The sequence below is a fragment of the Lentinula edodes genome (genome assembly GCF_021015755.1).
Source record: "Lentinula edodes strain Le(Bin) 0899 ss11 chromosome Unknown C8R40scaffold_4, whole genome shotgun sequence".
NCBI classification, from domain to species: Eukaryota; Fungi; Basidiomycota; class Agaricomycetes; order Agaricales; family Omphalotaceae; genus Lentinula; species Lentinula edodes.
In genome coordinates, this window is record NW_025764310.1 from 979,425 (window position 1) to 1,112,118 (window position 132,694).

At 46.0% G+C, this 132,694-nt stretch overlaps 35 protein-coding genes across 35 annotated transcripts; 17 read left to right on the forward strand and 18 right to left on the reverse strand.

Moving 5' to 3' along the window:
• Positions 1-18,390: 18,390 nt before the first annotated feature.
• Positions 18,391-18,863, forward strand: C8R40DRAFT_1245731 (uncharacterized protein; the record flags this gene model as incomplete). Its single annotated transcript, XM_046233626.1, has 1 exon — positions 18,391-18,863. Exon 1 carries the CDS (start codon positions 18,588-18,590, stop codon positions 18,861-18,863), a length of 276 nt encoding a protein of 91 aa, XP_046090540.1. The 5' UTR covers positions 18,391-18,587.
• A 195-nt stretch (positions 18,864-19,058) lies between these two features.
• Positions 19,059-25,567, reverse strand: C8R40DRAFT_1086673 (phosphatidylserine decarboxylase-domain-containing protein). The gene is made up of 11 exons (XM_046227349.1): positions 24,980-25,567; positions 24,355-24,928; positions 22,159-23,806; positions 21,924-22,072; positions 21,609-21,856; positions 20,452-21,538; positions 20,298-20,396; positions 20,042-20,235; positions 19,817-19,985; positions 19,614-19,751; positions 19,059-19,558 (listed from the first exon to the last, which is right to left on the reverse strand). The coding sequence occupies exons 1-11, from the start codon at positions 25,294-25,296 to the stop codon at positions 19,226-19,228; spliced, it is 4,956 nt and encodes a 1,651-aa protein (XP_046090541.1). The 5' UTR covers positions 25,297-25,567; the 3' UTR covers positions 19,059-19,225.
• A 1,677-nt stretch (positions 25,568-27,244) lies between these two features.
• C8R40DRAFT_1036624 (uncharacterized protein) lies at positions 27,245-28,733 on the forward strand (the record flags this gene model as incomplete). The annotated part of the gene is made up of 2 exons (XM_046223597.1): positions 27,245-27,334; positions 27,465-28,733. The coding sequence occupies 2 exons, from the start codon at positions 27,245-27,247 to the stop codon at positions 28,731-28,733; spliced, it is 1,359 nt and encodes a 452-aa protein (XP_046090542.1).
• Positions 28,734-29,475: 742 nt separating this feature from the next.
• C8R40DRAFT_1086688 (uncharacterized protein) lies at positions 29,476-32,643 on the reverse strand. The gene is made up of 21 exons (XM_046227350.1): positions 32,579-32,643; positions 32,299-32,510; positions 32,026-32,236; positions 31,785-31,856; positions 31,699-31,717; positions 31,566-31,641; positions 31,485-31,498; positions 31,368-31,422; positions 31,267-31,310; positions 31,152-31,196; positions 31,051-31,085; positions 30,952-30,995; positions 30,867-30,891; positions 30,794-30,805; positions 30,676-30,740; positions 30,514-30,617; positions 30,340-30,456; positions 30,243-30,289; positions 30,172-30,178; positions 29,966-30,104; positions 29,476-29,909 (listed from the first exon to the last, which is right to left on the reverse strand). Exons 2-21 carry the CDS (start codon positions 32,350-32,352, stop codon positions 29,847-29,849), a joined length of 1,248 nt encoding a protein of 415 aa, XP_046090543.1. The 5' UTR covers positions 32,353-32,510; positions 32,579-32,643; the 3' UTR covers positions 29,476-29,846.
• A 2,907-nt stretch (positions 32,644-35,550) lies between these two features.
• C8R40DRAFT_602286 (1-Cys peroxiredoxin) lies at positions 35,551-36,906 on the forward strand. The gene is made up of 4 exons (XM_046235588.1): positions 35,551-36,161; positions 36,221-36,441; positions 36,500-36,611; positions 36,672-36,906. The coding sequence occupies exons 1-4, from the start codon at positions 35,808-35,810 to the stop codon at positions 36,702-36,704; spliced, it is 720 nt and encodes a 239-aa protein (XP_046090544.1). The 5' UTR covers positions 35,551-35,807; the 3' UTR covers positions 36,705-36,906.
• Positions 36,907-37,193: 287 nt separating this feature from the next.
• On the reverse strand, positions 37,194-37,838 carry C8R40DRAFT_601837 (uncharacterized protein). The gene has a single exon (XM_046235586.1). It carries the CDS (start codon positions 37,642-37,644, stop codon positions 37,282-37,284), a length of 363 nt encoding a protein of 120 aa, XP_046090545.1. The 5' UTR covers positions 37,645-37,838; the 3' UTR covers positions 37,194-37,281.
• Positions 37,839-38,808: 970 nt separating this feature from the next.
• C8R40DRAFT_601983 (uncharacterized protein) lies at positions 38,809-39,993 on the forward strand. The gene is made up of 3 exons (XM_046235587.1): positions 38,809-39,012; positions 39,066-39,377; positions 39,436-39,993. Exons 1-3 carry the CDS (start codon positions 38,970-38,972, stop codon positions 39,768-39,770), a joined length of 690 nt encoding a protein of 229 aa, XP_046090546.1. The 5' UTR covers positions 38,809-38,969; the 3' UTR covers positions 39,771-39,993.
• Positions 39,994-40,216: 223 nt separating this feature from the next.
• On the forward strand, positions 40,217-46,351 carry C8R40DRAFT_1166712 (uncharacterized protein; the record flags this gene model as incomplete). The annotated part of the gene is made up of 6 exons (XM_046230897.1): positions 40,217-41,601; positions 41,651-42,699; positions 42,753-43,234; positions 43,287-43,501; positions 43,566-44,830; positions 44,883-46,351. The coding sequence occupies 6 exons, from the start codon at positions 40,217-40,219 to the stop codon at positions 46,349-46,351; spliced, it is 5,865 nt and encodes a 1,954-aa protein (XP_046090547.1).
• Positions 46,352-46,950: 599 nt separating this feature from the next.
• On the forward strand, positions 46,951-48,298 carry C8R40DRAFT_602332 (uncharacterized protein). Its single transcript, XM_046235589.1, has 2 exons — positions 46,951-47,015; positions 47,070-48,298. The coding sequence occupies exon 2, from the start codon at positions 47,075-47,077 to the stop codon at positions 48,071-48,073; it is 999 nt and encodes a 332-aa protein (XP_046090548.1). The 5' UTR covers positions 46,951-47,015; positions 47,070-47,074; the 3' UTR covers positions 48,074-48,298.
• A 224-nt stretch (positions 48,299-48,522) lies between these two features.
• Positions 48,523-50,243, reverse strand: C8R40DRAFT_1166714 (uncharacterized protein; the record flags this gene model as incomplete). The annotated part of the gene is made up of 2 exons (XM_046230898.1): positions 48,523-50,127; positions 50,187-50,243. The coding sequence occupies 2 exons, from the start codon at positions 50,241-50,243 to the stop codon at positions 48,523-48,525; spliced, it is 1,662 nt and encodes a 553-aa protein (XP_046090549.1).
• Positions 50,244-51,405: 1,162 nt separating this feature from the next.
• C8R40DRAFT_1166715 (uncharacterized protein) lies at positions 51,406-52,707 on the forward strand (the record flags this gene model as incomplete). The annotated part of the gene is made up of 3 exons (XM_046230899.1): positions 51,406-51,424; positions 51,475-52,602; positions 52,670-52,707. The coding sequence occupies 3 exons, from the start codon at positions 51,406-51,408 to the stop codon at positions 52,705-52,707; spliced, it is 1,185 nt and encodes a 394-aa protein (XP_046090550.1).
• Positions 52,708-52,891: 184 nt separating this feature from the next.
• C8R40DRAFT_1234673 (uncharacterized protein) lies at positions 52,892-55,088 on the reverse strand (the record flags this gene model as incomplete). The annotated part of the gene is made up of 2 exons (XM_046233368.1): positions 54,583-55,088; positions 52,892-54,523 (listed from the first exon to the last, which is right to left on the reverse strand). Exons 1-2 carry the CDS (start codon positions 54,637-54,639, stop codon positions 52,892-52,894), a joined length of 1,689 nt encoding a protein of 562 aa, XP_046090551.1. The 5' UTR covers positions 54,640-55,088.
• Positions 55,089-57,322, forward strand: C8R40DRAFT_1086732 (NYN domain-containing protein). The gene is made up of 3 exons (XM_046227351.1): positions 55,089-55,381; positions 55,438-55,671; positions 55,719-57,322. The coding sequence occupies exons 1-3, from the start codon at positions 55,345-55,347 to the stop codon at positions 57,251-57,253; spliced, it is 1,806 nt and encodes a 601-aa protein (XP_046090552.1). The 5' UTR covers positions 55,089-55,344; the 3' UTR covers positions 57,254-57,322.
• Positions 57,323-58,568: 1,246 nt separating this feature from the next.
• Positions 58,569-59,686, reverse strand: C8R40DRAFT_602507 (uncharacterized protein). The gene is made up of 5 exons (XM_046235590.1): positions 59,586-59,686; positions 59,404-59,526; positions 59,201-59,350; positions 59,033-59,124; positions 58,569-58,983 (listed from the first exon to the last, which is right to left on the reverse strand). The coding sequence occupies exons 1-5, from the start codon at positions 59,650-59,652 to the stop codon at positions 58,708-58,710; spliced, it is 708 nt and encodes a 235-aa protein (XP_046090553.1). The 5' UTR covers positions 59,653-59,686; the 3' UTR covers positions 58,569-58,707.
• Positions 59,687-63,073: 3,387 nt separating this feature from the next.
• Positions 63,074-65,760, forward strand: C8R40DRAFT_602628 (uncharacterized protein). Its single transcript, XM_046235592.1, has 2 exons — positions 63,074-63,446; positions 63,513-65,760. The coding sequence occupies exons 1-2, from the start codon at positions 63,142-63,144 to the stop codon at positions 65,719-65,721; spliced, it is 2,514 nt and encodes an 837-aa protein (XP_046090554.1). The 5' UTR covers positions 63,074-63,141; the 3' UTR covers positions 65,722-65,760.
• Positions 65,761-65,799: 39 nt separating this feature from the next.
• On the reverse strand, positions 65,800-68,193 carry C8R40DRAFT_1166720 (uncharacterized protein; the record flags this gene model as incomplete). Its single annotated transcript, XM_046230900.1, has 9 exons — positions 65,800-66,573; positions 66,620-66,755; positions 66,819-66,913; positions 67,109-67,159; positions 67,209-67,278; positions 67,329-67,645; positions 67,721-67,921; positions 67,972-68,103; positions 68,164-68,193. 9 exons carry the CDS (start codon positions 68,191-68,193, stop codon positions 65,800-65,802), a joined length of 1,806 nt encoding a protein of 601 aa, XP_046090555.1.
• A 1,051-nt stretch (positions 68,194-69,244) lies between these two features.
• C8R40DRAFT_1166721 (Cys/Met metabolism PLP-dependent enzyme-domain-containing protein) lies at positions 69,245-71,274 on the reverse strand (the record flags this gene model as incomplete). The annotated part of the gene is made up of 13 exons (XM_046230901.1): positions 69,245-69,426; positions 69,496-69,811; positions 69,874-70,058; positions 70,118-70,214; positions 70,275-70,429; positions 70,491-70,509; positions 70,580-70,598; positions 70,651-70,778; positions 70,834-70,876; positions 70,938-70,963; positions 71,021-71,074; positions 71,135-71,195; positions 71,249-71,274. The coding sequence occupies 13 exons, from the start codon at positions 71,272-71,274 to the stop codon at positions 69,245-69,247; spliced, it is 1,311 nt and encodes a 436-aa protein (XP_046090556.1).
• Positions 71,275-71,838: 564 nt separating this feature from the next.
• Positions 71,839-72,583, forward strand: C8R40DRAFT_1035934 (Redoxin-domain-containing protein; the record flags this gene model as incomplete). Its single annotated transcript, XM_046223542.1, has 4 exons — positions 71,839-72,003; positions 72,064-72,197; positions 72,285-72,319; positions 72,378-72,583. 4 exons carry the CDS (start codon positions 71,839-71,841, stop codon positions 72,581-72,583), a joined length of 540 nt encoding a protein of 179 aa, XP_046090557.1.
• A 188-nt stretch (positions 72,584-72,771) lies between these two features.
• C8R40DRAFT_1086748 (uncharacterized protein) lies at positions 72,772-73,201 on the forward strand. The gene is made up of 2 exons (XM_046227352.1): positions 72,772-73,041; positions 73,102-73,201. The coding sequence occupies exons 1-2, from the start codon at positions 72,873-72,875 to the stop codon at positions 73,149-73,151; spliced, it is 219 nt and encodes a 72-aa protein (XP_046090558.1). The 5' UTR covers positions 72,772-72,872; the 3' UTR covers positions 73,152-73,201.
• An 86-nt stretch (positions 73,202-73,287) lies between these two features.
• C8R40DRAFT_1086750 (uncharacterized protein) lies at positions 73,288-74,919 on the reverse strand. The gene is made up of 6 exons (XM_046227353.1): positions 74,354-74,919; positions 74,175-74,292; positions 74,064-74,125; positions 73,983-74,007; positions 73,689-73,902; positions 73,288-73,624 (listed from the first exon to the last, which is right to left on the reverse strand). The coding sequence occupies exons 1-6, from the start codon at positions 74,729-74,731 to the stop codon at positions 73,600-73,602; spliced, it is 822 nt and encodes a 273-aa protein (XP_046090559.1). The 5' UTR covers positions 74,732-74,919; the 3' UTR covers positions 73,288-73,599.
• A 257-nt stretch (positions 74,920-75,176) lies between these two features.
• C8R40DRAFT_1166724 (uncharacterized protein) lies at positions 75,177-82,376 on the reverse strand (the record flags this gene model as incomplete). The annotated part of the gene is made up of 10 exons (XM_046230902.1): positions 75,177-75,212; positions 75,267-75,337; positions 75,391-75,793; positions 75,847-77,721; positions 77,772-79,302; positions 79,353-79,531; positions 79,593-79,925; positions 79,978-80,166; positions 80,225-82,095; positions 82,154-82,376. 10 exons carry the CDS (start codon positions 82,374-82,376, stop codon positions 75,177-75,179), a joined length of 6,711 nt encoding a protein of 2,236 aa, XP_046090560.1.
• Positions 82,377-84,288: 1,912 nt separating this feature from the next.
• C8R40DRAFT_992789 (uncharacterized protein) lies at positions 84,289-86,010 on the forward strand (the record flags this gene model as incomplete). The annotated part of the gene is made up of 4 exons (XM_046236741.1): positions 84,289-84,640; positions 84,737-85,021; positions 85,527-85,765; positions 85,825-86,010. Coding segments are annotated over 4 exons (1,062 nt in total), but the record flags the coding sequence as incomplete, so codon positions are not given.
• A 3,765-nt stretch (positions 86,011-89,775) lies between these two features.
• On the forward strand, positions 89,776-89,931 carry C8R40DRAFT_991141 (uncharacterized protein; the record flags this gene model as incomplete). Its single annotated transcript, XM_046236724.1, has 1 exon — positions 89,776-89,931. A coding segment is annotated over one exon (156 nt), but the record flags the coding sequence as incomplete, so codon positions are not given.
• Positions 89,932-90,365: 434 nt separating this feature from the next.
• Positions 90,366-90,771, reverse strand: C8R40DRAFT_1086771 (uncharacterized protein). Its single transcript, XM_046227355.1, has 3 exons — positions 90,675-90,771; positions 90,527-90,615; positions 90,366-90,459 (listed from the first exon to the last, which is right to left on the reverse strand). The coding sequence occupies exons 1-3, from the start codon at positions 90,677-90,679 to the stop codon at positions 90,377-90,379; spliced, it is 177 nt and encodes a 58-aa protein (XP_046090563.1). The 5' UTR covers positions 90,680-90,771; the 3' UTR covers positions 90,366-90,376.
• A 1,066-nt stretch (positions 90,772-91,837) lies between these two features.
• C8R40DRAFT_1086773 (hydrophobin 1) lies at positions 91,838-92,917 on the reverse strand. The gene is made up of 5 exons (XM_046227356.1): positions 92,775-92,917; positions 92,462-92,717; positions 92,313-92,406; positions 92,113-92,256; positions 91,838-92,053 (listed from the first exon to the last, which is right to left on the reverse strand). Exons 2-5 carry the CDS (start codon positions 92,563-92,565, stop codon positions 92,012-92,014), a joined length of 384 nt encoding a protein of 127 aa, XP_046090564.1. The 5' UTR covers positions 92,566-92,717; positions 92,775-92,917; the 3' UTR covers positions 91,838-92,011.
• A 475-nt stretch (positions 92,918-93,392) lies between these two features.
• On the reverse strand, positions 93,393-95,222 carry C8R40DRAFT_1036256 (beta-tubulin 1 tubb1; the record flags this gene model as incomplete). Its single annotated transcript, XM_046223566.1, has 10 exons — positions 93,393-93,447; positions 93,508-93,572; positions 93,630-93,914; positions 93,962-94,125; positions 94,179-94,407; positions 94,459-94,607; positions 94,659-94,739; positions 94,806-95,069; positions 95,118-95,133; positions 95,190-95,222. The coding sequence occupies 10 exons, from the start codon at positions 95,220-95,222 to the stop codon at positions 93,393-93,395; spliced, it is 1,341 nt and encodes a 446-aa protein (XP_046090565.1).
• A 344-nt stretch (positions 95,223-95,566) lies between these two features.
• C8R40DRAFT_1245771 (uncharacterized protein) lies at positions 95,567-99,343 on the reverse strand. Its single transcript, XM_046233627.1, has 5 exons — positions 99,117-99,343; positions 98,849-99,065; positions 97,239-98,798; positions 96,517-97,190; positions 95,567-96,470 (listed from the first exon to the last, which is right to left on the reverse strand). Exons 1-5 carry the CDS (start codon positions 99,308-99,310, stop codon positions 95,651-95,653), a joined length of 3,465 nt encoding a protein of 1,154 aa, XP_046090566.1. The 5' UTR covers positions 99,311-99,343; the 3' UTR covers positions 95,567-95,650.
• Positions 99,344-99,396: 53 nt separating this feature from the next.
• Positions 99,397-101,330, reverse strand: C8R40DRAFT_1234683 (uncharacterized protein; the record flags this gene model as incomplete). Its single annotated transcript, XM_046233369.1, has 2 exons — positions 100,645-101,330; positions 99,397-100,167 (listed from the first exon to the last, which is right to left on the reverse strand). Coding segments are annotated over exons 1-2 (1,245 nt in total), but the record flags the coding sequence as incomplete, so codon positions are not given.
• A 562-nt stretch (positions 101,331-101,892) lies between these two features.
• C8R40DRAFT_1035802 (uncharacterized protein) lies at positions 101,893-103,020 on the forward strand (the record flags this gene model as incomplete). The annotated part of the gene is made up of 1 exon (XM_046223532.1): positions 101,893-103,020. A coding segment is annotated over one exon (1,128 nt), but the record flags the coding sequence as incomplete, so codon positions are not given.
• Positions 103,021-103,811: 791 nt separating this feature from the next.
• Positions 103,812-105,029, reverse strand: C8R40DRAFT_1036566 (uncharacterized protein; the record flags this gene model as incomplete). Its single annotated transcript, XM_046223589.1, has 3 exons — positions 103,812-103,982; positions 104,046-104,096; positions 104,151-105,029. 3 exons carry the CDS (start codon positions 105,027-105,029, stop codon positions 103,812-103,814), a joined length of 1,101 nt encoding a protein of 366 aa, XP_046090569.1.
• Positions 105,030-106,465: 1,436 nt separating this feature from the next.
• C8R40DRAFT_1166731 (uncharacterized protein) lies at positions 106,466-109,030 on the forward strand (the record flags this gene model as incomplete). The annotated part of the gene is made up of 9 exons (XM_046230903.1): positions 106,466-106,525; positions 106,579-106,709; positions 106,771-106,781; positions 106,843-106,965; positions 107,023-107,073; positions 107,132-107,220; positions 107,280-107,498; positions 107,827-108,238; positions 108,297-109,030. The coding sequence occupies 9 exons, from the start codon at positions 106,466-106,468 to the stop codon at positions 109,028-109,030; spliced, it is 1,830 nt and encodes a 609-aa protein (XP_046090570.1).
• Positions 109,031-109,139: 109 nt separating this feature from the next.
• On the reverse strand, positions 109,140-111,352 carry C8R40DRAFT_1036254 (alpha/beta-hydrolase; the record flags this gene model as incomplete). Its single annotated transcript, XM_046223565.1, has 5 exons — positions 109,140-109,755; positions 109,815-109,875; positions 109,940-110,896; positions 110,954-111,230; positions 111,287-111,352. 5 exons carry the CDS (start codon positions 111,350-111,352, stop codon positions 109,140-109,142), a joined length of 1,977 nt encoding a protein of 658 aa, XP_046090571.1.
• On the reverse strand, positions 111,327-113,643 carry C8R40DRAFT_603680 (uncharacterized protein). The gene is made up of 6 exons (XM_046235593.1): positions 113,322-113,643; positions 113,076-113,261; positions 112,858-113,010; positions 112,565-112,797; positions 112,080-112,497; positions 111,327-112,025 (listed from the first exon to the last, which is right to left on the reverse strand). Exons 2-6 carry the CDS (start codon positions 113,258-113,260, stop codon positions 111,467-111,469), a joined length of 1,548 nt encoding a protein of 515 aa, XP_046090572.1. The 5' UTR covers position 113,261; positions 113,322-113,643; the 3' UTR covers positions 111,327-111,466.
• Positions 113,644-114,723: 1,080 nt separating this feature from the next.
• On the forward strand, positions 114,724-115,484 carry C8R40DRAFT_1036147 (uncharacterized protein; the record flags this gene model as incomplete). The annotated part of the gene is made up of 3 exons (XM_046223561.1): positions 114,724-114,759; positions 114,809-115,035; positions 115,094-115,484. The coding sequence occupies 3 exons, from the start codon at positions 114,724-114,726 to the stop codon at positions 115,482-115,484; spliced, it is 654 nt and encodes a 217-aa protein (XP_046090573.1).
• A 776-nt stretch (positions 115,485-116,260) lies between these two features.
• On the forward strand, positions 116,261-117,383 carry C8R40DRAFT_1086805 (uncharacterized protein). The gene is made up of 5 exons (XM_046227357.1): positions 116,261-116,326; positions 116,438-116,738; positions 116,791-116,947; positions 117,001-117,077; positions 117,135-117,383. The coding sequence occupies exons 1-4, from the start codon at positions 116,305-116,307 to the stop codon at positions 117,055-117,057; spliced, it is 537 nt and encodes a 178-aa protein (XP_046090574.1). The 5' UTR covers positions 116,261-116,304; the 3' UTR covers positions 117,058-117,077; positions 117,135-117,383.
• The last annotated feature ends 15,311 nt before the right edge of the window (positions 117,384-132,694 follow it).

Below are 132,694 nucleotides of genomic sequence, written 5' to 3' on the forward strand. Positions count from 1 at the left end.
TTCAGTTTCCGGTAGTCTTGTACGAAACGGAGTTTCCCATCCTTCTTCTTTACGAAGAAGACCGGTGATGAGATTGGTGATTTTGAGGGGACGATATAGCCTTTCCGTAGGTTTTCTTCTAGGAAACGATCCAACTCCTCCTGCTCGTTTAGGGACATGGGATAAATCTTGGTACGCATGGTTGCCGGTGCTCCAGGTACGAGATCAATCGCATGGTCCCAAGGTTGGTGGGCAGGTAATCGTTCGGAGGCGGATTCTGAGAAAACCTTCTTGAAATCACGATACTGCTCAGGGACCATTTCTTCGAAGGTTTTAACGGGTTTGTCTCGGTTGGCTTCCTCTGCTAGCTGCTGGGAGTAAGTGAATCCTGCGGCGCACCAGACTTCCTCCGTCTGTTCCTCTAGAATTCCTGCTTTTACCCATGCCCGGCGAGTTTTATGATTGGCTCGAATTCGGTGTATTGGTGGTTCTTCCACCGCTGCTGATTCACTCGGTTCAAGGGTCGCTTCTAGTGGCACCTCAATGTGGGGGTTTTCTGCGGGAGGTTCCAGTTCCGGGAGTTCGAGGATCGGGGTTTCTGTGTGAGTGGCGGCTAGATGAGAGTACAAGATTTCCTCGTCTGGGACTTCTTCTATTGTTACTCGAGGAGGCTTTACTGAAAGTCGTCCTTTCTCCCAATCAATCTCCGGATTTACCTTCCGTAGCCAGGGGAGTCCAAGGATGATGTCTTCACCTCCTAGGTTGGTGATCAGAAAGTCCATCCATCGCTCTTGATTATCCACTGTGAGTGCTAGACGTGCAAAATGGGTTATCCGTCCAGCTCGGTTAGGTGTTCCATCGATATTAAAAACGTCGATCGGTTTATGGAGGGGTGCACATCTTACATGGTTCCGGGTGACAAAGTCTTGGTTTAAAAACAGGGCGGTAGCTCCACAGTCTACCATGGCTGCAGTTGTTATACTGTGATTCCTTCCTCTTAGTCTCGCATGAATTCGGAAATGTGGGGAAGTAGAGTTTAATTCCCAGATCGACGATATTGTACATGATGGGTGCGAGTCATACGAGGAAGTAGCGAACATAACAAACTGATTACGGGGTACTCTCGGTGCAGCCGAAGCGGGTACCCTCTTTAAAAACCCTGTTGGAAGCCAGAGGACGAGGAGGACATAGCGTTAGCACGATCAAGTAATTCCCTTATTTGACCAATCTGATTGGAAAAGTCCTGGTTAGGGGGGCTCGGAGTAGCAGCTACGGGTGCAGAAGCAGATGTTGGGGTCGAGGACGCGATTTGGACGGATTCGTTTGGGAATAGGGAGAATGGCGCGGGTCCCGTAGCGGATATCTGTTGGCGTCGAGGTTGCTGGCGTCGGCCTCGGTCTCGTCCGAGTCCCATAAATTTGTCTTGGCAGACTGCTTCCAGATGTCCTCGACGTCCACAGTAGCGGCAGGTGGTTTCTCGGTGTGGGCAGTTTTGCTTGACATGACCTTGGGCACCGCAGCCGAAGCATCGTCCTCGCATGCGAGCTAGGAATGCTTCCCTAGTATTCCCATTACTGGTGTGGGTTGCATCAATGTCCATAGCGTGGGGGTCAGCAGGGGTAGTATGAGCGGTATGCGTGGGAGGGTATCCAGAGTTCCGGCCAGTCATGGTGGGATCGTGCAGGTAGACATCCACCGATATGGCCCGTTTGATTGCCTCCTTCAGAGTCGGAGCAATTCCTTGGGCAATGTTTACGGTGATGAGGTGTTGTCGGATCTCTGGGAGTAATGCAGTGAAGAAACGTTCCCGCAAGTCAATATCAGACATTTCAGTCCGATCTCCGATATCCTTGAACTTCTGAGCGAATTCCGCAACTGTCTGTCCTTTACTTTGCCTGAGATTCTTGATCTCGCTACGGGCTTCCATACCTGGGTCCATTGGTTCAAACCGTTGGCTAAATTCCTTCAGAAACGCCTCCCAATTTCCTCCAAAAGGGGGATTTTCCGCATTGAAATGTAGCAGATGGGGAGTTGCCCAATCTCCGGCACTTTCTGTGAAGAAGCCCAAGGCGGACTTGATGAGTTTTACTTGGCTTTTGGCGAGATCCGGTTGTTCTGACGCCCAATTCTGGAACTGAGCCATGAAGCGACGGGCTTCAGCGCCATCTTTACCCTTGAAAACCTCGGGTTTGTTCATGCTTGACTTAGAGGATGAGTGTTCCTCCATAGCTGTAGCAAGGTTAGCTACTTGTCTGATGAGCTGAGCCATGAGATCCTCCGCAGAGGTGTTTGGGGCAGGCGGAATAGGAGTCGACATGATGGGGGTAGGCAATCGGGGCTGAGGAATTGGCAGGAAGGTTATATTGCTCACAGTGAGTGGCTCTCGGATTGAGTTCGAAAGGGCGTTGGGGCAAGGTTGAGACTGGCAATCGCGCCAAGTATTGTCGTTGTTATGGGCGTGAGCTTGGTCTCTGGGGTCAAGTGCGTGCGGGAGTGCGGAGCAGTCTATACTGGCAACAGGTGTTTCCGAATCGGGCGGGACTGGGGAAGACGTGGTGTCTATAGATCCTGCAAGGGCAACCTTTTCGGTAGGCTGTCAGTGCAGTAATGGATCTTGACCTAATGTCACGAAGCGGTGGAGGCGGAGTGACTAGCGGAGCGGGAAAGCGGAGCGACTAAGCAGAACGGTGAGGCGGAGCAACTGGACAAGGCAACAAGGCGGAGCGACTAAGCAGAACGGCGGCAGACTGGTCCCAGATAATGACAGAGATATATTGAGTATCGTAGTCATAGGTAATAATAAGTAAGCACATACCTGGTCCCAGATAATGACAGAGAGGTCAAGATAAGGGACCAGGCTGTGGAGGGTTGGCTATATATACATAATCCGGTCTGCGAGAAACAACGATGTAATACTGTACAGTTTAGGAACAAGGAAGGTGGCGGAAGCCAATAGAAGGAGAAGATGGGTCAGGTGGATCAGTAATCGATGGATCAGTAATCGATGGGGGTTTGACAGTGATGGGATGATGTATCGTACAAGTAAAGGCGTCGAGACGGTGAGAAAAGGAAAATGATAGGGGCTGCGTACTTTATGACACCTCCAAGGCATCTGGCTACAGAGGGAGAAGAGACGAACAGAGGAGGAGCGCGAGGAGAAGAAAGTCAAAGCCCTACTCGCGATGCACGTAGCCAGTGTACAGGCCAACATGTACAAACCCCAACTGCAGGAAGGTCGGCCACACTATCCAAAAGTGCTGGGCAAAGGGAGGAGGTGCAGAAGGTAAAGGACCTAATGGATGGAGGTTCAACAAGAACAATGAGCCGAGTAGGAACCAGAACTCCGGAAGCGCCATGGCGGCCACAACCAACACGTCAACCATGACCGCGACACCCCTGGAGACATACGTCTTGTCTGCCGAAATGACTGAAGACAGTGCTAGTACATCGTCCCCCCGCACTCCCCCACAAGGTACACACCCAGCTGATAGACCTCTCAATAGCAATGATCATACCTTTTTGAGAGGGTGAGAGCATCAGGGGACAAAGGGAGGGAATGGGAGTGAGGATGTACATAAGCACTACGTAGTACCTAGCCCACTCGCATGCACAGCACGCCGAAGCAATACACTACTCTACGCACCCACAAAGACCCCACATGTATGAACATTCATCGATTCCAGTGCGACCGAACACTGTTGGGTGAATAAGTCAGAATTCGTAGAATACTGCCAGGTGCAGGAGCAGAGTGGGACCAGCGCCCTAGCAGGCGACCCAGGCAAGTTCAAAATACATGGAATGGGGACCATCGAGTTCATAACCAGAGTTGGCGAAATAACACGGCGAATTCGACTTACAAATGTGAAGCATACACCCGAGTTCGGCCACAACCTAATTTCCCTGTCAAGTCTCGACCAATGCGCTTTCAAGGGAGAGTGGGGCGATGGAGTGCTGAGCGTCAAGACCCCGGAAGGGTTGGTAGTGATGATAGGGAAAGGCAGAACCAAGATGTACGAGGTTGAGACACTGGACCAGACGCGAGCCAATTCAGCAAGGTCCCATGAGAAACCAGCTGATATACATACCTGGCACTGTCACCTGGGACACATAGCTGTGCCAAGGATCCTGTGAATGGAGAGCCGGGGTCTGGTAGACGGCCTACACATCAAGTCAAAGAAGCTGGCCGAAATGTGTATAGACTGCCTGTATGGGAAGGCAACGCGTAGACCGTTCGACAAACTCACTCACGAAACAGAAGTCCTTGAGAGGGTCCATATTGACCTGTGGGGACCAGCAACCACCCAGAGTATCGGGGGGGCAAGGTATATGATGCTGTTCTCTGATGGGGCATCATCGGTGCGAGTTCCTGCATTCCTTAAGCACAAACGGAAGGAGACATCAGTAAAGGAGTTCCATAAGTATCGGATAATGGCTGAGAATCAAACAGGGAAGAGGATGAGGATCATCTGGGTCGACGGCGGAGGCGAATTTGACAACAGCCTCATGGAAGCTTATTGCGCTGACCGGGGTATCACCATCGAGAAGATAACCCCATACTCTTCATCTGCAAACGGGATGGCTGAGAGAGGCAATAGGACGGTCATTGAGGGAGTACGCACCTTTCTCAAAGAATCTGGCCTCCCCTGCTCCTTCTGGGCAGAGGCTGCCACAACCTTCACCTATGTGGACAACTTCGTGCCCACTGCATGGTTCCCAGACCGCGTTCCCATCAAATACTGATCGAATAAACACCAGGACGTCTTGCATCTATGGCCGTTCAGGTGCCGAGCATGGGCCACACCCAGAAAGCAGAAACAACGGGAAACTGGCATGCCAGGCTGTCGAGTGCCAGCTAATAGGCTACATGGGCCGCAGAGGTTACAGGTTGTGGCATCAACCCAGCTGCACCTTCATGGAGTCAAGGGATGTCAGATTCGAGGAAGGGGAAGCCCACCGCTCCAGGACATGCATGCCTGCACCTGATGACGGTGAACTAGATAATGGGGTTTAATACCAGGTAAATTGGTTGAAACGACCAATGGAAATCAGAAAACAGTGAGATTTGAGGCTCCAAAGTCCATAGATCGGCCTTTGAAGAAGCCCTCAGTCACGATTAAAGACGTTGATGAATCTGATGACGAGGATGCTATTAAATTAATTCCTTCGTCAAGACCAACGAATCAAATTAATAGCGAACATAGACCATATGATCATGTTCAACCTAGGACGTATCGTCCTATTCAAATTAATACACCTACGAAGGTACCAAGAGACCAGACGAATCAAATTGATAGTCATGGGTATACTCCAGCCTATAAAATTAGGAATGAAGTCTCAAGACCAGGTGTAGAAGAAGATATAGCAAAGAAGATATTCGATGCTAAAGTTGATTTGAGTACGGAAGAGTTAGCAGCTTTATCACCTGCTATCAGAAAGATTATTATGCGCAAGATACGCAATCAAAGAGTCTGTCCAAGGGCTAAAACGAATAACTACGTATCAACTTTATCCGAAGATGGAGAAACTGAAATTTTGGACGATCCATCTAGGGTACAGATGATTGATACATGTATTAGAATTGAAGATCTTTGGCAGGATCAGGCGGATATGTTTGAAGTCCTGACTGAAAGTCGTAATGACATTCCTGTGGGATCTATAGTGCAGAAAGACATTGTGGAAAGTTTTCTACGAGACCTTTCCATTGATGATGAACGAAGGAACATTGCCATAGTTGCTAATCAAAGCGTGGCATATGAAGATCATAATGATCATCCAGTGGTAGTAGCAAATCAATCCAATGGATTACGTGCTGTTACTCCTGAGATCAATAATAAAGATGAAGAGATTGAAAGTGTATTGGACCAAGGTTCACAGATTGTTGTGATAGACCGATTGATAGCTATAGGTCTAGGAATTATTTGGGATCCAGAATTCACGATTAGAATGCAAGATGCTAGTGGAAAATTAAATCAAACTCTTGGTTTAGCAAGAAATATTCCATTTAAATTTGGTGAAGTTACGGTGTACTTACAACTACATGTACAGAATAAAGCTCCATTTCAAGTGTTATTAGGGAGACCTTTTGATGTCTTGGTGGAAAGTGAAATTAAGACCTTTGGAAACGGAGATTCCGAGATAACAATCAGCGATCCGAACTCACACAAGAGGGTTACTGTAGGAACCTATCCTTGTGGCCAAAAAGGTCAAAACAATCAAATTAATACCTCACGGTATAATGAACCAAAGAATGTTACACCTGATAATGAAAAATCGACAGGTGAAAATGATTCAAAGGGAAATTTTCATTCCTCGATGAGTTGAGTAGTGACTAAGGAGAGGATGAATACGCTATAAGCTTCCACTTTGATGAAAAGCAAAACATCATATTAGATGGATACAAACGATGTGAACAAGAAACGTTCTCTAAGAAAGAGCTTTCTGAAGCATATGTTCTTGCATCTAGAGAACATTTGAAGTCTCAAGATGATCAAGCTGAAGAAATAATTGATTGTTACCTTAACCAAAAGACGATTGGGGATAAACAAGTATTCTGTGTATGGAGAGATGGTGTTTTAGGCGAATTTGACGATCAATTGAATAATGACCAATTCAATTTAAATCCTATAAAGTCATTCTTCCTTCAGAATGGAAGGATCAAGCCTAAACCCATACAAAGGAAAGTTCAGAAGAGGCGATTTGTTGAACCTGTACTACAAAATTTTAGTTTGGGGGAGAATTGCGATAAACCTAAATCTACAGAGACCACACCAAATCAATGTAATAACGAAAACACCTCTGAAACGATCAGAGATGATAATTGGAATAAACCTAAAAACTCTCAGAGAACTAGGAAGAGAATGGTTCGATATGAAGTACTCAAAAGAGGAACTGAATCATTCCAAAGATCTCAACCGAGTTTTGAGAAAGTAAGATATGAGTTGAGGCAACGAAAGAAAGGAAAAGCCCAGGACTCGAAAGACAAGAAGGAGAATGTTCAGCCAGACTTATTGAATGAACCTCCAACAAATAAACTTGAAAAACGTATTAAATTGAATCAGCAGGATAAATCTCCTATCAATTTAATAGATAAAACGATTAAACAAGTGGTTAATGAAGCCATAGGAGTCGAAAAACCCATTAACTTGAATGCAGAAGAAGTGTTTACGAAGTACAAACCTGTTGACAAGAAGGTTAATCCTATTAAGGCAACCTGACCAGATGAATTTAGAATTGAAAGACACATTCATGGTGATCCGTTGTTGGAACTACCTGAATTGTCAAAACATCCTAAACCGTTTGTTCCTACGGGAAGATATACGGAAGAAAGGAAAGAGATAATAGATAAGAATCATCCTGAAGGATTTTTGTGGGAACAAGAGAGAAATCTTATGCACGAAATGATGTGTAAACAGGAAGCAGGCTTTGCTTGGCAACCAAGTGAAGCTGGGACCTTTAAAAATGAATTCTTTCCACCTGTGAAAGTACCTGTAATTCCACATGAACCGTGGGTTGAGAGGAATATACCAATTCTGCCAGGTATTTTCGAGGATGTGTGCAAAATAATTAAAAGTAAAATTGACTCAGGAATATACGAACCATCGAATGCTAGTTATTGTTCGAAATGGTTCTGTGTCATTAAGAAAGATGGCAAGAGTCTACGATTAGTACATAGTTTGGAACCTTTGAATAAGGTTACCATCCAACACTCAGGTGTACCTCCTGCAACTGCGGATCTAGCAAGATCCTTCAGTGGAAGATCTTGTGGAGGAACCTTAGATTTATATGTTGGATATGATGAGCGAGAATTAGATCAATTGTCTAGAGACATGATGACATTTCAAAAGCCGTATGGACCACATAGGTTAGTAAAACTACCTATGGGGTGGACGAATTCTGTACCTATATTTCACGACGACGTGACATATATTCTACGAGATGAAATACCACACGTAACAATTCCTTACATTGATGATGTACCTGTAAAAGGACCATTAACTCGATATGAATTACCAGAAGGAGGTTACGAAACTATTCCAGAGAATCCTGGAATTAGACGATTTGTTTGGGAACATTTCCAAAACATGAATAGAGTAATACAACGAATGAAATATGCAGGAGGAACCTTCAGTGGAACCAAAGCATTTCTTTGTCGTAGAACATAGATGTACCTACGAAGGCAGTATGCCAGAAGAACATATTGCTCAAGTAGTCCTGGAATGGCCTTCATGTCGTGATAAGACCGGGGTTCGAGCATTCTTAGGAACTGCAAGTCAATTGAGAATGTTCATTGCGAACTTTGCTAAGAAAGCAGCTCCTTTGACTAAGTTAACGAGTAACGTTCCATTTGAATGGAATGAAAAATGTGACAAAGCAATGGACGAATTAAAGGATGGAATCCGAGACTGTCCAGCTTTGAGACCAATTAATTTTGATTGGGATGTTTACTTAGCGGTGGATACCTCTTACAAAGCTGTGGGATGGTATATCTATCAAATTGATCCGTCTGAGAAGAAGAAGTTCTTCAATTACTTTGGATCAATGACTTTGAATAAATGCGAAGCACGATTCTCGCAATCTAAGAGAGAATTGTATGGCTTGAAATTAGCATTGGAAGCTAGTTATTATCATGTCTATGGATGTAGACGTTTAACAGTTGAAACAGATGCAAGTTATATTAAAGGCATGCTAGACAATCCTAGTTGTGGTCCTAATGCAACCATAAACCGTTGGATTGAGCATGTACGCAACTATCACTTTACATTAATCCATGTAAAAGGTGCAACCCATGGTCCTGATGGATTGTCACGAATCACACCTGGTGGATGGCAAACAAAGCATCCAGAAGTAAATCCAGAAGATTACGTCGACGAGGATGGTGGGGAACCAATTAATTTTATTATGGGAGATGGGGAAACGGAAGAGCCATATCAATTTGATGACTTCAAAGATCAAATTGACCCTAGAAGTGGTTACTTATACAAAATAGCTCAAGAAGCTGATGATATTGAATTAGATGTGCAAGAAGCTCTGGATGAAGAGCGCAGCTACGAGATTCGTAGGAACCACATGTTAGAATCCGAAAACGCGACATGTGAAGTTTTCAGTAGGAATTTATTCCCTACTTTCGATGAAGAATTTGTACAAAACAATCCGTATCCAGAAGCACATAGATCTTCTGAGGGTAATAGATTGGACGAATTAATTCCTTTGATTGGGAAGTACTTGTCAAACCCGACAGATGAAGTCCTGGGTGAAGTGTCGAAAGAAGAACGGATTAAATTTTTTAGATTGATTAAGAAATTTCAAGTGGACGACCAAGGAAGGTTGTACCATAGGAATACTGATCAACCTGATCAACCACAATTGGTGGTGGAAAAAGAAAAGTGTATGCATATGTTGAATAGTGCACATGATTGTTTAGGACACAAAGGAGTCTTTGCAACAAATGATTTCTTGCAGAAATGATTCTGGTGGCCTGACATATATAAAGACGTGGAATGGTATGTGAGATCATGTCAGGAGTGTCAAAATAGACAAATAAAGCTGTTGAAAGCACCTCCTACGTTGATGCATACACCTTCATTGTTTCAGAAGGTACATGTCGATACAATGATAATATCGATTCCATCTAATGGATGTAAATACATCATCCATGGAAGGGATTCACTGTCTTTGTGGTCTGAGGCCTGGGCAGTAAAACATGAAAATGCTAGAACTTTAGGTGAATGGTTCTTTGACAATATAATTTGTCGTTGGGGATGTTCTGAAGAAGTGGTGACCGATAATGCAGGTCAAATGAAAAACATGCTAGCTTGGTTAGAAGAGAAGTATGGAATTAAAGGAATAAGAATTTCCACCTACAACTCTCAAGCTAATGGAAAGATTGAAAGAGCGCATTTGGACATACGCCAGGCTTTAATTAAAGCAACTGGTGGAGATGTATCTAAATGGTTCTACTTTTTGAAAATGATACTATGGGCGGATAGAGTAACACCGAGACGTGGTCTAGGTTGTTCTCCATATTTCCTGGTAACAGGAGCTGAACCGTTGCTTCCCTTTGATATTGTGGAATCAACTTGGTTGGTGAATCCACCTAATAGAATCTTAACTAGAGATGAATTAATTGGATATCGTGCTCAAACTCTGTCGAAACATAACTCATTTATTGAGAAAGTACGACGTAGAGTAGATGCAAACAAAGTTGCAGAGTTACAAAGATTTGAACGAAAATATAGACATACAATTAAAGATTGGAATTTCAAACCAGGTCAATTGGTCCAGATTAGGAATTCTGGAATTGAAAAGAGTTTGGATAGAAAGATGTATCCAAGATATAGAGGACCTATGGTTGTAATTAGACGGACTAAGGGTGGCTCTTATATTATTGCTGAAATGGATGGAACAGTACTCAAGGAGAAGGTCGGAGCCTTCAGAGTATTGCCGCATTTTACACGAAATGAACCAATTGAATTGCCAAACAATATTGACGAACTTATCGACTTAACTGCCGAACAATTAGATTTAATGGTAGAAGACGAAGATGATTATTGGATGACACCAGAAAATGATTACATATTCGATGCCATACCGCATTTGAGACTCTCAGATACCAACTCTGACGAAGAACTCAGTGAGGAAGAGGATCAATAATTAGATTGAAACTCTAGATGATATACTGTTACAAATGGACATCATAAAATGAATGGCAATGGTAAGATGATGCATCTACTATACAGCTGTGATGGCGTAAAGACAGTGGGCATGGAATGAATGAATAAGAATAGATGAAACCATGTAAAGACAGGGAATCAACACGAAGAACTGTTTTTATAATATTTTATGGCTTTTAAACGAATGCATCTAAATGATGGTGTATCAGTTTAAATGAAAATCAATTAGATGGATTGCAGACCTAGGCGGAGACATGTCCTTTGTCTTCCATCATAGGAGTAACACCACGAGTGAATGGAGTGGTAGCTCGTTCAACGGTCTTAAGGACTGGAACAGCAATCTCTGTAGGAGTGACGACGGTGTCCTCAGAACCAGTGGTGGGAATACTCTGAGCAGTAGCAAAACTTGCATCAGAACCAGAAGAGTCTGAGCCAGAATCTTGGCGACTTTTCAGGATGCTGCAAGCTTCGTCCGCAATTACCTTGGCAATGTGGGCACGAGTTGCATAAGTCTTGACCAGGTTTGCGTTAAATTCGAATTCAGCTGCCTGAAAGTTGAGTGTAGCAGCAATGAATTTGGTACTTTGCGACTCAAGAGGAGCTGGCGGAGTATCGAGATTAGAAGATATGACTTGAGCAAGAGCATGATTGATATGCTTGCTATGGGTCACTAAAACACGAAATAAGAATCCATTTGAAACGGATTTGAACTAAATTGAATCACCTTTATCTTCAACGAGACACGACATACAGTTAGATGAAACATGACTGTTTGCGTGGCAATGAACCTTGCTGAGATGAGGAGAACCATCGTTCACAGCAGACTTTTCATCCTTATTGGATCCTTTGTTGGAACCACTAATTGGATAGGGAGTGCTGCGACGATTCTACGACATAGAATGAGTCGTGGATTCAGAACATGATACCATTTTAACTCACCTTGATAAAAGAGAGAGTAGGCTTCTGTTTGAAACTGCGTTCAGTTCCAGACACCAACTCGTCCTCGGAGGCTGAGTTCATCTGAATAAAGTTGATAAATCAAATTAATTGAGATTAGATCTGAAAATTTACCTCGACATCAGAATCGAAATGAACAGATCTAGGTTCACGTTTGACGTCACGAGAGGAAGCAAATCTAGTAGCTTTCTTTTTGGACTTCCTGATAAAACGAGAATTATTGGAACGAGTAGACGCCTTGTGATCCGAATGAACAGAATGAGCACGATCGAGGAGACGATTCCTGACGAAAGTGTTCTGAAAAGACTATTAATGTAAATGGTCACAAATAAAATTGATACATACATGAGCATCATTGGCAAAAGCCATGAACTTAAGATGTTGCTCGAAGTGAGAATCACTGACGATGTCAGGAAATAGTTTGTGCCCGAGACACAAAGTATCGATAATGCTCTGACGAGCAGTCAAGTTAGAAATCTGTCTAACATGACTACGAAGGGTAACAGGCTTTTCCTGATAATAAACCAATTAAATTGATACAAATCAATTAAATGGAATAAAGAAAACATACCAAGAGATCATGAAGATATCGGTAGACTGACGTAGGACAGAAATTGTTGCCTTGTCGGGATTGGTCATCTTCTTGCCTTTGTACGAAGCAAGTAGCTGCTGCAAAGCACCCAAATGGGGCTCTGCAACTCGAGCAACGTCGAGATCCTTCTTGTGAGGGACAGGCATGCTAGGATGAACAATGATAGATGTTGATGGAACTTTGTATGGAATGAGAGCTCAACTGAGTTCGACTAATGCAAGTCGACTTGGAACGAATGGCATATTGAAAGCCAATTAGCCTAAGCTTTTATACCGAAACAGTGAAATCAAGCTCCTGACCAAATTAGGACAACTGAGGACAGTTGGATTCTTTAGTTTGGAGGAGGAGTATATCAATTTGATTGAAAATTTACAAAAATTCAATTAGACTAATAGTTTTGCAATTAGATTGAATGGTATTGCGAACGCAGCGACCCAGAATTGATCAAAGTGATCATACAGAAGGTCAAAATATGCGGAGTGAGTAAAGAAACTGCGCTCAGAATCTGAAAGTGGAGTTGAGAATACCTCCCGATGTCATTATGATCAATGGCAAACGGAGATCAACTTGAGCACTCAGGACAACGAAAACAGCAAAGTCTTGCGGACCTGATCTCGCGTGAAAGTTCATGCCAGGATCCAGAATTGAGTCTTACTTTGAACCCCTATTCATAGGTGGAGCTCAGAGCTGGCCCGATAATTTGCAAGCACTCATTCAGATTAAAATATGAATCGAGTTGAACAGTGTATTGAGAAAACAGAAAATATATCTACTCATTCAAATTAATAAGAATGAGCAAGTGTAGCTCTTCAATCAATTTAAATGGGATCAACAAAGTATTTGTCCCAGGACTTAGTTTCACTCATTCAAATTAATATGAAGATGAGCATGAGAGCTCATAAATTGATATGTACAAGATAGCAAAAGGCTATCCACAAAAGAGCAATAGGTAAAGCTACCTACAAGAAATACAAGAAAGATACAAAAAGATATTAGATTAATAAATCTAATTAAAACGAAATGGTCTCAATTGACCGGTGGTCCTGAAAAGGTCCATAAATGAGATTTTGGGTTAAGAAACCCAGACAATAAGACCGCGAGTGGTCAGCTATAGTGAGATATATGGGCATGGAAGCCCGTCCGTGTATGACAAAATATAAATTAAATTTAAATTTAAAAAAACGACGCCCCGACGCCCAAGGAACCAGCTACGATTCAAGAGTCTGCGCTTGCTCTGCTCCCTTTTCAGGAGACAGAGTTGGCTTGGCCAAACTCTTGATCGAAGGAAGATCCAATTCCATTGGAATGGATCCCCCTACTTGGCTACTGGTGCCCTCGTCCACCGACCCCTTCTCAACTTCGTTGAGGCCTTCCAAGACCTCGGTAGCAGAATCCGGAGGAGGGGAGGACTCGACCAGGTGCCCTTTGTCATCGATATGCGCCGTTGATTCCCCGGAATGGATGCTGCGAAGCAGTTCGATCCATTCACCAGGAGTCCGATTGTCGAAGTCCAGCCCACTCAAATTGAATGGACTGGGCCAACGGAACAGAGTGGCCATAAGGGTCCACTCGTTCAAAGTAATTGGCCGACGATTGGGCTCGGCAGCCTTGAGTGCCTCTAACACAACGACGGGGTCCTCCCCTGCATTCTGCAGATCCAAGATGGATCGCAAGAAGAGGTCCTGCGTGGTGTCGAAAAGTGACCCGGTTTGTTTCAACTGATCGTTGAGGTCAGTGGCTCATCATAATGAGGTGGCTAGATCTAAATAAATCGAATGAATCAAATTAAATAAATCAAATCAAATAGAATAGAATGAACTTACTATGCGTACTGCTAGTTGAGGCCTTATGGAGCGCATTGAGCGTGTCCATAGCCAGTTCCACGTCCAAGGAACCCAAGCACTTTAAACTCCGTGAGGAGCAGGCCTGGCACTTATATCCTGGAAGAGGAGCCGAATTTGCCTCCAAATCCCCTCGAGCAAGTGCCGAAACGCAAGCTTGACTGGGAATGGAAGGCTACATGAAATAAAAGCATGATTAACAATTAAATTAAAATAAGACATTTAAAAGTAAACTCACGTCGCAAATCACCCGATTAACCTGCATCAAGTCCTGCATCGTGAAACGAGCGTTTTGAGTCTCCAAAATGGAGCCCAGCTCGACGAAGTCAGGGTTAATGGCAAGCAGGGGGTTTTCTCGGCTTAAGGCAGCGCTATTCTATTAAATTAAAAGAATTAGCATTTTGAATGAATTAAATTGAATAACAACGACTTACCCTGGCATGAGCAAATTTGGGGAAGGGAGTGAAGTTCCCAGTTGACTGCTCTGGAAGCCGGAGGCGTCCTTGAGCATCTGCCAATAGCACCGGTTGAAAGGTACTATTCGGGGAGCGCTCAGGAGCGGGCTTCACCGCAGCCTTGGGAACTCGTTTAGGAATGGACACTTGTTTAACTGAACGACGTGGCACTGAAGCTGTAATCAAATTGAATTAATAAGAGGAAATAAAATGAAGAATAAAGTCTTACCAGAAATAGAAGATGTCGTTTTTAGGCGTTTTGGAGGAGGCACAGAGTCCTCCTCCTCATCCTCATCTTCTTCCTCATCTTCAGACTCTACTTCATTGGAAGCAGAGTCGTCATCAGAAACAACTACTTGTCAGGATTTGCCTTTTGCGGTAATTGGTGTGATTTTCCTCGAACGAGGAGGAAGTCGAACCCTTTTATAAGCCATACCAGCAGAAGGGGAATTGGAGGCTTTAGAATCTTCAACTACCTTAATGGTAGTTTTGGATTTAGGCTCCTTCCTGCCCACGGGAACCTTGGTAGACAAAGAGGCTCGAGGAGCTGAACCTACAGACGGGAGCCCGCTTAAAAGCTCATTATCTGAGTCTTTTGAACGAGTAGGACGAGGTGAAGAAACTGAAAAATAAAACAAATAAAGATAAAATGAATAAATAGAATGAAATTGAGAAATCAAACTAATACTCACGAAGCGTGGAGGCATCAGCCTTGAGACCCTCGATCTCACAATTCCTTCTAAGTGCCCTAGGGGGCACCACTGGTGCTTTAGTGACCAGAGGAGGAGAGAGAGTTTCAGAAGTATTGGAAGGGGGGACGGTTGATGGATTCCCGGAAAAAACGCCTTGACCGCGTAGTGAGGCAAAGGGATCTAGATCCCTGGAAGGCACCAAACACATGATGGCGCTTCCCTCGCAAAAATGCAAACAAAACGGAATGGGAATGGCGGGGAATTGTTCAAGATTGAGGACGCCCTGTGAATCCAATTAATAAGATAAAAAGGATGGGAGAAAAAGATGTACTTACCAAACCAGGAGAACGGTGTTCAGGGGGAATTCCCCATTGCTGCTCCAAATCATCCCTCAAGAAGGCAGGGAGACTGTGAGACAAGTGCTCAGCAGTGAGAATGATATGTTCCGCAAACAAGGGACAATTTGCTCGGCCCATCCAGAAGTCGCAAAGATAAAGCTAAAAAGAAGGAGGTATTAAATGAAAATCAGAAACGAAAGAGGAAGTGAAAGATGCACCAAGAAAGGTGCCGCCTCCTCAAAAACGTTATATATTCCCTCGGATTCTGTTGGAGCCAGATCTTCAAGTAAAACTTGTAACGTTCGAATGGCCATTTGGGCCGAACAGAACAAGTCCAGGCCTGATGCTACAGACAAGGGACGTGAAGTCCCGATAGGAAAACAAAAAGGGACCAATGCGCGAGGATAAGAGAATGCTGGAAAAGTGCTGGACCCATCGTAATCCGGAGTATGCTGAGGAAGATAATCGCCAGCTTGAAGACGCCAAAAGACTGAGCTATCGAAAAACAATGGTAGCGTAGACTTGATTTGAGTGCTCGCTAAAAGGACTTGCGCCTCTAATAAAGAGGTTGGTAAACGCGTGGAAGAAGCTACAGCCCGAGTTTGACTCGAGGTTGAAGCCATTTTGAATTAATGAGATGAGAGAAAAAAGTAAAAGGGAAGAAAATGGACTTCAACGAGAAAAATTGTTGAACCCCATGCCCCGAACCAAATAAACGTATACACTGAATCAATGTGTACGTCAGAGCAGCTCTCCGTGAAATGGAAGCTCGTTCTGTGACTAGATGATGAAAAGATTGTGAAATAAAATTTCAAAATGTGATACGAATACCGAAAAAGTATTCAATTCAAATTGAGCGCTAAACTGTTACGATTTGTAGCAGGTGTGTGAATAAATGGATAAGATGAGCACTAGAAACCCATTTGAGGGCATCCAAATTGATTGGAAAGCACGGAGAAGTAGAGATCCAAACCCAGTGAATTACATTAAAAGGAGATATAGTCTTGTCGAATCAATCTAATAACAGATTGGGTATCCTTTCCCTGTACAAAACTACGAATGACCAAGGACGGTCAAATTCTTTAGTTTGGGGGGGATGACACGCCTAAATTTTGGCTAGACGTCTATGCTGTGAATTGTGACATTTTCACGTATAGATTTGTATCGAGAGGACTGTAATTGAGACCCAGATTGACAGTCAAAGTCAATACTGAATCAGTCTAATAAGTTGAAGGGACCATATACCCATACTACCACAAGTTGGTTAGTTTACCCATCCCCGATACTACCTTCGGATAACAGTCTACCTGTTTGTCAAGCAGGATTATACCAGACTCGGACTACATCCGAAGGATGACCATTCACGTATGACATACCAAGGGTATTCTTATTGGACCTTACACTGGCAGGAGTTTGGAAGAACTTACTCAAGTGACCATGAGCCGAGGATTGACTCGAAATGACTTTCTAGAACTCAGGAATTATCAAATACTCCTTCTAGAACGAGATCATGCATTAATCTAAAAGACTGCGATTTAGTCTAATAGACCAATCAAGTTGCATGGTTGAGGAAAATGACTAGTAGAACGATCAAAGTACTGCGAGGCTCCGAAGACATATCAAATGAATGTCAAAGAGTCCTGACGTAGAAAATATTGAAGAATGCAATTAAATGAATACTATGCGTAACTCCCTTGATAGAGTATAGGCACATTGGGTGTCTATTGAAAGAGAGAAGCAATTAGTTTAATCCAGATGAATCAGATTGATAGGATTAGAATCGAGGAGAGCTGATTTGCCTCCGGACGAGGTGACAAATGATCGAAGTAAGTGTTGAACAGCAATGACAGTTGAACACCATTCGAGTCATTCTCCAAAACAATTCAATTAAATGAATAACGAAGTACCTACCTATGTTTGGAGGTATACTTGAATCTTGGAACCATTATGGACCAAATAAGGACATGTAGATTCAAATTAAATGGTATCTGACCGAGTGTAGAAGTTTCCTTGTGGTTCCGAACGTTTATTGTATTAAATTAATTGTACTGGGCGACTCTATATTCTGTATGTATAAATAGCGATCCGATGTATCTGGAATACAAGTGATTTTGGGACGACGTTGCAGTGCTAATCCGTAAAAAGGAAAGACACACTCCTGCCAGACTGAAACCTCTTCGCTAGCAGCCATTCGGGCCCAGCACTTGTGAGTATAGGAACATTGTGTTCTGCTCCTTGTGACTGCGAGAAGTATATCCAGTTGTTGGGTATTCTTCGAACTTAGGATCAGTCGTTGGTCTTAAGGGCAAATCATGCTGTGTGGTTGTGCCAGCACATAGTTCTAGCCCTCCGTAGGGGTCTGTGTGTTTCGGTTCTAATTTACTTTGATTCAAACCCCCAATTCTTGATATACCCATATGAATACAATCAAAGCACAAATCGTGCTGAACCTACCTTGATCAAAGGAATATATTGAATCCTTAGAACAATTCAAATTGATTGATTAAAGCTTCTTACTTAGCTCTCAAAGCTTTGCGGAACCTTTGCCAACGCTACCCCTTGCTATTAAATAAATTTGATAGCAGTGAACTCGCATATTGTGTATTAGATTGGTTGGTTGGAGTGCCCATTAGATTCCTTCCTTTCTCTTTCACACAAAAACGAGGCAAGCTCGTTATCGTGCAGAGCAGGGGGGGTGTTAGAGTCTACCTCCGCACCACATACGCACAGTCCACAGCTTTGACCATTCATTTTGCTTCTGTCCAATTACATATACACTGTACAGTTTATAAGCCACCAGCGGACGGAGGATGGGGGGCTCACTCAGTTGTTTTACATCCAACTGAGGTGAGCCCCATACCATGCTCATGACATATAGTGTATTTACTATCTGACAAATACCAAATATAGTTGTTTTACATCCAACTGAGAGTATTTACTATCTGACATATTGCAGTTCTTGAGGCCAACTTGCTCCCTTTCCTTGCCAAACTTCCACCTCATCACCCAGATAATTTCTTCTTCCAGCAAGACAATGACAGTAAACACAAGTCAAAAAAGACCATGAAATGGTTCAGCAAACACTTTACTACCATTCTTCCTTGGCCCGCCAACTCTTCTGACCTCTCCCCCATCGAGAATGCTTGGCATGAAGTCCAGCACCGTGTCCGCCTACAAAACCCAAATCTTCTCAATTCCAATCAGTATTTCGATGCTATCAAGGCTGAATGGGGTCTGAGGACTTTCAGGTGTATGCTCGGCACTTGTATTAGTCATTCCCTCGCCGCCTGGTTGCTCTGCGCGAGAATGATTTCACGTGGATTGGTTATTGACAGATAGTGGAAATTCTTGTTTTGTGTGGCTTTTCTTGGTGATAATCATGTATTATATGTAGATAGGATTGTTTTACAAAGGAATCATACAGAAAGACAGTGAATTGCGCCCACTGCGCCTGCCAGCGAAGCGGACAAGAAGGAACAAAGTGGTCCAAATACTGTACAAAAACCCACAATACTTAATTTCAGCCTTTTTGGGGTGAGAAAATGGGCTCATCCCCGCAGTGTAAAGCAGGGAAAGTTTGACTCGGGTTCCCGAACAGGGCCTTTAATTAAGTCTACATCCGCGTGTACATAGGAATGTGTACATAGGAATGTTGTCGGTGAATACACAGGTATCGCAAGGCATATAGATCGAAATTCTCGCTATGAAATGCCTTTCCTTAGACCTGTTCCCAATCCCATGCCAACTCTTACTAAAGTCTCTAAAGCTGCCCGACCATTTATCACTAGGTCTTCATCCCACTCTAGCACACCCGGTTCAAACAATAACACGATGGTTGAGCCGCCAAACGCGAAGTAACCAAATTCTTCCCCACGTTTGACCCACTGGCCCTCCTCGACTGTAGTTTGTATGGTCCCGACCATCATCGCGCCTACACAGACGGCCATTACACGTCCGAACTGGGGCGAATCAATCGGTACGATTTTCCTAGCGTTCTCGCCATACACATCCAGAGCAGTGCGGATGGCTTGGGGCTTGGATGAGATGATTTAGTAAAATCTTCGTGCATAGATGAAGGACTTGCCGTACATTTACAGTATAATACTCGCCAGCGATGTACGTCATATTTCCTATCCTCCCATCCACAGGAGAATGGAATCGATGATAGTCTTGAGGAGCAAGTCTAAAAATTGCCAATGCACCGCCATTGTAGCGTTCTGCTTCAGCCTGGATCGAAGAAGAATGTTGGCGGCAGACTGAGGATACGTCCTACTACGCGAATCAAATCTCACCTTGTAAACATTCCCTAGAAGTCTTGCAACGCTAAACTCTCTCCCTTTGATCCAGAGCCTAGTCGCCTCACTCACAGACTCGAATGCCATGAATCGGCAGTCGGCGGCAGAGACCATGCGGTAAGGGTCCGAAGGAGAGTCGACAGGGCGAGCATCAGGTTTAAGTTTCCTGGGTACGAAGCGTAAGTCGCAGATCAAATTTTCAAGAATAGAAATAAAACCCACCGATAGAAGAACTGATTGAAGGTCTTGAAGCTCTTCACCGGGTCCCTCACTTCATTCATATCAAGTTTATGAAACTGGATGAATGGTAAAATGTCCCGAACGCTTTCCGGAGAGTCGTACTTGACACCTTGTTTGATTGAAAGTGATTTGAGGAGACGTCGAGCGCGAGAACCTTCCATGCGAGATTTCATTCCCTATGATGAAGAACAACAGAGTCAGCTCAACAACGTTAAACGCTCTTTCACGAGCCAATTACCTTGTAAAGTAAACGGATCCCCAACCGTACGTATACCTGCATTTTTTCTTCTTCCAGTTGTCCCGTTGACCGGTTCTGCACAATGATATTGGCGGAATTCTACATGATCCTACATGGTAAGTAGAAATATTCTGGGGAAAATTTAAACACTTACTGCGCCCAGCTTGTAATTCCCACTGCTCATTTTTCCGATGATCCTCGTATACCATTTCCTCTGTGCCTGACTTGCAGTGACAAAATTACCCACCACAATTCGATCGACCTTGTTCCAATCCTGCGATGCGCAGATAGCAAGATGTGTGACGATGTCAACTTCGGCTTTTGCGTTCAACCGCGGACGATGACAGAGTGGACAAGTTTGGACATTGATCACACGTTCAACTGCGGAGTCGAGATTTGGGTTTGTGGCAGCGGAGGTGGTAGGAGGTGCGGTACCGCTGGTGGAACTAGAGTAAGAATGAGAGAAGGCGATTGATGATGGTGGTGGTGCTAGGGCAAATGTAACAGAACTACTGGGAAGTTGAGCAGCTGTTCCCGAAGGGACAGTCGAGGATGACGAGACAGCCGGACGAGAAACGACTTCTTTTACATTACTACCATTCTTAGGATACTCCATCAACCCATCCATATCGGCATCAGAGGACAAGTATGAGCTACTGCCATAATATGCGTCATACTCGCCAGAAGGAGTCGTTGCTGAACTGGAGCTCGCGTTTGTTTCTGCACCCTCTCTTCCTGCAGCGGCTTGTGTTAACGGCTGCTGTGCACCGTTTTCCATCGCATAGGCCTTGGGAGCAGGCACTCTGTCAGACTCTAGAAACTCTGCATCCGGTAGTCCAGGGCTTATCATTGCGCTCAACGGAGGGCCAGAGAAGTCCAGCTGTTCAAGAGAAAGCTCTTTTCCCCTCCTGTCTGCAAGCATCATCACTGGGGTGGCGCTAACAGAGCTCTCGTATCCTCCATCATCAGCGCCGAGTCTCTTTTTCTGGCTCTCGGGTCGGCCTAACTCTGTTTCGAGACATTGTATTGTCTCTGCCATCGTAAGTTCCTCTTGCCATGGATCCTTGTTGAACCGAGTAAAGAAAGATTTGATGGTAGCGTTAGTCAGGGTCGATCCTAGAGAGTCGAGCATCGATGTGAGTTCCAGATGGGAAAGCATGCCTGTATCGTCAGTGTCGTATTGCTTGAGATATTGCAGCCAAAAGCGTTGCCGCAGGGCAGCATAAGGTTGATACTTTCCCCTGAAGAGTACAGGGGCCGATGAGTTGAGCGTGCTTCTACTGAGTATAAAGGAAGGATTTTTATTCATACCTCAATGAAATAAATGGGTGATATTTGGCTTCCCAAGGCATCTCCTTAGCTGTCCTCACCGGAAGTTTAAACTCTTTCATCCCACTTGAACCACTCCCTTGACCGTCGTCCAAGGGATACAACCCCGTCTCTGGATCTACACCCCGGCCATCCTCAAAGGCTACGATTAACTCGCTTACGTCAAAGTCACATTCGCCGATATAATCATTGGAGGATAGCTTGTCCCAGTCTAAGACGGTGAGATGAACCTGGTGGTATAAGAAAAAGATAGCCAGTCAATCAGACGATGCTTCCACGTGGATATGAGTGACGTACCTTGAAATTCGTTTCGTAACGCCGAACGTGGAAGAGTAGTTTTTCGTCGAAGGATGGATTGAGCGAGTGCCGGATTACGCGGGTGCGGAACACTTTTTTCCCGAAAGAAACTACGATGAAGGGATCCATGTCCCAGCCGGTTCGTGTCACTACACAGAAACACAAAACACGTACATGAGTACGAGCGCGTCGATATATAGGCCGCGACCAAGGCCTGAAAAGTTGAGTGACTTACTGTTTTTCAGCTTGGGTAGATCTTCTGCTTTCTGAATTTCTAACATCACAATTCCGACGATATCATTACTTTCCCCACCACCAAAGCTATATGCAGGACGTTTCCTCCGTTTTCCTTCGCCTTTTCTCCTAACCTTGGACTTCTCGCCAGAAGCGGATGCTTTCGTTTTCTTAGTTTTAGTGGAATCTTTCTCTTTCTCTTTCTTCTCCTTCACTTTCCCTTTTTCCTTCGCCTTGCCTTTGTCCTTCTTGGTAGCTTTGCCAGGTTTCTTGACCTTCTTGCCCATCGCAGTCTGTGTAGCCGCGTCCTGGTTTACTGTCGGCTCTATTGCTTCCCCTTGAGGAGGTGAACCCAACGTTGAACCGGGTGATGTCGTGGTACCTGAGAAAGGCGATGCCGAGCTGGAAGAAACAGGGGAGTCCATCGACAACGAGCGCCGTGGCCGTGTTGGTACCCGGACTCCGCTCCAACTCTTCCGGAAACGCGATTTCTTTGCTGAGTTCTGTTCTAACTCGCCAGGGTCTGTGATGTTCCCGTTAGCAGATTCGTTCGGAGAAGATGAAAGTACATTTGGCCTCGTTGGATGGGCCCCGGAAGTAGAAGCGGCGGATAAGGGTAACCGAGGAACATCCTCCGTTAAGTCATAAACAGGACCTTGAGAAGACGGAGGTGAGGTAATATTCGCACTCGTACTCCTGCGACTGGGGAACTTGGGTTTCGGGATCCGAGGGAGTATACTTGATAGTCCAGCACTTTTGGGGGCAGTAGGAACTGGATCTTGGGATAAGAACGAGGAGGGTGTTTCGGTTCCTAAACGAACGCCTGTGCTCCCGGAAAAGGTCGCTGCTCTGGTGGGAGATAGGCGGAATTTGCTAACAGGGGAGCGGGAAGATGCAACAGTGGAAGCCGAAGGGTAGGCACTCCCAGTGGTAGGGGTGACTGAGTCTGATTTAGCTAGTATGCCATCCGGCGACACAGGCGTAAGATCAAGCGCAGGAGGCGGTGGGTTACGCATAGATGGAGCTTGAATGGGCGATGTTGCATCTAGCGAGGACTCCTTTCCAGCAGGTGATGTAGTCACCTCGAAGGAATTTGATTGCGAAAATGCAGGAGCAGAGGCAGGAGGGGTGTACAACGCAGAGAACGAGATGGGAGGTTCTGGAGTGTGAGATGCGTTAAGAGCGTATGCGCCTGTATTAGATGCAGTAGGCGTCGTCATCGGACTCAGTTCAGTTGGGAGGGTAGGGGTTCGAACATCCACTTCTTCAGGGTCCTCGCCATCCTCTGATCCCGATGTTTCTGATTGAGAACCCTCTTCATCTTCCTCAGAAATCTCCGCGTCAGAATTAGAGTAACAAGAAGAAGAATCCGATTCGAAGCGGTCTTCTTCCGGTTCACTCTGGTATTGCGCGTTTCTGACTATGAAATCATCTCCTGATCGTACCCCATCCGCGTCGTCGACCTCGTCTTCCTCACTACTGCTCAACCCGCCATCGTCTTCGTAAGGGTACCCTGCCTGATATCCGTTCTGGTATCCATTAGGAAACTCGTTAGTAGTGTCGAGATTGGACAGATCGATGAAGTTGGAATTATCCTCAGGTCGCGCGGAGACAGTAGCATGTGAGCGAACCGTGCCGACACCTTCAGTCTGTTCAGATATAGAGGGGATTAGTATAGTGCGACGGAAACAGGAGATTGAAAAGCCGAAGAAGGAATGAAAGGAAAAGCTGAACATCTATGGAAGAGGACTGGGTACTTGGGATGGACGAGGATAAAGGTGCATTGATATAAGTAAAATCACGAAACAAAGAGATTCGTAAACCCATTTCTCAAAGAAACAAAGAAGGACGATCAAGAGGTAAATGAAACTAACAAAGAGGAATGAGGCAGAGATAACTACAATGAGGGTGTTCACTGTAACAGCTACGGATGTGTAGTGTAATATAGATATGTTCATAGATTTATGATTTCATTAGCGCAAATGAAAGAGAAGGAAGACGAAATAGATAACAAATGGCTAAGGGTTAGGAATAAGCCGATAAGAGGAACGCATGCACGTAATGTCATGCAAATTCTCATCCTTACCAACTACACAAACGTTTACAAGCTTCGTTCGAGAAGGAATCTTCCTTTCCAAACGGAACGAAACGAAGAAGGGGGGCGGAGGAAATAAAAAGATAGGCTATATCCACTCACCGGAGGAATATTGACCAGGCTCGGCCTGGATCTCTTGAGCAGCTCGCCATATACTTCTTCGAAATCAACCTCGACATCCGGATATTTTTCTTCCTTGCCGAGGAGACCTTCGATTCCCTCCCGCGCAGCACCAACTGTCTCTTTCGCGAGGGAAAACCTTTGATGGTGTGCCTGATGTTTTGGCGCCTCGACGAAACCAATCTTGAGTTGTACTGACCCTTGCGCATTAGTATTCGACCTCGTCGACGCGAGCGAGAGAGAAAAAGTAGTATTCCCTTCTTCAAACCAGCCAAGAGCGCGCAACTGTTCTCCAGGTTCGCGTATCGAAAACCAATCTTCCAAGCTAATGCCAACTTCACCTAAATACTCCTTCCGTCCCATGCCAATCTTCTCAACACCGAAGTAATCTTTGTCCCAAACTACTACCTCAAGAACACCGAGGCGATCAGCAAGGGAGAGGTATATGGGAAAATCGAAGGTGCTTTGGGCGGCTGGAAAGGTTGGATTAAGTGTCCGTTTTGAGACGGGAGTGGAATGTCGCGTTGGATGAGGGGGGAGAGAGATAGTTGCAAAGCTAATGAGCAGTATTAGACTATATCATTGTTTGGGAGCATCAAAGACTCACGGATCACTGAATCCATTTCTATCCTTTGCCAGCAAATCAGTACAAGCCACAACTTGTACCCTCAATAGCGCCAATGGACTTTCGCCCTCCAGTGGACTTTGCATATTCATTCCACTACCCTTTCCATTCCCAAGACTAATTCTCCCAACGCGCAAACCCTTCTTGAAGGATCTTGTACGCCCTGTAGCGGGGGTTGTTGCAACTGGTAATGTTGCTGTTGGAGAATCCGACGACGATGACACCGTTCGTCGTCGGCGTACCGGTAGTCGAGCAGCAGATTTCAGCGCATTTTTTATCTTGGCTGTTTTGGGCGGCATTAAACCAAGCTAAGAGTCGCAAGCGTAGTTGGCAGTTATATACTCCCAACGCTGAAAGTACAGCCTTCGGTTTCTACTGCGCGCTGTAAAGTGGCTCCTGTTCAAGTGGACCGAGTTTTTGATCAAAATGTTCGGGGAAGGAATGTTTCAGCAAGCTGAATGGTTTTAGTTTGTAGAATCAGATAGTCTGTAGCACCAGGTACTCTTCTGTATGTAGGATGGGCGATGTGTCGTTGTTGAATAGCTAAGCGGCGCGCAACGGAGTCCGGACGATAATGGCTCCGATGCTCTGTCACGTGGTTTATGTTAATTAAAAATGATGTCATCGTCAATCGCCCCTATTGGAAAGAAAGAAAGTCTTCCCGTCTTTTCTCCAATGCTCATATCCATTCTTACAGAGTACCTCATATCGTAAATATAGATAATCTTGATGCCAACGTTCTTTTTAGAATTTAGCTCGTAAACAAAGCAACGATATCTTACTACGAATGCAGTCTAAGTTTACCAGTCGGACATTGATTTCTTTCAACATTTGTGAACATCGCAATTCGCTATGAGTTTGGGCAACGCCATGCATTAATTGCTGTCCTTATGTAAGCTATTAGTTGTAACATGAATAAAATGAGAACTATGAGTGGTTTGCCTAATTTTGTAATTCCCCTCCTCATCTTGGTGATATGCCACATCTGCAAAACCTGTATTTTTGGCTAAGGGTTTGAAAGCAGTCGAGAGCACTTCCCAGCAGTCAAAGCACCCAGAGCATGTTGCTTTCAGTGCTTTCAGCACTGGGATCTGCTCTCAGCCCTTAACCGAATATCCAGGTTTTGCAGATGCAGTTTTGAAGCACACTCTGGCATTGCAGGGCATTGCATCATGATCTTGACTCGCAACTGGGAGGAATTTTTAGTACGGTACCCTAGAGTTACAAGCCAGTGCCGATCTAATTCCATCCTCTGTCGAACATGTAATGCTCTTTAAGGTTCCTGTCCCATAAAAGTGGTCCCCACAGACGTCGGAATTGATGGCTATATTCTGTATTGACACTGTAAGCCTTCCGAGTCGGCCCACTGACCAAACTCAAGAGATAACGATCCTACCGGGATTGGCTGTACCTACGAAATGTCCAGACTCGGCCAAATATATGCACAGGGTTGTGCTTTGTTGTGCTGCATTACTTTCCAGGCTGTTTTTGTTGCTCGCTCGAGAAGTAGCATACAACTGCTTCGCTTACAGTTTTTCTCTTGCCGATTGCGCGGGACGTTATGCATTGTTGGCCAAGGACACTGTCAGGACCTGGTGGGACTGGTGTGAATATTGCATAATAGCCGCGCGCTCTGAAGGAGCGGAGCGCCTACACAGCCTTTGACAAAAACATGCGATGTAAAATGGCCGCAAACCCGGCACCCGCCCGGCACTATCCCGATGAGGTCACCCTGGAGGTCATTGCTGTCAGAATCCAACATTCATTTATTGCCTTCTTTCCACTAATTGATTACCACCATCCTTCGTGCTACTGTGGCCTTCAGCTACAGATTTTGCTGCTATCGACGCAGTGGCTCAGCTGATCCCGCATTCTCGACTCGTACTTCTCTTCCGACTCCCGAGCACACAAGCATCACTTCAACTAGAAGGACAGCCTTGCACAGTTCCTTGATTTCTTGATTTATCGGGGCTCGTATTAATAACGGACTCCAACCTCTCCAGTCCAAGCCGATACCCGAGATTTTCCCTTCCTGACACATCTGTTCCTTGAGATTCGGCTCAGAAAGCCTCACGGAATCCACGTTTCCCTCCAATCTTCATCTTTCCCTCATCTTCATTTTTTCAAATCATATCTCCTCCTACTTCCGTTTCCCATTCCATAGTTGCTTTGCTTAGTTCAACGCTTGCAGTCATCTATACATAACGCGGCATTTAATTACCAATGGGCATCGAAACTTCGCCAATGATGGTTCTACAACCAGAACTAGTTCGAGATTCAGAGTACTATCTTCCTGACGGAAACACAGTGATACAAGTGGAGAATGTTTTGTTCAACGTGAGTCTACTCATTCCTCGTTCCATACTATATCTCGCGTTATATACTTCACTTAGGTGTGATTTCACTCACACATTTGTTCCATTCTCATACCGACTAATCTCATCGCTAACCGCGTTTTCTCGTTCAGATCCACCGCTACATCCTTTCTCGAGACGGTTCAGCATTCGAAGGGATGTTCTCATTAGACAATATCCCTCAATCAGACTCCGCCGAAACCCTCATAATGACCAATGCTGAAAACACTCGGTCATCTTATTCTCGATCCCATCTACATCACCAACACCTCTCTCCCGAAGGCTCCTCCGATAAAACTCCCATTCTCCTCTCCGGCGACACCGCGGCAGATTTTCGATCCCTCTTATGGGCTCTATACGCTCTACCCGCGGAAGTGTTCGCCATGCCATCCACTCAGGCTCAAATCACTCGGCTGATAGGCATCGCACGTATAGCACACAAATACGCGTTTCGAACAACGGAGAGCTGGGCGCTGAGCGTGTTAACTATGTGCGTGTGTCAGGCGCCGGATACACCCTCAGACCACGATATTCACGGCGACGTCGAAGTAGACTCTGAGGCAGGCAAAAGCATCGTTTCGTCGACTGAACTCCTCATTCAGCTCACGGAGGTGGCGGTTCTTTGCGCACACGACGAGCTTCACGAAGCAGTGGAGCCCATTTGGGCTGACCTCCTTTTCGCGGGTCAAACACAGGACATTGTCAGTGCAATGGGTCTAGCTGATCGATACAAATCGCAGTTGAGGCCTCTACTGGGTTTGGCATACTATTTGATGATGCTGAAAGGCAAGGAAGAATGGACCAAAGCGGCTTCAGGCGACGTTGAAATCGACTCAGACAAGACGAAGAAACCTCGTCTCACTCGAGACCAACGTATACGTCTTCTATCAGGATACTACAATCTTTCCCGAGCATGCGAAGCACTATCTAACAATCCACCTAAATTGACCCACCACCCATCATGCTTCCTCCCTGCTCAACAGGCACAACAGGCTATTGGACTCGGTGGCGCAGGAACCGCAGCTGCACATGCACATGCGCGATGCGGTGAATCCTGGGATACATTATGGGCTGGGCTGGTGATGAGCACCGTCAGCAGTAATGCCATGTCAAATAATGTGGCCATAAAGATACAAAGTGTGGATCTATTAAGGAAAATGCATATGGTCAATCATGTGCTGGAAAGCCTGGTTAATGGTGTGGATGGGTTGGCGGGTACGGATGCTGCTGCCGCCGCGTCGACATTTGGTGTGATGGGGTATGGTGGAGGGTTTGCTATGGCTGGAAATATGAATAAGAACTGTTTGAGGATGGCGTTGAAGGCGAGTGAGGAGAAGGTGAATGATGTTTTGTATGGGCTTGCAGATTGTTTCGTTGAATGAGTTACAAATGTGTAACTCGTCATCGTGCTGTGCTCCTTCAAATTTGCAATCACTTCTGCTCTTTCCCCTTTCCTCATCAATCATTCGACCATAAACCGATTGCTCATATCGCGAGTCACGGACCACACTCATCCCTAGAGTTGTACTTTTATACACTATCATCGTTAAAACGCTTTCTCTGTACACTGGTTGCTTCGATTGTCCAAACACACTTCTGTTACATCGACCCTCAAAGCTCTTTCAAAATTCCCGTCTTACATTACATCGCGATTATCGTCAACCTCTGCTCTGCATTCATCTACCTATATATCTGACTAGTTCACAGCACTAGTAGTAGCGGTGCTCGACGTGCCATTTGATCCAAGACAAGTGTATCATTACATAGTTCTACAATGTACATACAATTCAATCATATCTTCCTTCTGTTCAAATGTAGTGTGGCCGTTAAATTCAGACAACTTTTCAGAGTCTTCTCAAGGGGATACATATATAGATGCATATATTCTTCGCTCTTCCGTTATTCGATCTATGTATTGAGATTGCGAGTGTGTGCTTTGCATATTCGCCAAAATCGCAAAGTACAACGCAAGGAAGAAATACAGTCCGAAAAGCTTCATATTCTACTAGTGCCTCAATACTCATAAATTGGACATCTATTGATCACGTTAAATTCGGAAATGCGAGTAATGGGAGTAGAATCTTGAAGTGTTGAGATAAACCGAGATTACTCTCATTGACCTCAGAAGTATCCCATTCCGTACTATTCCATTCCGTACTATTCCGTAGTCGCGATTCACATTCTTTAGCCTCTTGCTACCCCTCGATAGTAGTAGAAGTCTGAAAGAGGCTTATTGAGCGACCTAAACCTGCAGTAATCCAGACCCTCGTAAAATAAACAGAACAAACAACATAACTATAATGGCCATCATACTACTACCAATATAAATACATGTGTACGAATCCCCAAATGCCCTCCGATTCCGGATCACTAAACCAAAAGGATAGAAAAGGTATGAAAGTTTTTCTCTCAGACAAAAGACTTAAGAAGTGAGGCGCTGCAGATGATATTACGCAGTACAATTCTTCATGCCCGGGCCAGTGTGCGAAAACAGCCTATACATCTGCAATCACAACCGACTTGGTAATTGTGGGCATTTCAGCAGGGCCCCTCTGATCCTATTCAACTTCGCATTCAGAGGCATACAGCAGTGAAAATATGGGGGAGAACGAACCCGCGATTGCAGAGAAGACAACGCAAAAGATTTCCCAGAACCTTCGATCCTAGTGCTTCGGATATCAATGTCACTGGAAGAAAACGCTGAATCATTCTTTGGCGCATGCTTCTTCCACAAGTTTTTTCGAGCATTGAGCCTACGAGAAACCACAACAGGTCGATCAGATTACTCCCTGCATATGGACTGATACTAGGTCAACGAACATGCAGACTACGGATGGAGATGTCCCATATTAGTTCTCATGCATCAAAGATATATCACTGATGCTACGCACAGAATGTGTTAGCATACAACTTGGTCACGTTGATATGGAAGGCCAGCCTATGTTTTTCCAAGTTCAAGGGTATCTCAAATGCTATTGTCATGCGTACCAGTACAAATTATTGGGGAAAGCAAAGAAAGTGATCAACAGAAGAGTTTGGATGAGTGTCACCACAGCTCCTCGCTCAATGATATACTGGATCAAGCCCTTGATAAGGCTGTCGGTACTGCAAAAAATTCTAGTCAGGCACAACGCTTTATGAGCTAGATCCCTTTGAACTCACTGGGTACTGAAACCCGTTTTGGCGTTAGAAAGATACGTACACATTGCGATTGTTGCCATAATATCCGTCACTGCTCCGAAACCCTTGGCAAGACCGAAGAAGATCTATAAACCTTGTCAGTGTTCAGCTTCTTCCAGTGTCTTGGCGTGGAAGAAAACTCGCCGAAAAGTCTTTGCTTCGATCCGCAAGGACTCCATATGCAAATACATACATGGTGGCGACGCAGCCTGTATGAAAGGTTGGTCTTGTGCATTCTTGACGACTCCAATACAGAACTTACCTATCCCTCCAACTAGTATAATAGATGTGTTCAACGCTGGTGCACATCTTATTCATCTAAGTTGAGCACGCACCGAAAGTAATAACGGCAAAGAGGGTCTGTCGGCGAGTGCATTTCAGTATGTCAATCAAGGCCCAATATCTTTCTCTAGGACTTACTAAAACTCCAAGGATGGTCCAGGCTAGAATACCAGTGCGCTTCACTGAATGTTTTTAGATTAGCACATGAGAAGTGATGATCTATCGCACCAAGCTCACCCGAATGAATCTGATAGACGAAATACATCTGAGAGCTGCCGATGAAGTCAATCAGCCAAGGTTCATCGTGATGGCGATACATCGAGAGGTGATAAGCGTACGTGAAAGTCAAAATGCCCGATATCAAACATTCCGCAGACAGTTCACTGGAAAGGAAAGACGAGCAATATTTTCAATGTCCCTTGCAAAAAAGCATGAAAAACATTGGAAACATACGGTGTGATTGTCTTCAACGGCGCAGTAGATCCGAAATGGGGAATCTGTCGTGCGGTCATGGTCAGCTCCTGATCTAGAAGCTCTAGAGAAAAACTACTAACTAGGTAGTAGTAAAGTGACTGCGCCACAAGGGCGGAAGAAATCAGGTCAAGGATGCTATGTGAAGGCCTCGTTTCAACAACTGATCTTCGAGCCGATGGAACAAATGGTAAACTTACAGCATGCTGGCCGCCTATCCCAGCCCATAAAAGTTTGGTTAGCATCGTTGCAAATTTTCGAGGTCAGATTAGGGAACTCACAAGTACTTGTACGCTCTTCCTATCCGTCGGATGAGGGAAGTACATGTATGCTTGAACAATCGTGATTCCTCCCAAGCTGCGACATTGATTAAATCTCACAACGAATTTCCACAATGTCGCTGTGATGACTTACAATATAGAGACGAAAAATCCTTTCCATTCCAGATTTTTTTAGTGTCTGCAGAATTGAGATTTAGATGAGGATAGAGTGGGACTTACCCCAGAAAAAAGGAGCGAAAATTGCGGACATGTCAATTCCAGGAGAATCTTCAGGAGACGTGGACAACATTGCTAAGAATTCAAGCATGATTAGCAACGTAGGAATAGAGAATGGAGGAAAGTTGACGAGAAGCGGCGATAGTTCTCATCCGATACATTGCCCTATATATATGGAGTAAAAGCACGAATCGAGTACAGACCTGTACAGACCTACATAAGTTGACTTGCATCAGTCACGCACCTCGCTCCAAATCGACCATAGCAGGACTATTGAAAATATTTGTGGTTTTAAGGTTCCTGCAAGAAAATGCCTGTTGCTGTCTATCACAGTCCATCACCCACCTCTTTGATGGAATTTGAAGGAACTGCGAGAAGAACCATTTTCGGAGATAGCATATGTCAAGGATACACTCCATATCTGTGGGCCTCTTTCCCTTCCCGAGAGTGTTCAACTGCGACGAAAGTAGGCTTAATTCAGAGACTGGAGTCGGCGGAAATCAGAGAACATCATCACCTGGGGATTATGAGAATGTCTGTTGATAGTAACGGCCAAAACTGTCAGGAACATTATATAAACAGCTTTGACGTAGGCCCTGCCAAAGAATACTAAGTCCGTCAAAAGTGGTAAAGTTCGGGGACTGGGTACTGCCAGGGATAGCCATAAACCTAGTAACGATGCAAAGGCAACGTATGTATCCAACTTACTGTTAGCATTTCATTGCGGTTGTGAGTAGCCTTGAAGCCATTCATTACTTGCCAAGATCTGAACCGCCAATCCTGATTGAACCTTAAAGCTAGTCAATCCTCTTTCAACGGACTAGCGCAGAAGTCGGAACTTGGAGAGAGGGTGATGAGGCGGCTACCCGCGTCAAAAATAATGGAAAGCAAAGAATGTTAAACTTGAGAAAACTATCTAAGGTGCGTATCTGAGTGCGGACTGACGTTCTTCCGATCTGCCAATAATGGGAAAACTATGCAATTGGCTACCATAAGCTTCGAGTGGCATAGAGGAGTATGGTGCCTTCAATTTGCGCTGTCGCAGAGTGCAAGCCGCACCGTTACTATAATCTCCCAATTAGCGCTCTTACCTCAAATAATACTAGGGCAATCAGAAAACTCCTACATGGATGGTGTAATCTGGAGTAATCCACTGAACCCGTTCGGGGCCTGTAACCCTGCCACCCGATCTTTTATAACGACGGAAATGGTCCATCCTCATCTGCCATGTCTCTTCAAAAACTCGAAAGTCCACAGAAACTTCATGGGAGGCGTATAGCCCTGGCGATCCATACGTGGAGTTCCCCGTTGAAGTTATATGAATTGCTCGTCTTTTCAAGTTAGGATCGTGTTGTTTTCTGTTGTTCCGCACGAGGCGATGTGAATACTTAAATACATCTGAGAAGGGGGAAAAGGGTGCTTGTCGAATATGGATATAGGTCTTCTATCATGTGCCCCTTGCAAGTGCACGTAGTTTCGTCAGCCAAGTTTTGCGGAATCATGGCATTGGCAGTGTTACCTCTAGCCAGTCATGGAGACGACAAGTGCAGGCCCTGGTAAGTTTGGGTCACCGACTCTGAAAGAGGAGGTCCTTGTCGGATTCAAATGGTCGTGTTTTGTGAGATCATCTTGCACTATTCATTCGTATGTAATCAATTCATTGCTGTCCATTTTGGTATAAGGTGTGGTGAATAATATCTTTCGGAGAAGCTGTATGATGTATAGGTGTCTTATTGTAGTAACAGTGTGAACCGATTTGGAGTTAGTGCATGTAGTTTGTTTTCTTACGTTGTATAGTTTAACTCTGAATGGTGCGCATACTTTAATGATATTGTTGCTTTTCTGGGCAGAGTACACTTCAGTACTATGTATGTCTATATAACAATGTCCAGGTATTATGACAATACAGGAAAATCAATCTGATCCGGCTTGACCTCCCCTTGTACTTATTATTATTGTCAACTTGAATGCCAAACTTATCCTGCCACTGGCAGTGTGGAACCGACCTCTGAACTTACAAATGGAGGTCACTCATTCTTTCATGAATGGATCACTAATCCTACAATGAAGATCTCCAACTCCTTTTCATCCAGTAACTTTGTATATTACAGTGCAATTGCTCATGTTGACAGATAGCCATTGCAGAAAATTCTAGTAGTTTATACAATGCACTAGGTCGACCAACAGTGACCATGACTTAATTCTCAACACCAATTTTGGCCGCACATCAAACACTAGACTGATTCCGAAGTTTCAGTATACCAAAAATGAAGGAGTTCATTTTTTGCAATCTTGTCATTGATATTCCATGTCAACAGTATAACAAATGTATCTTTAGGCGAAAACAAACTGAAAATTCAACATAAATACATTCTTCAAAATACAAATTACAGACACTGTAAACCGTACCAAAAATCACTACACCACAATGCAAAAGTTTAACAATAACCTCAATCTGTATCTAATCACATATATTCAACAGTTACATACGACCATACTGCATCATATTATTTTCCTCTTGAACATAATTTTGATTTACTTCTATAATCGCGAATAATCAGCATACCTGCTTGTCATGAAACCATTCAGAGTCGGGGATTGCCGTGCCAGCACGGCGCTAAGGATTTGTTAAGACTGGGTTGAATAAGCGCCACTCAAGAGAGCCAAGTGGCGCCTATTTCACTTAGCATTTTATTCATTCATCCCGAAGTCTTGGCTCAGATACAGGTCTTTCCCTACATCAACAATAGACTATATGAGCATTTTGCCTGGAACTTGGAAGTGATTGGCTTACATCTATTGGTATCAGGCGAGTTTTCCTCCATCTTCACATGCTCAGGCTACGAACATTCTTTGAATCTGGTCGCTCAATCTCCATTGCAATTACATGCCATCCATGATTCAAACCCGCGGCACGATCAGCACTTTACCTTTCTTCGAAACTCCCGCTTCACTTTCGGTCAATGACCGAAGTGCTCTCATATACATAAAAGAATACCAGCTTTATAAACCGTTTAACAGACTATTCACCGCAGTCTCTAACCAACGGGTCTTTGCTTTTCCCTAACCGAACATCATGAAGATAATGATTGCCTCCCTTTCATGCAGCTTCATGCTGTAGAGCGGCACGAGATAAAACTTCCAGGGCTCTGTTATGAATCATCTACCTCCAATCTATCAATGTTGGTGTTGATATCACGACACCACCAGCATTGGAATGTGTGAAGTTTACAGCAGAACTGTATCCCTGACAAGAGACTAACAGATGCCTCCATACATGGTTTACGCAACGGTTCAAATTGACTGGTCTCACTGGACTACCCATGAATGATGTTGGTAAATTCAACCGAGTCGTGGATCGATGGACAAGCCCTGTTGCAGACCTTTTCAAAGAGTTGCGTGCTCCAGCCTGAGTTACAAGTTATACGCGGTTGCTGGAGAACCAAATAATCGCCAAGGACCCATCGGTGATACTTTTTTTCAATAAAGGTGGTCGAAGAAACTAACAGAAACATGCCTGTACCTATCTGTTAATCTCCTAATCTCCCGCTCTTGCGATTTTGCTACTATTCTTACCCTTTTTGTTCTCTAGATCCACCCTTTTTGCTTCATCATTCCATCTGTTGCACTGTGAATAGCGATTAATATCGCCTGGCCATGTATGTATTTCGTGCCGTGTAAACTCGTGTGATGGCTTCGATTTTCATTGATTCACTGCTTCGCCGAGAGTTCCCATTGTCTAACTAACAAGAGTTGTTCAGCTGTTCAGCTGACTCAAGATTGTATACATATAGCTCTAGATAGCTCTTCGATGCGTCGCGCTCTATCACCTGTTAATTGTTAATCATTTTACCTTCTGAAAATTCCCAAGTGGGCGAAGGGGCGGACGGAATGCGAAACTATTGCGCGATAATCATGCCCAAACTAAAGTAGAAGCCGTTCTATAATCACGCAATCTAACACAATTCGCACAAAGCTGGTTTATATAAACCAGAATCCAAACCACCATCGATTCTTTACACGAACATGTCCGCTCCAGCCACTGCACCTCCACCAGACCCCAACCGCCCTTCTCTTCGTCTTGGCTCCGTCGCTCCCGATTTCTCGGCCGAAACAACGCTTGGTCCGATTAAATCCTTCCATGAATGGCTCGGAAACTCCTGGGGTATCCTCTTTTCCCACCCAGGTGATTTTACTCCCGTTTGCACTACCGAGCTCGGTGAGGTCGCTCGACGGGCCAAAGCAGGTGACTGGGAAAAGAGGAACATCAAGGTCATCGGTATCAGTGCCAACGGCTTAGAGGAACACTACAAGTGGGTGAAGGACATCAATGAATACGGTACAAAAAGTGTCTCAGAGACTGACGTCCAATACCCTATCGTAAGTCTTCTAAACGGCCATCTTAATTTACACTGCACTAATATACTTTATCTACTTAGATCGCCGACGGTGACCGCCGCATTTCCTACCTCTACGACATGCTTGATTACCAGGATGCCACCAACATCGATACTAAAGCTGGACTTCCCTTCACTATCCGCAGTGTCTATGTCATCGATCCAGCCAAAAAGATCAGGCTCAAATTGGACTATCCCGCTGTAGCTGGAAGGAACTTTGACGAGATCATCAGAGCAATCGATGCGATTCAGTTGGGTGATAAGTGAGTATTTGTCCACTCTCACTTTCTGGTTGAGGTAATGCTGATGATCATTGTACAGATACAAAGTTGCTACTCCCGTCAACTGGAGGCCTGGAGAAGACGTTATCGTGCATGCTAGTGTCCAAGGCGAGGAAGCCAAGAGGCTATTCCCTGAGCACACAGTTCACTATGTACGCGTTTAATTCCTGCTCTGCTCCAAGTTGGATGTCTGAAACCCTCTTCTCCTCTAGCCCTACCTCCGTACTACCCCGCTCAAAGTATAATTGCTGTAGAAAGAAAGGAAGGATTCATATGTAACATATCAACGCTGTTGTGTAAAGTCGCTTGCGAGCAAAAAAATTAGGAACTTGTCGTTGCCGAAGTTTTTTTGATCGATATCACGATGCCAAGCCTTCAGAAGCTTCAGACTCGGTCAAAGCTGTGGTTCTCCGACAACAATGTAATCATGCACATGTCCTGCTCACGAATGTTCCAAATTAATCAATGTACCAGGCAGAACCGGCAGTTGAGAATTGTTTCAGTGATGCAAGGTATCAGGATCATGTGTATACACTCTGAAGTCGAAATCGCGCTACATAGGCCCTGCATAGGCCACACCGGTGCAAGCCAAGCCATTCAAGTTATAAATCTATTAGATTCGAATTTGCCGGAGACTCGGAGCTGATTGATGTCAGTGAGTAAATATTGCTTCACAATTTCTTAAATACGGTAACTTTTGAACCATCCCCTCCTGTCCCCCACCTCAACCGCGCGGGCAGACGTCTGCAGACGTTTACCATGGTAGCTTTTTACTCGATATACCACGCTATAGAGATCGTAGGTAGGTCTGTAAATTGAATATCACCGTCCAATTCTGACAGCCGAAAACATGTAGGTACATATATTGCTCGCAGCAGTGTCAGTGATTCCTGCTGATGCGATGCCGGCAACAAGGACTGTAACTATTTTTGAAGCCCAAACGCCTCTAGACACTTTGGATATACCCACACCGCTATCCACACCCACTTTAGTGTATTCATACAGTGTAGTGGGGACGACGACCACGAATGGAAATACCATGACTGTATATGGCGAAGATATTATTAACAGTGAATATATCCAAGTCGAAGGGTATCCCGTCACGAGTGTCGATGGAAGTGCTTCGTACACATGGTCAACGGAGACGCTGTCGACTACTCTTACAGAGCATCGTGCGTGACACATTGTGATCAATTCTGCATGAAGCTGAAGAACTATATCCTGTTGCAGAAATATTTGAAGTCGGAACTACTGCAATTGACTTAATCTTGAACAGTGGCTCTGCCGCTACGCTCGAACCAGCTACATATTAACATCGAATGCAACCTTGATTCTGGTGCAAGTCTGGAGACCGGAGTGTGTACTGAGGTGGTTCAGTTTCCTGGGCAATCAACCGCTCAAACTACCGCTTGGACTGGGTCAATCGTTCCCATTGATACTTTCGAAGTATCCGTTTCGGCCACGACAACTGGTAGTGCTACGAACGCGGCAGGATCTATGAAGGGAGGCCAGTGGTCCGGTTTACTTGCGAGTACTTGTGTTGTTGCAGTCTTTTCGTCGCTTGCAGGTCTCATCTATGGGAATGTGTAAATTGTATTTCGATAAGATAGTAGGTAGGAAAAGGGAGTGGCCAAAAGCGTAGTAAGGTCTGCCTGAGGAGACTGTGAAACGGAGATCTCTGTGGCCTGCAGAACTTCTGATGGCCAAAGTAGTGATTTGAACTTATCTGTCCGAGTAAAAAGTCAGGCATCGAGGATATAGCTCAATATGGCTTACTGTAGTTGTTGAGGATGGAAGAGTTTGCGTTCTGGAGCAGCACGGTTGCTAATCCAACGTGATCGGGAAACAGCGGAGCTTTATGAGGCTGAACTAGTAGCCGGCGAAAACATATTTCCTACCATTTTCTGTCGTTCGAATTCGCTGAACTCTCAGCGGTTGCATTCACCAGTGGAATCATCGGAAGTGCCAAATCTGCCACAGTGAGCAGCCACACTGATGGACGGAGATGAGATTTTTACGAAAAGCCACGAAACCGCTGTAACTCGGAAAATCAGTTTCTTATGAAGTCATCCTCTGGACGATTTTGTCATCACTCTCGACAGCAGAAAAGCGAAGACTTGCAGAATTGACTCACCTTGTCATTGCCGAGGTTTTTGCGATGCCAAGCCTTCGGAGGTCAAAGCTGTGATTATCTGGCCACAAATGTAAGTAAGTCCGATGACTTCGTGTGTCCCTCGTGTCCATATATTATTTCTGTACCTAGCAGATGAGGCCCAGAGGCTCCTAGATGGTCAATATTCCAATGTTTATGCAATGTACATCATCTGAAGGTGAAACCACGGTAAGTAGCGTGTAGGTCACGGAAAATAGCCATTGAATTTACAGCTTTGAACGGAGTTTTTTGATGGAGTCAGGCGGTCAAACATTGAATGCCTTAAATACGGCATTAGCTTTTGGCATGTCCTTTCCCCTTCCCCTTCCTCTACCTAATCGCGCGTCAGAGGTCCACTATGTTCACTTTTCACTCTGCATATCGCGGCATATATATTGCAGGTGGGTCCGTAGGCAAATATCAACGTCTGATACCTACGATTGGAAACGTATAGGCACATTGCTCGCTGCAGTGTCAGTGTTTCCTGCCGATGCGATACCAGCGACAAGGACGGTTACGCTGTTTGAAGCCCAATTTCCCTCAAACAGTTTGTCAAATGATATACCCACACCACCATCCACACCTACTTTGGTACATTCGTTCAGTGTATTAGGGACGACGACGAGGAATGGAAATACCATGACTGTATACGGCGAAGATATCATTAACAGTGAATATGTCGAAGGGCATGCCGTCACGACTGTCGACGGAAGTACTTTGTATACATGGACAACGGGGACACTCTCGACTACCGACACAGCGCATGGTGCGTGAAACGTTGTGATCAATCATGGATCGAGTTGAAGAACTATCTGCCTTTCCAGAAATATATGGAGTGGGAACAACCGCTGTCGGATTCACCTTCAACAACGACTCTGCTGTTGGAGTTGAACCATTGATTCAGATTGAGTGTAACTTTGATTCTGGTGCCAGTTCCGGGACCGGAGTATGTACCGAGGTGGTTCAGTTTTCTGGACAATCAACGGCTCAGACTACAGCCTGGACTGGATCAATCATTCCTGTTTCGACTTTTGAAGTATCTGTTTCGGCCACGGCAACTGGTAGTGCCACGAACGCTGCAGGATCTGTGAAGGGAGGCCATTTGTCCACTTTATTTGCGGGTACTTGTGTTGTTGTCGTCCTTGCAGGTGTTATCTAGGAGAAGTGGTAGATAATACCGTGGTCACAAGCGTAGAAAAGCTAGCCTAAGGAGATGATTACCCGAATCACTTTTGCATCGACTTGAACCAGTGATCTTTGCGGCTTGCCATGATCTTATATTTCCTTCTGTGTACGAGAGAGTGTGTGTGTGATTTAACCGCCGCAGGCCACTATTTCATCGCCGCCTCCCAGCACATGGTGATTCTCCTTCGACGAGTATGTACACATCGTATGCTCTTGCGAGCATTTGGTCTATTTCATTTGTTGTGGTATTTTCGGTTTCTGTCTAGTAAGCAGTAAAAGTCTATATACAGAGTTTGTCGTCAAAATTAGCCTGGTGATCATGAAAGCCTTCTGAAAGCTTCTGAAAAGTCAAGATGTATTTCTGGACCACGTGACAGTAATCTAATCTGTTATCCTCCCTTCCTCTGATGAAGTCGCGACATGGCACAGTTTGACCCTCTTCCTGTGCACCTTTATCGGAAACGTCAACCCACAATTGCTCCAAAGCTTGACAAAGTCGACGATTCCGAATCTCTCTTACTACAATCAATCAAAAGTGCTCTTCGTGGAACTGGAGTTTCTTCGCTTTCCACCGTACACTCTTCGCGTGTCCTGATAGGAGGAAACGACGGACCAGAGCAGGAGCTTACCTGGAATGATAATCATGTTGTATTGAGCGCTGGAGGGGTTGTCAAGAAGAAATGGAGCTTTGAACTCGAAGGCCAACCGGTTCAGTGGGCTTGCATAGGGTGGTTGGAAGAGAGTGGCTCGTTTCCGCGAAAACATTTCTCTGAACGGCAGGACTCTGCCTCAAGATCACCCTTTGAAAGACCAACATTCGGACCCTTCTTCTATGCCAACCAAAAATCAGGTCCACCACCAGGCAAACGCGACTCGAACGTTTCTGCAGTTTTTGTCTTCCTACGGAGTATTGGGAAGGTTTATTTCGACTCGGGATTCGAACACACTTTTGCTCTTCCCTTTATCGTTCGAAAAGCTTGGCCAGTCACCCCTCACGGATTGCTCATTCAACGCGTCTTGGAACCAGCGGAGCTTTACGAGGCGGAACTGGCCGGTGAAGACGTCCTTCCTACCATCTTCTGTCTCTCAAACCCATTCGCTGAGCCCTCGGCGGTTGGTTTGACCAGCGGAATTATTGGAAACGCCGGATCCGCTACGCTGATGGATGAAGCTGAGAATTCGACGAAACCACTGAAACCAGTTCCGCCTCATGAGGTCATACTCTGGACCTCTTATAGTGGGCCCAATTCACCTCACGAAATTGTCATTACCCTTGATAGTAGCAAGCGACGTTTGACGGTGTGGCGTTATGTGTATATCAAGCCTAAGGATTCGCCTATACCATTGGGACGGACGCGTACCCAGAATCTAGCGCATAAGAAGCGCCAGAGTATGTCTTCAAATAGTCGTCGTACATCTTCTGTATTCCCCGACATGTTTGACAAATTACATCCTACGTCTCCTCGACCACCTTCACCGAAACCACCATTTCCCGAGCTGGCTGACCTACTGCCACTCTCCAAACTCCCCGGTATGGCTCCTTCTCTTTCCACAACTACGACCATGGCTTCCTTGGCCTCGGGATCCTCCAATCTCAACCACCTGAATTCCCAGCCACAGCCGGAACCGGCTACGAAAGTAAGACGGAACTCGTTGACTCGTAATGATTTGAGTGTGACGATGAACCGTATGGTTTTGGGCTCTAGAGGAGCCGATGTGGATGTCTTAACGCCAGAAGAGCACGGGAGGATGAAAACCTGCTTATGGATGGACAAACTTCACGAGATCGAGTTAGACCAAACAGAGTCAGTCTTCCGTCGCATTAAATATTTCGGGCTCTGACTAGTCCTTTAGTGTTGATACGTCCTCTGCTATAACAGCATCGCTGTTCGACCATCGAAAAATTGACAGACTAAGGCGATCTTTGTTGTCTATCTGTCTCCCTTCCCGACAAAGCCTTACAATCTTTCAATTAGCACCGAATGCAGAACACCGAATAGAAATTACTGCTCTGAGAGAGATTCCCGCCATCTCGACTGCAATCATCTGTGGTACACGATGGTCCATTTGGGATCTTTTGGTTGTGAAACCCGGCGGCGGGCTATCCCTTTTAACACATGGGACGTACGAGGTGGCTCTAACGCCAACTTTACACGATTCAGAACTTCCCAGTGATGATAGTATGGATGTCGAGGGTTCTTTGCACCCCGGGCGCTCAGATAATCCTCGCATTATATCCGTGATTGGGGAATTATCTTCGCCGTTGCTCGTCACATTTCAAATGTCAAATGAATCCATCACCTGCACTGCTTTTCACTTCTATCCTAGTGATGATCTTACCTTGCAGGCTCTACAAACTCTTGCCCTGTGTCTTCCTTCCGACGTCTGTTTCCTTTTACATCGCCGCTTTCTCCAGAACTGGGCATCACGATCTTTTACCGCTACTTCCGAAGTACAGTTTGATTGTTTCACAGATGCATTGTATTCGACGTTTGGCCTTCAAAGTGGCGCCATTGTATCTTCCACTATTCCATTATCGACTAGTAGTGCATGGAATGCTTTATACCACTCTGGTTCACATAAGCGTTTCCGTGAAGATCCTGCGATCAAGAATCTGAAACCACCTATAAGCCCTGCACTGCATGCAGCCCCGTTTTCTGTTCATCTACACACTATGGAAAAGGGCACGGATTCGTATAATCAACTTGTTGTTGTGTTATATACGTTGCACACCCTTGCGGAAGGAATGCGTCTCCTGGTTGATCGTTACCCATTGTTGATGCGGCTAGCGCCAGTGATATGTAGGATAGCTATGTATATCCGACCCGAGTGGGCAGATTATTGGAGGAGAATGTGTCCTGATGCAATGTTTTCTCTTCCTTGGCCATCTTCAGCCACAGCCGGTATGCTTTATGTTATCCACCAGAGTAGTTATTTATGAGTTTTCTTTTTGTAGCTGTTCAAAGCCTCGACGACACTATCCCCGTTTGGCCTCCCGATATTTCCGCCATTCTCTACGGTCGCATCAGCAACCCAGAGTGGAAAGTCCCTTGGTTCGATGCCCTTGAACTCGCCACGCGGTTCCGCATTCAGCCGTCTTATGCATATGGCACGATAGATCCACTCGAGTCAATGAAAATCCTCACCTGGACATACATGACGCTCGCGGACCCAGACGTCAAGCGCAATCTGAAACGCGCAGAGAATGCTGTCTTACAAATGGTCAGAAGTGGAATGAACGAGGAATTCATTGCACGACTTCCATTAGGGATTGCAGCTCCGTTGAGAGAGGCGATACGGACATGTCAGTTGGCCCCACCATTGGATTGGCCACAGGAAGCGTACAAGGCGATATCAAGAGATGATGTGGCAGCGTCTGCAAACCCTAGTCCGGATATGATGCTAACGAATGGATATAGATCGGCAAAGGAGTACCTCGTAAGTTCATCTATATTTGAATGATTTCTTCTGTTCACCAAGCGCAAAACAGACATCATCACGTCCCCGCAAGACCATTGGACAAATCACATCCCAGGCGAAGGCTGCAAGTTTGGGCGAATCCGAGGCTACCAGTGGTGTTGAATTGGAGCTGGATGAATTCACTAACATTCGGTTTGGACAGGATCGACGTTTGGAAGAAATAGCTCGACTATTATCTTCATCTACTGTTTCCTCTGCGCGATCTTTGGAACGCCCTGATGCAAGGTGGGATGTTGTGTTCAAAGTTTTTTATATACGCGGCTGGATAAACTGATCCTTTGCTATGCAGTGAGCATGACCAAGCTAAGGACCATCAAATGCAAGTGTGTCGCATTGCAGAACGTACACTAGCGCTACCCTATGGCCGAGCCATATTCACTTTTGGATCCATTTCCTCTATCTCCCGCGAGGCATTTACTATTCCTAAATTCGAATTTGCCGTCAAGCTTCACCCTACGAATGGCATCGTGTCTCCTGATCCCGGGAAACTCATGCCTGACTCGGTACATTGGGGCGAATTCCATAATGGTGTCGCTGCGGCGCTCAGGATATCTTCTTCAGCGACGAGCGTGGACAGTTCGTGGATTGCGTTCAATAAGCCTTCGGAGTTGACACCGGAGCATGCAGGATTCCTGTATGGACTCGGGCTTACAGGTCATTTGAAAGAAATGCTAACATGGCACACGTTTGGCTATCTTACTCCCAAGCATGACCTTACATCGATTGGTGTTCTACTAGGGTTGTCAGCGGCCAATGTGGGAAATGGGAATCAGCATGTTACCAAACTGCTCGCGGTTCATACTCCGGCACTACTGCCTACGCCTACCGTGGATTTGAATGTCCCGCTACATACGCAAGCAGCTGGAATGTCCGGCGTCGGGTTGCTGTATATGGGTACGAAGAACAGGCGAATGGCAGAGGTCTGCCTAAACCAGATGAACCGCAAAGATCTAGTGCAACCGGATCTGAGTAACGAATATCGGGAGGCATATACTTATTCCGCTGCGCTTGCTTTCGGTATGGTTATGCTTGGGAAAGGAACCGCTATTCCCGCAGACGTTGCTCTCCTTGAACGGTTGAACCTCCTTATACATGGCGATGGAAAATTTGGGAGCCCTCACGCATCTTTTGACATCAATCTCACCTCGCCAGCTGCAAGTATTGCTTTAGGATTGATGTACCTCCGAACAGAACGTCAGGACGTTGCAGATATGCTCAGCATCCCCGATACTATTCTAGGACTGAACCGTGTTCAACCAAGCTTCCTTCTTATTCGAACATTAGCTCGATCGTTGATCATGTGGAGCGATATCACACCGACGAATGATTGGGTTGCAGGTCAGATTCCAGAGGCGATTCGGAAGGGTATTGAGAACAAGCACAAGTTACCACCAGGGTCAACGGTCGCCGACGCTTGGGAGTTGGCATATTATAATATCATTGCTGGATGCTGCTTTGCTATCGGCTTGAAGTTTGCTGGGACTGCTCGCCAGGAAGCGTACAAGATGATCATCCGATATCACGATCTTTACACTAGAACAGTTTATTCGAACAGTGCGTTGACTGTCGTTTGCGTTTATGGAAGTCAAACTAATAACCTTACCAGCACCTTCTTTCGACTGGCGGATCAAACGTTCCGCTGCTCGTGATGGATTAAACTTGATTACCGTCTCGTTGAGCATGGTTATGGCAGGAACCGGAGAAATAACCTGCTTGAGAAGGCTCCGATACGCGTATGGGATGTATGCAACTACAATGTATCATCCCGCGTTCAAGTACGGAATCCACGTTTCGACACATCAGGCACTCGGATTGTTATTCCTCGGAGGTGGGCGATTCACTCTCGGAACATCAGATGCTGCTATTGCATGCATGGTCACGGCGTTCTTCCCTCGTACACATCTCATATCTGCAGACAACAAGTGTTATCTTCAGGCTCTTCGGCATCTCTGGGTGCTTGCTGTGGAACCGAGATGTCTTGTAGCGCGGGACGTAGAAACTAAGGAGGTGGTGTATCTCCCTGTAAAGATCACGATGAAGGAGGGTAAAGCCATTGGGACTACGCAATTGATAGCCCCGACGCTCATTCCTGACCTGAACAAACTCATCTCTATTCGAGTGGATACCCCTCGATATTGGCCTTTCTACCTCGACACCGAAAAAATTCCCCGACATAGTGATTCTCTCATGCGGAGTCAAACATTGTATGTCAAACGAAGAACGGCTTTCCTCAGCTATACCGAAGATCCTCGAGGTAGTCGTAGCTTGTTTGTCCGTTCCAGGTCGTCAGCAGGAGAGGCAGCTACACTGGACTACCCGCAACTGACCGATGCCAAAACTCACCCAGCAGGTGATCTGTGGGAATTCATTACCTCCTTCTCTAATGACCCTCTCTTCCTGTCCTTTGCAGAATACTTCTGTCGCAGTGATGGAAGAACTGATCAGGAGCAACTCCTGCATACCTACTGTCATGCAGTCTTGTTTGATTCCATCCTTCAAGGCAAACCGCAAACAATACAATCGCATCTGACGCTATTCCGCTACCGTACTATGTCTCCAAAATCTCGGTACTTCCATTTGCATTTACAGGATCTGCGATTCTTAGCCGACTTCTACGGTAGGGTGTACGAGAGGCGATTCAGTGGTCGGGCTGAGAATAATTATCGCACTCCCCTTATTCGTGATAGTACGGTTTGGGGAACTATGCATGACTTGGACAAGCAACTCGAGACTGTCCGTACATCACCCGAATTCATGCAGGTCCTTGGACGGTACTCAACAGGTCGGCCTGGACTTTTGGACGAGAATTCTGCTAGCAATCTAGCATGGTACCTGCTCCGGAATGCCGTTCCTGTATCAACGCTGCTCATCATATTAAAAGAGCTCGCGGCGGAAGCACATGCTCAATGTCTCAATGTCACGCCGCCTGCGGGTACCAGTGATGAAAAGGTTTTGGAGCTGAGCATTAAGGAGGTCTTGCATTCCACAGGATCGAGGATGACCACAGCATTGGGTGCCGGATGGTCAATCAGATCATTGGATGAAATCATTGAAGCTTGGAAGATTGTAGCATAGTTGTAGACCCTGTTTTTGCTCACTATACTGTATCATAATCCGGATTCCAACTTGTGCTCAACGAATTTCCCAGAAAAACTGTACAATAACTACTCAACGCAGGTCGCAACCAACAAAGCATAATTAATATACATCGTGATTGTCACTCCTAGTAACCAGATAAACACAGACATCCCTGCCCTCTTCAGTGACTCCAAGGCTCTCCAAATAAGTAATTGGATCGGCCCAGGTGGTTGAAGTTAATGGTCAAGATTGGTCTGAAGTATTGGACACATCACAAGGTTCTTTTGCCAGAATAATTGGGTAAGATTGGGTATGAGCTGGTCAAATAAAGCCGTAAAATTGACCATTGACAGCCATTGACGATGGTTATCGCTGATTTACAATTAAGAGTGACGGTCTTGTGTATGGGAAAATGAGAGCGCGACTAGATGACAATTGAAGACCTTCATGAACCCATATATCCGGTCCTTGTGGGTTGGAAAACAAAAAACCTCAGTCTTTTCTTCGCAACGATCATTTTTCAGTGAATGATTGCGAAAATGTCGTTTTCCGTATGTGCTACATCATTGTCTTACTGACCTAGAGGGTAAATTCGAAAGTTTAAAAGGCTTACTGCTCCGATTTACGAGTATCAGAACCCATCACAAATTCCCCTCCACAAGTAGGCTTTCTCAAATCTCTTATATTCCGAGTTTGGCGCTAATATTTCGGGAAGGACTCATGTTACTCTTCGACACCCCGTTCGTTCGTCGAATTCTGGACGAACATCCTATCTCTCAGATTGTATCTGTGGTCGGTATAGTCACTATTGTCTGGTACCTCTATGCCGGCGAGGGTCCTCTGCTTCATCGAGCCCGAGATACACAAGGCGCTGGAATATTTGCCATGCTGCCCTTGGGATTCAAGGCTATATTGCTCTACATCCTCTTTTGTTATGTTTGTTACTACGCCATCCCACCTTCTCTAGTACCTTCCAACAGTCGTAGAACTTCTTCGGCAAAAGTCCCCCACACTGCTGGAAATTCTCCATCCAAAAACAGAGTCAAGAACCCAATGCTCCCTCAGAAGGCCGAGATAGAACTTCCAGTCGAGGGCTGGTCGATCGCCGTCGAGTTCTCATCGAACCGTCCGCATGTCAAATTCCTTGACTATGATTTCAGCTTTGCGAAAGAGTTGAATACAAATTTAGAAAGGTACACCAGATCGGGCACCGTTCAAGTTGAAATCACTGTGAAACCTGCGAACGGAAGCAGTGAAAATTCGAACTTCGTCTTGCAATGCGGACATGGCCAATGGGACGCACAATTCAAGATCACTCATCGAGAACACCGGGTGATATTTGTCTACGAGTTCGCGTTAACGCAAGTGTGGATTTGTCTCCCTGTTGCTAAGATTCCTCCACAGCTTCGCGAATGCAGGGCAGCTGGAGAGGCCTGGCTGATTGACATTCCCAAACTCGCCGATTTTCAGAGCCTCGTCAAACGAAATTTAGCCCCAGAACGAAGCGTAGAGGATATACCTATAGGTTTTCCAGACGCAGGGGGAAAACAAACTTTTGACGGCTACATTCCATGCGTTGACTTAACCCAAGTTAACATTCCCATTATTGTGCCTCGCTTAGTGAGAGTTTCATTTGGGACTGATCCTTTGAACAAGGTCCAATCCTTGCCCTTGCACCCTTTCGCGATCGAACTAAGGACTTCCTATGGGATCATTTGACTCACATTTCATTGGACACAGTTATAATATTTGCCAAAGAATACAGAAGGATTCTGCAGGTCTATCCGGAACTTAGAACTTTGATCATCCGCAGGCCGGGGGAAGGTTTCGGAGCACCGGATTCTATGATGCGCCCAGCAGGATTGGCAACGGCTTCCCAACTCAGAACCTTGCACTTGATTGACTGCAGAGTGGACATGTCGAGTTTCCTTTCTGCCACCATTGTTGACCTTCAAACAGTCACCGAGCTAGTGCTTTTGTGTTCCAGCGAGCAGTCCCTCCGCGTTGAGGAGCTGGCTATCAAGTGGACAGGGATTCACACTTTGAGACTATCAAACAGAATTGGCAGAGAGTTCTTGTTGGGTGTGCAGAAATAGACTTTCGAGTAAAAGTACGTTAGAGTTGTTAGAGACGATGACTACATAAATGGTATTTTGGATTGAAAATTTCTAAGCATCCGGTTCCCAATACACCGATGCAGTGAACATACTCCAATGGGCCCGGTCATTGGATTCGAACCACGTCGAAACGTCCTCAAAACAGGATTTAAATCGAGTAACTTGAATGCAGAGCGATATTCCCGATACAGGGATGAATAGATATTGACTCGGGTGAGGATGATTCATGCCGAACAATGGTTCTGACATCAGAGTGCTGGTAGGAGGATAGAAGCTGTGTGCGCGACATTCTAGCATGTCTATCAAAAGATCACCCGAGCACCACCTTGTCGAAATCCATAGTCGATTTAGAGAGGGAAGAACAGGTTCACTGCTATCCCCTCCTACCAAGATCCTTAACACCGCATCTGCATTGCGGCTGAGGATGTTGAGTTCGGTGAGGAATTCCATATAAGGAGAGATAAGAAATTCTTTCAAGAATCGGTTCTCCAGGTCGTCTCCTGAGGCATTGAGAAACGAAAATGCGCTGAGATGACAACAACTTCGCTGAATGAAAGAACACAAGGACTTTTGAGTTTTCTCGTCGATTTGCCTCGCTATCACTAGAATTCTGAGACTTGGTGTAACAATTGAATCCAGCAAGAATGGCGTGTGGATATCCGACCGGAACTCGAAAGTTTGTAGACGATGCAGAACCAAAGGGGTAGGAAGAGGAGGGGTAACAATACCATTGCGTGCGCTTCCATGCAACCGGAGTGTCTCCAAGTTCTTCAATTCCGAAAGTGATTCAAAAAAGGAGTGATGCATTGGGAAATCCCCCGAAAGGTAGGTGATATTGGATGGAACCATTGGGGGACTATTCAGCGACAAGCCATGTGTTTCCCACGTAATCTCCCGCAACCTAGGGGAAGAAGAAGGAAAAAAGTTTTCTTCAACTCGCGCTATAGCATCCGGACTCCAACAGTAAACATCAGTTATATCGAAACATAATGTTTCCAGTAAAGGGTACTCATCGCGAGGAAGCGCTAACAATGATGAGTGGATACCGGATGCGAGAATGAACGTGACGGCTTTCCAGCGATGGACATGAGGTCGGAGAAGGTCAATCACAGCGTCCGTCGCAGCAAAGGTTTCCTCGAATTCCAATCCCTGATGGTCAATGTACACTGTCAGTGGGTGTTGTCCTGATCGTTCCAACCACAGTTTGGTCATCGGTATGTGCTGCTTTACGGGCCGCACGATCATGAACGTTGACCAGAGCCTTGAATCAGAAATTGCGATATTTCGCCAATAACTGCAAACTTGAGCGAGAATAAGCTGCGGGGGATATGTTTCCTCAAGCTTCCAATCTCGACCGGGTAAGAGGTACGAAAATATCTCTCGAAGAAGCTCCGCGGGCAAGTAATTCACATAGCATATGTCCTTTGCCATTATATAGAGAGATTCGAAGCCCGGAACGACCAGGATAGCGCTCGTATCTCCATTTGCCATCTGTACAGACTGAACTTGCTCTTCCCATGGCAAGAAACCAGGATTCGAGAAGGATATTTGAGGATTGTCGGCATCGAATCCTAGAAGAATCCGTTGAAGGTAACGAATGCCATTATCGAAGTTATTGATGGGCAGTATGGACAGCGAGGTCCTATCCTCCTCTACCTAAGAAGGTGCAAAATTTAGTTGGGGATTTGGACCGGTGCATTAAGAGTAGGGCACACCTTTGAAATTTTATTCGAGGGAAACGTGTGAGGTCTAATGGAGTGTTGTAAATACATTCCGGGTGGACAATTGGGTAGGAACTTCGTAAGGAATCCAGTCAGTCCTGAAGAATAACCGGGGCAAGTTCTTACTTACCAGGCCCCAGCTGAGGAACCACCCTAAAACCCCTTCCGATTATATCTGCGATGCTTAATAGAACCTTGAGCCGGATATGGCCACAAGGTCGCAAATCCATAGCTCTGTTGGATATTGGCTCAATTGGTCATAAGGCGAAATGAACGACGTTGCCAGATAGACAATGTTGATAATACAAAGGCTGCCACAACCGGATTAAAAACTTGAAGAAGTAACAATTTCGCGTAAATATCGTATCATATGGCAGTCATGGATCGTTGAAGGTGGAATACATATCTGGATTTGAGATTGAGAGATAGAGAGGGTCGCAAACGACCTATTCTAATTTACGGAGTTTTAAAGTTCCAGGTTCAACCACGTTATGTAACGATTTTTTCACTTGATCTGATTCTCTTTCATCCATGACCGCTCTACATACACATCAATATCAAGTTGAAGATGGTCGTTTTCAGTATAATAGTTGGCATAGCTCGTGCTAGCTTGAACTGAACAGGTACTAATGATTGTAAATTACATGTAATCGATCTGGCCAAGCAACTCGAGACTGTCCGTTCATCACCCGAATTCATGCAGGTCCTTGGACGGTACTCAACAGGTCGGCCTGGACTTTGCAAGATGCTCTCAAAATTGATCCTTAACTGTGTTATAATATTCCACTGTCATTACTAGACGAACATGGGCATCCCGCAGCCATCTTCAACGACTCCAAGGGCTTTTTCTATGCTCCTGGGAGAACAACTGGCATGCATATACACTTAGTATTTCAGTTGAAAGTTAGTCAAGTCGTAAAATTGACCATTGACGATAGTTATCTCTGATTTAAAATTAAGACACTTCTGTGAATGGGATAACGATATCGCGACCAAATGACAATTGAGGACTTTCATGGACCCACATATCCAATCCTTGTTAGTTGGAAAACAAAAAACCTCAGTCTTTTCTTCGCAACAATCATTTCCTGGTGAATGATTGCGGAAATGTCATTTTCCGTATGTGATACATTATTGTCTTACCGACCTGGAGGGTAAATTCGAAAGTTTAAAAAGGCTTAACCGCTCCGATTTACGAGTATCAGAACTCATCATGAATTTCCCCCCCACAAGTAGGCTTTCTCTTATATTCCGAGTCCACTGAGTGTGCTAATATTCTCAGAAGAAACCATCTTGTTACTCTTCGACACCCCGTTCGTTCGTCAAATTCTGGACGAACATCCTATCTCCCAGATTGTATCTGTGGTCGGTATAGTCACCATTGTCTGGTACCTCTATGCCGGCGAGGGTCCTCTGCTTCATCGAGCCCGAGATATCCAAGGCGCTGGAATATTTGTCATGCTGCCCTTGGGATTCAAGGCTATATTGCTCTACATCCTCTTTTGTTATATTTGCACCATTTTCTACGCCTACCCAGCTTCTCCACCTTCCAATAACAAAACTTCTTTGGCGAAAGCCCCTCACAGTGCTGGTATTACTCCACATGAAAAAAGAGTTAAGAGCCCCCAGCAGGTCACAATCCCGCTCCCCGTTGAGGGCTGGTCAATCACCGTCGAATTCTCATTGAGCCGTCCACACGTCAGATTCCTCGACTATCATTTCGAATTCGAAGAACAGTTGGACCAAACTCTCGGAAAAACCAACAGATCGGGTCAAGTTTTTGTGGAGTTTGCTGTCAATGCTGTGAATAACAGCTGGAATACAGACGCGTTTTTGCGATTCCCTTATGATGACCGTCCGTGGGACGCCCGACTCAAAGTCATTCACAAGGAGCATCGTGCGACATCAATCTATGAGTTTGCATTAACACATGCCTTGATCCGCCTTCCTCCTCCTATAATCCCTCACCAGTTTCGCAAAGGCGGGGCAGACGGGGAGGCTTGGCTAGTTGATACTCCCAATTTTATTGACTTCCAGAATTTTATCAAACGTGCTTTGGCTCCAGAACGAAGTACGGAGGATACGCCCCTAGGTTTCTCAAATACAGGTGGTGGACGCCAATTCAACAGCTACATTCCATGTGTCGACTTGACCCAAGTCTATATTCCTATCATTGTGCCTCATCTGAAAGCAATATCCTTTGGGAGTGACTCTCAGTATGGGGGTACGAGTGCCCAGCCATTCCACGGGGGCTTCCGCCAGAATATGCCTTGGACCAAATTGACCCACATTTGCTTCGATGCAGTTACGATATTTGCAGGAGACTACCGAGCAATTTTAAACTGTTGTCCAGAACTCAAAACATTCATCCTACAGAGGCCAGGCGAGAGCTATGGAACTTTGGGACTCGGTTTAGTTTGTCCAGTAGGAGTGGTTAGGCCCACTCAAATTAAAACCTTGCATTTAATTGACTGCAGAGTGGATATCCGTGGGTTCCTTTCCAACGCTGTTGTAGACCTACAGTCTGTCACAGAGCTGGTTCTCCTGTGCTCTACTACTCAATCTATTCGAACTCATGAGTTGGATATAAATTGGAAAGGCATACGCTCTATGAAACTATCAAATATATGGGGGGAAGGTTTTATTTATAGCTGCAGAACGAAACTATCTATCGATGGTAAATTAGACATAATAACTATCTAACTAGTACTTGAAATTTGTTTCTTCCTCGATTTTGATTCAATGTACTCATCCTCTGTAAGCAAGTTCCAATGAGTATGAGCGTTGGTTTTGAACCATTCAAATACTTCGTCAGGGTTGTTCTTAATCCAGGTGACTTGCAAGCAAAGCGAATACCTGGATACAGGAATAAAGAGATATTGAGATGGGTAAGGAGAGTCTGCACTGAACAACGGTTCAGACATCATAGCCCCAGTAGGAGGATGAAAGTCAGTTGCCCGGAATTCCAACATATCCAGTAGAAGGTCACCCGAAAAAGTGTGTGTTGAAAGCCAAAGTCGATTCAAGGAAGGAAGGACAGGTCCGGAATTGGTATTTAATTGCACCAAGACCCTCAACACCGCATCTGCATTATTAACAAGTAGGTTTAGCTCGGAGAGAGAGTCCATGTGAGGAGAAAGTAGAAATTCTTCAAAAAATTCGCTCTCTAACGCGTCCCCTAGGCCATTGAGGTAAGAAAATCCACTAAGGTGACAGCGAGATCGGGAAATTAGGGAGCACAGTGACTTTCGGCTTTTCTCGTCGAGTCGATTGGCCATCACTAGTACCTTCAAACTCGGTGTAGCTATTGAATCCAACAGGAAGGGCGCGTAGAATATCGTCCGGACTTCTAGAGCTCTCAGATGAGGCAAGACCAGAGGAATTGAGCGAGGAGGAGGAACACGGCCACTCACTACGCCTCCGTGCAACCGAAGGGTCCGCAAGTTCTTCAATTCAGAAATTGAGTCAAAAAAGGGGAGATCCATGAAGAAATCTCCGGAAAGATAGGTTATGTTCGTTGGAGCCAGGGGAGGCTTGTGCAGCGATAAGCCGTGCGTTTCCCATGTAACTTCCCGCAACATCGGGGAAGAGGAAGGGAAAAATTTCTCCTCAACACGTTCTACGCTCTCTGGGTTCCAAGCAAAGGAACCGGTCACATCAAAACAGAATGTCTCGAGTAACGGGTACTCGTCACGAGGAAGCGCCAGCAATGACGACTGGATAGCTGTTAAGATGAACGTGACAGCTTTCCAGCGATGGATATGAGGTCGAAGAAGGTTGATCACAACATCCGTCGTGGAACATGACTTCTCGAATTCTGATTTCTGATGGTCAATGAATATTGTTAATGGGTGATTTCCTGAGCGTTCTAACCACAATTTGGTCATCGGTATGTGACGTTCTATGGGATGTATGATCATGAATGTCGACCAGAGTGTTGGATAAGAGATTGCGATGTTTCGCCAATGCTTGCAAACTTGAACGAAAACTAGCTGTGGCGGAGGTGTTTCCTCGAGCGTCCAGTCTCGGCCAGGTAAGAGGTACAAAAAAATTTCTCGAAGAAGCTCCACAGGCAGGTAATTCACGTAGCATATACCCTCTGCTTTTATATAGAGAGATTCGAAGCCCGGAACGACCAGAATACTGCTCGTATTGTCGTTTGCAATCTGTACAGACTGAACTTGCTCTTGCCATGGCAAGAAACCGGGATTCGAGAAGGATATTTGAGGATTGTCGGCATCGAATCCTAGAAGAGTCCGTTGGAGGTAACGAATGCTATTATCGAAGTTATTGATGGGCAATATGGACAGCGAGGTCCTACCCTCCTCTGCCTAAGAAGGTGCAAACTTTAGCTGGGAATTGGGACCGGTGCATTAAGAGTAGGGCACACCTTTGAAATTTTATTCGAGGGAAACGTGCGAGGTCTAATGGAGTGTTGTAAATACATTCCGGGTGGACAATTGGGTAGGAACTTCGTAAGGAATCCAGTCAGTCCTGAAGAATGACCGGGGCAAGTTCTTCCTCACCACTGGGTCTCAACGGAGGAATCATCCCAAAATCCCTTCCGATTATATCTGCAATGCTTAATAGAACCTTGAACCGGATATAGCCACAAGGTCGCAAATCCATAGCTCTGTTGGATATTGGCTCAATTGGTCATAAGGCGAAATCAACGACGTTGCCAGATAGACAATGTTGAACAAAGCCATTAATACAAGGGCTGCCACAACTGGATTAAAAACTTGAAGAGGTAACAATTTCGCGCATATATCGTATCATGGAGCAGTAATGGATCGTTGAGTGGAGTATCTGGATTTGAAGCGCTGAGTTAAGATTGAGAGTGCAAATGACCTACATCTGCCTACTTAGCTACATATAATTTACAGAGTTTTTTTAGCCGAGTTCCACCACGTTATGTAACGACTTTTTCACTTGATCTCTTTCATCCAGGACAGGACCGCTCTACGTATCTGCTATCAATATCAAGTTGAATATGGTCGTTTTCAGTATACATAATTGGCGTAGCTCGTATAGCAAGTCAGCTTGAACCGAACAGGCCCTGATAATTGCAAATTACACGTAATCGACATCGTAGCTCTATTAGTAGGCCTTCTTCTTTTCAAGTTGCTCTCTGTCGAGTCTTTTCAGTATCATGAAAGAGGCAGAGATAGCTATCTTCTGGGATTATGGTGCGTCTGTACATGTACTCCTTACTGGGAGAGATTTGAACCAAGTCTTGTGTTAGAAAATTGTCCTGTGCCGAGCGGTGTATCAGGCCATGAAATCGTCAACCGGATCCGTACCCTTGCTCATGAGTTTGGGAGTATCAAAGTACTCAAAGCCTACACCCAACTCTCCGACCAAGCCATTCATTCTTCTCGTTCTGCTATTTTACGATCTGAACTGCAATCTTCGGGTGTCAGTATCACTGATTGTCCACATAACAACTACAAGAATGTCGCGGACCAAATGATCATAGGTGCTCAGCTTGGTTTCTGATCAAAACTTGGCTTCATTTTATTGCAGTGGACATGCTCGCATTTGCGATGGACAATTCTTCCGGTTCTCTATCGACACCCACGATTATGCTTATCTCTGGGGATAGAGATTTCGCATATGCATTGTCTGTGTTACGATTGAGGAGATACAATGTTGTCGTTGTAGGACCTTCGACTGTTCATTCAAGCCTTCGAGCCCAGGCTTCGAGTTTTTTCGAATGGAATGGGAATGTTTTGGATGGGCCTGGAAGAGACGTTGATTCGTCGTATTTACGATCTAGCCATTCCCGAATTCGATCTCGTTCCAGTAACGACGTTGTGATGACAATGACCAACTCCCCCCTATCTCGTACGACGACACTCGTTACGCCCGCTTCGGGCGGTGGTTCTTGTTTTCTTTCAAACCTTCGAGCATCCCACACTTTGAAAGAAGACTCGGGATTTGAACAGGTTCCTCCTCCGGCTCTTGCTTCTACCTATAGACCCTCCAGGATGGGTCTTGCGGAGCCGTTCTCTGAGACTTCCTCTTGTTCCGTCCGACCCTATAGTACTACTCGCCTTCAAGCGACAAGCAAAAGTCCACCAGGATGTTCCGCTTTCACCGAGCAATTGTTCGAACTCGAAGAACCATTGTATCATAATGATGAGAGAACCACAAGGGCTGTCACAAACATTTCGAATGTTGCGGCTGCTTCTTGCTCGAAAAACACACAACCGTCGTATTCATCGTCTATAGATCCTTCGATTCGCTCTGACATCGATACCAATTCGTTCGCAACTCGATTGACTCCAACGAATGAACGACATTCAAAAACCGAAGTCATCGCCCCAACGCCAAGTCGAAATCGATCCCTGCCCCGTGCACCACTTCCACCGACGCCTAGACCTCGTAGTGCGGATTCATATTTACCCAAGAAACTTAAACCAACTGACGTTACTCTCCGGACCACCAAATTCTCTACTACTACTATCGCGAAATCTCCAAAAGCTCGAACCAAACCATTGCAAACAGGTACTATCAACATTTCGGATGAAAATACCTCTGCCATTGCTGTCGAAAGTTCTTCAACGTTGCCAAAACACGTTCTCAGTGGTGGAGTTATGTTGTCTTCGTTTTCAACCCTTCCTCGTAGCGTCGTTGGGGTTCCCTCCGACAAGACGGCCCCCCCAGGGCCAGGAATTTTATCTTCTTGGACCCGTTCGCCAGCTGCTAGTGATGCATTCTCAGCATCTCCACCTTCGTCTATGCGTGCACCGCTGCCACCATCGTCACCATCGCCTTTTTCAACCCAAGACCCCTTCATTCCACGTAACTTTCTTTTCCTTGTCCAGCATCTCGAAAAACTCCGACTCAAAGGCACTCCAGCACCTTCTAGATCTGACGTATCATTCGCCTTGATGAAGAAAGATAAGCAAACCTATCAACGTGCGGGGTGTACCAAGTTCAAAGACTACACAAACAAAGCCGAGCAGCTTGGTTTGGTAAAACTCGGAGGTAGGGAAGGGGAAGCGTGGATACAGTTGCATCCTGATTTACAGGGAAGGATAGAGGTGAATGAATGAAGTCGATTGTCTTTTTCTTGTCGTAGGAAATTGGAATCTCGGAGGATACTTGTGTTCTCAGTTTCTTCAAGACCATTTTGATTCACATATAGCATTTATATAATACAAGTTAGACTGTTTGAAGCTGGCTCGTAGCATCCTGTGTAGAATGATCCACAAATACTTTTCATTCTCTTCCGATCAATCCGAAACGTCGTAATCCGATGGAGCAAAACCAAGGCTAGGGTCGTAATAATCTGCAAATTCTCCTCCCACTTCCCAATCATAAATTGTCCTTCCTGACAATGTAACACCGAATACACCAGGTCGGTCTGCACAAATTTTGGATTATGTGATTTTCACGATACTCAGCGTTGTCACTCACAATCATGTGTATCATACCCAATTACACCTTGTCCTTGTCCTTGCCCTCGTCGTCTAGATCTTCTATTACCACCTCTACCTCTACCTCCTCCTCTTGCACCATTAGCTCCACCTCCACCACCTCCGCCTCCTCCATTACCTCCGCCATTATCTCCACCTCCTCCATTACCTCCACCTCCGCCTCCACCTCCACCTCCACCTCCTCTGCCGCCACCTCTCCCTTCACCTCTTCCGATTCCACCACCTGCACCCCCTTCTTCTCTGCCCCTACTACCTTCTCCCCTCCCTCTACCACTTCCACTATGAGCTTCGACCCTCCCTCTATCGCTACCTCTGCCTCCTCTACCTCCACTTGTTCCTCTGATCCTTCCATCTCCCCTTCCTGCTATTCTTCCGGTCCCCCTTGTCCCCCTTCCTTGACCGGTTCCAATATTCCCGTCATCGCTCTCACTACTATCGCCGGCGCCTCCGATAACATTCCCACGACCAGTACCACCTGTGCCTCTAGCTCTGCCTTGTGCCTCAGCACCTTGCTGCGCACCTCCTCTTCTTGACCTTCTCCTCCTCCTCCCATTTGCGCCTCTACTACCAGCGGTTGAAGCTCTTTCGCCGTTTAATACAGTGCTTCCTGCAACTTGACCAGCCTCGCCTATCCTAATGAGACACGTTTGACAAAATGGTGCATCCGATAACTACCTGATACAGTCTTTTTTCACACAGCGAATATGTAATGAAAGCAAGTAGAATTTGAACCCAAGTCATTTGAATGAACTAGAGTTACGAACACACCTGTGATTGCTGCGGAGCCTCCATCTTGACGGTTTTGGATGCAACCCTTGAAGTTGAAGTTCAACCTCCAAAAAGAGTCATCTCATACAATTCCCAACTCACAGGGTCAAGCGCTCACATGCCACCTACATACAGTATATACTTTTTAATCATACACTCAGGATGGCTTCAGTCATTGACTACCTGCGCTACCTTCTTCATCTGTACCGTTGAAAGCGAAGCTCTGTCAAATATAACGGCGCATGTTCCACGACGCTTATTGGCTGCCTCTACAGCGCTCCAATCTTCAAATGGTGCTGAATTCAGTTTTTCTCTTTTCTGGGCTTCCTTCTTGATCTCGTTTTTCTCTCGCCTTCGTTGCTGATTCCACGACTTTTGGCTATCCTCTGCAGCGCTCTTTTTGTCTCTCCCTCTGGAAACGAAGCCAAATCAAAGTATACAGGTGCATATTCCAAGATCCATTCAGGTTTAACTTCCGTGACTGTCCTGATATATGGCCTTTTTGTCAAGACGAACTCGTTGTACAAAACCCATTCAGGTTGCGGATCGAGGCCGCAAGAAGGATGAAGAGCGACGACCTAGAAGAAAGTCAACATCAGACAACGAATGAGTGAGAGTACCATTTACCTGATTGTCCTTGACCGTCAAATAACTGTCTATTTCTCCCTCCTTATGTGCCACATGCATGAAAAATCCACAAGTCAGTGCTTGTCGTATCCCTACCGTAGCAGAAGAAAGATATATTCAGGCAAACAGTTGATGTTATATCAACAAGTTGAATGGACTGAGACTGACCTAGATTCCGCTTTTTTTCATCTTCCAAGCTTATCACATCTATGTCGTACTTTTCCATCGTCCTCAACAGGTGCGCGCGCACATTTTCCGCCTGCGCAAGGGCACGAGCCGACAGAAAGTTGTTCCATGCCCAGTTACGATCGTGTTTATCTGTTGACAGTCATGAATTGAATTGCCATCTATACCGAAATCGAGATACCCACTCTGCGAATAATTGTTGAACACGTTCAACATCGTCAAATGGTCGCCCTCGGGGACGGTGAGCATGGCTTTCGCTTGGTCCGCAGCGGCTCGTTGATTTGGTGGCCGAAGCCAGACATTCGGAACTGAGGAACGTAGCGAAGTTAGAAAAATAACGATATTAACGTACGAGATTATAACTGACTGCTCAGCATCGCCGTGATCGTTAGTATCTCGTTGGAGACTTTGAACTCCGGCGAAACGATCAGCATCTTGGCGAGCTAGAAGAGGGGTAATTAGAATTCGACAGATGACTAGGGCGAGGCGATGGATTCACCTGAGGATCTAGTGGGAACTCTGCCATCACTCCTCCTAATGCCGTTAGTTCACCTTCGTCGTCCAGCGCAGCAAGATAATTGAGAAGTTCTATTGCACGCATGAGTGTTTCTGGTGCTGGGGCATCGAGGTAGTCGAATCGGACAAGATCCTGTTGTAAGGTCAGTGAGAAAAAGCTCTAAGGAGTGTCCGGAACCACCTTGATCCCCAATTTGGCCAATTCCAGCACTGCATTAGCGAGATTTGACCGCAAGATTTCCGGGTGGGTCTGCTCTTCGAGTTCGGATATGAAATCCTTTTCAGTATACAGCCTGCGATGAAGACGGACGGAAGTTAGACAAGCAAGTGAATATCTCAAAGAATCACTGACCTAAAGCATTTCCCTGGCCTAGTACGCCCTGCACGACCGGCCCTCTGCTGAGCGGATGCTTTTGATATCGGTGATACGAGTAATGACTCAACTCGAATTCTTGGGTTGTAGACCTTTTGTTTTGAGAAGCCTGGATCGACGACGTATACAATACCGTCGATCGTGAGTGAAGTCTCGGCGATATTTGTTGACACGACGACCTTCCGGCCTGGTGGATATCCTTCCTGCGAGGGTTTCGGTGCAGCGTCGAATATACGTTGTTGCTGTTGCGGGGGTAAGGAGGAATATAATGGTACACACATGAGCGGGCCTACACTCGAAGAATCTGTGTTGAGCAGGTCATCTGCTTCGAGTTTAATTTTTCTACATGCGTCCTCGATTTCTTCTTCACCAGTGAGAAAGAGCAGGATGTCTCCCGGGTCTTCGGCGCGGTGAATCATTAAAACAGTCCGGATGGCAGCTTCAACGAAGTCCGGCTCGGGCTCCTGGGTATAGAATATCTCGACAGGGTGTGTTCGGCCAGGAACTTTGAATAAAGGTGCAGGTGAAGGCTCTTCGCCAGCTGCAGAGTCGTGGAGGGAGAAATATGATTGGAATTTAACTGCGTCAAGCGTAGCAGACATGACAATAATCTTCAAGTCCTTCCGCCGTTTAGCGATATTTTTCAGTAAACCCATGAGAATACCCGTTGCAAGACTTCTTTCGTGAGCTTCGTCCAAAATGATGGTGCTATACCTCGACAACTCTTTATCGTTCATCGCTTCTCTCAACAGCGTACCATCCGTCATATACTTGAGAAAAGTTGTGCCCGCCTCAGTCATATCTTCAAAACGGATTGAATATCCCACTTGCTTCCCGAGCTCAACATCCATCTCATCAGCCACACGCTGGGCAACACTCATTGCAGCTACTCGCCGAGGTTGTGTACATGCGATTGACTTCCCTTTAATATGCGGCAAATCCGAGTAGGTAACAAATTGTGGTATCTGTGTAGATTTTCCGGATCCGGTCTCTCCGACCAGGATAATGATTTGATTTCTCAAGAACAATTCGAGAAATTCGTCCATCTGGGAGTAAACCGGTAGAGCGCGTCGGGCTTCTAATATTTTTCGGTACTGAGCAGAATGAGGTAATTTGGTGAATGGATTCAAGTGGTGTTCCATTGCTTTGCGGACTTGCTCCCCTTTCACTTTACGAGGGAGATATTCGAACAATGGTTCCTTTTCTGATGAGGAAGATGAAGATGAAGACGCAGCACCCCGCCGAGAAGGAGGGAGACGGGCCAAGTATGGGTTGTCGACCATCAGACTAAAGAATTTGTACTGAGTTGAGACTTGAGACCCTGGGATAGCTCACCAATGGTGGATGGGCCTGGTGTGGGCTATAATTAAGCTTTGGGGCGTCTGGGAAGCTAACTGTGAATAAGGTCCTCATGATCACTGGGAAAGGAATGGGCGCTTATATCTATACAATTGACACCAGCCGGCGGTCCCTCTCGCTCCTTCTATTCTTTCCTTATCCAAAACCTTTTGTCCTTCTTGCCTGCGCTACCAGCTCCAACTTCGTTCAAAGAGGTTCAATAACCCCCACATACGATGTTCAATTTTGCGGCTTGCCGTATTTATAGGTATCATCCTGTTTAGCGTGTTTGTCCAGTTCAGCAGGGAATGTTTTCGTCCTGCAAATTTCCATTGCCAGCTGACATCGACACTCCCCGATCAGTCTGGTTGCTGGTTTCGCGAAATAGCTTTTTTGTCGCGCGGAAGAGTTAAAAATGATGGATCAACTGGAGGTCGAGGACTCGAATTCTCTACTTCCCAGTCTGCGCAAAGCAATTCGAAGTCCAAAGGCTCCAAAGGCCAGAAGAAAAAGGTTGCCGTCTCTACAAAAATTCCTACTTTCGCTGTAAAGTCTTCATCCAAGTCCAAACTAGTATTCAGATAGCAAAATCAAAAGTCCCTGAAGCTATATTCGTCACTCTGGACCAAATCATCGAGCTACGCTCCGGGGTTGCTTCGTTTTACAGCCCACCAGAATTCATCTGGCAACGTTATGGAGCATAATCCTCGACACCAGCACTTCGTAGAGTGCTTGCGACAAATTCGTGGACTACTTGAGCTCTGTCCAACCACCAAGTCTGACAAATCATTGAATAAATTAACCGAATTCATGAGTCTTCTCGGGCTCGAGGAGATCTCCATTTCAACGTCGACCACTGTTTCCGTTCGTCCCGCGCAGGGTCTGGATGAAGATTGGCTTCTAAGTGACCTCAAAGGGAAACTGTCAAAAAATACAGAAGAGCCTGTCATAAGAATGCACGATCGACCTCTGAGCAACTTATCTATCACTGCCGACGAAGATTATGGAAAGGACGAGATCGAAATACTGCCGTGGATGTTTCTCACACGATCTTGCTCGTCTTCGAGAATACATCGGTGATATATGGGAACAGTATTGTTGAAAGGAGACGAATCTCGTTACCGCCTCATCCTTGACGAAGCAGGCTGGTGAGATTGTCAAGGAAATGGAGGAAGATTTCCGACCCTCTCACTCCAAACTATTTCCTGATGGAAAAACTGCATACCTAGACTTGGTCAAAGTGTTGTTCCGCATGAATCCATTCGATTAGACCTTTTCGTGGTAGAAAGAATGTCGGCTTCGATACTACGACGGTGGTCAAAGCGGGCACAGAAAGAACTCATCGCATGTTTTGGGTCTGGGTACATGGAGTGCCCTGGCGAGATATTTTTCTTACCCTGCTGCATGTTGATGGGTATGGAAGGTTACAAATATTACAAGGATACATATCCTGACATGAGTAATAAGGAGCTCGTTGAGTGCATAGTCAATGAGCCGTCCGATCTTTAGAGGAGGGAAGGGAAATTTGGTCGAAAGTGGTGCTGCAATCTTTTCGATTGGCTATGTAGAAACGTCTGTAACGGTAACGCTAGTTGATATGATAATTTGCTTGTTCGTTGTGAAGACTTATGCCAGCGCTTATCTGCGCTTATGCTTCGAGACGAAGGGCGCTTGTTCTCAACCGTGACGTTCACCCATGCCTAACCCTCAACTTCCGAATGACATTGAGACTTCCCGGTCCAAATATAAAAACCTTACTGCCAGGTTTTTGAAGTGGCTTTCTTGTCGTGCAGAAGATATGAAAATTACGTCGCTGGATGAACTAGAAGACGAATCGACTTCTGGATCCGTTTTGCAGTCCAAGACAAAAATCAATCCGTCAAGACGCACCAATGCTCATGGAAAAAAGAAAAAGACAACCGCTCAAAGTCCAGTGACGCCGAAAACGACATTACCCACTGTTTTCACTGTCGGTCTTCTCGTGAGATTGGCAGAAAAAATGTATGTCAAAATTACTTACTGAGAACAGCTGAGAACATCGATACTAAACCCTGGGCTGGATTTTAGCACTCAAGTCACAAATTTGAAGGTTCCCGACGCTGTCTTCACCGTTTTGGATGATATTATAGAGCTACGTTCGGAGGTAGCTTCCTTTTACCATCGCCAGGGGTCCCATCCTAGATTAATCGAATCTAATCATCGGCATCGACACTTCATAGAATGTCTACGCAAAATCCGCCGTTATCTCGAACTCTGTCCCACCAGTAGGCCTGACAATGCGTTAGTCAAACTGGGAGAGTTTATGAGTCTCCTGGGAATCGACGACAATTCCGCTCCTGTGTCATCTGTTCAACCTCCTTTGGATGAAGATTGGCTTCCTGATAACCTCAGAAGAAAAGCATCCACGAAGAAAGAAAATCCTACAACTCCGATGCATGATCGACCACTCAGCGAGTTCTCTATCATCGCCGACGGAGACAATGGAAAGGACGAGTCTGAAGTACTTGCTTGGATGTTCTTCCACGATCTTGCCCGCCTTCGGGAGCACGTCCGTGGTATCTGGGGACAGTATTGTCAAAAGGAGATCACACTCGTCACTGCCTCCTTCCTCACAACACAGTCCATTGAGATCGTAAAGGAAATGGAAGAAGACTTCTTCAGTTCCCATTCTCAACTCTTTTCTGGATATCTAGATCTCGTCAAAGTGATGTTCCGCATGCACCCAAAACTTGACATTCGGTCCGTAGTCCAGGAGTTGATCATGATGGATTCATCGACCGTTGACTTTACCATGTCGCGAATTTTCCATAGCCTGTGGCAATTCGGTATGACCTTGATTGCGGGTAATGTCCCTTGTCCTAAACCGGGTTTTTTTCCTACTTTCCATCCCGAGGATGATCGTTCTTCTATGGACGATGAACAACTGGCCGCTGAGGACCTCGCCATTCTTATGCCTCATCTTTCAGAAGTAGCGATGCAGTGTAAATTATCTTCGACTGAGGTGGGTAAACGGGCCAAGAAGTCGGATCGCACAACAGTAGATGAACAAGCGCTCGTTCGGGATATGCGCGCTTTTATCATCGATAGTTCCCGGCCGAAACCTTTCCATCTAATCTTCCAGTGGGCAGTCTACAAAGATACAGTACTGGTGACCCGCAAACAGTTGAAACGACCGCTTGAAGAACTGCTTCAGTTTTCTCGTCACATTATGTCGAGTTTCAATTTCTGGAAGCAAGACTACGATTTCCGATTCTACAGTGATAACGATGTTGACTCTCTGCGTCCCGCTATCCACGAATTCATCCAGCTAGTACAAAGTCATGTGCTCACCGATCGTTTGGGCTCGTGGAAAGACCAAAATCACATCGCCAATCTGACTCCATACCAACTTTGGCATTACAATCCTTGGGCATGCGGCGCCGCTTTGTACTCGCTCCTTCTTCAAATCCACCATACTATGGTTCAAGTCTTGAATGGTACTGGTTATCTAGGTTCGGTCGCCCATTTATACCATGCCCTTCGTGTCCACGGCCAAGTTGAACGCGAATGGCCTCACATGGACAAGATCCTGGAGATAGTTAAGGAATGTGCATTTAATGATCATTTTCCTGAGAAGGGAAAATGTTTAATGTCATTCTCCGGTTTCCTGGGTAGTGATCCAGCCTTGAGCCAAGGACGCATAACTCCCGGGTACAAATCCAATGGGTATGGGACTGGTGTGCTTCCAAAGGACTTCGGTGGCAGCCTTCCAGGAAGGCTCTCAGAATTGTACCATTATAGGTTGACTGATAGTCTCGTCGCAGAGTTATTCCCTCGTCAAGGAGAGCTTACTGTAGCAAGACGCTCCCGGATAGGCATTCCTCCCCAGCCTCGGCTCCGTTTCGGAGGCAAACGATGTGACGCGTTCAGCTTGTTGGACGTTTTGAAGCAGCGAATTGAAAGTGATCTTATCAACACGGCCTTGGGACTGGACCTTTTTGCTGTTCAGAGGATGTCAATCTCTATACTGAGACGGTGGTCAAATAGGACGAAAGAAGAATTTATAGGATGTTTCGGACCCGGATATATGGAACGTCCAACTCAAATAGTCTTTTTGCCTGGCTATATGTTAAAGGGCATAGAATATTTCGGAAAGTACAGGGATGGTAATCGTGGCATGAGTCGGGAGTTGGTGGATCGCATAGTCAAGGAGGCAGTCCGATCTTTGGAAGAGGGAAGAGAGGACTTGGAAAAGTCACTTGACGGCGGCGCAAAAATGTTCTTCTTGTCTAAGTGATACAACCATCGTTGTACGCTATGGAGGGGAGACTAGGAAATATATTTATTTTACAAGTGTGCAATTTTGTTTAACCATCTATATCAGGAAACAGCATCCACAACCATCTTCTGAAGAATCAATTAATTTGTGAGTTAGGAACTCGGCACTAGTACATGCAGGTGTGTGGTTCCAGTTTTCCTCTGAAATTGAAGTGGAAGGCAATGTATACGGTGAATGAGGGGCAATGGAGGAGTTAGAATGAAGCGGGTCAGAAGTTGTTAACTTTTGGAAGAAGTTGCATACAGTCTTGTCGTTGCCGCCAATCGCAACTGCCGGAGATACTTCTGTCTGGATTTGATATCTACCCCAAGTAGCCCACCACTCTTCTGCCTCCTCTTCTGCTTGATACCCAAACACCTCAGAGGCCTCTACCCGCTCCGGGGAGATTTCCAATCTATCACCAGTGTTAGCCGTGAGATTTGCATTTTTCACTTGGTAACACAGTCCCTCTTCTTCTTCTTCTTCCACATCGTCGTCAAAGTCAGTTTTGAAAAAATCTGCAATTTCAGGTGGTACTGGAACGACTGCGAGTTCCACCAAATCCCTTCTCGCTCGCATCCCTTGATCTCTGACGTTTCTTTCCGCCTCACTGGATCCAGGCATAGTCATATAGTGTATGATTCCGACCTCTCTAGTTTGCACGGAGGCACAACGTTGGTACCGAATGGATTGAAATGCAGCGAGAATAGTTGGAATATAGGAAACCAGTCCGCAAGATTTTGAACGCCAGGAAAGGGATTGAGGGGCGAATAATCTGGCTAGAACGGCGCCATCTTCGACAGATAGAGCACACGATTGCACCGAACCAGGCTGGAATTTGGGGTTAAATAGTGAAGAAGAAAGGGAAAAGGCTTACGGGTAACGGATGCGCTGCTTCCCCAATCACTACTAAACTCCCATCTACCCATGTCTCAAGAACGCTCTCGTGAATAAGGGGGGCATATGTCAAGCTCGAAAATGTTTCTGAGGCAATGCGGGATAATTTGAGAAGGCTAACAAGGAGATACTTAGCTCAAATGAAGGTTAGTGATTCATAAGGGGTCCTCGTATTGTACCTTGACTCCGCTCCATACAATACATGTTGTAAATCCCGAGCTTGGACTCCAGACTCCAGTCCATAGACATTCAGGAAGAAATTGCTGCTGTTGCCCTGATGTACCGTGTCAGCTTTTGGTTGAACCTTGGAAGGGTGAAAGTAAGGAAGGAAGAATTACACAACACAAGATTGAATGATAGCTATCCGAGATTTATCCGGGATGCAGCACAGTTATCAATTTGCGCTCGTAAGAGACTCCCAGAGGAATGGTATCGAAAAAAGCGAAGTTCTCAGAAGGAAGTAGCTTACGCTAGGAAACCCAATAGCTGAATGTTCATGGCCAATCCAGACGAACATATCCTGCAATGACGCTTAGGCCCGCACAATCCAAGATAAACGATGAACCTACGTTCTCCCTACGATTTATCAGATATGCAAGTTGTGGGTCGTTGATGATTGATTTTTTGGGTATGGATGCGCTATGAGACGACGGAATGGGAAAGGAAATGCAAGTAAGAAAACAAGATACCTGAACATTTTGAACTTTGCGCTCTCGATCCTGGCGCCGGGTTTGGCTTCACCATACGCTGGTTGATCTTTTCCACAAGATTTATCATTATGAGCATAATCATCTGGAGGAACGGCGGAAGCAGAGATGTATTTCCGAGTCAGACCGTTGACACCATCTGCCCCGATCAGTAGATCGGCATAAACCGTCTCCCCGCTTTCCAATGAGACGGAAGGCGAGATGGAACGGGTTTTCAAAGACACGATTTTTGTCCCAAACCGTACGCATACCCCTTGCGAGATCGTCTCGCGGTAAAGAAGGGACCACAGCGCAGAATACTAGACAGTAGGTGACGGTGAATACGACTCGAGAGACAGAGATGAGGAAATAAGAATTAAAACGAGAGTACATACAGTGGTTAGCCTGAACTCCCCGCCTGTTTCTTTGAGCACCTCTTTGTCCCATGTCAGGCTTCCAAGGTAAGTCCCATTGTTATAGGAAAGCATATTCATCGTTTTAGGTTTTGATGATATTTCCTTCAGTTCGGCTTCGAGACCCCATTCACACAGTATCTTATGCAAATTAGGTGCAATGCGGAAGCCCCTGCTGAGCTTCTACCACGGTATGGGCCCATTCTTTCCATAAACAAAAGATTAAAACTTACTTCAGTTATCGTTGAGTCCTTCTCTAACACAGTCACTCGATGTCCTGCGCGCCGTAGAGCAATAGCAGCTGAGAGTCCGGATATGCTTCCTCCGATGATAATCCCGTGTAGTTCAATGGTTGGAGGAGTTGTCTGTATTCAAACAAACAACTTAAATGAGATAGGTAGTGCAAAAATATGCTACACTCTTACCTCCTCTGGTGTCGTCAAGTTGGAAGCCATAAGTTGATGTGGTAGAAAGACCCGTAAAGTAAGCTGTTAAGTACTCTGGAAACTATAAACCATTATCAGCTCCTCCTGAATTGGAGTTTGAAATATTTACCCTATTTTCCAAAATGCTTGGAAGCGATAAATTAGAAAAAACCTACTGTATACCTAAGCCTATAGGGCTCTACTGGTTCTGGATCCTATCAACCAGACTGTTTCGATGCGCCGCACCAGTCAGCTCAACCGATCGATTGGTAAGTCGGAGGGTGAATACTAGTGAGTACTAGTCTCGAATTTAGCTACTTACAGTATGTTTATATAGAGATATGTGCATGAAATCAAAGGAAATGACCAGATTCGACTTGAAATGAATAGGCTTGAATAGATTACTGGATTTTGCCATTTGCAATCTTCAAAATCTTCGCGGGAGAAGCAGAGCTCTACCGTAGGTACTTAGATGGAGGAGGGCGAGACGACAGGACTCGTTCTTCCATGAGTAAGTCATAGTTCCCATTTTTTGAAATAGAAATCTCTTTTCTTTGTTTTCTTTAGATGTTGAAAGCTGAGAGAAGGATTGGCTCAGAATACCACGGCCAAACTAGCAGCGCCTATGATCAACAGGGTGAGTATGATTCAAAAATGAACGTGAACAAATGTATTGCCTTAAGTTGCTTCTCTTTTGGACACGAGATCAACATCGACATCAACGTCAGAGCATCGGTTGCAATCCATATCGAGAAGAATGGTCTTCCTCCATCTGCGTACCCTAGATGCTAAGTCTCGAGCATGAGCTCAATCATTTTCAATCACATACATACCATAAAACCTATTCAAACCGCGTTCAGTGACGGAGAATAAATAGGGAGTGATCGAATCTCATCGTGAGACGGTGGAATATCATTTTATCTGGATGGGGGGTTCTCTGGGGTTCAGTGGAAAAAACACTTGATTCTACTCTTAATTTAGCCTATTGGTATACTCTACACATCCACATTCCATTCATTTGCTCCTCCTTGATCAGTTTGACATTTATGGGATCGTTAAAAAAGCTTCAGGCCCCGATGAGTTATGGTTGCTCAAACGCAATCTTAAATCCGGCATCGAGATCAGCGATAATGTCCCGATAGTCTTCAATTCCAATGGAAACACGAATAAGGTCGGGAGGAACACCTGATTGCAGCTGTTCTACTTCCGTGAGTTGAGAGTGTGTCGTACTAGCAGGGTGGATGACGAGAGTCTTAGCGTCACCTGCAATAACAATCATCAAAGTTAGCAATTGCGCAAACATCCCAACATGTGTTCCTAGATTTCACTTACCAACGTTTGCTAGATTACTCGCCAATTTCAAGCTATCCACAAATTTACTCCCAGTAGCTGCATCACCATCGAGCCCAAAGCTTAGTATTCCGCCGAATACACCTGGCCTCAACAGTTTTTTCGCCGTCTCGTGCGATTTGTGCGATGTTAAGCCGAGATATGACACCCATTTGACGTTGGGGTGTTTTTCTAGGTACTGCGCGACGGCGAGAGCATTCGAAGAATGGCGTTCGCCGCGAAGAGAAAGAGTCTCAAGTCCTTGAAGAAGTAGGAAGGCAGCAAATGGCGAGAGGCAGGGGCCTACGTCTCGAAGGAACTATATTTCGAGAGAAAGTTCATTATGGAAGACTAGTAGAGTCAGTCCGAACTTTCACTCACCTCAGTTCGAACTTTGATACTGAATGCAGCTGGACCTAGATCCGCAAAAACTAAACCATGGTATCCTTCCGCGGGGTTTGTGAATCCTGGAAATTTGGGAGATTTCCAGTTGAACTTCCCGCCGTCAATAATAACGCCTCCAATAGTCGTGCCGTGGCCACCAATCCATTTGGTAGCACTGTGAACTAAGAAATCAAGGTGTGATCAGGTACGGCGAGGCAAAGAGATAGCGCCACTGATTTACCGACGATATCGGCACCATGGTCAAGAGGGCGGATGAGGTATCCTCCCATACCAAAAGTATTATCAACGACCAAAGGGATACCGTGTTTGTGAGCGATCTAGGTGGGTAGGAGATGGTAAGCGATGGTATTGAAACGCGATAAAGGAAAGAAAACTACCTCTGCAAGCACCGGAATATCGATAACATGATACTTTGGGTTTGTGATACTCTCGATATAGATTGCTTTCGTTTTTTCGTCAATGGCAGCGGCAAAGGCAGCAGGATCTGTTTCGGTAACGAATTTGGCATGAATCCCGTACTTCTTGAGGGTGACTGAATGCATAGAACTACAATCAGACATCATGAAGAACGTGAAAGAGATACAGGTAAGAACCTTTGAACTGGTTGTAAGTCTAATATTGATAGGAACAGTGGAAGAATGACTTTCAACATCCATTCAACGTGTAATTTTCGAAAACTTACTCCACCGTACAAAAATGAGCTAGGGACAGCCATCAATATTTCACTCGAAAATCAACTGGCATAGTGCGCACCTTGTAACAACATTGTCCCCAACATCTGCTAGAGCAGAAATGGCCAAAAATTGGGCAGCCTGGCCAGACGCTGTGGCTACAGCGCCAACACCGCCTTCAAGAGCAGCCATCCTGTTTTCAAACACATCCTAAAATACATCAGTTAGACCGACTATGCATGTTGTTTCGCAGTGTCTTACTAACCACTGTAGGATTTCCGATTCGGGAGTAGATGAATCCCGGAGTTCTAAAAATGATAGTGCACGTAAGAACTTGTCGTTAGACATGAGTTGATGACAGGTGCTTACTTCAAGCCGAAGAGGTCTGCACCGTGCTGGATAGATGAATAAGATTGAGATGCTTGCGTGTAGTTGAAGAGGAAGTCACGTACCGCGGAATCATTGAAAACGAAAGATGTCGTTGCATAGATAGGAACAGCGCGAGACTGGGAGTCTTGCAAGTCAGCTACCAGTCATAATCAATGAATTATGAAACATGAAGTTACATGGACGGCGGTATCTGGTGTCTGGCCGGCATGGACCATCAATGTGTCGAATTCAGGTGCTCTGACAATGCTTGTTAGTACAATACACGAACGTCTTTTTCTCGAAGGACCTACTTGTGGAACTGTTGCGAGTCAGCCATTTATGAAAAGGGAAAAGATGTGGTTCGGGATAAGAGGATGAATTCAGTCGCCTGACTCTTTAAGTTGGTGCGATGGCGTGCTTCTGCCTCTGTTCCGAATAGCAATCATCGCGCAATCACCAAGTCAATCGTGTAATTATCGATGAAATTCAAACGACGATATGAGGAGGAAGTGGCAGTCTTTCATGATTATGTTGAGAAGAAAGATAGAGGACTTTGAATTTCAGAAAAACAGAAGAACCAATGATGGCGCCGTTGATGTGACACAGAAGCCACCACGTGGTCATCAGATTTCGCTTCAGTGTCAAGTGACACTGACCGGCAACGGCTTCACGTACGTCGTAGATGGACACTCATCCTGCCGTCGACAAAGTTCTCGACTTGGAACTCAGTGTAACAGCTTTGACTGTGCCCTGGATACGTTCTTTTGTCCACGGTCATCTGTGTCGGTTAATGAATACCGAATGAAGTAGTGGGAGAGTAGCGATGAGTTTCCAACATTTTCTCATCGAGCAAACTGAGACTCTTTAAACCTCTACCACCACCGCTCACCCCCACTACAAGATGACTTCCATTATCACGACATCCGCCGAAGCTGCTCATTCTCTCGCCGTCTCGCTTCTGAGCAAGGCTCAAATTCAGCCTGGCGCGACCATTCCTGAACATCCCGTCAAGGAAACTACTCCAACCTCCTCAGCTCCACTAACATTCTCTGGGAAATCTGTGATTGTGCGTCTTATCTTTGCTTTTTTTCATCAAAACTGTCAGTTCATGTGTTCAACTCTTCAGGTGGGCGTTCCCGGTGCTTTCTCTGGAACCTGCACCGTTCAGATTCCGGGATATATCAATAATTACGACAAGTTCAAGGCTAAAGGTGTTAACGAAGTCTATGTTGTCGCTGTAAATGATGTCTTTGCGATGAAGTATGTTCAATTCCAAAATCTCTGCGAGTAGAATAGCAACTTCGCGCCCTACTCATCCGACGTTCCTGACTAATCCTACTTTTACAGGGCATGGAAGGAACATTTGGCTCCCACAGGGACAGGTCGGGTATACTGCACGATCTGTCTCCGTCCCAAGTTCTCACACGCATAGATTCACAGGTGTCCGTTTCATGGCAGACGACAAGGGTACCTTCACCAGTGCGCTTGGGTTGATGTTCGATGCCACGCCCAAGTTTGGTGCACCTCGCTCGAAGCGCTATGTCATCATTGCGGAGAACGACAAAGTCGAATCCATCTTCATTGAGGAGGATCCGTCGCAGGCTACAATTACCCGCGCGGAGACTGTGTTGTCCCACTTGACTTGATTGAATGCGTCGCAGTATCCCAAGGAAGAATTCCAGAACCGTTTGTATGTACGTTTCACTAGAGCCTCAAATGTATGACTGGATGTATTATCTTGCCACCTGTGTATCTGTGTTGTGCGGTTTGAACGACCAACAGGAAATTGTGTTCCACCTCACTCATATCTGAACAAGTCAATCGACAGCTGGATAGACCTCAAGGCGAACACAAATTATCGAGGTAAAGGAGCCGGTTAAGTAATCGAACAGGTTGAACCACTAAAGCACCGAATGCAAACGAACCAGCAATTTTATGAAATTTTTGTATATTCAACATCCGACTGTCAATCAAGAACTAGCTTCGCGTGCGATTGTGTCGGTGGACCATGCATGTCGTAACTTGGCGAAGTATGACTGGGAGCAAGTTTCCTATAAACTTTACCTTGTGACCTCTAGCAATGACCGACGTATAAAAAGGCGAAGTGCGTAGGTTACCGCCTGGTTATCGTCCCTACTATTAGCTCACTCCCGCAGAGTTACAGAGGAAGGAAACTATGTAATTGATTTCACAAATCGTATTCAGCCACTTTAGAGATTCTTTTAGCAGCCAGAGAACAAACGATGAAGAACATCTTGATCCGCTTCAGACCTCGCAGAATGTATGTAGTTATACACACCACGGAGAACGCCATAGTCAATGAACAATCCACACAGCGCGCTGCGTGTTGAAATTTTTTGTCAAATAACATATTCTTACTTGGTTCGTGATATAACAAATAACGATAACTTTAGAAAAGTATCAAAATGCCCACGAGCGGAGAAGGCACGGTATAATTTCATTGTAGATACCTGCCTGATTTGAGCCCATCGGGAGAGGTCATTTGGTGGATTGGTGGAAAAGATCTCTATACAGGCGCCTAACGAATACTCGACTTATAGTCTGCAGGTCGATTAAAAGATTCGAAGAGTTCTTCCAATCCGGCCTAGTCCAGTCAGTATTGATTAAGGATGGCCACCGGAAAATGCCCCCTAGTGTTAATTTACACATTTGCCAGGCGTCTTTCCCTGAAATGAACGTGAGGAAGGACATGGTGGCGTTCCGAAACCAATAGGAGAAAGTGAGGCTCACCCATTAGCATTCCCGAGGAGCTCCTCAAATCGAGTCCGAAACTTCTGCAACCGTTCGTCGTATGCATCCCCGGTTAGGTGTCCAAAATCCATATCGAAAGCCTTGCATTCTCGAATGAACTGATCAAGATCCTTGACACGTATGATTGAGAGCTCCGGCTCGTTTGACCCTCGAGCACGCGCAAGATAAGACGCGACCAGAGTAGATAATCCACCTTATGATCAGAAGGATAAAAATGGTATCGATGAGAAAAGCATAGTGACACGCAGAATGCACCAATATCACATAACCTACCAAGAACTGACACTGCGATAGATGTCTGACAGGAGGAATGTCTGATTAAATGGTAAAGGCCATGATTGCGTAGCGCCGCACCTGTTTTCCGGAGGTCGCGGCAGATATGGCTGTTGTTAACGCGCCGAGCAGTACTTGAAGACCTGCTGCAGGTTATTTTCGTTAATAACCGTCAATGCCGTTAATGCTCACCTATAGCTACATTGAGAGCAAATCCGGTCATCTTCGCTCTCAGAGCGTAGTTAGTGCGCTCTGCCTCCGCATTCTCTAAGGTCGGCAGTAATCGTTCCCCCACCGTTTTCGCCCGAGGCTACAGAAAGTTCCAACGTGTCAGCACAATTTCAGATCTTCAGGTGTTCATTTTTTACTACATTGGTCGTTGTCTCCTTGTGTTCTGGTTCAAGTGGAACTATCCAGTCGATGTTGGATCTCCGAGTGGGAGATTGTGCTGGCAGTGTTTCGAGTGTACGAGGTATTTCGGAGCGCCGAGCAGCATCGCCATTCCCTCGAGCAGCAGGTAGCGGAGGAAGTACAGAATTATGTCTGCTTTCGATTCCTCGAGAGGAGCTAGGAGCTGGATTTCCGTCTCCTTCTGTGAGGGTGTTAAAGTTGGTTGGTGATGTTCTCCGAGGCCCTTCGATTCCGAAGTCTGGAGATGAGGTGGAATGTCGTGATGGTTGAGACTCCTCGGGTTTTGTCAATTGAGAGCCAACTAGAGCAATTTGAGAGTTGACTTTGTGGAGATCCATGTAGAGCAACAGGCTGTTCACAATTATAAGGTGTAGTCTACAAAACGCTGCCGGGAGGTCTCCACGCGTGAACCGGGCGATTTCAGAATCGCGACATCTGAATCGTAATTCATGTTGTGTTATTGAGAGAGGCTTCGGAAAGAAACAGAATAGATATTTAGGACTTGTTGGAAGACATTCCCGTTGAGATTGAAAGAAGTCCGTGGGATTATTATAGACATCTGTCTTCCAGCCACCACAAGGCCTATTCGCCCTGGTTTGCCCCTCAATTTTGTCCTCAATTTGCCTCAATTGGTCTGCTTCTGAAGCTAGGTACTCATCCAATGAGAATCCTTCTACGAAGCACATACAATTAGCAATGTCCCAAAGCGTATCTACTGTATCTACTTTTGATTTATGTCTCCGTCTTAAATATAACGTACTACCTATGTTATTGGTAACTTCTCTAGCCCATAACGCTAGCAAGCAAAGCCATTCGAATCTGTACAGGTAAATTGAGCAAGACTCCATAGACATAGAGTCGAGATAGACTTACGAAAAGACCGTACCGCATTTGTCGGAAATACACCGCACGACGAGAATCGAAGTCGACTTCGGCATCAATTTCTACACAAACTATTTCAGTAGCCGTTTTACCTTCTTATTCGAAAGAAAATCACCATTGACTCGTGGAAGAGGATGCATGACAATCATTTCCTCCTTCGCTCTGGACAATACTGCGTGATCGACACGATATGCATCCTTCACCTGCTGCCATTCGACCTCCGTCTCAAACCTTTCTTTCTGAACCCGTGTCACGTATAATACATCAGTATCGGCGAGGACTTCATCCAGAGATTCGCACTGATGTACCGGAACGCCAGCTTTTCGAGCGGCAGATACTACACCGGAAGGCATGGCCAAAGACGGTGGCGACACAAAGTTGAGACGAACTTGATACAAACACAATAGCTTCACCAAACTGTGGACTGTTCGTCCATTCTTGAGATCCCCAAGCAGTGTGATAGTCCGCCCGTTCACGGTACCAAGTTCCGAACGGATCGTGTAAACATCAAGTAAAGCCTAACAAAACTCCATGAGACTTCTTGATAACGATTTGAATAAACAGAACTCACTTGTGTAGGGTGCTCACCAACCCCATCACCAGCATTGATTATCGGTACGGGAGAGAACTTCGCAGCCGTCTGAGCACTCCCTACATCAGGATGCCGGATGACGATGGCATCTCCATAACATCCCAACGTCCTAATTGTGTCTGGTAGAGACTCCCCTTTAACAACTGACGAGCTATCCGCAGTTATCTGTACCACCTGGCCGCCACAGCGTTTCATGGCTGCGTCAAAAGAGGAGCTAGTACGAGTCGATGGCTCGTAGAATGCTGTGCATAAAACTTTGCCCTTCAGTATGTCAAGAGTTCCGTTTCGTTCGACTTGTAGACGCATCTCATGCGCGAGGGAGAAGAGATCATACATATCCCGGTGGGTGAATTGTTTGACCGAGAGAATATGACGCCGGTAGAATGAGGGGTGAGGTTGAATCGACGTAAAGTGCTTCTGGCTGTGAGTCAGTGGCCCGTACATCAAAGATCCGCCAGCCTGAGACTGAGTCACAGAAGTTGTAGACACCAGATGGTCGGATGGTTTAAGGGCGGGAGAGGGAGGTACAACAGCGCTTAAGCCATGACTAATAGTGGCGCTGGAAATGTCCTTGCCCAAGGGAGTTTGGGAGAGGGAGCCATCAAGGAAGGAGGTTTGACCATGAACAATCACCCGATGGATAGCACCAGACACGAGTGTTTGTCCTAAAGGCGACCAACATGAAGGACGTGTCACGAAGGGGGCCTGCCGACCGAGCACTACCTCGACATGAGTCTGGGCCTGCTCGGGAAGACCAAATATCTGGACCGGGTTATCATGCAGGCGAGTAGTGATATCCTGCAAGGATAGCCGGCCTTCAGTGACAGCAGTAAGTAGTAGGGGAAGTGCCTCCTCCATCCCAGAAGCCGCAGAGCCAACCTCGTTAATCTCAACGGCCATCTTGTAGGGTGAGCTACCTACGGAGAAAGCATCAATCAAGTCAAGCTTCTTCCACAAGGCCTTTTGATCTTCAAGGGATGACAAGAATGGAGCCAAAGGAAATTGTTCGCGTGTAAAGAAAAGAGAGTACACCGAAACGTCGCACGTCACTTTGAGATTCTTGGCTTTGCTCAAAGAGATTAAAAGCACGTCGTCGATAGTTTGCACATCGGTGACATGGATGGATCTACTATGTAGGCTAGCAAGGAGGAGCAAAGATGCAAGGTCCGAACCCTTGGCATCTGTAATAATAGGTTTTTCCGTAGGCCAAGAGCTAAAGTGGGCAGCGACAGCAGACAAAGGAATGGGTTTGTTGGCGATACGGAAAGGAATGAATAGAGCTTTGGCGTCTGCTTTAAGTTCTTCATCGAAGACATGAACGTTATCGGCGGATGCAGACAAACTCAGTGCAAAATTGCAGTAGGCGGACCCGAGGACGTTTGCCTTCGCCACCTCGAGGGTCGCACGATCGACTATTCCATTGTCCTGAGCTTGTGGGATAATAATGGAGGTTGTGAACCCGGCGCTAATTGAGGCGCGGGTCGCATCGATGAAGTCTTGACTATTTGGTACAGCAAGTCCTGGAACAAAGGCCGCGACGTTTACCAAGCCAGGGAACGTATGTGTGCGATGCGAGCTCTTGGAATCAACACTAGACACGTCGAGTGGTAGTTTCCGCACCAAGGCCTCGGCTAACATCTTCGCGTTTTTGACGTTGGTGATCAAGGGTATGGCAAAATCGACGGCCATACGACGAGTATGATAACCCTTGCTCGTATAGCTGGCGGGGCGGCGGTAATGATTTTTGGATGGTAAATTGATGTACATGTCGATGAGGTTATTTGCAAGGTGCTGAGTGAGTGAATATTCAGACTTTTGCGCGTCCCGACTGTCATCTCCCAACGTCTCGAGGTACTGAGCAGCAAATCAGGCCATGAAATATAATTGATGATATTGTTGCATACCTTGCAAGAAACATTGTGCTCTGTCAGGAAGTCGGCAGTTCCAGATGTAGCGAAGATATTGTACCCTGCAGCACTCAGTCTTTGCACAGAAGGTAAAAGCTCAAGCTTCTCTCGATAGCTACCAATCGAGAACAGTATATTTTTCTTTGGAGGAACGATCCCGGTCGAGATGAGAGCTTTTAGATAAGCTTCGTATTTATCTTTGCCGAAGCAGGCGACCTCGCCCGTAGAAGCCATCTCAACACCGAGAACAGGATCGGCTCCTGAAAGCCTACTGAAGCTGAACTGCGGAACCTTGACACCGACGTAATCAGAAGGCATGCCAGCGTCTGGGTATGGCTCAACCGGAATTCCGAGCATAACTTTGGTGGCCATTTCGATCGCGTCTATGCCAGTGACTTTGGAGACGAAAGGGAAGGAACGAGCTGCTCGAAGATTACATTCAATGACTTTGATCTCGTTGTTTTTGGCGATGAACTGAATGTTATATGGTCCGGTAACATTGAGCGCATTACCGATTTTGGCAGTGGCCTCTTCGATTTGACGAACTGTTTGTGGGTCTAAATCTTGAGGAGGGTGGATCAAAGTGGCATCTCCAGAATGTACACCGGCGTTCTCGACGTGCTCGGAAATGTAATGCATGATCAGTTTCCCATCCTTGGCGACAGCATCCATTTCGATCTCCTTAGCTTGTTCAATGTACTTTGTGATGACAACAGGGTGATCGCGCGAGACAGCCGTGGCTTGTGTGAGGTAATTGGCTAGGTCATCTCCGGTGGACACAACGTTCATAGCAGCACCCGAAAGCACATACGAAGGCCTGACTAGAACCGGGTAGCCGACTTTTTCACAAAAAGCCTCTGCCTCCTCGAAGCTGGTCAGCTCTTTCCATAACGGTTGGTCGACACCTATCTCGTCCAGAAGACGGGAGAACTTGAACCTATTTTCAGCAGTATCGATCATTTCCGGAGATGTTCCGTATATTTTGACATTCTGTCGGTACAGGGGAAGAGCAATATTGTTCGGCGTCTGGCCTCCCATGGACAGGATGACACCTCGCGCCTGCTCCGTGTCGTATATGTCGAGGATGGTCTCCAAGCTGATATTCTCAAAGTACAAGCGGTCGGCTTCGTCGTAATCCGTACTGACGGTTTCTGGGTTGTAGTTGACCATGACTGTCGGCAGACCTTGATCTCGGAGTGTTCGAATAGCTCGGACAGCACACCAGTCGAATTCGACGGAAGAACCAATCCGGTAGACGCCAGACCCAAGAACCATCACTCCGCGCTCTTCAAACGTAATATCGTTCTCGATGGCATTGTAAGTCGTGTAGAGATAATTAGTGAAGGCGGGGAATTCGGCGGCAACGGTATCGATCTGCTTGACAAAGGGTGCAATTCCGAGCTCTTGGCGGAGGCGCCGAACGGCAAGCTCTGTCGAACCTAGACAGCTTGCTAATTGACGGTCACAAAATCCAAGCTGCTTTGAACGACGTAAGTCATCCGTGGTGATAGTGTTTATATTGAGGCCCCTGCGAAACAAAAATTGGTATACAGATAAAGTTCGGTTGGCGAAACATACATGAGATAAGTTTCCGTTTGAAAAATATGATGTAACTTCGTCAAGAACCACTTGTCGATATTGGTCATTTTCCAGATTTTGTCAACGCTGTATCCACGATGGAAGGCCGTAGAGATGGCGAAGATGCGCTTGTCCGTAGGATTGACCAATTCCTCGTCAATATCCTCGACGTAATCGTTCTGAAATACATCGCAAAAGAGTAAGTAAATCCTACCCCAGGGCTATATCAGGCAAACGTACCTGGGCAAACCCGGAGAACTGGTCGTCGATAGCTCGAATAGCTTTTTGGAATGTCTCCTCGAATGTTCGCCCGATACTCATTACCTCGCCCACGCTCTTCATGCTACTGCTCAACAGGCGACTGACGCGATTGAACTTTTTCAGATCCCACCGAGGTATTTTGACCACCACATAGTCTAAACTAGGTTCGAAGCAAGCGCTCGTTACTTTTGTCACTGAGTTTCTGATTTCGTTAAGTGGTATACCAAGACCGAGCTTGGCAGCGATGAAAGCTAGTGGATATCCCGTGGCTTTCGAGGCGAGAGCGGAAGATCGAGAGAGACGAGCGTTGACCTATAGAATGCATGAATAGGCAACGACGGACAGAAATTAACACAGGCTTTACCTCGATGATACAATACTCTTGAGATTCTGGATTCAACGCATACTGGATGTTGCACTCTCCGACGACTCCGAGATGCCGAATGACGTTGACCGCCGTCGTTCGTAGCATGTTGTAGTCAGAGTCCGACAAAGTTTGCGAAGGTGCGATGACTATGGAGTCGCCGGTATGGATACCAAGTGGATCGAAATTCTAAAATGCAGAGAGAAAAATGAGAAACTAGGAAGCACTCAGATGTTAAGGGACTTACCTCCATGTTACAAACGGTGATACAATTGTCCCTGCAATCTCGAACGACCTCGTACTCGATTTCCTTCCACCCCTTCATACTTTTTTCCACCAGAACTTGAGGACTAGTAGCAAAAGCTTTCCTACAAAGAGCCTTCAACTGTTCAGCATTCTGCGCAAACCCAGAACCAAGTCCTCCGAGAGCATACGCCGCTCGAACAATAACGGGGAATCCAATCGCGTTGGCGGCGGTTATCGCTTCGTCCTGATTAGTGGCGGTGAAGCTCTTCGCGCACTTCTCGCCGATCTCTTCCATAGCGCTGGCGAACAATTGCCTGTCCTCCGTGGTGATAATAGTGTCGATCGGTGTTCCAAGAACCTGAACTCCGAGCTCAGCAAATTCATCCTTGAGCTTGATTCCAACATTCAGCGCGGTTTGTCCTCCGAAGGTCACGTAAATACCGTCTGGTTTCTCGTACTTGATGATCTTTCGCACGAATTCGGGTGTAACAGGGAGGAAGTAGACTTTATCCGCTAATCCCTTGGAGGTGGCGATCGTAGCAATGTTGGGATTCACCATGATGGTGTAGATGCCTTCTTCCTTTAGAGCCTTAATGGCTTGCGATCCAGAGTAGTCGAATTCGCCAGCTTGACCGATTGACAAACCCCCAGAACCAAGAATGATCACTTTACTGACTTTGGCCCTCGGAATGCGCTTGTCGTTTTCCTCTTTTTTGCCACCGGGCATGGAAATGGGAACGAGAGAGTTTGTGGCGGCACAATCAACAATGTTCTTGATGAAAACATCAAATAGGAATTCAGTGTCGCGTGGACCAGGAGTGGACTCGGGGTGAAATTGGACGGAGAAGAATGGTTTATCTACACAGTAGATACCCTCATTACTGTTATCGTTGGCATTTCGGAAGAGCTCTTTCCACCCTGAAGGAAGGGTGTCGGTATCAACCTGGAAACCGTGATTTTGACTGGTGATGTAGCATCTACCAGAAAGTGCGTCGGTGCAAGGAATGTTGTGCCCACGATTTCCGTACTTCATCTTCGACGTGGTAGCCCCGGCAGCAAGCGCCATCAGCTGATGACCGAGACAGATGCCGAAGATGGGTCGGTCGGCGCGTTCCATGGCGCGAGAAAGGCGCGCAATCGTCTCTGTTACCATGGTTGGATCTCCGGGACCATTAGACACGAAAAGACCGTCATAGGGTTCCGATTCAGAGAGAAAATCGTAGTTCCATGGTAGAATCTTGAGTTCAACACCACGATTAATGAAGCACCTGATCTGGTTGTATTTCATCCCAACATCGAGTACGAGGACGCGGACAGGACGCCCGGAGGGATGAAGTAAAGGTGTGCCAAGCGCTTTGTAGAAACGCGGCTCGGTGATGGAAACAGCAGCAACAAGATTAGTTCGGTTAGGATCCGAGAACGGAATGTCAAGATAGTCCTCTCTCCAGGAGGAGCGAGAATTTGGCGATGAGGCTCTCGATGGAGCCGCGGATGGCGGCGGATTAATAGCAAGTCTCCGACCTGCATGAGCTCCGGGGTTTCTTGCCAGCAATTTACCGAGCATAGATCCTTTTTCTCGGATCTTTTTAGTCAGGACACGGGTGTCGACGCCGTATATAGCAGGGACCCCGTTCTCCTTTAGCCATGCAGCCAAGGACGATTTCGCGAGGAAGTGACTGAATTCTTTTGAGTAATAGCCAACCACAAGGGCGGCAATATGTATACGAGACGACTCAAACTCAAGAGGAAGGTCATCAAGGGGATTGGCAGGTCGTTGTGGAACTCCATAATTCCCAATCAAGGGATATGTAAGAACGAGGATCTGGCCTTCATACGAGGGATCGGTCAACGATTCCGTGTAGCCAACCATTCCTGAAAAAAATTATCCTCAACAACGACTAAAATTTTCAAGAGATCGCACTGAACGCACCGGTCTGAAAAACACATTCTCCAGTGATACTTTTTCCTTCGGCACCAAAACTGATACCTCGGTATGCTGATCCGTCAGAAAGCTCTAGAACGGCGTCAACATCAGCGTCTGACGATGTTATTCCAGCACTAGCGACCGGAGTTGGAATTTTTTGCGAGAAATTACTGGTACCGCGCGTTAAAGAAGGTCTGGCAGAAGCGTCAGAGGGAGTGAAAAGGGCCATGATATAAATTTTGGATGTATTGGAGGATAGTTGTCAGTCTTGCTTCCTCTCGGCCTACGATGTGCTGGCGATTGAAAAGCGTAGGCTGAGAGGAAGAAGAAGAAAAAAGATCCGTGCCTTGCACTGTTATGATAAGCCTTCCGGCGCTTGTTTGGAAATAAAATTCAACACCGCCACTGGCGCAACCTTTGCACATCCACCCGTACTTGCCTTTTATGTATCCTGGCGTTGCTGTGAGATTGGAGACGAAATTTAACGAACGATCACGCCGCAGCAAGTACCGATTGAATTTGCTCAGTTTCGCGTATACATACTACTTTACCAAACAATAAAACATTGGACAAGGGGAAATTTTTTGAAACGCGACGGTTGAAAGGCAGACATGTGGGCCACCAGAAAATGGCGCGAACCGGCACACCGGGACGCGTCTTCCCACAACATGTGGCGCGGGTATTGTCACCTCGTACAAACCTCGTACTTATCGGACGTTGGATCCCTTTCAACCACGTACACCTCAGAGATGTTCTTCCCTTCCTGTAGTCTGCATCCCACGCGATTGAGCCCCTGTAATGATCATTCGAAATAAAATCCGTTCGTTCTACAGGATAGTCTGGTCTTCCAAACTTTCAGTACTTCGGGTTCAATCCTCGATATCGGTTGGTTTCAACGCCGTCGTTCCTTCAATTGTCTTTATCGATAGAACAGTGGAAGGAGCTTTGCTGATGAGTTGCAAATGTGGTATTCCCATCATCAGAATGACATTCATCACTAACTTCTAAGTATCAACATCTTTCACTCTTTTGCTACCTCTGTGAAATCCTCAGTTTTTATCCTATATTTGGCAATACTCAATGAGAATCTGAGTTTGACTTCCGTTTGGTAAGTTCTTCTCTGTGTCCTTTCATATTTCTGCTCTTCCAGTTCCTCGCTATCTCGGCCATTCACTAGGGTTCTTCTGTTGGAAGTAACTTTTGTGAGTGTGTTCCGCTACCTTCTTGTTTCTGGGCTGATATAATGTGTACAGACTACTGTCCCAGATAATATCGTGCGCGCCATAAATCCATGGCGCAGATTGGCGCGGAATAGGAGCCAACTGGCGCGAAGTAATCTCACGCGCCATCTCAGCCTGGCGCGGAATGGCGCGGAATGTGGCGCGGTGAATTGGCAATGCTCGGACATTGAACCGGAGGTGAATTGGCGATGCTCGGACCTGAAAATGGAAGAGGGTTCCGATGGTCATCGACTTTTTTCTTTACTTTTTATCAAGACATTGGTGATTTTGCATGGTAATGTCTCTCTATTGTTGATTCACTTCGTGGCTCAATCATATGCTCACAGCCTTTACCACAAACTGAAACCTGTGACAATCCCCTGCAGTCCTCTGCGACTCATCGATTGCTTCCTCTAAGATCAGCTGCTGTCAATCCGTCGGTTTCAGCTCCTACATCAAGTCCTTTAGCCCAGGCCACTCTTGAAGGTTTGTTCCCATTCTCATTCCGTTGTTCTATTCATTGATTTGTATTCTCAGAACATATCAAGTCAGGCTTGTTACTTCCCATCTTTTCCGATGCAGGTGAATACATCTGGTGAATTATGTCTACCTGCCTTTCACGACTTGATAAAATTGCAGGCCAAATTCGAGGGTACATGATACCTTCGGCTCCTCAACCTCTGGGTAGACCTTCAATGGTTGCTTGTGCGTCACCTTCTATCACATCTTTCTTCCATGTATTTACATTTATCTCCGTCAGCACTTCATCCCTATCCTGTACAAGTACCACCGATGTCCTCTTCCCTATCAATGATGCCTGTTCCTGCCGTTCCAATCAACGCCGCCACCACTGCTACCACTTGTCAGCCTATTCATTCAAGCATGAATCAGAGAGAGCACTCGTCGGAATTCCATAAACGCTGGTCTGGCTGGCCAGACGGAGATGTAGAATTCGATGTTGACTGGGCCACATTCTTTGCATCGAAGGAGTTAGGGGTTCATTGGAGTTACCGTTCACGTGGAATTAAAGGAGGGTCAATCGCTGCTTTGAACTGGCAAGAAGGATTGACAACAGAGCGTAAATGTCAAGGTGTCTTTGCTTGTGATACTTGTAAGATTAGGAAACTCCGAGCACCCACTCGTGACGACAAAATCTCTGCAATGAAAGTGAATCCTCCTGTCTGCTCAGTATGTGGAGGATATATGGTCCATTACAGTTGTGCAGTCAGATCGAGGTTGTACAAGTGGCGAGATGGAGTTCACTATGTGAACGGTGGAAGCCATGACCATGGACGCCCCGACCAGGTCTTGCATCTGACTGCTCAACAAGAATTCGATTTCATTGATCTCGTCCGCCGTCATCCACAAGCAACCCCTTCTGCCCTTGCCTATGGTGTATCTGGTCCAGATGGACGTCCAGATGTTGCAGCACATGAAATCGCTCAACCTTTAATCAACCCGGACCGTGTTGCAAAAGAGGCACGTATTGTCCAAAATGTTCTTCGGGGACAACATGGTGCTTCCGGTGAAGCATCTGATTTTTTCCAAAAGTTAAAAGATTTCAGAGCTGAACATCCCGACTTCATTCTCTGTGCGCAAGTTGACCCAGTCGGCATCGTATCAGTGGCATCTCCATGGATGCGAGCCCGCTTTGGTGAACTGTCTCAGTTTACAGATGATGCAGTCAACGGAATTGTTGTCATATGCATGCAATTCACCCCATACGCTTCCCGGCCCGGCCCGGAGCGGCCGGACTTCGGAGTAATTACCTTGTGACTTATTTATTATTCCGAGCTTTCATCGAGGTCTTATGACTACTGTATTTGGGATGTATATAAGCTAGAATACTTTGTACGTTGTAGTCAAGCTTGAAATCAAGTGTACCATCCTATCCCAGTCTTTAATATCTTCTTTACCCTTTGCTTCCGGACTCCCGGATCATCAGGAACCCCATTTAGGCTGCTCATACCAATCTTGCACTCTTGCCATTATATTCCCGGGGACACCAACAGTGTGTGAAGGGTGTTGCTAATAGCTTCACCGACGTCCCACTCCCAGTGTGTACTACAGGCCAATACTCCGTTCCGGACCTCGGAATTATCCCGGGCCATTCCCGGGCCAGATCCGGCCTCAGAACCTCTATAGCTATTGACCTGTAGGCACGGTCTTGTCAATTGTCTCCGATGCTGCTCATGGATTTTGGAAGAAACGTACCGATCTTCTGATCATTAGCTCAGTATACAATGAACGCTTACGGTGCTGGACACCTGGGATATTCTCCTATGCAGATGGGGCCACTAGCGAGCATTACCGTCGACACTTTCTCGCAGCTAATCAAATTGTAGTGGAGCAGTTGGAGCAGGCTAAAATACTTTTATCTGATGATAAACTTTTGACAGTAAGACTCTGCATTCTAATCAGTATAGTGTCCCTAATGCTAACTTCCAAATATCATAGATCATCGACTTTTCGCAAGCAGAACGAGAGGGATGGATCGAAGCCTTTGTTGACATCTGGACTTCAATCCCAAGTGACACTCGGACTCCAGAACAGCTTCGGGAAAGAGCTCAGGAATTGTTGAAGGGATGTCGGGAACACTATCGTGCATCTGTCTCCCGCATTAAGAAGATGATCGGTGTTGTTGGAAACTCTGGCAACCATTTTGAAAACTTAGCACTGGGTCTCCTTGACTTGTCAAGCTCGAAGGAATTTCAACAGCATGTAGGCGAGCTTCGTGCATCTTTTCCTCTTGCAAATGGCTGGATTGCATGGTGGATACGCGAGGAGCATGCATCAATGCTGTTCAAGAGTCAACGGCGCATGGAACCGGCACTCTGGTCCTCAATGCCGGATACTACAAATGCAGAGGAGGCAATGCACTGGCGCCTGTATACAGCACAGGGGAAAAATCACACGCTCTTCACAGGTCTACAGGCCCTTCACACAGTAGCAAAACACTTTCATGCCCTATATGATGCAGTTCTGAGTATATCAATTACATTTTGATCTAGAGATTTTGCTCACTTTCATACTAGGCAATCAGAGAGTACGATATGGACAACCTGAACCCCATAAACGAATCAAAGAGCGGACTGGCACAACACATCCTGGACGTGTGCCACAGGGTTTCAGGTCTACTGACTCGAGATCTGGAAATGATGGTCGCCCGCCAGATACAGCTAGTGAGCTCATAGGGAAACTGAAGGGCTCATCATATCAAGGAAAGCTAACACAGTACTTTCGGATTCGGGGAGCACCAAGCTATGCTTGGGATCGGAATTCTTGCTGGCTTGATACAACTCTTCATTTGCTAAATCAGGCAGTGAACAGGGACTGGCAAAGTTTCTCATCACATTTTCAGTCTACAACTCAAAGAAATCACAGCTATGCCCTATTCAGTGTCCTCGAGTCATACCGTCTTACCCTTGCTGAGCTTCCAGCTCCATCATCAATATCTAGCGGCAAGTTGGACAAGCGAAAACATGCCCAAATATACGATAAAAAATCACTGGAGGTAGTCCGGACTGTTTCAACTCAGAGGGATAACTTCCGTATATTTCTTGCTGCTGAAAAAATTATTGGAACTGGGAAAGACAACAAAATCTATGATATGTATCCATGTTGGGTATGGATTTATTGTCCCCAATATTATTTTGACTAACTATCCTAAATTAGGAATGGATACTTACCCTCTTCAGGCGAGATGAAACCAAGTTTAAACTCAATTCACACAGCCAACCAGATGCAGTCTTAAACTATCTCCCACACCGTTACTTCTCTGGACTCATATCCCACTTCTGGTGCTGCACAGGTACCCAGGTCTCTCCTGCACATTATCAGCTTCGTGTGGTACCTAAGGAGGAAATCCTACTTCAGTTAACTGCAACCAGTTGCAAGCAGTACAAGGGAAGTGTGAAAAAGTTTATTCTGGATCTTGTAGATGTTGACCGAGCATTATCCCCTGTCCAACGCTGCTATCGGATTCTTGAAGGAGAGCAAATGTGTGATGGTCAACATACATCTATGCGGTTTTACCTTTCACTTCCCATTGTCTTGATTCTAGAGCTTGGTGAGCCAGAGGCGAAGGATAATATGTGGAACTTTCCTGCTGTTCTTCCTCTTACCCGTCGAAAACGTCAAAAGCAAACATCAGTTACTGATGACTCCGATGGAATAAGTAGTGGTTCCGAAGTGGCTGGAACTACAGATAGCTCAGGTTCTGCACATCGGGAATCTGACACATCAGAAATGGTGTATGATTTTGTTGGACGTGTTCTTGTAGGAGATCAACACTTTGTTGCAAGGTATAGCACAGTGTCTACTCCGACAGTTCCTGATGTGGGGAATTCTCATACTCCTCGGCGCAATGGGATATGGACATACAACGATATGGAAGATAACTGTAGCGGGTTCCCTTTCCGTGAGCCTCATGCACGTGTAGACACCCATCTGTATGGTTCAGGCATTGAGGCACCCCATGGGAAAGCCACACACAGTGTTGTTTATCATCTCCGAGGGGGAACAGGAACCCAAAAGAAATTTTTCGAGCGACAATGCACAGAACTCAAACATATACACAAAATCCTTGTTCATACTCCACCTGACTCAGATCCTCTCCAAAATCACATCCCCACACTTTCCCTCAATATGTCGACTGTCTCTATGCTCCGCACCAGTGACATTTTCTGGAGATCCCAAAACTCGAAATACAGTTCTGCTATTGCTGAATACAATTCCACATCATTCAATACAACTCCATCTCCATCTAAAAGCCCTCGAAAATCTCCTAAAGCTGCGAAACATGTGTCCTTCCAATTGCCACTCGAATCTGAGCCAGCGCGGGTGCCATCACTCACTATCAAAATTCCACCACAAAACCGAAAAACAAAGTCTTCGACTCACTCAGACTTGTTCTCAGAAAAAACCACAAATGCTGCTCAAAAAGATGTCCAGCCATTTCCTGACATCGACACAATCACCATGAAATCGAGTTCAGATGATCCTGACTTCAGCAGTGAAACAAAGCACAAATCAGGTATGTTTCAAAGAATGACAACAAGCTGTACTAACTATGGCTTTTCCCCCTAGCCCGTAGTAATCCTCTGCAAATCAACAGTCTGTATGATGCAGAAACTGAAGATCTACTCAAATCACCAACGCCTGGCAATATTAACTGCCGTTGTGGTGTGGGTGAAGATACTCATAAGGAAGAACTACATGGGACAGTCATTCAATGTGCTATGTGTCGAAACATTGAACATCTTGCATGTCAGAGGTATGGGTTTGCAAGTTATTTGCCTGCCTCGCATTCCTTTTTGTGTCAAGGATGCAACCACAATGGTATAAAAGAAGTGCTTCTAAGCTTTCATCCAGGCTCGAAGCCTATATATCCTGGGTATTCTGGTCATTTATCTTTGTTCCATACAATAGTACTGATACAACCCTACAGTGAAAATGAGCGTACATTGGTGGACCGTCTCAGGTAAGAATATGCTTAATTAAACCCTCTATACATATTGTTTCAGCTGGACCATGTTTTCAGGCCAGGAAAAGGTGCTTTAGGAAGAGTAAGCGGCTATTGGTACCCAGGAAGAATTATTCAACAGGAAAAAATTGTGATAAAAGGAAGGAAAAAGGGAGCTCGTAAATCCCGTTTCCGTTATCTTTTCAAGTGGTGGCGAGAATGTATATGGCCAGAAGGTTTACTTTCACCCCCTGAGTCAGTTGTGTGGCTAGAAGAGGATGACGTTGTCTCTGCATTGTGGGGTCAACAGAAAAAGCGACGGGAAATCCGGGTGAGATACCTACTACTATCAATTCTACATGTCTCATTCATAACATTTGCAGCTGGGAAAGTGGAACCGTAGCACGAAAGTGCCAGGACCCCAGTCTGATGAAGAATCTGAATTCAGATTCAATCTTTTCCCGCACACAGAAGAGATTGATTTAGCACTTGCACCTCATCATGCCATACTGGACGCTCTCCTGATGGACGTGGGCTCCATTACTCAGGCCTTACATGTTCCAACTCTTGACTATTTGAGGAAGAAGGGAAAACGACTCAATAGCAGCATCACATTCACGGGTGGATTGACATTGGAAGATAGAGCACGAGTTGCCCAATGGTTTGATGAGAAGGTCAATCAAGGACGCAAATCTCAGCATGAGTGGCATAGGCGTTTACCTTATTCACATGCATTAACAGTGCTCATTGCTTCTCGAATCAAAGACACAGTCGGAAATGAGGAGGACTACCTTCTTCTGTCATCTGCAAATGAGAAGGAAGTGTACTTGTTGGACAAGGCATGGATTCATCAACAGAGCGACCCCGATCCCGAGCTTAGTCGTCAATTCAGGCATGGTGTTGTTGACGTGGAAAGTGAATGTCTGTCATTACTTGAGCTGCGGATGTTCGAGCGCTCCAAGGCAGCCGGGAAAGCTGGATACTATCAGTGGGGTTTGGATGTTGGGTGTCATCAAGACGATTGGAATCCATATGAAGGCTTAGAAGAAATGGATGCCCGCGACTGGTCTTTCGATGATGCGGATGAACTAATCAAGGTAAATAAACCGTTTTCATCCATAATTACCACTCACAGTTACTACTTAGCATGGATCAGGCTACATACCAAACACGAAACCTTTACTACTGGAGCCTGCAACAAATGATCAATATCTCAGACCAAAGCCTATTCAAATGCGTAGCAAAAGGAAGGTGGCAGACGATGGTGGGGATTGCACAGAAGTGTTGCTGCCACATAATAAGATACAAAGGATGTCCTCAAAGTAGAACTCCGTAGAATCATTCTTACTTCTACCGAAGTGGTATAGACATGCACTGGTGTTAGAATTGTCCAAGCGACTATGGTCTAAGGTTGGCGCAGCCACCGCGTCAGAACCGCGCCATGTGTGCCGGTTCGCGCCAAAAGTTAGTAGCCCCAGACATGTCATGTTCCGTGATGTATCATACAAATACAACTAATCATTAACTTCAAAACGCAGTCCAGTATCAATACGTAGCCGCTGTCCTTCTCGAACTGCAGCATCCACAGGTTAAGCAGTCGAATATACCAACGATACAGCTCGTTATGGCTAATCAAATGAAAGCAGGTAGAAGGGTTTGTCATAACATCTTGGTTAAGGACCGAAATTAACTGACCTGCGACAATGCATTCAAGTGCACCTGCTATGCAAGCAATAATAGACATTATAGCATCGCCGATGCATGCGAATATGGAGATAATACAGCTATGGAGATGAAAAAGTATTCAAAATTAATTGGTGCAACTCTGGTGAGATCGACTTACCCCATCGTGATGAGTAAATATTTCGTTCCAATAGGTAAGATTTCCTTCTGCTGTTCAACTTCGCCTTTAAGGTTGAGGGGTTGGGAAGGTAATGGTGTGAAGTGGGATATGTAGCTGGGTTGATATCGTAAGGATGTTCATTTTATACACACGAGGAGTTGGAATTGAGTGAGTGACGACATATTCATCTAATGACGTAAACATCGATGGTGTATGTAGATAGGGGCTATTCCAAAATACGGCTTCTCCGAGAAGGAGAAGATTGAAAGTTGTTTTAATTTGCTAAGGTTTACTACGTATACCACGTACGCTATCCTCGGAATTTATCTGATAACTCTGAGGCACGGCTCTAGCCCTCAACTTTGTCTGTTAATTGAATCACCACATCATTAAACTAGCCCCTGTCTGAATCACCGACTAGAAATCAAAGCCTAAAGGTCCTCAAGCTCGAAGAGTTAATTAATTTCCTAGACCCTTCAGGCCCAGGTTGCTGAGCTCTGGGCATTAAAGCTGATTTTCACCACACTATGCCTTTGGTATAATTAAGTGTGGTCAAAGTATAATCTGTACAAATCGCATGGTTAGACTCACCCAAGTGGTACTACATAGCCTCTGTGAAAAACTGGTCTCATTCAGAGAATTAACGTTACCATGACTGTGCTGATAACGTTACCATGACTGTGCTGATAACGTTACCATGTGCTGATACCAGAACTAGTAGTGAAATTTGTTGATAAAAAAAATTAACAATCGAAGTATGAGCAAGGAACTGGAAATAGCGAGAGAATCTGGTACGATTAGTGACTAGGCTTTAGTAAGTTCCGTCGCCGACTCGTTAGAAGACGATGACAACAGTAATATCTAAGTACCATAACTAGAATAGCTTAAAATTGAGGCGGATGTACCAGTGATGAACATCGTTGTCACCATTCGTAAAGATATACATCGACCCTAGAACGCCCCAGAAGGCACTGGTATCAGTAACACCTATCAGGAATCTTTAATTTTGATAGACGACGATAATCGATCTCTGTATGGCATTAAAACCAATTTTTGGGTACCTTCCCAATATTGTTCAGTGGTTAGTCTACCAGAGCACGCAAAGTCAGGATACAAGCAGCTTGATTCCAAGGTGCAAGGAAAGGAGCTAATTTCATATGCAACCTTGCTGAAGATTTAATGAAAATGAATTACTGACAAAAAGAACAACGTGTATTGAGAATACGGAATGCTGCCATCATTTTAATGGTCCTTGAACAAGTACTACTACTACTCAGGATGCTAGTAGAAATTTGACCAGTCGCCCACGAGCTGATCGCGACTCTGGTGCGTCGCAACTAGAGTTGCAAGGGACTGCAGCCAAGGGAGATGAGGTTGCCCTTCGAAATTCTCATTAGTTACTCGAAATACCTGCAGGAGGAGGAGAGAAAATCCTTACATAAGAGTTATCGGTGCAACAAACGGCCTGGGATTGGCATGCACCCCCAACGATGGGCAGGCAAGTGAGCCCGACAGGAACATCGGTGCCCGAGAGAACGATACCCAAAAGCCCCAAAAGAGAGGAAACCCCTGCGGCACTCGACTAAACGGCTGTCACATCAACTCTGTCATAGACTGATCGAATACTGAAATGCCTACATTCTGCACAGACTGGCAGCATTTTTGATCTCCGGTGCTGCATTGACTCTTTGTGACTGTAGTAGTAGGAGAAGAGGCGGTGACGGTGACGGTCCTGTACGACGGTTAGTAACAGCGACGGACAAGACAGCCATTGAATAAACCCGTACGTGGTTCCTCCACCGCTCCATTCGACACCATTACCAGCAGGGCTAGCAACAACAGCGGTGACGAGGATGGCAAGGGAGACTGCTTTGGAGAGCAAAGAAAGCATTTTGTTGAAAAGATGTTAGTGGTTGAGCGATTACTGGAGTAGAACAGGGAGTTTTGGTTCTGGAGAAAGGATCTACAAAAACGACATCTTTTATACCTGAGCGGAAGGCCCAGATATGAGTTTGTGAGTTCTTTCTTGAGCTAAAAGGTAGGCTAGACTCTTGGAGATTGAGAAGGTAGAGAAGTTCTAAGTTGACGACGGCGACTTACCTATTTTCGCCGCTGTCGAAGACTATTCGTGATTGTATTGTATAGGTAACAAACGCTAGAGGCGGAGTATAAGGAGTGTCATTGCCGTTGAAAGAAGTAGTACGAAAAATATCAACACACTATAGTCTGCTGCAGTCTTAGGTCTACAAATAAAAATGTCGTAGTCGGACCATTCGAGGTAATTCCATTTTGGATGCTGTTGTGAGGGAGTCCAGTCCAAAGTTAAGCTAAGAGGCTCTAGGAGAAAAAAAGGCCACAATGAAATTAATTCTACTTCATCGAACAGCATAGATAACGAAATGCATATGGTCACAGATAAGGAGCGATGAACCATCAGACCGTAGCAACAATTTATGCAACTGCCTTTCTCCGAGGTAGACTGTAGAAACCACAGATAGAAGTCACACTTGGAGACCTCAACTGCAGCAAAGACATTCCCGCATTCACGTCGCGTTGACCTTCAATCGGGATTACATTAGATCCGTGATATGCAATTCAAAAGTAGAGTGCAAACTAGTATAAGGAACGAAAAAAGCATGAGGGACATAAAACGATTCGACCATCGAGAGAGTGCTAAGGTATATTATGGAATGCAAGAGGAACGTTTTGGAAAAGTGTCTACTGATCTTCTTCAGCTTGGAGCTCCTCCTCGTATTCACCTTCCTCCTCGACGCTGATGAATTTGAAAGTCAGGAGAGACATTAGCAAAAAAAAGTAATAGAAATCAACTCACGTAGCATCCTGGTATTGTTGGTATTCCGCAACCAAATCTTGCATGTTCGACTCCGCTTCAGTGAACTATGTAAACATTGCATCAATATTAGAAAGAGAACGCGATGACAAATTTTCGCATACCTCCATCTCGTCCATACCCTCTTGCGTGTACCAATGCAAGAAGGCCTTACGCTTGAACATGGCAGTGAACTGATCACTAACACGCTTGAACAGTTCTTGGATGGCAGTAGAGTTACCCAGGAAGGTAACAGCCATCTTCAGGCCTCTCGGTGCTACTTCGCACTGCGCACTGAGTACGTTGTTGGGAATCCATTCAACGAAATAAGCAGAATTCTTGTTTTGAACGTTCTGCATCTGTTCTTCGACTTCCTTCATTGATACCTTTCCACGGAATACTGCGGCAACCTGAAAAGCGATCAGAACGACAAAGAGTAACATCAAATGAGACCCACAGTGAGATAACGTCCGTGTCTTGGGTCTGAGGCAGCCATCATGTTCTTGGCATCGAACATTTGTTGAGTAAGTTCGGGAACGGTGACAGCACGATACTGCTGACTACCGCGGGCAGTCAATGGTGCGAAACCAGTCATGAAGAAGTGAAGACGGGGGAATGGAACTACCAGTACATGTCAGCCATCGCACACGAACACAAAAAAAAACTTTTCGAACCCATGTTCACGGCCAATTTTCTGAGATCTGAATTGAGCTGTCCAGGGAAACGCAGACAAGTGGTAATGCCGGACATAACAAGGGACACAAGATGGTTGAGGTCACCGTATGTCGGTGTAGAAAGTTTGAGGGTTCGGAAGCAAATGTCATAAAGGGCCTCATTGTCAATACAAAAGGTTTCGTCAGAATTCTCGACGAGCTGATGAACGGAGAGGGTAGCATTGTAGGGCTAAACAGAAACGCGTTACAAGTGATGTTGTCGGTGAATTTGGGATCATACCTCTACGACTGTATCTGAAACTTTGGGACTAGGCACAACCGAGTACGTGCACATCATACGGTCCGGGTACTCCTCACGAATTTTGGAAATAAGCAAAGTACCCATACCGGCACCTGTACCACCACCAAGCGAATGGGTGATTTGGAAACCTGACAAAACCTTGATGAGACTTTATACGCGTGGGAAAATGGAGGTAGTACCTTGCAAGCAATCAGTGGCCTCGGCCTCCTTACGAACGACATCGAGGACCGAGTCTACCAATTCAGCACCTTCCGTATAATCTGGAGAAAAAAATAAGAAAACGCGTTGAGAAATTTAGTTTGAAAGGAATGTGTAACACCACGCACGTCCTTTAGCCCAATTGTTGCCAGCTCCAGATTGACCGAAGACGAAGTTGTCGGGTCGGAAAAGACCACCCAGAGGACCTGAGCGAACAGAGTCCATAGTTCCAGGCTCGAGATCAACAAGAACAGCACGAGGCACGTGTTTGTTGCCGCCAGTCTCGGTGAAGTAAACCGAGATACGCTCAAGTTGCAGGTCATTATTTCCCTTGTACTGACCATCAGGCTCAATGCCATGCTCGTCGCAGACAACTTCCCAGAATTTGGCACCTACAACAGTCGTTAGAAGGGACATAAATATACAGATGAAATACTCACCAATTTGGTTACCGCACTGCATGTAAAGAAACACCTTGAGAACACGAGCTACGAATCAATAGTGAGGCTCACCTGGCCGGTCTGCAAGTGAACGATTTCACGCATTCTGTTAAAATGTGTGAAGATGAGCACATGAAATGAACAGTACACAGAGATACACGCGAAAGACCGTCGCGTTTTACGAACAATCAACAACGGGGATTACGCTGATAGTCGCGTATAAAGGATACAGAAAGATAGAGTAAACCTTACCTGAGAAACTGACGAAGGATAGAGGAAGGATTCGAGTACGGTGGCGGCGAACAAAAGGTCTGTTGAAAGACACACGATTTCCGTTTTGATCGTTTGAGTTCCGCTTAAAAAATTTAAATCTCCGCAGTCACATGCAGTCACGCGCGCTTGCGCACAGACCCTAATTTGAAGTTACAAATCGTGAAGTTTACGAACTCGTGAAGATGAACTCATGAACTACGCTGCCCAATATGGCATATCCATTGCGTCCTATGAGTCGTACATACAATCAAAATACAATCTTAATACTGATTTCGTTTCTCATTCTTGCCCTTATTTGACAGTCCTGCATGAATCTCCTCATCCATGAGACCTACAGCGGAGATATCATCAAACATCTCAGCTTCCTCAACAGCCTTCCTGTCTTCTCCCACCCATCCAGGCCATTGATCATGATCTTCATCAAAAATATCATCTTCCTGTATGTTGTTGGATTCTTGGGGATGTTCACCTGGCGAGACTGGACGAGAACCACTCTGAGAACGATCTGATTCCTCTTCATGGGACAGGAAGTCCTCGTCCTCTTCATCAAACTCAAGCGGAACGGACGCAGAAGCACTGCTGTCCAAATTGGTAAGATGCTGAGGTGACCGGACCTTGATGATTTCCCGTTTAAAACGCCCAATACCTTCGCTCATTCCGTCCCCTATGCCTGTCATGGTTCTGATGGGGATGTGGTTTTTGAATGATCGCGGTTTAGTTCCTGGAGCGCCATTTGGGAACATAGGTAGCACTGATTGAGCGGGTGTATGATCTAACCCTCCAGTCAAAGCAGAGGTGAGGGGCTCATCGAAAGACGATGACAGTCGTCGACGGTCGTAATGAATAGCAAAACCACCCCCTTCGACAAATGACTCGCTGTGACCGGTAGAATACGCGCTCACTTCGATCCCCTTGCGAACTTCAATCTTAGTACCAGTGAGGTCGAGTTGATATCGGCGGATGAGAGCATGGTAGTCCTCCCCTAGAGTTCGGAAGGAAAATTGATGCGAGAGATAAATAGAACGAGGAAGAACTCGAGTGGACCCAGAGTGTGTCGAAAGCTCTGCCTGTGCTAGCCAACTAAGGGCAATGAGTTTTGGTTTGCAAAAATTAATCCAAAACTTACTTGGACTGATGAGTAGTGTCTTGCCTTGCTGAACCTCTTTCGTCGTTCATCGATGTTTCTTTTTTCTCGGGCCAATCTCTCCCGCGTCGTAACCTCCACGAAGTGACAAAGTTCTCTCTACCTATCAGTTCGCCATTCTCTGCCTTGGAGTGTGGAAGACCAGTGGTTGCCACAGAGGATATTCGTGGAGATGTTGACACGCTCAATCGTCCGCCAGCGTTGGTCCCGGGTAGTGATCTGCTAGCACCCGTACTACCTATAGAGCCGAAGTTCGTACCAAGAATTGAGGCTCCATCGTTTGGTTTGAATTTGACATCAGTATATATGCGCCTTAGGGACAGTATACCATCTGTGGGATCAAAAACAAGAATATCCTGGAGGTTTCTTGGACGACCATGAGGACTAAGTTGCTGGTGAGGAGACAACGACAACGTATCGGATCGCATGGAAGGTGATGAAGACATGACAGTGCTGACACTTCCGTAAGAATGTTGATGTGTAGGTAGTAAGTGCGGAGAGCTCAAGGGTGGAAGAAGGTTTGGGGGCAATTGACGTTCCTCCTCAACCGAGGGCTCAAGAAAAGTAAACGCAAGGGGAACTTGAGGTTGATCCGGCCTCGGATTTCTGGTTACTCTCAGACGGACCAGAGGATGCATATCGGTCGGACTTGTTGGCTGGAAACAACGTAAGATCAATTTAAAAGAAGGACGGAGAACTTTTACCAATTCGGTGACATTATTTACTCTACCGGTGGTGTGACTAGGAATATCGGAGGGCCCACCATAAGGATTGACAGCGAAAACATGCACAGTCCGTTTCCGTGTCCCGATTGCCAACCAGCGACCGTCTGAGGCCCAATCTGCCGAATCTATTACAGCGGGAGTTCGACCTCGACGAAGATTATAGACGGGAGGCGGAGATATGGTTGGAATATTAATAGGAAGAGGCGGGGAGAATCGTGAAACATCACCTCCTCTCGATTCGCTATGAGAGGTGATGTTGCGGTCTTCCGATGCCTCATGAATTCGTTGCATTGGATCAGTTCTGATCTCGTATATTTGAGCGGTCTGACCGTCCCTAGAAACAGTCGAGAGCAACGTTCCACTAGCTGAAAACCACATATTTGACAAAGGGTGCGATTTGGATGCGACGAAATGCATAACGACAGCAGGAGAGCTAGTGTTCTTAGATGATCTTGTTTGAGACGTCGTATCCGACGTTAAATGAGCAAGATCCAACACTGTGACATGATAACCGTTCTCAATAATTGGCAGGGTCCGCGGTGGTGCAGACGGTCGGAGATTCGAACCTGGAGCATTCGCCTGACCAACACTGATGGTTTTCCCGACTTCATATCCATCAATACCCGTCGATCCAGCCGGACTCGTGGAATAACGACGATCCTGATCTTCAGTTGAAGACGTCGCCGCAGGAGCGCTGCGGGAAAAAAACCTATTTGCCAAACCACCGACCCCACCGCCAATTGCGGCGCCACCTTTGCTACCTTGACGATTCATTCTTGAATAAGGACCCGAATCGGTCGCAGCGGCCACGGCACTCTTATATGCCAAGCCACCCAAGGTTTTCATTCCACTCAGGACACTTCCACCAACCTTGAGCGCGGCATTACCCACGTCCGCTTGGCTGATCCCACCAAGTGCGCCAAGTGCGCCACTTGCACCTCCTGCGCCTCCAATACTAGCCAATTGTGCGCTAAGCGTAGATCCAAAGGCAGACGCTGTTGATACTGCCGCATCAGATAACGTTGATGACGTTCGGGGTTGGACTCCGTTGACCGAAAGCGAAGTATTGCCTTCCGGAGAGGAAGCGTAGGCCAACAGACGACCAGAAACAGAAAATACGGGAGCAGGCAGGGGAGTGGTCTCAGGTATATTCATGGACGGAAGCTCCGCTGCCTGCGAATCCTGTCCATGCATTGTAGCACGTCTTTGGCGATTATAATCAGATGGTTGCCTCCCATAATGCTCGCCCGTGGCATCAAGGGAGGTTGAAGAAAGGTCGGAAGAAAAATGATGCTCTACAGATGGTGATGTTACATTATTGCGATAGCTTAGATTGTGGTATTTATCATTGAAATGTTCGTTATAGTTGTTATATATGCCGTTGACTATATTTGAAGTGGTTTCCAAAAACGAGTGACGTCGTGAAGATGAATGCGAAGATTTGTGACAAAATGGTAGGATATCGCTTGAGGGAATTTGGTGCAACACGTCGAAGGTTGTTGAAGAGAGTACGTGTAGAGCTGGAGGGACGGTCGTACTCTGAAAATTCTCGTCAGGATCGCATCACATGAAACGATAACTATACGCACAACTACAACAAAGTCATTGCCAACTTCAAATCGTCCACCGCCGACAGCAAGCCCAGGAATACGGATCCTCTTGGTTATATGATGATCCACCAGGGAATAGATTAACAAAAAGGTATAATTATCAGCAGATTCTGGAAGAACTTCATTCTTGGAATTGAGCAGTACGGAGTCCGAAGCCTCATCTACAAGATCTCGTTTGTCCTCAGTCGGGGTTACACTATATCAACGGTAAGAGAACAGCAAAGGGAGAAAAAAACGAAGCGCGAACACTAACAGTATTCCCAACATTGGACTTGTTTCTTCAAGTGGACCTCCTGGTATTATCCCTGCATATGCAACGGCCACGTCCAGTAAGTCTTCATTTGGGTTCGAGTCATTACTGATGAGTTGCCGTACAGACTCGGATGGCAGATTTAGGAGTTCCGTGACCGAGCTGAGGTCGGTACAATCCCATATCTGCATTCCTGAAGGATGATACGAAAGGAACAACAGCCGTCTGGAAAATATCAGTCTCATTGGTACAGTACTACGAATGAGTTACAACTCACCGCCCACTGAGACTATGATCCCATCGTGCCGAAATGATCGTATCCCCTTCGTCCGGAGCCCCATTGATGCTAACAGGAATAACAGTCGCTGAAGGTGAGCGAGCAGTGTTACTCTGAGTTGCAGACTGGGCGACGCGTTTCCTGGATCCAGTATTAGCCAGAGCACGCGAAAGTGCTGAGTCCTGAACATGCGGCAGCTCGTACTGCGGCGCACGCCGTGCACGTCCGCCCGTAGTTGATAACAGGCTTCCATGATTGGCACCCTCTCCGCCATCACGTCCTTCCCGCCCAGTGGAGCTCGAAGAAAATCTTTGTTGAGCTACCGCAGGAGAAAAACCATAGCTATACCCGTTGGAGACTCTCTTAGAAGGTCTAATAGTGCCTTCCATGTGTTGTGAGTCAAGATGAAGAGTGTCATTGAGATCAGCTGTGCCGTCTGAATAGGCGATAGGCGCACGGTCAGCCGACTCGAGAGAAGAATTATTGGAATCGCTCGAGCCGCTCACGGACACATCATTTCCAGACAATGTCGCGGATGGTCTATCTACACCCGAAGATGAGGCGCGACCTGCACCATCACCATGATGGCGGATACTGGTCCTAAGCTTCGCGGGGCGCGAGCTTGAAGGAGGCGAGAGAGTAAATGCCGAGGAATCGAACGGAGCAGACGTTGGTGGAGAGGCTGAATAATGAGGCAAGCTGGGTAGATTAAAATCGTTCGCTACGACTCGAGAGAATGCATCCCCAAGAGAATTCGTGCTCCGTCCTGCACTGTCAAAGAATGCATCAGCACCTGGTTCAAGGTTTCCGCTCAACGGAGGAAAAGGAAGGTCATCAGAAGCAAGAGGACGAGGAGTATCAGGCGGGGTTAGTAATGGCGAAGGGGGCAAAATGACGACTAATTGAGAAAGTATTTGCGAAAGGTTCTGGGTGCGAAACATGGATTGAAGGAACAGAACAAAGAACGGTAGTAGGTATGACACGCCATGACTCCATGCACGCAGCCGCAATATATATCATATGAGACCGCCTTCCATTCCTATACATACACGTGTATGCACACCTTCAGACCTTCGCGGTAGTTCAGGTACCCCAAAAGTATGATCCTTAAATGATCGTCGATTTTGCAAAACTTTAGAATGATCTACTTCACAACTGAAAATGACTGCAGAGCCACAATCCAGAGATAGTGCAGAACCAAAGATTGCAGATGCAAAGCTTATAACACAGCATAGAAAGAAAACTCACAGTGATGACAAAATGGGAGAATGAGCAACACCACCCGAAGTCCCAGATTCGTCCCACAAAGGAGTTAAGAGCGGTTCTGATCGAGGCTGACGGGTATCCGAGGGTTCAAGCAGGGGAGGAGTCGGAAGAGACCGCGAGGGTATTGAACGCTCTGTCTCTTGGTTTGGCGCGACATCAATCAACGGTTCAACAGATTCGCTCGATTCATCCTTCCCAACCAATGCTCTTTCATACGTACTTTCCTGCTCATTCCCCTGATTATGATCAGGCTCCAGTCTCTGAGTCCTTGCCTTCGCAGGACTGGGGCTGATTCTCCGCTCCAGGTGCCCCACAGCATCATCGCCACTGCTCCCCGCCGAATCATCAGGTAACGACGAGGGATTCATGTCCGGTGACGGCCGAGAGCTAGGAGTAGGCTGCTGAAAGATATGTGTATGTTGTTTGTGTCGTGCATTTCGACTATGTCTTGAGGGCATTAATTAGGTTGTTATCAGTAGAATAGGCAAAAGAGCAGCAGCAAAGATGGCGGTAGAGAAACAAGAGAGTCCAATGTATAAAATAGATATATGTAGATCGTGCAAGTGAATGCAAAATCTTCCGAGAGAGTTGTGGTGCTGGCGTTTGAGACTGTAACTGGTAGAAGTGAGTACAGTGACTCGAACAAGGCGGCAGGCGCACCCGGTCTCTATCTGCCCAAAAAGGCAAGCGTTATGATTATGATCGGAATGGTTCCCGTGACCCGAGCGCCCATTGACGGAACCTCCGTCCTTGAATTTGGGGTATTTTTAGTGAAAATTCCACAGCTGCTGAACGTCTCTCTCAAAACCTATTCTTTGCAGGCAGATTGATAAGATTTCGACACCTCGATCTGTCGTGACTGGCATTACTAACTTTCATTCGGATTTTTCTTCTGACCACCTGGCACCAACGTTAACATTCATCGATCATATCTTTCAGCAAAACTACTCGGATCACAGGTTGCATGTACATATGTCCTTTCACCATTTATTATGACATTTTATCCTGAATATCATCTATTGATGTTTCGTGTACAGTGGAGGAACAGGGAGGAATTGGAGTAGACTAGTAGAGTAGCAACCACAATAGCTCTTGCTCGTCAAGGCTGCTCCATCGCAATGCACTACAACGCTGCTGGAGAAAAAGTTCAGGCCTTAACGAACACTGTCATAGTCGGATGTGCTGTCAACTTCATAAACAAGTCGTACAAAAGATGGGTTATCCGAATATAAAAATAACTCTCTTCTTGTCAGCCCCGGAAAGTCATGGGTAATGCTCTTTGGTCGCCTCCCTTTGGTCCTTCCTCAACTTACACTTTCCGATAAACCCCTCAAATTCCGTGATGTAGGCCGATATGTGGGCATCTTCTTTCAATCTACCCACCGTAACATGTTCGCTCCCCACTACACCAAAAAGCGCAACGCTGCCGTTGGGACTGCACGCGCAATCACTGGCTGCGATCTGCTTGTTGGAAATCGACGCATGCCTCCCTCCATCACTAAACAACTTTACACAGCGCTCGTGGACTGCCACCTCACCAATGGTTGCGAGATCATATCCGATACCGACCCTAGTCTTATCCAGATTCTTGAAGACGTCCAGATACGCTTTCTATGCCGTATGCTCAACCTCTCCAACAACTCTGTCATCACACCACTATTCACCGAATCGGGCATCATGCCTATTCGCACCCGCCGTGCATCGCTCGCACTCCGATACCTCAAATACCTCATCACTCTCCCTCCCTCTCACTATGCATTCTCGGCCCTCTGGGACAACGACAACCTTTGCCGTGCTGGCTCTCCATGCTGGCTCTCGGACTTGGACTATGCCATCTCCCAACTCCCGGGCCACCACCGCCTGCCTCACCTTCAGGATCTCAACAATGACTGTATTGACACTCTCATCAAAACCATTGAGTTCTCCACAAAATCTGAACTACAATCCCATATCGACACCTGGTCAAAACTCTCTTTACTCAGAAATCGCCTAGAACCGAAGGAAGCGGGTCCGGCGAAACAACAAATCATTGGACTTCAACATTATCTCACTCAAATCAAGAACCACGCTCATCGTCGCACTGTCACCAAACCCCTCTGTGGCGACCTCACCCCCCAAGTATTCCGAGCCTCTGCCTCACCCCTTCGTCCGCTCACCCCAACTGAGGTTCTTAACCGAGCCTGTCGTGCATGTAATCTACGGGGAGAGACTCCACAACACCTTCTGTTTCAATGCCCGTCTCTTACCTCTATCACTTCTCTCCGATCCGAGTTCTTCTTGTCCATTCGACAGTCTCAGCCGCTACTACGCAGCCCAAATCTTTCGGATTCCACTGCGCTACACTATCCAGGTTATTAGTTTTCGACTGGAACCTAATCATCCCCACTGCTAAGTTCATCCACAAGGTCGTGACTCTCTGGCAACTCTTTTTAGATACTGGTTTAGATGGCTCCTTAGAACATGTTGAAAGCGATTATGAGTCAGAAGAGGAGTGATTTGCGTCTGTTCTGTTCTATTCTTTATGTATACAACAACTACCCTGTACTACATCCCCTTCACTCTAGTAGCTGCAGTTTACCATCCCAGGTTGGATGAGCATTCGCTGCAGCGAAGATTGCTGGGCCCGGCTGTTCCCTTGTGGGACCCCGTCGACTCGACGGAGCCGCGTATATATCTATCTATCTATCTGTTTAAAAATGCTTCAAGACCGTACTATAGGTCGGATGGGGAACATACAAAACGTCAGCATCGAAGACTCCGAGAGAACCTGTACGCTCAATGCGGGATCAAGCTATTTAATCAGACCTTTCTCGAGTCTCTGAGACTCTATAATCATAGCTTACTCAGTTATACCTAGTTATGCATGATTAAGCAGCAATGCGGTCGCATAATTTTCGACTCCAGGCAACAGTGTTACGTCAATCTCATGCATGCCTTCAATACAAAATATAGATCATTGTAGCTGACGGTAGGTAAAACGCGAGTCTACAAGCTTGAACCTAAGTCAAACTTCACAAAATTGACAATGCTTCGAGTGAAGGTACGCTCGGTACTGTTGACGATTAATCATAGAATTTCCTTCGACAGACAAATACTAACATTCCTCATTCTAGTGACAGAGACAAGATACATATTAAATACAATAAAATTCATGATTCTTCTAAACACATCCACTTAGAGTTGTCTATAAACCAGACTTTGCCCATGGGCAGAATAATCGTTTTCAACGTCGGACAAGATTTGTGCCACATTGCTGCTATTTTCTGCTCATCATCTTGAGATACGTCGTCGGATGAGGTGGCTGACATGTACGTCAGATACTTTCATAGGAAGATGTTCATTGATGTCCGCTTCTCAATCCAAGATAGATAAAGCTTGCTTACCTGCAATGCTTTAAACTTCTTTAAAGCCGGAACCAAAGCCTCCAATAGAGCCTTTGGAATGACTGTCAGCCATTGATAGAACGATCGAAAATGGTATGGGGTTACCTCGGAGCATTGCGCGAGCAGGATGACAATGTGTAGAGCCTCAAGATTAGGCAAACGGCTGGCTATTTCGTCCAACAGATACACAGGAGCATTGGGGTCGAAGCTGATGATGTTAAGCCTCTCAATGGGCTCAGATGACATATTTAATACGTGCAGGGAGCGGTAAACACAGTCGGCATACAACGGCATGGAGACTTGCGTAACAGGTCTACCTTCCAGAATCGAGGCAATTATGTCTGGGCCAGCATGTATCGCCCGCAAACGAGATAAGCGCGGCAGAGCCCCAGGAGACAGAGAAAAGGGAGTGGGGTTCGGATTCAGATTGAAGGTGCTCAGATTCAACGAGAATTTGGCGGGGTCGGAGTTGAATCCGCGCAGCGTAAGGTCAAGCAAGGAGGGTTGAGCTTCGAGGAATCGGATTAATGAATCGTCATAGGGAAATGAGGCAGAAAACTTCTTCAATTGAAAAGAACATTCGCTGAGGTCCCACGGATGAAAATCAGTTGGTCCATCGATGCTGAGAGTATTCAGTAAAGTAGTGTTGCACAGAGCTCGAATGGCGAGTGTATACATGTTCCGAGTGGGATAAGAGATGAAAGGCCAGTGTATATCGAGCGACCTGACGAGCAGGGCCATCCTTGTATTCTGCGACAGTATGCGAAGACATTTGACCGATTCCATGGGCTTCACAAGCCTGATCGTATGATACAGTACTCGGACAGCCACGGCACTCAGATGCTTGTTCGAGATGGCCACATTGCGGATGTCATCTCGGCTCTGTACGCAGCGCAGTACAGAATCCAAAATTTCGATGGGCAGAGTAGGATAAGGAGATGGTGGGAGAACGGTTTGAGACGAGCCTTCGATAAGATGTTGCATTTTTGTAGGTCGAGTCGAGCTCTCTCGCTTTTCTGCTTCGCACAGGAGACCATCCTTTCGAGCATTAAAATTGTCGAGCATGTTAGTAACGGTCGTGATCTGTTGGTAAACCAGGTCTGCTTGCTGAGCTGCATAGAGAACCGCCATTCGGATTGATGATATTCAACTTGCCTGGTCAGTAATCATGTAAGTGCTACAAGATACGCGACATAGAGACATAGTCACGCACAAATGCCACGGTGATCTCAGTCCAGAGAGATCCTAGGGTATAGGCTGGCAGTGGTTATGGGCGGTGTGAAGAACATACTTTATTTAACTTACACTCGTCCGTTGTCGTTCTTTTTCTCACGCCTCATTATGCTTTCTGCAATGACACAGACCTCAGCGCTCGAGTACTCAGCTGTCAAACTGGGGGTTGTCCAAGAATCGGAAACACAGCCAGATGGATGAATGGTTCTGTCCTTGGACCTGTCGTCCTTGGACGGGGTCCCACAAGGTAACAGCCAGGCCCAAGCGTCTCTACTGCGGTGAATGCTCATCGACCGCAAAGATGGTAGACTGCAGCGAGGGCGGAAGGAAAGAGATACAACTCAGTATAATTTGTCTATCCTATCCTTTGCTGTTTGATTTTGATCAAAGAGACCTGCATTTCCGAGACGATTATCAACTTCTCTTTCGGAGTTGATAGCCAAATCCCATGGACAATGGAGAGAATCGATAACTTCTCCGATATCATGTGGTTCAGAAGATGCGTTTTTGGGTGCGTCAAATGCCTATGATTCATGGGAAACATTATTGCATGTTCTAGTATCGATTCGGGTACAAACGGGTACAATGGAGTGACAAAGACCATGAAACACACTTTTACTTTCCTTCGGCTATCCATTGGATTGAATACAGGATCCAACGACTGCGAACGAGTTGTTACGATATCGGACTCACACCGAAGTTCTGGTCAGGGTGTATACAGTATATGCTAGTGATGCAATCTGGATGGCGTAGGAGCATCCTACCTTGTCTGAGTATAAACTCGTGCCAGACTCAATTTACCACTAGCTAGAACGTCTGAATGATTTGTTTGACACTGTTCTACCGATTAGTGTCCTCAATTAAACTTCCTCCTTCCTCGAGGTAAATTTAGGTAGAAGCTGGTAGAAGGCAGCAGCTGTCATTCCGAAGCTTTACGGTGAGAAGATTCTTACTTTCCCGGGACTTATATTTTGTCTCCAACTCCTCATGTATTTCCTTTACAGTGTGATCTTTCTCAAGTTCTGTTCTGGCATCCTGATGCAGTTGAATGATTCTTGGACACACACATATTTCCATGCCCCAACCCTGCAGCTCCTTCAAAAACCCACAACCTGAGACAATTTTGCCCGAACGACTTTGCTTTCTTTTTTCTTGTTTCCTCAACCAATATAGCCTGTAAAATCATGATGCGTTTCTTGACTGTCGCCTGCCTGAGCATAGCTACTCTTGTCCAAGCTCAGAATCAAGTATGTGTTATTCTTCCTCGTTGAATTTCTACATCGTTCTTATTCTCCTATAGACAATTCAGGTGCAAGTGGGTGGTACAGAAAATGAGAGTGGCGGAATATTCCAGTTCAACCCCTCCAGCTTCAATGCGACCAATGGAAGTGTCATCACCTTCGAGTTTTCTGGAAACCCTGGAAACCATAGGTATATTCGTCCAGTCATTTTTGAGTCAAACTCTTTGCTCATCTCTTTCGAATCGTTGCAGCATCACTCAAAGTGCGCATTGTGTTTTCAGCTCGCTCTGATCCTGACGTGCAAAATATGTCTCTTCACCCAGGTGCTCTATCCAATCCTTGTCAACCACTGTCCGGCGGCTTCGATTCTGGCTGGGTGCTCATACCTACTGGCGGCGTCTCTCCTAGCCCCTTGTGGAACCTGACCGTCACGGATGATTCGCATCGTCAGTACCTGTACTACTGTCTTAGCAAGATTTCCTAAACTTACACATTCTTCATAGCCATTTATTTCTTCTGTAAACAACTGATTCCGTCTCCTCACTGCGCCGCGGGTAAGCTCTTTGTGTAATATTATGATCATCAACAGAACTCAATAGAGGGACGACTCAGGAATGGTTGGAACAATCAACGCACCTAGTAGTGGTACTGGTTCTTTGAACGATTTTTTGAACAATGCGAAGCAAACGACCGATTCCGGCGTAAGTGGTTCCCCTCTTGTATCACTTGCCCTCGCACAAACTGATACACATTATATCAGCAAGGAATCGGAGCTCTCGTAGGACAGGGTGCTTCAGCTTCAGCTGATCCTGGACCTCTTCCGAGCGGTGTGACTCTGTTCGGGACCCCAGGCGCTACTGCTGTCAGCGCGGCTAGCAGTAGTACTGGGGCTGCTGCTTCCACGAGTGCAACCACATCCGGAAATGCAGCTTCCCAGATGAAATTCGATCCGAAGATTTTTGTCTTGCTCGCTGCCTTAGTGAGTTTTGCCTTGATGTGAATGGCTGCTAGAATCTGCTGGAACAATATGACTTTGACTGCTAAATTACTCCTCTGAATTTATTTACTTCGATATCCACTATGCCGCTACCTATCTTCATTATACTCGTATTGCAAAGCTGAACAATCGAGGAGCCTGTGGTCGGTACTTCCATATTTTGTAGCCTCCTAAAGGCAGACTGTATTGAGTCGAAGTTACCACTTAGATTTTGCAATTGAGCGCTTTGTTTACTATAACACCGTTTCGGCGCCTGACGAGAACCTGTATTGAATCCATGCTCCCGTCTTCATCCATGCTGCGTCGCCAGCTTCGGCACCTTCCAAGAGCCATTCACCAAACAAATACTACTCGTTCTCGCTTCTTAAATACTGCGCAGAACTCGCAGAAAAAGATCTATGCGTCGCAGGCTCAGTCCGCAAAAAAATCGGCAGCTGTGTCTTCGTCTTCGTCACCATCAGCATCTAGTTCGAAAACCAGTACATCTAAGAGCCCCACGATACAAGTAGGAGAGGATGGTTCACCACATATACCGGAGCGACCGAAAAGCTGGCTGACGCACAAGGTCGAAACTTCGCCTACAGTCAGATATTGGTTCATGAAAATCACGGCTTTGCTCGGATACCATAGTCCAAAACAGCGCGCCGGACTCAGAACTTTCCTTCTATACGAGCGTATCTGTGCTGTTACACCCGATGCAGAAAGAAGTTTTTGGCAGAATGGTACGTAGATCTAACCATGCACAAAATTTTCGGGATACTAAACGGCTTTTGTCTTTAGAATGTGACTTGCCTCCCACATTCCAGTCGTGGTTCATTATTACAAACCTACACTTCTGGATGCTGACTGTCCGTCTCCGCGCCCTTCCTGAACCTCACGGTAGATTCTACGTTCAATTCCTCCTGGATCACTTTTTTCTTGATATCGAAGACCGTATACGTGCCATTCTTCAACCATCTATCCCTCCCCGCGACCCATACACGTTCTTCACCTCCTTTTACATAAATCCTAACATTCCGAAAGACGGAAAGTTGAAGCGGGGCAGTCGAGCCCCAGAACGTCTAGTAACGCGACAGATGAAAATTTTCAAGGAACAGTGGATGGGTATGGGTATGTGGTTTGATTATGGTCTGGTAACGAACGACATGGAATTGGCAAGTGCGGTCTGGAGGAACCTACTAGGTGCCCGCGGCTCCCAAGGGATTGCCTATCCCGATTCCAACCCTCCCAAATTCCGGAGGGGCGTCAACCTCGTTGGAGGTGCAGTAGAAAATCCAGAAAAGATTGATCTTGAAAAGGAGCAGAGTCGCGATGATGGTTCCGGTGTGCATGATTATCCCCCGGATGAAATCGACAAGTACGTTCGATATCCGGAGCTGATGCTCGATATCGTAACATACATGCGTAGAGAGATCTTGCGGTTGGAGAAAATTAGCGATGAGGAGATTATGGAAGGAGGCTTGGAAGCTTTGAAGTTTGGGCGTATCAGACCCAACGTACCGAAATCTCAATAATTGTAATCGTTCATATGATGCAATATCACTACTCTCAAATTCTTTGCCTTCGGGCTATGTATTGATTGTTGAGGTGTACAGGTGTTTACGACCACTTCTTTCATGAGCATCACAATTTAACACCCTCCCGCAGTCCAAGAGCGCGTTGATAAAAGTCAAGCTCCCGCTCAAATGCATCGCACTGCGACTCTTTCATCCTAAACCCATGCCCTTCCCCAGGATAAAGTTTGTATTCAACCACGCCACCACGATTTTTGATACTGTTATAAACCACTTCTGCCTGCTCCTTTGGCACTACCCGGTCAATATCACCTTGAAGAATCAACAACGGGCGATTGATTTTATCCACGTAATTGATCGGTGACCTCTTTTGGAACGGTTTTGTGTCCTCAGGCGACCCTCCAACCAGCGAGAACATGTACTGCGATTCGAATTTGTGTGTATCTTTCACCATTCCAACCAGGTCAGTAACCCCGTATAGTGAAGTCGCAGCTGCATAAACTTCGGTGTCGGAACTATTGCAAAGGGCATTGAGAACAGTCAAGCCACCGGAAGAACTACCGCGGATAACGATTCGGCTTGGGTCGATCAGGGAGTGAGGGGGTTTAGCGAGTAATAGTGAAGCAGTGATACAGTCTTCGACGTCTACTGCACCCCATCCATGCCAGAGACGGTTGATGTACTCTTTCCCATAGCCGAAGCTTCCTCCGTAGTTAACGTCAAGCCTTCGAGTAAACTGTGTTATCAGCGTAGTGCATGTGAAAGGAGGGCTTTATATGCTAACCATGCAAAGCCACGGGTTGTCCAGTATTGAATTTTCCAACTCAAGCCCTGCTGGGCCATACCTATATTATTATACACATATCCAATTCCGCTCACTTCGAAGTAAAAGGAGGGCAAGATACACACCAGTTGGTCCACCGTGGACGTTCACAACACATGGAGGCTTTTCTCCTTCGATGCTCGTGCCTGCGTACGCCGGGTTGTGAGGAGGATAGTAGATTACATGTAAGAGTTCATCATTGGGAGGTGCCTTCAAAGGGATTCCTCGAGGAACCGAGACAAGAGAGGGATCAAAATTTGGACCCTTTGAAATAGTGCCGGGAGTAAAAGGAGTGAATGAAATTGTATCCCTGATGGTACCGACTACGACTTTTTCGGAATGATCAACTTTGGTGCCCAAGAAGCCGAACTGGCCCTTGGACTTGGAAACCGAGCGCATGCATTCAACGACAACATATGGGCTCTCTATCTGTTCCCTGTCTCCAGTCTCAATATCAACTCGATACAACACAGCCCTCCCGTCCCTGTAGGCCTTGAAGACGCCCAGTTTACCAGCATCGTCGACGATAACGAAAGGGAAGAAACAGAACAACCACATGGCTGCACCAAATTCCTCTTTGACGGGAGAAGGGAAAATCGGCCCAGCTTTCTTCGTAGACACATCGTATTTCCATGGGTTACCAAATCCAGAAACATCACACACCCAACAGAGCGTATTTCTGTTTGCCCAAGCAAGGAATCCGTTTGAGCCTTCTTTTGCGATTGTTGTGACATTCGAGAGCGTCAACGACGAATCGGCGAGGGTCACTTCAGCGAGTGATATTTGAGAATTATCCCAAGGCATATTCGGATGGTCCCAGTGCTGCCAGGCAAGTTTACCTCCATCTGGAGAGAATTTGGGAAGGGCATAGAAGTCCGCTCCAGACACAAGGGGCGCCACTGTTTTTGCTTGGGTATCAATGATAACCACCGTGTTGACAACCGTGGATGGCGTGTTAACAGTGTGGTCCTCAAGGATGGACACCAGGAATCGAGGATTATATGGATGGATATTGAAACAAGCGTAACGGAATGCCTTGTTTTCTGCATAACTTCCGTCACTGAATGTTGAGATCTGCTGCGATAAGGTGAACAACATACCAGGGGTTATTGGCTCAGCTGGACTTCCATCCTTCACATTAACTTTGTACACTCGATTGTCAATGATGTTGGAGTAATACGCGATTCCATCGTGAACAATTGCGGAAGCAGAACCGTATTCGTGCACACCAGTCCGCACGTTTACGTCCTTCCCAACTATTTCTCGGCCAGTTTCTGATTCAACGAGAACGCAGCGTCCTTTCTCTGCAGGACGACTTTCCAGATGGTATATGATGGAGGTGACTGGGTCGACAATAACATCGTCTCTTGTAGTCGACTTCGGAAAGGGTCAACAATATGATGGTTGTGATCAAAGGAATGAACGTTACTGACGTTGCCAGTGATGCTCTCGGCAGTGATGGGAGACTCCCAGGTACCGTATGGTGCTGTCTCGCTCATTGGATTTAGAGTTGTAAAAGGATCAGTCAGTACAGTATTTGTCACTGTTAGAACTAAAGATGTCAAGCGTAGGTACAAGTCGCTTATTTCAACTTCAATCAATATACGTAACAGTCAAAAATCATCGTTGCTCTTCTCCCCGTCCTCTCCGTAAAATCCTTCAAAATCCCAATAAGACGCCAATGATTTACCTTCACGATCTCTTCCTAGTCTCCTCTGGGTCAAAGCTCCCGCTCTTGCAAAAAGGGTGCCGTCAATCCTGTCCACCCCATTTAATTCGATTCCAAGCCCATCGAAAAACCCTTTTGGTGTAGATCCGTACAAAGTCGCATAGTGCGCCACAGCGCGCTGAAATTTTGGGACATGGTCATCCGGGTGGAGTATCGCGCGCGAGATGAGAGGAAGCCACAAATTGGGTTCCTTGGATTCCTTGGAAGATGAAGAAAGTATGCTAAGAGCTGGCGGAGCAATAGATGGTTCCTTCTCAGGATCAAATACATTATCATCCATCGCGACTTCAAACAAGGGCTTTGGATCAATCTTTGGACGGCCGCGAGCAACATAGAAAGCCAGGCTGATGGCGAAATACCCTCGCAACAGTAGCTCTTGGGAAGACGGAGACAAATGCGCTGTTAACGAGGGAAGAAACAGTGATGAAGTGACGAGATGCATACTACACAAAGCTGGATCAGGCGATAGATAGAAATAATCCCGGTGAGAAACTCACAAATAGAAATCAGCTCGAAAATCATCTTCTTTTGATTTCTTAAAACCTGCGACAGTGAATATCAAGGTATTCATCCATTGCAATTCTTCAATCTTTCGTTCCACTTCTTTGGCATCAGATGCGTTGAATGACCACCGGTCACTGTATTGACGCAATAATTTACTTTTCTCCCCTTCTTTTTCTGAAAGAAACGCGAATATATCGTCAGCATTGGCCTCCTTCACCACCAATATTGGGTCTTTCATGACATGGGCCAGGATGGTGAAGGCGTGTGTTCCATGAAAGCCTGTATCCAACGATTTACGGGACTTGAGAGTCAGATTCTCAATATTATAATTTCCAGAGCCTGTCTCGTGGGACGGAGAAACGAGTTCCTCGAAGCCGGGTGTGGGTCTATGAACTGCAGCTAGCGCTAAGCCTGTAAAGGATGACAAGTCAGCAAAGAAAACAGGTACTAAATTGGGCGAAAATACAATCCAACGAACCTTCAATGATCATTCCTGGTAAGCTGAACTCCAAACCGTATCCTACAAAGATCAAGGCATGCAGCAGTCCTTCAAAGAAAGGAACGAACAACGGAGATTGTATGATTCTTCCATTCTCCTCGCGCGCTTTGACATCGAGCCCGGAGAACACGAAATCTTCCAGCACGGAAGCAACATCCTTCTTCTGGACCATGAGAATATCGGTGAAGAATTTTACGTAGGCATTGAAATATCTAAATTTCTCCATCAATATTCGCTGAAGAATGTCAAATTTCACTTGCCGCTCATCTCGCAGGTGATCACGAAAGTTTGCAGAAGTTATTGGCTCTGGGGAAGAGAACGCGGGTCTTTCTTTGTCTGGCTCAGAGTCGGACTCGTATGCAGCTTTCAGGACCTCTTTATTAGCGCCGAGGGCCCACAGCGCGAGGAGGCGGTGAGATATGTGACTGTCAAATGCAACTTGAAGTCAGCCGCGGTTGTGAGTATGGCAAACACGAAGAAAAAGACTTGCTTGTGAAAACCTATATTATTAAAGAAGATATGCCATTTTTCGTGATTTTCCTGTAGTAATTGACGAAGGATTGCAGTTGAATCGGGGGTGCTCCCAGGCCACCATGTCGGAGAAAGTGCGTGAGGAAGTGCTGAACTAGGAGTAGGAAAAAGGTCGAAACTGGCTGTGTCGGAGCTGGAAGACATTCTTTATAGTGATGGTAATTCTAAGAGAGTGAGTTGATAGTAGGGGCGGTAACCCACTCACTTCGTCTTTTTATACGTCGTGAAACCTTGGTCATTGCCAGAGGTCACAAGGGTAAAAGTTCACAGAAGGTTGCATCCACTGTCTCCCAGTCATAGTTACGACATGATCCTTGCGTGACCTTGCTTCGAAAGATAGACATGGTCCACCAACACAAACACACGCGAAGCCAGGTCCTAATTGAGACTCGGATGTTGAACGTTGAAGATTCAGAAACTTCAATAAAATTGAGCGTGTGCATAAACACGGACCTATCACAAGCTAGTTCATTTGCGTCCAGTAATTTAGCCTGTTCACTTAAAACCGACTCATTTCCCTTGATTCATAGTCAATTGGGTGTATTCGCTTTGAGGACTATCCAGCGAGGACTATCCAGCTGACGATCGAGGTGGATCCCAATTTCCTGTTGGTCGTTCGAATCGCACAAGATAGACACCTACAGACACACAGGTGGATGATACAGCGAGTCATTCAATCAAGTCAAGTGCGACAACAGTCTCCGCGCATAATTGTATACTGCGACTGGATTCGACTGTGTCGTTGTCCGCAATGTCGACACGGTAACGCTTCAAGCGTGGTGCACCAAGAACTGTGACAGTGGGTGCTTCGAAAGATTACATGTGTATGTCATTGGATTTGGAATAAGGGACAAAGCTTGGGTACGTACGGTACCCATCGAGGGAGGATAAGATCAAAAACGTTACAACCTCGATGGCAGGCTATGGATTTAACATTCACGCTAGGGGCATGATTATTAGTTGCAAATTCTACTAATTGAACGCGAATGCAAGGAACCCACGTTTCTGTAAGAGTTGACTTCATGAAGTCAGCAAGTTGGTCTACCAGAATTCCCTCTTCCTTGTCAGATTCTCCTTCACCATCGTCACCATCTTCGTCAGCCTCAAGCTCCAGTAAGCTTTCTACCTCCCCATATCCAAAACTGCAGTCATTGTCTTTCGAATCTTCATTGAAAGCAAGGTTCAAGGAGATGAAGGAAGAAAGCTTTCCACCATTAAAATGAACTTCAGAAAAAATCATTGTTGTCAAGCCGGATCGAGTGAAGCCGAGGGTACCTACATCACAAAGTGAAGCTATGATCTCTGAACATCCATCAGTCCGGCGCCGAAAGTGAAAGATGTGAAGATTCAAAGCTTCCTAGGGACAATCTAGGTAGTTGTTGCAGCTCCCCGTGCCTTAGTACTAGTCTTGCAGCTTGCTTGCGGTCAATGAAGAGTTCTTTTATCAAAAAAAAACCAAAGCGGTCGGACTGTGAGATTCAGAGGTTTATAATATACATGACGTAATCTCTTGCGTTGGCGCTCGTCGTGGGTCGCATCGAGCTCATTTTAGTTTGTTGACTTTCTTCCCCAAGTCTTTTCTCTCAGTGTCGCTTTTTCCTGTAGAAATGAAGAACAAAAATAAGCAAACAAAATTTCCTGTTGTGCGTTTTCCGCACTGCTTTTACAGGAAAACCTCTCATGTCCATCTAGGCTAGAATAAAGAAAATTATGCAGAAAGACGATGATGTTGGCAAGGTAGCTCAAGCCACACCGATAGTTATATGTGAGTTTGAACAAGATGTGAGGCTTTTCCATATCATAAATGTAATCACTATGTTCGCAGCGAAGGCGCTGGAAATGTTCCTTGCTCTGATCGTTGAGAAAGCAGGCGAAGTGACGTTGGAAAGAGGATCCAAGAAGGTGGAGGCGTATCACTTGTGAGTTTTCTCTTATGAACTCAAGCGAATAACTCATTCATCATCCATCTACTTGCAGAAAACATGCCGTCGAAACAATAGACACTTTTGATTTCCTCCGAGAAATCGTCGAAGGCGTTCCGGATCCTTCTGCTGGTGGCACAATTGATCTGGATGCACTCAATGCGGAAAACGCGTCAAAGAAGAAACGTTCAAAAGGGAAGAAGGCTGCCTCAGCAAACGGTGAAGATGGAGCTCCTGCACCGAAGAAGAGAAAGAAGAAGGTCAAGTCGGAGGAGGACACGGAGAAGAAAGCTAATGGGAGAGGCGAGGATGCGGTTATGGCAGAAGCTGGCGAGGCCGAACCTAATGAAGAAGAGGAGAACGAAGAGAGAGCACAGATGACTGATGAAGACGAGGACGAAGACGATCAGTGGAAGAATGATAAACCTTACCTACCCTCTCGGTAGCATGATTATGTGCAATGTACGTTAGTCCGCGGTTTGGGCTTTGTATTCTAAGGATATGTGATTTATATTATTTAGTTGTATAACGATTGCTCCGTTTGACTCTGTCTCTGCAGCTTCAGACTTGTCCATTCCGATGACGGCGCCGAGATACGACGCCTGGATGTATCAAAGGGATTCATGAAGATCTTCGAACTCGTTGACCAACTAACATCGAATGCTTGTTCCATCCCGAATTGAATAATTCTTGGTAGCTTTTCGTATGACAGGCCTAGTTCCATTCCTAGTAGGTGAATACCGTTGCGCAAGGAATCAGATGCTTGGAATCACAATTACTTTGGAAAAGGTATTGTCATCTCCCGGAATAAATGCCTTTTCGCTCAATGACTGTCTTTGTGTCCAGATAGACTGAATTCCAAGCCTTTCGTCAAATCGAATTCCGGTTTGTACGCTCCTGACTGAGTATCAACATCAAACTTGTACTAGAGGCTTCCGCTGCGGGACGGGCTTTATCAAGGATTTTCTGTCCCGCAAATCTGTGTTCCCTGCTTTTTCCTGCCTATAGTCCTCCATCTGATTGTCAAGATTGGAAAGAGCCTGTTGGTTCGCATCGTCCGTTACGACTTGGTCGATACTTGGATAAAATTCTGCTGATCCCTACGTCGACTTATCCTTACCTTCTACGCAAGCACAAATGCCTTAGCCTGAGAACAGTCCAGGCTTGCGGCTAAAGAGGGTACATAGACAATTGAACACGAGGCTTTGATATAAAATGAGCAATCTTGACCCACAGATTCACTTCTTCCCCTTCTTCAATTCCTGTATGGTGATGATACACGATCTATGTTGAGTCGCCTCTATATCGTAGGTTCTGTCACACTACTCACACTAGCCTTGTTGTTATTCTTCTGCTTGCTCTTGATCCACTTGTGCATATACAACATGACGCATGGTAGTCAACGCACCCGACGCCGATGTCGTGGTTCGCTCTTCTGACAATGTTGAGTTCCGACTTCACAAGAAAAACCTTGAATGCACGACTGGCGCTTTCCCCCCTGCCGGGACACCTGTTCATACGGATGAGATCGTTCGTCTCACGGAGTCCGCAGCGACATTGGAAATTCTTTTCCAGTTCATCTATCCTCGTCGAATCCCTTCCTTGGAGAGCCTGGACTTTGACTCACTTTTGCCGCTCGCAGAGGCAGCGGAGAAGTATGAAGTTACGGGATCTGTATATGCATGTGAGGCTGAATTACGGTGAGTTGGAGCTAATTTGCTTATTACTACAACTCCCACAACCCAAGTACAGGAAATTCTTTAAAACGAATCCAAAGCAAATTCTTGAATTCTCTGTAAGACATAATTGCACGGAGCTATTCGAAAAAATTAAGCCAATCATGATATCGATGGACACACCTCTCTCAGAGGTTATAGATATTCTTCCCTGCAATCTATACAAGCCTTGGGTAGGTGGATACTTATTACAACAAATGCTAACTTTTTCATTCTTTCATTGCAGAGTCTTCTACGAGAGCAACATTTGTTGCGGACGGCTAAGCTGGGTCTCAGGCGCTAAACCTCTGCATTTCTAATATGGTCATGTGTTATTCTAGTCTATGCTTAGTGTGCACTGACATCATGTACCACATGTAGATTCCTCAGTACTTCCTTATTCCCGCTACCTCTTTAGAGGTTGAAGGGTTTTGTAGACCCAACATTTTGATTTTGCCATCAAATGTCCTACCATGTGCTTTTATTCACCGAATTTTAGTCATTCAACTTTTATTTATTTGATGTTGACATTGATTGGGTTCTCCCTTTGTTTCACCTTTGTAATCAATGTTTAATTCTGTAACCTTGACAAGTTTCTGTAGCTGACAAATTATCCTGTTTTGGCCTCCTCCTGCAAGAAGAGTGAAGAACAGAGTTTTGAGTGGCTTTTGCAGGAGAATTTTACTTATAAGCCAACATCCTGGACCTTTGCAACTAACAAGGTAGTGGGCCCTGCTGCTGGCCGGCACTGTTTAAATATGTAATTGCTGAACCTTTAGGTAAGGCTCCTTACAAGAATGTTTCATCTGTTTTTGTAGGGGGGAAGTTGGCCTTATCCACCAGATCTTGTACTGATGTAGAAATATATTCAATCCGCCATTTGCCAGCCTTGAATCAATGACTTAAAATCCTTTTGACTTATGTTGGGATGGAAGACAAATGGATGCAGGTGGGACCAAAACAGGTGATTGTATGTAGTTCATAGACAAAAATTGAGAAGAACTGATTGGAGTGTAGGATTCAGGTAGAAAGATATTTGATGAAGGTGTGGGAGCAGAAGGAAGAGGATGGTAATTAAAAATATCCTGAGGTGTAAAATTATGAGTCAAGTTTTGGAATGTAGGAATGATACGATGGTGCCAAGTTTCAGAAACAGATTTGGGAATTGTCTGAGCAGAAGGAAAAGACGGAAGTGGTGGAACATTACTGTGATTGAGAGGTGAATGAATGGAGTGAGGAGAAGAATGAAAAGAATGAAAAGGTGAAAAATGGTTGATCATCTGTCCCAGTCCTGTATATCAAGTCCATGCCTCGGTGCCCTGTTTCACCACTCGGTATTCCAAGATCTTGTCAAGCCCATGCCTCGGGCCTCCATTTCGCCGCTCGGTATCCCGAAGATCTGCCTTTTATTGTAATCTTTCCTTATTGTTCTTTCTCGCTATACATACCCTTTCATTCTAGTCCCTCCTTATTGTCTTTTACTTTACCCTGCAGGACTACACGTATAACTCCTAGTAGTTAGTCTGGCGCTCCGCACCGTTGCGCCGCTCCATAGATATAAATACTGCTTGTACGCTACTGTAGTTCCTCAGCTTAATTATCAACTTAGATCTCCCTTCTCAACCCAGCTCTTCTCTAAGTCTTCAGGCTCATTGCCTTGAAGTACTCTCTCTATAGCCTTTGGACTTATAAGTTCCTTGGCTTGCTCCTCGTCACCGGCGTTACTGCCGCTCCGACCTGGCTGCTACTTAGCTCCTCCCTTCTCTACTCTCGATCTCCGGGGACTAACGGCATAACGGCGGTGTTGTTAATAACTTCACTACTGTCCCACTCGTCTTCCGCACTTAGACACCTTGTGACCTTGGCACGGTTTCACGGTGTACATGATCTTAACAGTATAATTAAACTCAATCCGTTAACGTCGTACTGACATATCATTTTTTATGCCTCCAAAAACTTGAGCTCAATCCAGAGCTAACTCCGAAGAAAATACTTTCTTCACCACAGCCCAGTCCTTTGCCCCTTTCTCCGACTCTATCTCTGCCATTGGTCAACCACGTCGCTGTAATCGCGGTTTCGGTCCAGCGACAGTCCCTACTACGTCAACTCTTCCTGAAGCCATGGAAGAAGAACAACAATTTGAGTACAGCACTTTGTACACTGGTGATGGACAACCTGTCCAAGTCTTGACCCCTCGCCGTGGACAACCCCCCGTGGTCGCTCTGGCTCGGGGCCGTTCAACTACTCGAATTGATTCTCCAATTCCCCATGCCATTGCTCGCCGTACGGGTAAACAACCCCAACGAAGAGCTGCTTCTGAATCTCTTCGTGACCCACCTCCTCACTTCGATTTGGATACTGGTGATCACGATGATCAAGACCCTCCTGTCGACCCCTGTTACAATCACTTCTTTTCATCTTATCTTTTCCTTATCTTGTCTGATCTTGTCTTACATTGTCACCTGACCTATTGTTCATGCTTACTGATACAACATATGCTTTTCATTTTACTTATATTAAATACAGCAGTCTCACAACATGCATACAGCATGTCGATCGAGTCTTTATTACTTACACATTGCTTTACTTAGGTTTTATCTGTTTCACACATGTTTTACTCATGCTTACCACTGACCCAGAGTATTGGACATTACTAGGGCGGAGGGTTACTTACTTGTATATAAGCTGTAGTTACTTGTTGTATTTCCTTAGCTTTGATCTCGTCTATTCTACCTGGTTTAGCCCAGAACTCTGCTTGCTTCCTTTATTGCTCCGCCATCTAAGGTTTTCTTGAGTGTGACGCCTGGTGACACCTGTTACTAGAACCAGTCGCTGACAACCCCGACAATCTGGGCGCCGACAACAATTATGACGATCTGGACGACGACTCCGGCGGTTTACCGCGTGGTGAGCCTGGTGACCCCAGTGGACCTGGTGGACCTCGTTCCCCAATTTCTCCTGACATCCCCAATGAGCAACGTGCTATGTTGGAACTCCTTTCAGGATTCAAGGGCTCCATTGAGACCCTTGGTACCGTTCTCGCCGCACTCAGCCGTCCCTCTGACAGCTCTGAATCCAAGAGCAAGGTCAAGGAGCCAGAGGTATTCGACGGTTCGGACCCCCGAAAACTCAAGACATTCTTCGTCAATCTCGCCCTGGTTGTCAGCGACTGGTTCTAGTAACAGGTGTCACCAGGCGTCACACTCAAGAAAACTTCAGGCAACGGAGCAATAAAGGAAGTAAGCAAAGTTCTGGACTAAACCAGGTAGAATAGACGAGATCAAAGCTAAGGAAATACAGCAAGTAGCTACAGCCTATATACTAGTGAACAACCCTCTGCCCTAGTAATGCCCAACGCCCTGGGTTAGTGGTACACATGAGTAAAACATAAGTAAAGCAATGTGTAAGTAATGAAAGCTCGATCGCCATGCTGTATACGTGTTGTGAGACTGCTGTGTTTAATATAAGTAAATGAAAAGCGCATGTTGTATCAGTAAGCATAAATAATAGGTCAGGTGACAAGATAAGACAAGATATAGGATAAGGGAGATAGAAGATAAGACAAAAGATAAAAGATAAGACAAGGGATAAGGAGAAAGATAAGATGAAAAAGAAGTGATCGTAACACTGGTCTTCAATGACCGTCCCAAGTATTTCACCGACCCGCGGAAGGTGAACTATACCCTTTCCTATCTCAGTGGGTCAGCCAAGGAATGGTTTGTCCCTGATATCCTCGACCCGGATCTCGACTTGCTGCTGGCCTGGACGTTGTCCTTCAAGGCCCTTGTAAAGGAGCTACAGGACAATTTCGGCGTTTACGACGCGCAAGGCGAAGCCGAAGATTCTCTCGGTAACCTGAAGATGAAGGAAACCAAGAACATCCGGTTCAACATCCTGGCTGCTAGTACCAACTGGGATTCTGCCGCCCTGAAGTGGGCTTATGGACAAGGTTTAGCTGAAGGTATCAAGGATGAAATGGCGCGTTTGCCTGCGCCGGTGACGCTCGCCGATTATCGTCAAGAAGTTTTTCATATTGACAATCGATATTGGAAGCATGAGGCTGGTAAGCCTTTCATTGCTCGGAACCCGAAGAAGGGTTCCTCGGACTTTAAGACTAGTTCTACTAACCAGCACAACAATTCTCAGCCTTCGGGCTCGTCGGCGCCGTTCACGCCAAAACCTAAACCCTTCTCTGGTGGTAAGCCCCAGAACTCTTCGAATTCCGGCCAATCTGGCGGTCAGCGCCCCGCGTTCAACCATCTAGGAGCAGATGGTAAAGTACTTCCCTCCGAATGGGAAAGAAGTATGAAGAACAATCTCTGTTTCTTCTGCGGTGGTAAGCATCAGATTGCTGACTGCAATAAGCAAAAGGCTGTGCGGCCGAGGTTGAAGAAACCCCCGAAGCAACCATTGAGGTTGTGGAAGAGGATTCGGAAAACTAGTCCGCAGCTCTTGTTCCCCGGTACGAAACAGGAGCTGCGTTGATCAGGTTTGTACCTCACCTGGGGAGTTATATCTCAACGCGTCCGCTCCTTCTTCTATTGAACGCTCTCTTGTAATATCATTAACTACTGAATTTATCTTGATTCTCCACAGACGTCTGTGCCTTCTGCTATCAACCCCGTTGATGCAAAGGTTGCTGTTCCACTACCGGAACCTTCGCCATCGGCTTTACCGACAATTTTGGAGACCCCTCTCGGGGACTCACTTTGCTCTCGCTCTCGCTCCCGCTCTCGGACTTCACGGGCCAAGCCCCTTTCGTCCAAATTTCCCTTTGAACCCATCTACTCTTATCCTACGGTCTCTCAATTCGCTGCTCAGCTGGAAACTCCCGAGGTCGACATTGCACTTGTCAGTGCTGCAGTCTTTAATAGGGCTTGCAAGGACACTGGTATGGAACCTATTCTTCTTTGTGCTATCCACTCAGAGGTCGCGGCCCGCGCCGCCAACCGCTCCTCCACCGCTCCTACTGTCCCTCCACTTCCTCCTTCCATCCCAGCAGAGTATGCTGAGTTTGCAGACGTCTTCGACGAGATTGCTGCAGACTCACTCCCTGAACACAGACCTTACGACTTGAAGATTGACTTGGAAGAGGGCGCTTCGCCGCCTCTTGGCCGTATTTATCCCTTGTCTGAAAAGGAGTTAATCGCCCTTAAAGACTTTATTGACAAACAGCTGGATACTGGTGCCATCACCCCATCATCCTCTCCTCACGGCACTCCAGTCCTTTTTGTCCCAAAGAAAGACGGCAAACTTCGCCTTTGCGTCAATTTCCGTGGACTCAATCGCATCACCAAAAAGGATCGTTACCCACTCCCACTCATATCAGATCTTCTCGACGCTCCGAAAAGAGCTAAAATATACACCAAAATGGATCTTGCTCACGCTTATCATCTAGTCAGAATCGCTGAAGGTGATGAATGGAAGACCACCTTTCGGACCCGTTACGGCTCTTACGAATGGAAGGTTATGCCGTTCGGCCTTACGAATGCCCCTGCGGCTTTCCAGTGGTTTGTTAACGACATCTTCTCTGACATGCTCGATGTTTGCGTCATTGTCTATTTAGACGACATTCTGATCTATTCTGATACGCCAGAAGAACATCAAGAACACGTCAAGGAAGTTCTTCGGCGACTTCGCCATCATCGGCTTTACGCCAATCCCAAGAAGTGCGAATTCAATATGGATACTGTTGAGTATTTGGGTTATATTCTTTCTCCCGACGGATTGACTATGTCCAAGGAGAAAGTCCAGACAGTTCTAGAGTGGCCGGTCCCGAGGAAGGTTAAGGACATTCAGTCCTTCCTGGGTTTCGCAAATTTCTATCGTCGTTTTATCTATAATTCTAGTGATATCGTTGTGCCGATGACCTGGCTTACCCAAAAAGGCGCTCCCTGGATCTGGGACAGCAGCTGTCAAGCCGATACTGGCCCATTGGGAGCCGAATCGCCCACTTATCGTGGAGACCGTGTGAGGCCCCGGCACAGAAGGCCTGCTCTGGTCTTACCCAGACTGGGCCTAAGCAAACGCAGTAGCCGCCTAGGCCGTATGAGGAGGTATGGGATAGTGCCGATACTGGTGAGGGGAGCCTAACCAGGGGTAGTTGTGGAGCTTGGGTAGACCTAATAGCGGGTCCTAGAGGTGTAGAACTTAACGGGTAACCACCGCTTCGATGTGGAGGGGAGGTGTAGCCGATACGAGTGGGAAGCTGTGGGGAGCTTAGGGAGCAATGAAGCGGAATTGGGAACCTAATGGGAGGTTCCAAAGGATGAAGGACGAATTGTAGAGCCTCGACGTAGATGGTGAGTCGAAGGAGAGGCGTAGACAATATGAGGATTGACAGAAAGAGGCCAGAGATGAGAAACAGAGAGGAGAAATAGAGTTGAGGTGAGACAGAGATGAAGGAAACAGATAATGAGGAAATATATGACAGTTGAGACGTGTCAGGCCCTGTTAGCAAGTACTAGTAGACTGTACTAAAGGGACCAAGCCAGGTAGGAAGAGTTTCCAGGTAAGATTTGACAATAACACGCTGGGGAGCTCCAAGGGGAGTCCCCAGCCTATATACAATACATGTGACAGCCATGTGGCATATTACATAATGGTGAAAGCGGACAAGGGGAGCTCTGGGTATACAGTGGGAAGATATAGGAAGGTAATGAGGAGCAATATGATAGGTAAGGAAGCAAAATCAGGCAAGGCATGACAGACTGACGCTTTTGCGGCGATTCTTTCCATCCAATATGCTGATGGTGAAATTCATCCTCTAGCCTTCCTTTCCAGAACGCTTCACATGGCTGAACTTAACTACGATACCCACGATGTTATGATCACTTCTTTTCATCTTATCTTTTCCTTATCTTGTCTTATCTTTTATCTTTTATCTCATATCTTGTCTTATCTTGTCACCTGACCTATTGTTCATGCTTACTGATACAACATGCACTTTTCATTTTACTTATATTAAATACAGCAGTCTCACAACATGCATACAGCATGTCGATCGAGTCTTTATTACTTACACATTGCTTTACTTAGGTTTTATCTGTTTCACACATGTTTTACTCATGCTTACCACTGACCCAGAGTATCGGACATTACTAGGGCGGAGGGTTACTTACTTGTATATAAGCTGTAGTTACTTGCTGTATTTCCTTAGCTTTGATCTCGTCTATTCTACCTGGTTTAGCCCAGAACTCTGCTTGCTTCCTTTATTGCTCCGCCATCTAAGGTTTTCTTGAGTGTGACGCCTGGTGACACCTGTTACTAGAACCAGTCGCTGACAGAAGATCAAAGCTATTTCTTACCACCTGTCACATGCTACGCAATCATATCCCTATCACAGTTATTCCCGCTCACATTTTTACAAACCCTTCACAGACTTCTACTCTCTCTTCGAGCAGTGTCGCCTATAGTACAAAGGTGTAACATTGAGTCCGACACCGTACTGGCAGATGAAAGCGTCGACTGATCACTAATCTTTGGAGAAGGGTCTTCGCGTGCACAACGAGCTCCATTCCTAGACAGGGAGGGTGCATCTGTTCATCAAATGAGAGTGGAAGGCTGCTTCCCACATCATCGTACTCTATTTTCGAAATCTCTCCCACATTATTCCTGACTTCTACGAATCCAATCATACATTTTCCCATCATCACCACCGAGTTGCATTAGTAACTCGTCTTCCTTACAACAGATTTTACTTCAAGACTAGGACGACCTAGACTTTCGGTACAAACCGATCGTTACCGCACCCCTGACTCATCTGCTCCATCCACTTCATCCTCTATCGAACGAAATATCACCTCCTTCATACCCGCTTACATACCACCTGACTACAGCATGTCTGACCCTACTCCCGCTCCCACCACTACCTCCAATATCCATGGCAAGTCGTTGCTCAGAGAGCCTAGCATCTTTGATGGCGACAAGGCTCAGTTCAAAGAGTGGCGCCGTACCCTCTTTGCCTACATCCGTGATCCAAGGAACAGGATTGTTACAGACAGTGAAAGAATTGACATTGCGGTCTCGTATATGTGAGGTCCCAAAGTCAGTAGCTGGGTCCAGAATTATACGGACGATAATTTCAACGACAACGAGGAGGAATGGAGAGTCACTTGGAAAGGATTCAAGGACGCATTGAATGCCTCCTTCCTAGACAAAGGACTCACAGAGAATGCTCAGGAGAAGCTAGAACATCTCCGTCAGGGCCCCAATGAGAGGGCAGAGGATTTCTTCAAGGAATTTGAAGTCATCATGCGAGACGCCGGATATGCTAAGGACACCCCCTACGTCATCAGACTGATCAAGATGAACGTAAAGCCGAAGCTGATTGACCAAGTATACGGTACCAGTAATGAGCGAATCGAGAAGTTTGATGAGCTCAAACAGAAGATCATCAGTATTGATGACATTATCAGCATCGATGACATGTGGTGGCGTTGTGAAGAAATGCGACGCAACTGGTCGAGCAGATACCAGCGGAATGCTGGGCAAGGACCTAGTAACCAGAAATGGCAACCACAAACGACACAGGCTCCCATAACTAAGGCTCCAACCCCTGCGGTACCTACCCAGGATAGGAAAGACGGTACTGGAACAACCTTCAAAGGTGCAGGCAGACCAATGGACATCGACGCTGCGTGTCGCAACAGGGAATGCTTCCATTGTGGCAAGCAAGGCCACATTGCAAAGTTCTGTCCGGAGAAAGCACCGAAGCTGCAATTTGTCAGAAGCATGTGGAGCCGGATGACACAGGAGGATCAGGAGGCTATGGCCAAAGAATTGGGTTTTGTCCTGCCCCAGCAGTAGATGCAGGTCTGCCGGGGCCAATCTCAGAATCAGTATCGGACTTTTCGTCATCGTCATATGTAGACAGTCAATTTAGTTTTGAATTTGGTAGTACTGGTACATCCAATAGAAATAACTTATCTACAATGACGACCCGAACTGAGGAAAAACCTGCGAGATATGAACCAAACACACCTGAATGGGTGGCGCAGCGGTTACAAATGGACAAACTCCCTATGGCTATAGGAATCCTTAGAGCCTGGATGCCTGAAAGTCGTGTCAGAGAAGCATCGGAAGAAACGGTATTGGCAATACGAAATCTGAATCATGCAACCGCAACTGAAGCAATTACCAATCTCAAAAGTCGTAAGAGATTCGTCCGAGGTACACGAGGACGTGAGCTAAAGTTGCAAACCACTATTGAGAATATCGACAATGGTGTGCAGATTGAAACGGAAGCCCTCCTAGACAGCGGAGCCACAGGGTCCTGTATCAATAAGGATTTTGTAGAACAGCACCAGCTCACTGTTAAAGAGCTACCAGTCAAAATGCCGGTCTATAACGCCGATGGCACTCTGAACAAAAATGGTTCCATAGAAGGCTATGTACAAGTCCGAATGGTGATAGGAGATCATGCCGAACGAATAGATATGGCAGTTACCAATTTAGGCAAGACAGATATCTTCCTAGGCATAGATTGGCTACGTTACCATAATCCCAGCATTGATTGGAAGGAATCCACATTGACGTTCGAACGTTGTCCTGACAAATGCGGATATCTGCCACACTATGAATCACCTGAGGATGATGGTACATGGGAAAAGCTTATCGATGGTGAACGGATCTTCTGGTTCGATTGGAATGGGTATCTTTCCGACCAAAGTCATATCAAAGTACAAACTGCTACTACAGATGCCGCTGCTCCATACCTTGCCGAGTATGCTGATGTATTTAGTAAAAAGGACTTTGACCAAATGCCAGAAAGACGCCCATGGGATCATGCCATAGAACTAACGCCAGGTTCCAAGCCAGTCGATTGTAAAGTCTATCCCCTCAGCCCGCCGGAACAGAAGGCTTTAGATGAATTCCTAGAGGAAAACCTTAGATCGGGACGGATACGGCCATCACGTTCACCCATGGCTTCACCTTTCTTCTTTGTCAAAAAGAAAGATGGAACACTACGGCCCGTACAGGATTATCGAAAGCTGAATGACATGACTGTCAAGAATCAATATCCACTCCCGTTAATCCAGGAACTCATCGATAAACTGAAGAATTCCAAGGTCTTTACCAAAATGGATGTCCAATGGGGATTCAATAACATCTGGATCAAAGAAGGAGATGAATGGATGGCAGCGTTCCGGACAAACAGAGGCTTGTTTGAGCCTACGGTCATGTTTTTCGGACTTACAAACTCACCGGCCACGTTCCAAGCATTCATGAATCACATCCTTCGAGAGCTCATTGATCAAGGACACGTCATTGTCTACATGGATGATATCCTTATCTTCATGGACAACATTGAGGAACACCGAGTCATCGTCAGAAAGGTCCTTGATATCCTAAAAGCCAACAAGCTGTACTTGAAACCTGAAAAGTGTACCTTTGAGGCTAGGGAGGTCGAATATCTTGGAATCATTGTAGGCAATGGACAAATCTGGATGGACCCGAAAAAGGTTGAAGCGGTCCGAACCTGGCAGCCACCAGAGAAAAAACGTGAACTACAATCGTTTTTAGGGTTTTGCAACTTCTTCCGCCGATTCATCCGAGACTTCAGTAAAATTGCCAAACCCCTAACACGGCTCACAGGGAATACAGCTTGGGAATGGACATCTCTTGAACAAGATGTGTTTGATCGACTGAAAGATTGGATCACTGAAGATGTTACTCTCATTATCCCAAGAGAAACTGGAAAGTTCCGGGTTGAAGCTGATTCTTCTGATTACGCAAATGGTGCCGTATTGTCACAAAACGTTGACGGAAAGTGGAGACCAGTAGCCTTCAGGTCCAGATCACTCAATGAGGTTGAACGGAATTATGAGATTTACGACAAAGAGATGATGGCCATCATGGATTCTCTATCAGACTGGAGACAGTACCTGCTAGGCGCAAAAGAACCTGTTGAGGTCTTCACAGATCACCAGAACCTCCAGTACTTCCGGAAACCTCAGAAGCTGAATCGACGACAAGCCAGATGGGTAGTCGAAATCGCTGAATACCATATTGAACTCTTCCATAAGCCTGGGAAATCAATGGGAAAAGCCGATGCCCTGTCACGGATGTCAGGCCTTGAGAAAGGGGAGAACGACAACACCAACGTCATGCTACTAAAACCGGAATTTTTCATTTCTCAAATAACGGATCAGACATCTGCCCCCGAAGACAATCTGCTCAATCTCATCCGAAGAAAGAAAAACCAGCGAGACAAGTTAGTACAGGTTGCCCTCGAGTCTAAAGACAAGGAATGGCTTGAAACTGAAGACGGACTAGCGGTTTGGCAAGGACGCATCTATGTCCCTAAGGACAAAGAACTCAGAGGACGAATCATACAGGCACATCATGACGCCCAGACAGCAGGACACCCAGGTCGCTATAAGACTATCGAGTTGATTACACGCAACTACTGGTGGCCAGGAATCAGTCGAGACGTCAGGATCTACGTGGAAGGCTGTGAAAAATGTCAGGCCACAAAGACACATCGCACCAAACCTGTAGGACCGTTACATCCACATGACGTACCATCTGAGCCTTGGGAAATCATAGGAACAGATATGATTGGCGAGTTACCAGAATCTGGAGGGTATAATGCCATCAGCGTGTTTGTTGATCACTTCACAAAGAGGTTACGGCTCTTTGCCACGCATACCACGATAACATCTGAAGGAATGGCACGTGTCTATCGTGACAAAGTATTCCCAATCCATGGAATGCCCCGGAAGATTGTCCACAATCGTGGCCCTCAGTACCATGCCCGCTTCATGAAGGAACTGTACAAGCTGCTGGGAATCGAAAGCAACTATACAACTGCATACCATCCTCAGACTAATGGCCAGACGGAACGGATAAATCAAGAAATTGAACACTACATCCGTCTTTTTGTGAATCATCATCAGAATGATTGGCACGAATGGCTTCCTATGATGGAGTTTGCATATAACGACCGAGTACACTCAGCTACAAAAGTTTCGCCCTTCTATGCAGACAATGGCAGACACCCATACAAAGGAACCACACCGAAGATGACGTCACAAAACCCAACAGCACAGGAGTTTGCCGATAGTATGAAACGGATCAGGGAAGAAGTAGGATCGGCGCTGAAAAAAGCCGCTGAGGACATGAAGCGCCAATATGACAAACACCGGAATGAAGCGAAAGAGTATAAGGCTGGTGATAAAGTTTGGCTTGAAGGAACCAACATAACGACAGATCACCCAATGAAGAAACTCGGTGATAAACGATTTGGACCGTTTAAAGTTCTGGAAAAGATCGGACCCAGCTCATACAAACTCAACATCCCTCGCACGTGGAAACAAATCCATAATGTCTTCAACGAAACACACCTATCCCTGTACCATGAACCCCAATTCCCAACACAACCCCGAAACACTGAACCACCTGCAGAAGTAGTAGGAGAAGAAGAAGAATACGAGGTAGAGGAAGTAGTCGATTCATGCAAGTATCGGAATGGCATCCAGTACAAGGTAAAATGGAAAGGTTACGGACCACATGAAATGACGTGGGAACCTGCAGCTAATATGACGAATGCCAAGGAAGCTGTTCAGGACTTCCACAAGAAGTATTCTAACAAGCCCAGGCCTCGAGTCCTTGAACGGATCGAGATTCCGATTGCTCAGTTTCCCACTGAATTGTTCCGACCAGTCCCTACACCAGACGTAGAACCGATCCCAAGTAACATGCCATCTGAAGCACTTGTCAACCGACTTGCGCGTCATGGAATTCGCGCCTTAAGAGGGGGGTAATGTTACAATCACTTCTTTTCATCTTATTTTTTCCTTATCTTGTCTTATCTTTTATCTTTTATCTCATATCTTGTCTTATCTTGTCACCTGAACTATTGTTCATGCTTACTGATACAACATGCGCTTTTCATTTTACTTATATTAAACACAGCAGTCTCACAACATGCATACAGCATGTCGATCGAGTCTTTATTACTTACACATTGCTTTACTTAGGTTTTATCTGTTTCACACATGTTTTACTCATGCTTACCACTGACCCAGAGTATCGGACATTACTAGGGCGGAGGGTTACTTACTTGTATATAAGCTGTAGTTACTTGCTGTATTTCCTTAGCTTTGATCTCGTCTATTCTACCTGGTTTAGCCCAGAACTCTGCTTGCTTCCTTTATTGCTCCGCCATCTAAGGTTTTCTTGAGTGTGACACCTGGTGACACCTGTTACTAGAACCAGTCGCTGACACACGACAAAGAGCTACTGGCCATTTTCGAGGCCTTTAAAGCTTGGCATCATTATCTGGAAGGCCCGGGTGATCTGGTGGACGTCGTCACTGATCACAAGAATCTTGAGTATTTTTCTACTACCAAGGTTCTCACACGCCAACAGGTCCGATGGTCTGAATTTTTGCATCAATTTAATGTGGTCATTTGCTTCCGACCGGGAAAACTCGGCGAGAAACCTGATTCGATAACTAGACGTTGGGACGTCTACCCTAAAGAGGGGGATATCGGCTACGCCCAAGTAAACCCTCACAATTTCCGTCCTATCTTTACTAACGAACAACTCACTGCATCTCTTCGAGCTACCTTCCTGGAAGGCCCGGTTTTACGAGCCTCGATTATCATGGATATCGAAGTCCTACACCAGGCAATCATTCTCGCCCTTCCCGCCGATCCGAGCTCCATTGTTGGCTTGGAACTTGCAAAAGATCCTTCCAATGAATGTTGGAGCTTAGGTGGTGACAAGCTACTACGCCTTGACAACCGTATTTATGTTCCGAATCACGGCGACCTTTGCCTTCAAGTCCTTCGTTATTTCCATGATCATCCACTCTCCAGCCATTTCGGCCAGAACCGCACTCTAGAAGCTGTATGTCGTCAATACACCTGGCCCAAGGTCAGAGACTTTGTACGTGATTACGTTACTTCTTGCACTATCTGTGGTCGCAACAAACCCCGCCGTCATCAGCCTTACGGGTTGTTGAAACCTCTGCCGGTTCCGGTCTGACCATGGGATTCCATATCCATGGACTTCATTGAGCAACTGCCAATGTCGAATGGCTATACAGCTATCCTAGTCGTTGTGGATCAATCTTCCAAGCAAGCTATATTTATTCCAACTTACGACACCATTACTTCCGAACAACTAGCTGAGCTTTTTGTTATTCACGTCTTCTCTAAGCATGGTGTCCCTAATCATGTTACTTCCGATCGTGGTTCTGAATTTGTTTCGGCGTTTTTCCGGGCTCTCGGTAAAGCGCTCTCTATGGAACTTCATTACACCTCTGGATATCATCCGGAAGCTGATGGGCAGACCGAGCGCGTCAATCAGACTCTCGAACAGTACATCAGGATCTACTGCTCCTATCAACAGGATGACTGGTCGCCTCTACTTCCGATCGCCGAGTTCGCCTATAACAACGCTCCTAATGCTTCCACTGGTATTACTCCATTCTTTGCTAACAAAGGATACCACCCAAACATCACCGTTCGGCCCGAGGCCGATATGAAGTCTGACCTAGCCAGAGACTTCGTCGTCAATCTCGATGAACTCCACGCTTTCCTTTGAGAGGAAATCCTTTTAGCTCAGTCTCGTTACAAGGAACAAGCTGACAGGAAAAGAATCTTGCACCCGGAGTTCCCGATCGGCTCCGAAGTATTTGTTCTTGCTAAGCACATTCGCTCTACTCGTCCTACTGAAAAATTCTCAGAAAAATATCTTGGTCCTTTCAAGGTCATCAGTCGACCTGGTACTCTGTCTTATGAGCTCAAGCTCCCGGACTACCTTCGCTGCATCCATCCGGTCTTCCATGTATCACAGCTGGAATGGAACCGGTTACGCCGAACCCGTTCCCGAATCATACTCAATCTCCTCCACCTCCAATTGAAGTTGATGGTGAAGAGGAGTACAACGTTGCTGAAATCCTTGACTCCAAACTGGACAGAAGGTATAAGCGTTGTCCTCTGCGTTATTACATTCGGTGGGCCAGTTACGAAGGTACCGACGATGAATTCTCCTGGGTTGCTGCTGATGAATTACATGCTGATGAACTTGTACCGGCATTCCACGCCCAATACCCTCACAAGCCTGGACCTTGATCACAAAAAACATTTTATTCCTTTTTCCCCGTTTCCGCCATGCTCCGCCGAAGTTCACTTTGTGCGTTTAGAGGATAAACACGATGATAGCAAATTGAGTGTTTATCTCTCTTTCTTAATTGCTTATTTTGGTTTCTTTAGTTACCTTTCCACTTATTCTTCAATCACACTTATACTACTTATACTAAACTAATTACTTCTTACGCCGCTTTGCGGCCCATTCGCTTTCCGATTTTAAACGCGATAACATTTTTTTATATACAAACAAAAAAAAACCAGAAGAAAAAATTCATACAACAGGAGACAGGAGACCACAAGAAGACTACAAGAAGAGGCTGGAGTGCCGATGTCCAATGTCCAATGTCCGATATTCTACTACTCCACCTCCTTCTCCTTCCCTTTCGCTGAGGCCACCGTCTTCGCCTTCTTCAGCGCCGGCGCCTCCCCTCCTTCTTTCTCTTCCTCCACTATCGTCTCTTCCTCCTTCTCTCCCTCTTCTTCTTCCTCGCTGTTCTCTACTATCCTTCTCCTCTTCAAGTTTCTCAGCCAATCGGAAACCGATCTCGATGGCCCTGGTGTCGCCGGTCCTATCATGGCGTTCCGGGTGTCGATGGCGATGAGCCGGGCATGGTCTTCATCATGTTGCCGCAGGAGCTGTCGTAGGTATTGGTGTGACCTTGAGGTGGCTTCCCTCAAGGCCCGGTTGTCAGCAAGGAGCTGGGCCATTTGACTCTTCATGACCGCCATTCGCTCCCCGCTCGGTCCCCCTTCCCTTCTCGCCTGCACCGGCCGGCCCGAGTACGAGCATTTTACCTTCGCATTGTGACATGGTTTACATATCACGGTGCTCCTCTT

Coding starts and splice junctions, on each gene's coding strand:
- C8R40DRAFT_1086750 (XM_046227353.1), bottom strand. CDS start 74,731: ATGGATCTCCACAAAGTCAACTCTCAAATTGCTCTAGTTGGCTCTCAA. Junction 74,293..74,353: donor ACAAGGAGACAACGACCAAT/GTAGTAAAAAAT, acceptor AACTTTCTGTAG/CCTCGGGCGAAAACGGTGGG. Junction 74,008..74,063: donor CCGCGACCTCCGGAAAACAG/GTGCGGCGCTAC, acceptor TCCTCCTGTCAG/ACATCTATCGCAGTGTCAGT.
- C8R40DRAFT_601837 (XM_046235586.1), bottom strand. CDS start 37,644: ATGTGTCACGCACGATGCTCTGTAAGAGTAGTCGACAGCGTCTCCGTT.
- C8R40DRAFT_1086748 (XM_046227352.1), top strand. CDS start 72,873: ATGAAATTTTTGTATATTCAACATCCGACTGTCAATCAAGAACTAGCT. Junction 73,042..73,101: donor CCGACGTATAAAAAGGCGAA/GTGCGTAGGTTA, acceptor GCAGAGTTACAG/AGGAAGGAAACTATGTAATT.
- C8R40DRAFT_1086732 (XM_046227351.1), top strand. CDS start 55,345: ATGAAAGAGGCAGAGATAGCTATCTTCTGGGATTATG. Junction 55,382..55,437: donor AGCTATCTTCTGGGATTATG/GTGCGTCTGTAC, acceptor GTCTTGTGTTAG/AAAATTGTCCTGTGCCGAGC. Junction 55,672..55,718: donor CGCGGACCAAATGATCATAG/GTGCTCAGCTTG, acceptor ATTTTATTGCAG/TGGACATGCTCGCATTTGCG.
- C8R40DRAFT_603680 (XM_046235593.1), bottom strand. CDS start 113,260: ATGTCTTCCAGCTCCGACACAGCCAGTTTCGACCTTTTTCCTACTCCT. Junction 112,798..112,857: donor GCAAACTTTCGTGATCACCT/GCGAGATGAGCG, acceptor GGAGAAATTTAG/ATATTTCAATGCCTACGTAA. Junction 112,498..112,564: donor ACCAGGAATGATCATTGAAG/GTTCGTTGGATT, acceptor CATCCTTTACAG/GCTTAGCGCTAGCTGCAGTT.
- C8R40DRAFT_1086688 (XM_046227350.1), bottom strand. CDS start 32,352: ATGTTCCTGACAGTTTTGGCCGTTACTATCAACAGACATTCTCATAAT. Junction 31,086..31,151: donor TCGGGCATTTTGACTTTCAC/GTACGCTTATCA, acceptor CTTCATCGGCAG/CTCTCAGATGTATTTCGTCT. Junction 30,618..30,675: donor ATCGAAGCAAAGACTTTTCG/GCGAGTTTTCTT, acceptor CAAGGTTTATAG/ATCTTCTTCGGTCTTGCCAA.
- C8R40DRAFT_602286 (XM_046235588.1), top strand. CDS start 35,808: ATGTCCGCTCCAGCCACTGCACCTCCACCAGACCCCAACCGCCCTTCT. Junction 36,442..36,499: donor GCGATTCAGTTGGGTGATAA/GTGAGTATTTGT, acceptor ATCATTGTACAG/ATACAAAGTTGCTACTCCCG. Junction 36,612..36,671: donor CTGAGCACACAGTTCACTAT/GTACGCGTTTAA, acceptor CTTCTCCTCTAG/CCCTACCTCCGTACTACCCC.
- C8R40DRAFT_602332 (XM_046235589.1), top strand. CDS start 47,075: ATGTTACTCTTCGACACCCCGTTCGTTCGTCGAATTCTGGACGAACAT.
- C8R40DRAFT_602507 (XM_046235590.1), bottom strand. CDS start 59,652: ATGCTGATCGTTTCGCCGGAGTTCAAAGTCTCCAACGAGATACTAACG. Junction 59,527..59,585: donor GATCACGGCGATGCTGAGCA/GTCAGTTATAAT, acceptor TACGTTCCTCAG/TTCCGAATGTCTGGCTTCGG. Junction 59,125..59,200: donor TGAAAAAAAGCGGAATCTAG/GTCAGTCTCAGT, acceptor CTGCTACGGTAG/GGATACGACAAGCACTGACT.
- C8R40DRAFT_1086673 (XM_046227349.1), bottom strand. CDS start 25,296: ATGCCGCCCAAAACAGCCAAGATAAAAAATGCGCTGAAATCTGCTGCT. Junction 21,857..21,923: donor GTTACGAAACGAATTTCAAG/GTACGTCACTCA, acceptor TTATACCACCAG/GTTCATCTCACCGTCTTAGA. Junction 20,397..20,451: donor GGAATTACAAGCTGGGCGCA/GTAAGTGTTTAA, acceptor AGGATCATGTAG/AATTCCGCCAATATCATTGT.
- C8R40DRAFT_1245771 (XM_046233627.1), bottom strand. CDS start 99,310: ATGCAGATATGGGATTGTACCGACCTCAGCTCGGTCACGGAACTCCTA. Junction 99,066..99,116: donor ATGTTGGGAATACTGTTAGT/GTTCGCGCTTCG, acceptor CCGTTGATATAG/TGTAACCCCGACTGAGGACA. Junction 98,799..98,848: donor GCAATGACTTTGTTGTAGTT/GTGCGTATAGTT, acceptor GAGAATTTTCAG/AGTACGACCGTCCCTCCAGC.
- C8R40DRAFT_1086773 (XM_046227356.1), bottom strand. CDS start 92,565: ATGCTTTCTTTGCTCTCCAAAGCAGTCTCCCTTGCCATCCTCGTCACC. Junction 92,407..92,461: donor TGGAGCGGTGGAGGAACCAC/GTACGGGTTTAT, acceptor ACCGTCGTACAG/GACCGTCACCGTCACCGCCT. Junction 92,054..92,112: donor GTTGCACCGATAACTCTTAT/GTAAGGATTTTC, acceptor AGAATTTCGAAG/GGCAACCTCATCTCCCTTGG.
- C8R40DRAFT_1086771 (XM_046227355.1), bottom strand. Junction 90,460..90,526: donor ACTTGAATGCATTGTCGCAG/GTCAGTTAATTT, acceptor TCATTTGATTAG/CCATAACGAGCTGTATCGTT.
- C8R40DRAFT_1086805 (XM_046227357.1), top strand. CDS start 116,305: ATGGTGATGATACACGATCTAT. Junction 116,327..116,437: donor GGTGATGATACACGATCTAT/GTTGAGTCGCCT, acceptor GACGCATGGTAG/TCAACGCACCCGACGCCGAT. Junction 116,739..116,790: donor GCATGTGAGGCTGAATTACG/GTGAGTTGGAGC, acceptor ACCCAAGTACAG/GAAATTCTTTAAAACGAATC.
- C8R40DRAFT_601983 (XM_046235587.1), top strand. CDS start 38,970: ATGTTCACTTTTCACTCTGCATATCGCGGCATATATATTGCAG. Junction 39,013..39,065: donor TCGCGGCATATATATTGCAG/GTGGGTCCGTAG, acceptor GGAAACGTATAG/GCACATTGCTCGCTGCAGTG. Junction 39,378..39,435: donor GACTACCGACACAGCGCATG/GTGCGTGAAACG, acceptor CTGCCTTTCCAG/AAATATATGGAGTGGGAACA.
- C8R40DRAFT_602628 (XM_046235592.1), top strand. CDS start 63,142: ATGCCTAACCCTCAACTTCCGAATGACATTGAGACTTCCCGGTCCAAA. Junction 63,447..63,512: donor GTGAGATTGGCAGAAAAAAT/GTATGTCAAAAT, acceptor GCTGGATTTTAG/CACTCAAGTCACAAATTTGA.